Source organism: Engystomops pustulosus, chromosome 7, assembly GCF_040894005.1.
Source record: "Engystomops pustulosus chromosome 7, aEngPut4.maternal, whole genome shotgun sequence".
Taxonomy (NCBI): domain Eukaryota; kingdom Metazoa; phylum Chordata; class Amphibia; order Anura; family Leptodactylidae; genus Engystomops; species Engystomops pustulosus.
The window spans coordinates 77,409,891-77,544,738 of record NC_092417.1 but is presented as its reverse complement, the minus strand read 5'-3'; the positions used below and the strand labels follow the sequence as shown (position 1 = coordinate 77,544,738).

The window sequence follows — 134,848 nt, the reverse complement described above, 5'->3', positions numbered from 1 at the left end:
TAGTGGTGTCTGTCGCCTGTCGGCGACGTCCGCGGCTTGACTGGTCAGCCGACGGTCCTGTGCGGGCGCCGCCTACACTTCGACACACACACGTACACACCCCCTTGGTTCTCGATCACATGATTCCTTGTATCACATGATCCTTCTATGAGTGACGTCAGAGGGAGGACGGTTTAAACCCCGGCTCCACCGGCGTCCCTCATACGGCTAGACGAAGCGCAGGAGTGCGCGAAACGGCCCGTCGCCGAAGCCTTTCTTGTGCTGCACCTCCCTGTCCTATGCAGTAATTGAATAAAGAAGATTTCTGGGTGAGTGCCGCTTTCTGTTGTCTTCATTCGTATGCACTCACTTGGTTGAATAAGCTGTGCACCACCCGCACGTCTCGGTCTAATCAAGCCCGGAAGTACTGCGCCTGTGCCTAGAAGCCATTCATTACTGACACTTTTGGTCTGGCAGTGCCGACATCCCGCTGGGAGACTTGCCGGTCCCCGGCGTTTTTTCCTTTTCATTGACTTTGTGCACACTTGTTGAGTCTGAGCACGCCGCAAAGACCATTACATACAAGGAAATAGATGGAAATGGACACGAACCAGGAACCGGGCTGCAGCAATACTGCATTAAACATAGGCAGGGAGGATGCTAGCACATTTTTTGAACAGTGCGATCAGAAAGACGAGCTGCAAGTTTTAAGCACAAAAGCTTTGGAACAAAAAATCTCGCACCTGGCAGAAAAAGAGATACGCCTTTTCTGGACCATCAAGTCCCTGAAAACCTATAATGAACACAATCGTGTTCCCAGAGGACTACGTCCATACAAAGAAGCATCACAGTATCAAGATGACCCCACTTTCTTGGAGAGATGGAACAACATCCAACTTACATGTTCCCTGGAACTTATGCGACTAGTACTTAGTAAAAATGAAGAAGATTACGAGCGCGTCACTTCTGACTTATGTAGAGCCAAGATCGAGTTGAGAACCCGCCTCACGGAGAAGCAGAATGATATCTTCTACAAAAAATTGGAAAAAAGGCTGGTCCCATTACAGGCTGAAATTAAAGAAAAGAAACGTGATAAGTTTATGCGTGATAAGACCGATTTCGAAATGGGTCGCATCTTCAGTTGGCGAATGAAAAAACCCATAAAACGAAATAAATCCAACAAACGCCGTGTTACCGATTTTTTGACGACTGAATCAGACTCCAGTAGCTCCGAGGAACGAGGTCCGATTACAACTGATGGCAGAGATGAACCCATTACCCCGACATCGGGAACCCCTTTAGGGGGGATACACCGAGACGCAGAATCCGGAGGGGAAGGTGCCGGAAGAGGCAGAGGGAGATGGAGATCGAGCCAGAAAAGAAAGAAAGTTTCCTGGCGTTAGCACCTACCAACTTCACCCTCGATCCTACTCCGGGCTGTAATGTGGTTAATCTATCCAAAACGACTCTGGATGATGTTTGCCTGTCAGCCCTATCTAAGGGCTTGAACTTTAGCATCCCTAGAAGTTTTGATTTTGTGCAATTCCAGATTGATCTATATAAATCTATTAGGCAAATAGCATTAAGAAAGTTTTTTGACGCCAGGACCCCTAGGGATAATCCGTATGAGGGAAAACTAGAAGGAGAAATACCCTGTATAGGACCACTAGGCTTCCAGATTAATAGTCCCCTTGAAAGCACAGATTTGATTTGTTTAGAAACATTACATGGCTTATTGATGGATAATGATGACCCCACACACAACACCTCGATAAATCACACTTTTAACATCTCCGACTTTAGAGGTGGTAACCGATCCACTTTTTGTCCTCCCTTGCCGGCCGGCTCTTCCATTGACATATTCTATGAACAGGTATGCAGAGAAGTAAAAGCCTTGATCTATCCTATTCAGGCCCCCAACCTGTCCACCGAGGAGTGGAAGGCCTTACAAAAATTAAAAAAGGATAAGTCCCTTGTTATTAAGCCGGCCGACAAGGGCGGAAATATAGTGATCATGCAGGTAGACTACTATGTGGCAGAGGCCGAAAGGCAACTTTATGATACTTCTACCTATGTACGATTGGCAGGGGACCCCACTTCTAAGTATTTGTCACTCTTGCGCTCAGTCCTTAGACGGGCAGTGGAGAAAGGGGTACTAACAGACAAAACAGCTGAAAAATTGCTCCCAAAATTTCCTAAAAAACCTTCGTGGTATTTTCTCCCTAAGATTCACAAATCACCGCGATCAATCGTCGCGGGGATCGGCTCGGTGACAGAATCTTTGTCACAATTTGTAGACTGGTTGCTTAGACCCATCTTAGCCGATATCCCATCGTATTTGAAAGACACTAATTCATTTCTACGGGCCGTAGAGGGCATCTCCTGGCGAGAGGACCTTAAGCTCACATCCATCGACGTTGAAAGTCTCTACACCAGGATTCCACATCAGGAGGGAGTAGAGGCTATCTGCCTTGTCCTACGTAAGGCGAATAAAAATGACGCTTTAATAGCGTTCGTACGAGAAGCCCTTCTGTTCATCCTTACGCATAATTCGTTCCTGTTTAACAATCAATGGTTCAACCAGATTACAGGAAGGGCCATGGGCACACCGGTCGCATGTACCTTTGCTAATATTTTTTTGGCCGTTTTTGAAAGCAGGTACATCCTCAACACGGCCAATCCATTCATTAAGTACATACATACTTACCTTAGGTACGTGGACGATGTGTTCATGGCCTGGTCCGGATCTGAGCAGGAATTTAACGGTTTTGTTGATTACCTTAACGAGGGGAACAAAATGAACATGCGCTTTACTAGTGTTTTTGGTAACACACATCTGGAATTTTTAGACGTCCAAGTGGACGTAGTGCATGATCATATCTTAGTGAGTGGGTTCCGCAAGTCTACAGCTACCAATGCATTATTACATTACGATAGTGCTCACCCAGATCACGTCAAGAGAGCCATCCCTTATGGTCAGTTCGTCCGCTTGAGACGCATTAATGATACGGAGGAATCCTTTTTAAAACAAGCGGTGGAACTGAGGGACAGATTAAGAACCAGAGGGTATCCCGATGACATTATTGGCAGGGCCTTCGAAAGGGCGTCTAAGCTGGAGAGGAGGCAACTAATACATGGGGGTCGGAACAATAACAATAAAAAATATGAGAGGGATAGATTTACCTTCACCTTTGATTTCGGACCCAATGAAAATAATATTCGTAAAGCCATCCAAAAAAACTGGAATATATTAGAAAGAGACCCGGAGCTTAAGACACTTACGGCCAATAGACCCATGGTAGCCTTCAGACGGAACCCCACCCTCAAGAACCTTCTGGTTAGAAGTAGATTTGGAGACGAAAAGACCACATGGTTAAACTTAGCGAGCCCACAAGGTAATTTTCCATGTCATCATTGTAATTTTTGTAAATTCCATTTAAGGGACAAGATCCTCAGGATAGGAGGGGTCACAACTACTGTAAAGCACTTTATTAGTTGTAAAACCGACTACGTAGTTTATGTCGTCTTCTGCCCGTGTAGACGATTCTACGTGGGAAAAACTATTAGACCCCTGTATATTAGGTTCAGGGAGCATCATCGCTCTATCATTACAGGAAAAGGTTCCCCTCGATTGATACAACACATGCACACGGTGCATGCAGGTAATCCTGATGCACTGTCTTTTGCAGGAATAGAAAGAATAACAATAAACACTAACGGAGGCGATAGACATAGAGAGCTCCTCCGATGCGAAGCTAGATGGATCCTCAAGACAGAAGCGGAAGGTCCAGTAGGACTAAATGACAAAAACGATATGGCAGTTTTCTTGTAGATGTACTAGGTGCCAGAAGAGAAACATGAAGCTAGTTGACTTGCACCGTGTAGCTTTTCCGTTTTATTACACTGTTCAGATTCTTGTTGTTATTATGTGATGTCATTTGGATTATGTGTAACTCACTGTTTTTTCGTTTCACTTGTTTTTTGCTAGTGGTGTCTGTCGCCTGTCGGCGACGTCCGCGGCTTGACTGGTCAGCCGACGGTCCTGTGCGGGCGCCGCCTACACTTCGACACACACACGTACACACCCCCTTGGTTCTCGATCACATGATTCCTTGTATCACATGATCCTTCTATGAGTGACGTCAGAGGGAGGACGGTTTAAACCCCGGCTCCACCGGCGTCCCTCATACGGCTAGACGAAGCGCAGGAGTGCGCGAAACGGCCCGTCGCCGAAGCCTTTCTTGTGCTGCACCTCCCTGTCCTATGCAGTAATTGAATAAAGAAGATTTCTGGGTGAGTGCCGCTTTCTGTTGTCTTCATTCGTATGCACTCACTTGGTTGAATAAGCTGTGCACCACCCGCACGTCTCGGTCTAATCAAGCCCGGAAGTACTGCGCCTGTGCCTAGAAGCCATTCATTACTGACACTTTTGGTCTGGCAGTGCCGACATCCCGCTGGGAGACTTGCCGGTCCCCGGCGTTTTTTCCTTTTCATAAACTATAAAGAGTGTCACAAAGAAAAAAAAAAAAAAACACACTTTTATCCGAAGTAGTCTACACCACGCACGGTCCTGTAGGACAAATAAGACAAACACACACAAAAAATGGCTTGTTGGCATAGGGCGAGGGTGACATGCTCATTGCCAAGGGGGAGAGAACATACTCACTGCCAAGAGGAAGGGGACATGCTTGTTGTCTAGGTGATGTTTGCGGTAGGTAAGGGGCACTATTCTTAGTAAATGTACCCGAATGTGTGCACAGGTCTCCAGACTTGTCCTACACATCCCCCACAAAACACAGCACTATCCAAACAAAAACAACGGGGTTAGAATTTCTGGCCTCGGACAGCGGGGTCCGTGCTCTGTAAGCTGCAAGTTTAAAAAAATGCTGAAAATAAATCAGAAGAACAACAGATGGGAGATAGATGCAACGCAATGGAGGAAACTAAGCTCACAGCAGAAACAAAATCTCAATTTTAACGTTTTTTGCTCAATTTTATTTTTTGAGGTATCTGAGAATTTCCTGTGCAAAAACATTGCAAAAAGGCAGAAATTGAGCAGATGTTAAACATACGTGCGACTAGTGCAGTCTATTCCCAAACAGCTCATAGTCACATCAGACAGCATGTGAAAAACCACTTTTAAGAAGTCTGTTAAAGATATTAGATATTTCACAGGGTTTAAAACAAAATGGAGATACTTTAAAATGTTATTTGGACATTAATTTTGGCCCATGGATTAAATAAAAAAAAAAAAAGCTCCCACCCACTTCCTGTATCGGCCCTCGGAGGAGGGAGGGGTGGGATTTTCAGACTTTTAGATATATTGCTCAATTGTCCCAATTGTCCAGGATGTTTTACCTTGAAAAACAGTGTGCCATGGCTCTTCTTATTGGCCCCACTCCTCCTCTGAGCACCTTTTGTGGCAATGGGAGAGATAGAGGAGTACCCTCCTGCTGCACAAACTTTTTTGTTGCTGTGGGCAAGAGTACGCTCCCACTTTTATACTTCAGGCTTTGGTGATTTCACTACCTTGTGGAATAACCCAGTCCTTCCTGAACTCCACTTAGTGCTTAGCGGGCCAGAGGGGTGAAGTACCTGGGAGATATCTGTGAGGACAGCGTGCTCCGTACATACCAGCAGTTGAAAGACTACTATGATCTCCATCATGCTGCAAACAGTTAGTGGAAATCTCCTTTCCTATCCCCTCTCTCCATAGATTTAACTTGAAGGACATGTCTCTTTTTCAACCGTATAACCAAAGAAGGATTGGAGGAGGAAGTGATTTTGAGGAACAATTCTATATAACATAAGTCTATGTTATTTAGATGTAAAACGCCATCTAGTATCCTTGTCACATTGGGATGATACTATGCATCTGGTCCAGATGGTTGCGGATAGTGGGGGAGGGCATCTGTCTCTGAGGAAGGGAGGGGGGGATGGGATCTGCATTTCTGTAAAAAAATGTTAAAAATCTATTAAAAAAAAAAAAAAAAAAGATTTAAACCCTTCTTGAAGCTCTCTGCTGTTCCTATCGCCTGAGGCAGGCTATTCCACAGATTGACAGTCCTCATAGTAAAAAAGCTGTCACCTCTTTTGATTAAACCTTGTTTTCTCCTGACAGAGACAGTGCTCCCTTGTCTTTTGATTTGATTTAATCTGGAACAACTTTCAACCATATTTTTTGTATGGGCCATTCATATATTTATATAAACTAATCACGTCCCCTCTTATCTGTCTCTCTTCCAGACAAAAAAAAATCTAGTTGTTTTAATCCTTCCTCATCACCAAGTCCCTCCCCCTTATTTTGGTGGCTATTTGTTGTACCCGCTGCAGGTCATCCTTTTTACGAACTAGTGCCCAGAACTAGACAACATATTCCAGGTGAGGCCAAACCAATGTCTTGTAAACTGATAATATTATCTCCCTATCCCGAGAGCCACTTTTGATACATGATAAGATCTTGCTGGCTTTAGAGGCATTGAATGACATATTTATGATCTACTATTACACCCAAGTCCTTCTCAAAGAGAGTCTCACAGATTTACACCCCTAAAGACCTATGTTGCCTGTGGATTATTAGCCCCCAGATGCATAAACTTACATTTATCCACATTGAACATCATTTGTCACCCTGCAGCCTATATTGTGACCTGTTGTCTGCCCAAACTGCTCAGGCTCCGATCCTGGAGAGAGCCCACTGGGCGAGTGATCTGGACTCACTGACAGATGAGGAGTGGGATAGACTTCTCTAGACCCAAACTGATTTCCCCCTGCCTTGGTGATAGGATGTCACAAATTTATATTTTCCATCATGCAGGCTTCCTAGACCTCTGTCCCAAATGCTCCGATATCTCGGGTACCTTCCTTCCTTCTGCTATGGTCTTGTCTGACTGTTAGGGAGTTTAGGGAGCAGGTCCAAAAATTCCTATTCAATAGGATGGGAATAGCAGTCCTCGATAGACCAGGTGGTGTTTCAGTCTTCAGCACAGTGGGTCTTCATCACTGAAACTTTATATTGTTCCTTGAAAACTGCAGCTACATTTTGTACGTCAGTCCACTCCTTGACCCTCCACAACTGCTTCAAGTCCGTCAACTCTATATGGCACCAGTGGCTTGACTTACCATTTACTGCTACCCCTCTGATCCATGAACATGCTAGACTCTATATGTCTGCTTGTACAATGTTGTTTTCTGAGGTTCGCATGCACATACCTTTTCTGTTCCTTAGTTTGTCGCTCTGAACAACAAACTTTATTGAAAGGCATTAAAGGTGTTATACCACAAAACAATTGACTACAAAAAGCTGTCAAAGAGGTTAAAATATTTAAAAAATCTATTTGTAATGGTTACCTGGAAGTAAAGATACCTTTCTATTTGTTATTATGATGCTTGTTCAGCCTCTATTCTGCTCCACACAGATGCAGATGTGAGAGGGGCCTAGCACTCAGCCTTCAGAGTCTCCTTCCACCTGCTGTGCTCAAATAGTCCCTGCATTTACTGATCCTATAGAAGTCCAATAGAAATGTGCCATACGCCCCATGTTAAAAGTGCACCAAAAAAAGTTGGTGCAGTCTGTCAAAGCAGTGCAGGGGGCACCAGATTCATGAAGAACGTGCACCAGAAATCCTGAATCTGGCGCCCCCTGCACACTACACAGGACACTGCACATAGTACACATGTGCTATGTATTCTCACAGCATCATCGTCGGTCAGGCTGACATGCATGGCGGAAGTCTAGGTGGGTGCAGGGGAGGCAAACCCCACGTGTATCGTCACTCCAAAGTGACACTTACCCCTGAGGAGGTCACTTCGAAGTGAGGATACGCATGGAGTTTGCCGTCCCTGCATTTTTCTAGACCTCCGACATATTTACACTTTACTATCAGCCTGACCGACCATGATGCTGTGAGAATACATTGTTTTGCTCTACTTGTATGCATTGATTGTACAAAATTAGGTGCAATAACATGGACCTTTTCAGTTGTTTTTATGACTTTACTAATAAACCATTGCATTTTTGTATGTTACCTTGGGGCCGTTAATTGCATCTCTTTTTGTGTATTTTGTAAGGAATTGCAACTAAATCACTAGATAGATATTTATGAGATAGATAGATGACAGGTGATAGATAATAGGACTTGGATAGATAAATAGGTGACAGCTTCTCACATGTTACTGATCTTTAGCTACTTCCCTGCTAGTCAGGGACAGGGGCCCCTTTGCAGGACAGCAGTGTAACATGGAGGGAGAGTGAATGGTGGAGAACTGCAGGACAGCAGGGTAGCATGGAGGGAGAGTGAATGGTGGAGAGTACAGGAGGAGGACTGCATCAGGAGAGATCAGAGCTCAGCCTGTTACTTGTGTGATCTCTGCAGCCTCCTGTGTGACCTGACTAATGGTGGAGGGAGGAAGGGCTGCTACATTGCTATGATCCATGTTAGGGGAGGACTCCTCTGTGCAGCAGATAGCCATGTCTGGCTGCAGTTACGTTGTATCTGCTGCTGTAGGCTCCTGTGGAGCTGGTAAGCAGTGGCCATCACAGCACAATCTCTGCCCCTCCTCCTCTCTCACTTCCTATTGGCTGCAGTGTGTCAGGTGATCTCTCAGTGTGGAGAGGAGCTGTGAGCCTGTGGAGTGATCTGTAGTGCAGAGCAGCTGCTGACTCCTTGAGCGCAGACTCGGCCAGATCAGCTGTTGCTCAGGACGGGACACAGCTACCACCGGGGGGCGCCAGCAACCAGAACAAAAGGAGTCATCTCAGTAAGCCTGCAGATTTTGTAATAAGTGTAAATGGTGAAAGTACTTGTCACAATGCATTGGACCCAATTACAGCCATTTGCTATGGTGACACCCCCTTTAAAAAAAAAATTCTGCTATCCCATTTGTGTTAGCAATCTGCTTTATGGGCAGATAATGGAAGGTCCGTACATAGGTGTACAGTGTGTGTATATACCGTGTGTGTACGACAGGTGTACAGTGTGTGTATATACCGTGTGTGTGTGTATGTACAGCAGATTTTTTTTTTTTTGTAATGCCGACATATAGGGGCTTATTAATTACAGGATAGGATCCACTTTCCAGGAACATCATTTTGGGGCATACAGCCGTTCACTGCATCATAAAAAATGTTACTTTGATACTACAGTTACAGCAATACCTCATTTATATAGCTTTTTTTTAAACATTTTTAGAAAATCTAATTTATTTTAGTTTCACCATCTTTTCAGAGGCATTACTATTTTTCAGTTGAAAAAAACTGGTCAATGGCTAGGCACTTAACTTTTTTTTTTAATTACTTTTTAGAACTTTCTTTGCAAAGGGTATTTATGAAAAATCATCTTTTTCTGTAAGTTTTTCAGGGTTTTCTTTTTTAATTACAGTCTAATAATGATTTTATTGTACAGATTTTTATAGTTGTGGCGAAACCAAATATGGGGGATGGGGGGGGGGGGTTATACTTTACTAGACGTTTCTATGGGAATGTGCCATTTTAGGAACACTTTTTTTTAACCATAAAAATGTTTGAAACTTACTTTCCACTTTTTTTTTTTTAAATTTTACTTCATATACATTAAGTTGAAGACACTGCACTGCAATACTAATGTATTGTAGTACAGTGTGAACTGTCTGTACATGCAGATGCAAGTACAGACAATTTACAGTTAGACCCACAGAAAGGATCTGACTGTAGGTGTCATTGGGCAGCCCCAGAGCACTCATCAGACCCAGGGGCTGCCATGAAGTGGATCGGATCCCCCTGGTAAACTCACAGGGATGCGATGGTATCCCACTTAAACGCCAATGTCATGCTTGACCGCAGTGTGTACAGTGTCCACACCAGCAATCACAAGCATCATTGATCGTGTGCGTTTACAGCAGCTCCTGAGCTGGTGCCTGAAGTTGGACATAACTGTACCTCCGTTTGTGCCTAGGCACTTGCAAAATATACATACAGTTATGTCCTTTTGCACAAAGGGGTTAAGCCCCATTCACTTGAGGGTATTTAGTCTGTAAAATAGAGACTTTATCAACACTGTTTATCATCACTGAGATTAGCATCACTACAGTTCTGTACTTTAAATAGCACCTGGAGAAGCAGAATCTCCTATACACCATTTACAAGAACATATGGACACTCAATTTGCGGCCAGATCACGACCCTGATGTCGTGAGGTCTGTGGCACCTGAACATGGTGCGGTAAGCACACAGTTTCCCTTTCAATCGAAAGGGAGGAGATATGTATAGCAAGCGCAGTTGTATAAAAATTATAGGTATACAGGCAGTCCCCGGGTTACATACAAGATAGGGTCTGTAGGTTTGTTCTTAAGTTGAATTTGTATGTAAGTCAGAACTGTATATTTTATCATTGTAATCCCAGCCAGAACTTTTTGTCTCTGTGACATTTGGATTTGAAAAATGTTGGGTTGTCATAAGAATCATTACTAACACTAAAGCTTCATTACAGACACCTGTGATAACTGTTACAGCTGATTATTGTAGCCTAGGACTAAAGTACAATAAATTACCAATATCCAGAGGTCCGTTTCTAACTAGGGGTCGTATGTAAGTTGAGTGTTCTTAAGTAGGGGACCGCCTGTACCAGCATTACCAGTCGAGTGTTCTTAAGTAGAGGACTGCCTGTATATGCGAGTAGAGCATTCATCATTATGTCCCAGTAGAATTGTAACCATAGCTCTGAATGTGGCAAAACTATAGAAAATTGAGAACAGCTGCATTATGTAACTTGGATATGGTGAAAAAACTGCAGGTCTGGATTTCACAGGAACAGTTACATTTCACCAGTAGAGCAGCGAATACCCTGCACATAATCCTCACACAGTCGTTCACACTGAAGAAATTAGGCAAAGGCCATAGTGCTGAACAGAGGTATTTATAGAATGGATTCCCAGCCTCCAAGGTCTGATTCTTCATGTCCACACAGGCCGGGAGAGAATAGAAATAATGAAAAATAACAGGGTGCACTCCACCTGAGAACAGGGATCAGAACCAAATTCAGCCCCTGCTGGAACAAGGCTGCATGCTGTACTAGTGCCACCCAGTGGAAATCTGCAGCACATCGCACCACATGACCTGGACAGAGAAAACTCACTTTCCTTCACGCATAGAATTGTATTTAGTAACATCCCAGAATGCATTGCACAGGCAGCAGATCTGAACATACACCAGGACCTGGTCTCCGAGGTAGCTTATAACACACGCTGTGTCACCAGAGAGTGAGTGAGGGGGCACCGCAGACCATCCCTGAACCCCCACTGCAGTGATGCGGCAGCTAAAGTAAGACTGGCAGCGCCCGGGATCTTGGCACCAGAACTAAAAACATCCCTGGGTATTGGTCAATTTAAAAAAACAAAACAAAACATAAGAAGCAATGATTTTAAGGGGGGAGGGGAATATTGCTGCTTCAGAAGAGGTGGCTCAACCCTGTAACATCACAGGAATAGGGTTTAGGGGGACCCCCATCTCCAATCCTAACTACAGCTGGGCCCAGCTCACCCTGGTTTGACCTGACAACCCTACAAGGAAGCTCTGTCCAGAAGGCAAAGGGTTAAATCCAGGTACACAGAAGCTTCCTGTCCTCGGACACAATGTGGGGCAGGGGGTAGGAGGGCAGATATTCAGCCCCCAGGTATCACTCAGGGCTCTGACCTGTCCATCATCTTAGTAAAATAAGGGAACTGGGTTCTGGTGCTGCTGGGTCAAAGTCCACATCCACTGCAGCCAAAACCAGGAATTGCTCCAGTATGTATATACCTGGCTCCACCAACGAAAACCAGATGACATCAGCAGCGGTGTCCTGCAAGAGAGACAATGGCGGTCAGCAGACGCACAGGGGAGAATAAATATAGTACAGACATCAAGAGGTGGTGCCGCAGTTATGAACAAAATCCAGGGTAGATTCAGTTCTAAGATTGAGGTGTAAGAGGAGGAGGTTTGTGAATAGGTAGATAATTACCCACAATCCCCAGTCCTCATCGCGCTGTGGAGAGGCTGCCGGGGAGCAGATTACTGTCTGTCTGAGCCGCCGGCTGCTCCTTCACCACTGGATCTGAGGAGAAATAAAGTACAAATGTCATACATGATGCACCACAGATCCAAACAGAGGACCCCAAACAAGACACACAGGTCCTTTTTTTTTTTTTTTTTTTTTTTTTTACAGAGAATGGCGATTAGATCAGCGGCTGCCCATATGATTAGTTTAGCAGTGTATAGCACCATCTTGTGAACACTTAGTACTTACAGAAATAGGGATGCTCCATGGCCTCGCGCGCGGTGAGTCTCTGTTGATGGTCATAGCGCAATAACTTGTCCAGCATATCCAGAGCCTCTGCACTGACCAGATGGCGATTCTCACTGTGCAGAAAATTCTCCCAACGCTTCCGAGAATGTCTGCATGGAGAAAAGAAAGCAGAGTGTACAATACCGCTATCCTCTAGTCCCCTAGTCCTCATGATCAGAAAAGCATACTGTCCCACTATGTGGACTTTTTACTTACTGTCCAAGGATGTCATTGAAGTGAGGATCCAGCTCTATGTGGTATTTCTTCAGATATCCGTACAGGTCATCAGTGCCCAAGACCTTGGCAATGCGCACCAGCTATTAACACAAACCAAATATCATATACCTGCCGCTCCATGCTTTGCCTTCCCGGATGTAGTAACTATGCAGTATGGGAAGGTGAACCCTTTTCTCCTATGGCACTATCCTCACCTGGTCATAATTGTCCTGACCGTGGAAAAATGGCTCCTTACGAAAGATCATACTGGCCAGCATACACCCAAGACTCCACATGTCAAGGCTGTAGTCATACATCTGCAGAGAACAGCAAGAGACACGCATGCTAACTGCCTGTCAACATTACTCAAGTATAGCCAAAAAACAGATTGTTATCCTTACCTGATAATCGACCAACAGCTCCGGACCCTTGAAGTATCGCGAGGCAACACGAACATTGTATTCCTGTGCTGGGTGATAGAACTCTGCTAATCCCCAATCTATCAGCCGAAGCTGTAAGACACAAGATGGTTAGCCTGACGTGGAGATGTAGGGGGAAAATCACCCTCAGAATTAGTCAATATCTATTGGTGATATTGACATTTGCTGCATCGTTTTCATGTCTTGTCTATGGTGGCTTTCTATATAACTCTTACACTTACACTGTAGCCACAGTGTGAGCCATAAGTCCAAGCTGCAAAACACAGAGCCAGTCCTATTTTTTTTGCAGACATGCAACACACTGAAGACACATTAACAATGTACCACAGATCTGTTTACAACCTGAGAAAAGCCATGTATAGCCTAATAGCCAGCTTTGCCACAGTGTCTGATAATAGAGCGATTGCAGCAATTGTAGGGCCCTTACCTTCTTCTGCTGGTGATCTATCATTACATTGTGTGGCTTCACATCTCTGTGCATCACACCCTGACTGTGGCAGTAATCCAGCGCCTATAAGAACAAGAAGCAGTCAGATTTTCTGTGATGTATTTATTACATTATAAAGCTCACCTTGTACAAAGCTAGGACTAACCATAGAAACTATACCCAACCACTTCTACAGTAGACAACCCCCCCCCCCCCCCCCCCAATGTGCAACAACATACCTTCAGCAGTTCATACATATAGTAACGGATATCATAATCTGTCAAGATCTGGTACAGTTGCTGCAAAAACAAGGGGGAGCAGTCAGTAAATAAAGGAACCCCTTTCCTCACTTCTCAAAATAAGTCGCACTCACCTTAAAGTCGGTATTATTAATGTATTCAAACACCAGAGCCGGAGTCTTGGACTATGATAGAAAAAAAGAGGGGACATAAGTCTATAACCCCAAACGTTTTCCTCATGAAGTCCCAGCACAAACTATCCCCTCACCATCCATGGTACTGCGAGTACTCTCTCATAAGTAAATGAAGACAATTTCCCATACCCCACCAAGTGTACAGCATATACACAAGGGTCCCCTAAGTGATCAGGACTTACCACAGGATCCTTTATGGTGTCAAGCAGACGGATGATGTTGGTGCCTCCACGCAGGTTTTCCAGAATCTTTACTTCTCGTTTTATTTTCTTTTTCTTCACCGGCTGCAAAACAAAAAATTATCAGGAGATGTGAAATGGTAGACCAGGGAGGAAAGAGGGATTCCAAAAAGGATGGCAGTGGGGTCAGGGGTATGGCAGGAGGGTGCAGAGGTGGAAGACTGGGAGCAGAAGAATGCGATGGTAGGTAGGTGATGGATAAATTGGGAAGGAAGGTAGTACAAGGAAAGCACCCACCTTTAAGATCTTTACCACAACTCTCTCATTATTAGTGATGTTAATTGCCTCAAACACTTCACTGTACTTTCCACGGCCAAGTTTCCGTACCAGCTGATAGTCCTCTTGGTTCCTGTACCAAAAACACATCAGATTATTAAGAAAACAGGAGCAGAAAGTTATCAGAAAAGGAGGCAGGAGGCATTTCAGAAAAGTGATCAGTGCGCGTCCCCTTATCCCAGAAAAGTGATCAGTGTGTGTACAACCCCATAATTCCAAAAAAAGTGATCAGTGTGTGTGTCTCCTTATTCCAGATAAATGATCCGTGTGTGGGCAGAAAAAGTTATCCAAAAAAAGTTATCAGTGTATGTGCCCCCCTCATTTCAGAAACATGATCAGTTTGTTTGTTTTCCCCCCTCATTTCAGAAAAGTGATCCGTGTCTGCCTGCGCCCCCTAATTTCAGAAAAGTGATCAGTGAGCACTGTTCCACACAAGTTATCAGTATGTGTCCCCTATTCTGGTACAGTTTAATGTTGTTAGGTTTCAGGTCTCTCTTACGGGCCCCATATTAGTATAGAATATTGCTAGCTTTGGGCAGGAGCAAATGTAAACAACGCACACACCCCATGTCCAGGAGCTCCTCTCATCCCTCCCCCATTCCCTGACCCACTTCCAGCTATACCGTGAAACACATGTGCCTATCGTACAACCATGTCAGGGTTCACATACAGAGTCCTACACTGTTTACATACCCCTATACACGATTTTAAGGCGACACAATCCTTTCTTCTCCACAATGCAATATTGCAGTTGACTTCTAGGCATTTGCCATTCTGTCCCACAACATAACCCTTTACTGTCCCTCATCATGCTTCTTCACATGTTCTCCATATCTATGGCATGTTTACCCTATACATACTGTATTTCTTCTTGTTTACATTGGGTTGCAAAAGTATGCATTAGTATTAACTTTTTCTCACTAATAAATGTCAGTGTCATTAAGTTAAAGGGATTGTTCACTTTCAAAAATAATTTATATGGTTTTTGTAAGGAAAAGTTCAACAATTTTCTTTTGCACTTTATCTATCAATTCTTCATGATTTTCCAGATCTCTCCTTGCTGTCTGTTTACTTCTAATGGATAGAATTCTGTCCAAGGTCTTGAGACGTACCTAGACTTGTACAAGCAATTATTATCACAGAGAGTAATCAGAGCAGTGTGATACTAACAAAGCTCATGCACCTGCCTGTCCATCACAAGACCAGGGACAGATTATATCCACTGGAAGTAAACAGAGAAGCTTTCTATAGAAAGACAGGAAGCAGAGATCTATAAGCAATTCATACAGAAAGTAAATGGAAAATTGTATGACTTTTCATTACACAAACAATATCAATTATTTACTGAAAGTAGACAACCCCTTTAAATGTTCTTTCATGATATTTTATTTGATGGGCAACAAAGCAACAATTATTTGTGAAAATGTATCCTCCAATTTGTTGATCCATGTCCTTACTTACTGTTCTTACTATCATAGCAAATTGCATAGGATTGTGATGGGCTGAAGTATTGTAGGCGTGACAAGGCAGGACAGGCTAAATTTACCATACCTTGTGTGTTATAACCAAAATCTATGCCAGGCGTGACCTAGTGAACATTTCGTTCAGGTGTACAGAATTACTGAGAGGCCAGAACCTCTAAGCAATTCTGGTGTGTTAGTGCACTGACAGGGTTTTGACAAGAGGCTGACAATGCACCAGTCTTCAGAGACAGGGAAACTGAATACATATGAATGCAGCCCTTTTCAGTTTAGTAATGTATGCATTATTACATTTCACAAATACTTGATACTTTATGTGATGGAGCAACATGAAGAAGCAAAGTGCCTAAAAGTTTCTGGCTGTGTGCTATGACCAGAAGAATACAATTTCAGTTACCTTATTAATGCATCATTATATACTACAATTATTACCGTCTGCATCCCCTGGCCTAATCTGCTCACTCTTTCCTTATTCTATTCCAAGATTAACCCATGGTATCATAAATCATAGAGGTACATATGATGTGTCTATAAGTTTTTATTTCCCTATTATACACAGATGCTTCCTGGTGAAGGTCAGAGCTGGACTGAAACATAGCAACGGTTGATCTGGCAACCACTGAGGTATAATTTGTTTATGAAATATCACAAGTTAGATGGACAAGCATGTGGCCCCCTCCCTGCTCCAGACAACTGACCAGTATGAGCCCCCAACCCCCTCCATCTTTTAGGTCCTCTTCCCCCATCAAAAAAGCCGACCAATCCTTCACAGCAGGCATGACACAAGTGTGCAGTTCCCCCTTTGGTCAGTTGGCATTGGGTCACAATGGGCAGCTTTCAAGTGAACTCCTCCTCCAGACAGCTGGGCAGTGTGTGCCCACTACATTCCTCCCCTGTGGTCGCTCAGCTGCCCCCTCTGATCCAGCCAGCACACTTTGTCTGTCATTACCCCATATTTACCATAATTGTTCGTCTACATATCCCCCCAATATGCCCCCGCCATATAGCGCCCCCCACAGGACTGATGTATCGGCCACCGCTCCCGTCCTCCTGCCCCTCACCTTATACAGCCCGATCATCATCATCATCATCCCCGGTCTCCCGCTGCACCATTCCCCGCCCTGCACCCCCATTACCGCTGTATTATTCTCCTCCCCGTGCCCCCCTCGCCCCCATCACCCGCTTTAGTTACCCCCAGTTAGGGACGTGCGCTTCGTAGTCCCAGTATTCGCGGCTCCTCAGACTGTTCACGTCGGCATAAACGCGGGCTCTGCTCCCGGCCTGCGGGCCCGGCATAGCTGCTGGAGGTCTGGAGGACAGGCCCCGCAGCCCCGGGCTAGGGAGGCGGCGGGAAGCCGCTCGCAGGATAAGAGGGGCGGCTGTACACAGCACCGCCAGGCCGGGCCGGGATCACGGGCTTCCGGGACCGACTGGGAGGAGTGAACGGGCGGCGTCCTCAAATAACAGCGACACCTAGTGGTCGGAGGGAAGCAGCGCAGCTTCCACTAAACTTCCCTACAGCGGTTCTACAAGACTACAACACTCCCCTCCCAATTATTAAAGTAAATCTATTACCAAAATCACTCATGATGAATCAGGGAAACTTACTCAAAGACTCAGGCAATGTGCCTGAGGTAATCTTTTTTATATTTGTTATCCATGGCCTCCTTCTTTCTAAGAATCAACTTTTAAAATCATGCTAATGAGCTAGAAGGGCTCTGGTGGTGTTACCAGAGCAGCTTCATGCTGTAGCTTCGTATATCACTATGATATACTACATCACCTTGTGGATGGTCCATTTAATCTAGCCGGCGTGTGGTCCATTTTCCACAGTTTATGTTTCCAGCAGTGGCATAACTAGAAGCTGATGGGCCCCAGTGCAAAGATCTTTTTCCCGTCTACGGCGTAGCATGGTATGGTGTGGTGTGGTGTGGTGGAACACGTGTGTGCTCACTGTGCTGTGCACAATGCACTGCTATAGTGGCCATATGTAGAGTTAGCATATGGCCGACCTTTGTATGGTTGGGTGCAAGGCGCCTTATAGTTACAGTGTAAAAGATCTACATTCAACGTGACAACCAGGGCCTAATGGCATATGGGGCAATGATTGTAGTCCAGGAGGTTAGTGACTGGAATGGTTAAGGACTACCGGGTTATCACAACAAAATTCTCCTGGTATAGAGCACGCTTCCACACTCATCAGAGCTGACAGGGGTGAAACAAGGGTTCCCTTTGGCCAGTAGTGTAACAAGGAATGAGTGCCAACTTTTGACCTCAACCCCACCCCACAACCACAGCTCCTCCCATACCCTGCACATTTTGAACTTATACAGCGTTTTTTATTGTAATTATAAAAGTAACTAAAATAAGGGGTTAGAATTGATGAATAAAACACCTAGAAGGTTCTCCTTTCACTAGTAAAATACCCAGCAGCGCCCTTCCTTCACTTATAACATGTGCCAGCAGCGGCCACCCCTCACTAATAACATGTCCCAGCGGCGGGCTCCCTTCACTAATAACATGTAGCAGCAGCGGCCTCCCTTCGCTAATAACATGTAGCAGCGGCGGCTTCCCTTCGCTAATTACATGTAGCAGCAGCGGCTTCCCTTCGCTAATTACATGTACCAGTGGCCTCCCTTCGCTAATTACATGTACCAGCGGCGGCCTCCCTTCACTAGTTACACGTACCAGCTGCGGCTTCCCTTCACTAATTACACCTACCAGCCGCGGCTTCCCTTCACTAATTACACGTACCAGCCGCGGCCTCCCTTCACTAATAACACGTCCCAGCCGCGGCCTCCCTTCACTAATAACACGTCCCAGCGGCGGGCTCCCTTCACTAATAACACGTCCCAGCGGCGGGCTCCCTTCACTAATAACACGTCCCAGCGGCGGGCTCCCTTCACTAATAACACGTAGCAGCGGCGGGCTCCCTTCACTAATAACACGTAGCAGCGGCGGCCTCCCTTCACTAATAACACGTCCCAGCGGCGGGCTCCCTTCACTAATAACACGTCCCAGCGGCGGGCTCCCTTCACTAATAACACGTAGCAGCGGCGGCCTCCCTTTACTAATAACACGTAGCAGCGGCGGCCTCCCTTTACTAAAAACACGTAGCAGCGACGGCCTCCCTTCACAAATACCATGTCCCAGCGGCGGCCTCCCTTCACTAATAACATGTACCAGCGACGGCCTCCCTTCACTAATTACACGTACCAGCGGCGGCCTCCCTTCACTAATTACACGTACCAGCGGCGGCCTCCCTTCACTAATAACATGTACCAGCGGCGGCCTCCCTTCAATTATAAAATGTCCAGAAGCGGCCTCCCCTCACTAATAACATGTCCCAGCGGCGGCCTCCCCTCAATAACATACCCAGTAGCGGCCTAACTTCACTAATAAAATGCCTAGCAGCGGCCTCCCTTCACTAATAAAATACCCAGTAGCGGCCTCCCTTCAATAATAAAATGTCCCGCAGTGTGGTACCTGAACAGTGTCAAAGCATAATATGGTAGATATACCATTCGTACTCTGGGGGGGAGGGAGGGTTGGCAGAGCTCCCGTTTGGACATATTTACAGATTTATTGCTCCTCAGGAATCAGATTGCGTTGGTGCATTTAATAGAAGGAACAAGTGCCTGATTTGGTAATCACTGTAACAAGGTGTTGACAGGTTAATGTTGTTTTATGTGTTATGCTTCTTTTGTTTTTGAAGCATGTGCTTCACAATGCTACTCTCCTGGAAGGAGTGTTATGCTTACCTGGAAACTACAGCCCACACTAACTATGTATAATGGGCATACTGGAAAATCGAGACATTGTGTAATTTATAGAGTGTGTAAGGATGCATACTGTAAATAGATAAAATGTGACATATGAATGTACTCTATACTGCTGTTTGTAATAAAAACTGTTTAAAAAAAAAACGACTTGCAGCAGTCTCCCTTCACTAATAAAATACCAAACAGCGGCCTCTCTTCACTTATAAAATACCAAGCAGCAGCCTCCTTTTACTATTAAAATGTCCTGCAGCAGCCTCCCTTAAAAATTAGAAATGTATTTACTTACCTCCTGTCATCTATATAGGGTAAAAAGTTACCTGTAAAAGAGGAGATCGTGTCTTCACTGTCTTTCCTCTTCAAAATGGAAACCCGTCATCACAGTTATTGCAACGTTGGGTCGGGTCATGCCAGGGTCACATGACCAGGGCGGGTGAATTAGACGGTGAGAGGACCTCATCCTGTTAAGCCCCAGGGGAAGAACAGAGCATTGGACCGGCCGCCTCCTCTCTTCTGCAGGCGGTGGGAAAGCGTAGCACTATAGTGATCATATAGTGAACGATGTAGCCGCAGCTACGGGACACACGATGCCTGGGCGGATCATAATGCTCGACTACAGTGCAACAGGGGCCAATCAACCTGCATGACCCCTACTGAGCCCCTAGCCTGCCCCCACTTTCCTCTTCAGCCCTGCAGAGACTGGCTAGGTTCCTGACTGTAGCTTTCTCAGTTCTGCTATTGCAACCATCTCTGGATAGAATACCAAGAACCAGGGCATAATTAGCAGACTAACTGGCTGGCAGCACAGAACATTCTAGAGATAAACTCCAGAAGTTATTAGAAGTATTCTGGAATCTGCCTCTGGAATGTTCTGAGCTGCCAGCCAAATAGACAGCCCACTTGCCACAAGGTGATAGGAAACATTAAACATAGAAAATGAGTAATAAAATATTTAAATTAGGAAACAATAGCATACAAAATATACTGATCCTGAATTCTTGAACATCCAAGCTTCCAAGTTGGTGCTGATGCATTCTGTGGTTTACAATGTTGGCTGCTTTGAGTAGGATGACAGTAGCACACAAATGAGTTGTAACTTGGGTCCAACTGCTATATTCCTCCCCAATAACCATAGTTACAGCCCAAGCTTGCCTATACTTTTTTTTTGCAATTGCTGTGGAACCCCTGGACACTGCCCTGAGAGGGACTTTTGAAATAAATGGATTACGAGTCAAAAGCCTACATCGCAAAGGTGTTACTGACCTGACTTTACAACTAGAGATGAGAGAACTCACAGTTTCCGCTCAAGTTCGGCTACTAGCCGTGGCTGTGATTGGCCAGGCCAATCTTAGCCATGGCTAGTTGCTAAGGGTGTCAATTTTCTGCAGTATATCTGGGTCACGCTGGACCCAACAGAACCCAAACAGAAACCTCTGGTGCGCTCATTTCTGTTTAGAACTCTTTAAGTTACCAAAGTAATAAAAGAAAAAATTGGGATAATTGTACTTGAGGTTAGTTGTATATTTTGGGTGATATGTTTTGCATTTATTTATGAAAAAAAGGGGGAATTTTGAGAGAGAATTTTACCATATACAGGCAGTCCCCGGTTTACGTACAAGACAGGTTCTATAGGTTTGTTCTTAAGTTGAATTTTTATAAAGCTTAACTGCAGACACATTTGATAACTGTTATAGCTGTTTATTGTAGCCCAAGGCTAAAATACAGTAAATTACCAATTTCCAGAGGTCCGTTTGTAACTAGGGGTCGTCTGTAAGTCGGGTGTTCTTAAGTAGAAGACCGCCTGTATCTGGTTTGTGTTGACATCACATTTTAACTGTCCTTTTGTTTTATTATTTTGTTTAGAAAAATTACAACATTTTTTCAGATTTTCCCCAAAATTTCAGAATCAATATTTTATAGACCATTTAATTTTTCTGGGGGCTTTGAAAGTCCTATTAACACATTGAATATTTTAGGCAGGCTTTATATTAATTACTGGGGGCTGTCCATATTAATTAATGGAGACTGACTATATTAATTACTGAGGGCTGGCTATATATTTTCTTTTTAAATCAGTTACATATTTATTAGATTTTATGAACACAAAGAAACAAGTGGTCATGCATTACGGCTTGAACAATGGAATATATTACATGCAAAAAGGTGTTCAAGTGTTACACAGTGTATTCTACAACATCAATCAGTAACAATAAAACCGTACAACAAATATTTTGCAGTATTCGATCCATGTTTTAAATCGAATTCCCACCCCAGAGTCAGCTCCCGAGGGCAGGACAAGTATACCCCAAGTATTCTATTCTAGTTCTCCACAAAGTTGGCATTGGCTCGCTCTGAGTTGGAGCAATGGTTGTGATGGCAGTCCTGGTACATCCATCCATTTCCCACAGATTTTGAGGGCTTGCTATATTAATTACTGGAGGCTAAATATAATAATTGCTGGGGGCTGGCTATATTAATTACTGGAGGCTGGATATAATAATTACTGGGGGCTGGATATAATAATTACTGGGGTCTGGCTATATTAAGAGAGGAAAAGCTATTCATAAGAAGAATCTGCCATGCCCACTGTCAGGCATGAGGGTTATGGATCCACTGGACCACTGCAGACGATGACACAAGCCACTACCTGGGACCGGAGTCTTAGTGGTACCCAGTTTTCACCAGAGCCCGCTGCAACACGGGTTGGACTAGCTGCAGCGTGGTACCACTAGGTCGTTCCTCAGGCGTGACTTGTCTGCAGTGGCGGCCAAGGTCGAGGTACAGAGACGGCAGACAATCTCGTGGTCAAAGTCCAGGCACAGGGTCAGGGCAGGCGGCAGAGATGCAACGTCAGAATCCAATCCGGGGTCAGCAACAGGAGTTCCAAGCAGAATGGTACGGGAACACGGCACACAGGACAGCAGTACAGAGGAACACTAGTACACAGGAACACGGAGGAGCTCAGGTAACACAGGAACACGGAGGGACTCAAGAACGCAGGAGACACAGTAATGCAGGAGACACAGGAATGCAGGAGACACTGGAACGCAGGTAAATTGCAGAAGAGCTTTCTCTCAGGCTGTGAGGCACAAAGATCTGGCAAGGCAGTAAAGAAGATGCTGGCTTTTAAAGGGCAAATGATCAGCCAGCGCACCAATTAGCGATGCTCTTGCCCTTTAAATTCTCCGTGAAGCTCCGGTCCTCACGGCTCCTCTCTGGTCTTGTGTTGTAACAAGCGGCAGAGACGGTGCATACTATGATGTCATCAGTGGCAACAGTGTTCGCCGGCCAGCGTTTAAAAACGCAACCAAAATGACACATGTGACTGCGGCCTCTGGTACCACAAACCCTTATCCCAAAGAATTTGTAAATTTTTTTTATCATGTTGTACAGGAGGCATTTTACTCCTTGTCCCTGATGGGCCTTTTCAATTTTACTTTCTGTTTATCGTTTCGCACTTTCAAAAATCAATAACTTTATTTTTACATGTACAGAGCTGTATGAGGGCTTTTTTTCTGGGTTACAAATTTTACTTCAAAATACGGTAAAATTTACAAGAAACCGCATTTGCGCCATTTTCTTGTGGGCTCTGTGTTAACTTCTCGCACTGTGTGCTCCAAATGGCATCTCTAACTTACTCTTTGGTTAGGTCTAATTAATATATACAAAATGTATATAGGTTTTATTAGGCGCTAATTTAAAAAAAAATAAAACCTTTGGTACGTAAAAAAAAAAAATATCAATGTTGCCATATTCGGACTCCAATAACTGTTTCATACCTAGGAGTCAGGAGTTGGCTATGGTGTTTTTTTTCTGGCAAACTGACATTTTTATTGCTACCATTTTTGGGACTGTGTGACCTTTTGATCACTTTTTATAAAATTTTTTATGTGTTGCAAAATGGCCCAAAAATGTCGATTCAGACATTTGGGTGCATTTTTCTGTTACGGGGTTCACTGCCATGAATAACTGTTTAAATATTTTTATAGAATAGGAATTTGTGGATGCGATATTGAATATATATTTTTTTATTATATATTGATTTATATGTGTTAGGGCATTTTGGGATATTTTAATGATTTTCTTTTTCTTTTTTTTAATTTAGTTTCATTTTGTGTGTGTGTTTTATTTAAGTTTATATTTTTACATTACTAGTATATGAACTAGTGATCATGTGATCACTAGTTCACACTATTGCACTAAAATATATATATATATAGCAGTGCATTAGAACTGACAGGCAGACTCCTCGGTCCAGCGCAGGCTTTACCTTGAACAGACCAGCAGTGAAGACGGCACCCCTGATCGCATCACAGGGTACTGGGAGGAGAGGGAGCCCCCTCCCTAAGCAGGTATGTTGATCTAAGGGGTCAAACAGTCCGGATCGGAAGCCATACAGGATGTAGCAATTTTACCAAGTTAAAAAAATATTAGTTATTTTGGGGTGTTAACCATATAGCCTAAGTAAGATGGTTTCTTTATTCTATGGGTCAGTGCGATTACTGCAATACAATTTTTCTATATTTTTTTCTTACTTTTTACAAACTTTGCTGAATAAAACCGAATGTGGGGAAAAAGTCTATAGTTTTTTGCATTGCCGTCTTCCAGTTTTATTTGTTTGTGTATTGAGCACGTTGAGAGCTTGTTTAACCCCTTATCACCGACGCTTGTTTTCAGCTTAAAGGCCAGACTCCATTTTTAGAATGTGACGCGCTTTGACACAGGGGTAGGGAACCTATGGCTCGGGAGCCAGATATGGCTCTTTTGTTGGCTGCATCTGGCTCTCAGACAGATTTTTAATAAATAGTGATGGCTGCTGTGTGTGTCTTAGACTGATCACTGGACACAGACAGCAATGTTACTGCTGCCTACGTCCTTTGTACGACCCTGACGCCATTGCCTAAGCCTGGGTCAAAGAGAAGAGCGTGGGAGCGATAAGGAGCTGGCTGCAGGTAGCGCTGGTAAGTGAATATTCATTTTTTCTTTGCTGTCACTACCTATCTACTGGAGGGCATGTGCTGTGGCCAGCCGGGACGGGAGCCGGAAAGTGGTGAGTTGAGTGAGCTCGGAAAGGGGTAACACCACAGAGAGGGGCACGTGTGTGCCTGCGAATCGAGACCCAGATCGCAGGGGCACCCGTGACACTGGGACTACCTATCTACTGGGGGGCATGTGCATATGGTACGGCTCTTACGGAATAACATTTTAAAATATGTTGCGTTCATGGCTCTCTCAGTCAAAAAGGTTCCTGACCCCTGCTTTGACATATCCAGTTGATTTTGAGATTGTTTTCTCGTGACAGACTGTACTTCATGTTAGTTGCAAAATTTAGGTGATAAGTTTTGCCTTTCATTCTGAAAAAAAAGGAAAGAAATTGAGAAAGTTCTTCATTTTCAATGTTTGAAATGTTCTGATTTCCAGGCAGATAGTTAAAATACCCAAAAAGCTTGATAACTAACATTTCCAGAATGTCTGCTTTATGTTGGAATGATATCTTATGTGCCTCTCATTTTTCTAGAATGTTATTAGGCTTAGAACTTTAGGTGCAATTTTTCAGATTTTCCAGAAAATTGCCAAAATTCACATTTTGAGGGAAAAATAGCTTTTAATTGACTTTGAAGGGCCTAAATAATAGTACCGTATATACTCGAGTATAAGCTGACCCAAATATAAGCCGAGGTCCCTAATTTTACCACCAAAAACTGGGAAAACCTATTGATTTGAGTATAAGCTGAGGGTGGGAAATGCATTTGTCACAGCCTTCCAGCATATAGTCAGCCAGCCCCTTTAGTACACAGCCAGGCAGCCCCCAGTAGTATACAGCCAGCCTGCCCCCATTTAATAAACAGCCAGGCAGCCCCCAGTAGTATACAGCCAACCCCATTTACTATACAGCCAGCCTGCCCCCATTTAGTAAACAGCCAGACAGCCCCTAGTATTATATAGCCAGCCAGACCCATTTAGTATACAGCCAGCCAGCCCCATTTAGTATACAGCCAGCCCCCCCATGTAGTATACGGCCAGCCTTCCCCCATTTAGTAAACAGCCAGGCAGCCCCCAGTAGTATATAGCCAGCCCCATTTAGTATACAGCCATCCAGCCCCATTTAGTATATAGCCAGCAAGCCCCATTTAGTATACAGCCAGCCAACACCCAGTTTGCCCAGGATATAAAAAAAAAATAGACTTCTATACTCACCTTCCAGCGGTCCCAGATGCTCCTGTTCTATCATGGCTTGTGCACCACTTTTCTTTTTTCCTCCTTATGCCTCACGGGCTTGAAGTGGGCGTGGACGCCATGGCCTTGTGCATTTGCTAAAGCTGATGTATGCTACAGCAGAATTCTACATCAGGCCAGACTTGACATAGAATTCATCATGTGCCTCTTACTATATTGGTACATTGGGCGAGATTCATTATGCCTTCTCCCCCAGTTTTCTGGCAGAGAATGCATACAAATCTCCCCCTCCCCACCAGTTTTATGGCTTCTTTGACCCCCCACGCCACTTTGGGTGTGTCAGGAAGGAGAGAATGCAGGCAGCGGGGCAGGTGGAGAGTGGTCAGGGACATGAACGTCTGGCCAAACACATTTACTATAAATAACCCCTTAAGGAAGCTGGTTTTTTTTGCTCATTTCTCACTCTCCACCTTCAAAAATCCATAACTTTTTCATTTTTCCGTGTACAGACTTGTGTGAGGGCTTATTTTGTGCGTAACAAATTTTACTTTCCCGTGATATTACTTATTATTCCATGCCGTATACTGGGAACTAGGAAAAAAATTCCAAATGTGGAAAAATAAAAAAAAAATGCAAGTGCTTAACGTTTTTGTGGGCTCAGTTTTTACGATTTTCACTCTGCGCTCCAAATAACACCTCTACTTTATTCTTTGGTTTGGTGCAATCGAGGTGATACCAAATTTGTATAGGTTTATTGCTTTTTAATATATTTTCTAAAATGAAATGAATGTGTACGAAAAATAAAAAAAAACATTTTGCCATCTTCTGACGCTAATAACTTTTTCATACTTTGGTGTATGGAGCTGAGCGAGGAGTCATTTTTTGCAAAATGAGACAACGTTTTCATTGCTATCATTTTGAGGACTGTGCGACATTTTGATTACTTTTTATTACATTTTTATGTCATGTAAAAAGGTGTTAAATTCGCGTTTCGGACATTTGGGTGCTGTTAAGGAGATCGCACTGGTTTCGGACGCCATCTTGCGTACTGTCAGCCATGTTAGATCAAGCAAACATTTTAGCTGACCTCTGTCCAGTTAAATGTCATGATTCAGCCATTTTTTCATCATCTGTTTGTAAGAGTTTCTCCTTGGCACTTGTTATAGATGATTGTTCTTCGCCTTATCTTGTTCTCTAGCATCGCTTATCTCTTGTTTTGGTTCGTAAGAAGCTTCTGGAGACATTCTCTGTACATTCTGTAGTATAAACATGTCTGTGAACAAGGCCTATTAACTTTTTCCCAGAATGTGCTGGTGAATTTATTATGGCCAATAGCATTGCAGTATTCTATTCACACCTCTTTGATGATTTTCTTATGCGCTTGTGTGGGAAATAAACAAGAGAGAAGATCTTTACATACACTAAGAGACTGACGTGTGTCTTGGGTTTGTTCTCTCCTCCCTGGTACCGGGACAACCATGAAAGGGTTAATTTGAAAGTCACTGTACAACATGAAGGACTGATTTGAGTCCTAGATAAAAATCTCTAACATTAATTGGCATCGACTGGGTCGGCATACTTTTATGGACATCTGACTATCAAGGTGACCTCCGCAGGAGTCCAGGCGGCCAGCGACCAGAACTGTCAATGAGCGCTCAGGGTAAGTCCATTTTTTGCCTGCCTTGAATGTCACTTCTGTTTCACTGGCTAGATTGGATAGGGGTAAGTGTGATATTATGTACTTTGCTTTAAATGTCCATACATAACAGTATGCTCACTATAATGTGACAAAGGACCACCTGTATGGTGACCGACAGTGACTGGACAGTGATGGATGGTCAGACAGTCTGTGGTGTTAGCTGAAGCTGGGAGACGGGAAGGATTAACCCTTAGATGCTTACTATGCTAGAGTGGGAGATATTCTATTGTGATAGTGTCTGGGATACTGTTTGTTTGGGACTGGTTTTTCCCATAGATTGTGACAGAGTTCAGATTGCGGAGACCCGCCCTGGCCAGGTGTGCATTTAGCTCTTTTCGGGGAGTCTGAGCGGTCTCGTGTGACTGTGAGAACTAGTGAAGGACAGCAGCATGTTTTAGTCAGTCTGGAAGACAGTGACTTGGTATATAGTCAGTCTAGTCAGGCAGTGGCTTGGTGTAGCATCCTTTGTGAGAAATTCTCTGGTAGCTAGTTTCTTTGTTTGTCAATAAATCGAAATGTTGGCATCCACTGAATCTTTGGGGATGTGTCCCTGTAACAGTATTGTAGTAGTAGATACAGAGAGCACAGCAGAGTGAATTGGAATTCAGGCAAGTGCATTGCGGACAAGAAGGGAGATTGTTTTTCACATGAAGGTTGTTCAGTTAAGGACTGTTGGAAAAGTGTAAGTTGATATATTCGCACAGAAGGGCTGGTAGTTTTGCGGTGAGAAGAAAAGTAGGTTTGAAGGTTTTTGGATGTGTCAGAGGATCTGATGATTGTACAAGTGAGAAAACTTGATCAGATTTCCAAACAGACACTTAGAGCCTCTGACTTTGACGGATGGACCAGGACAGAGTGACAGAAATCCTTCAGAGTGCCCATTGAAGAAAGAGACAGGCGATAAGGGTCATTTCAAAGCTTTTGATGTGGATAGAATTTGAGAAAAAGAGATTTTATTATATTTTCCTCGGAGGGAAAGATGGCGTCAGGAATGCAGACTCCACCCCTGTATCTGGTGGTTAGAGAAGATGACACGCCCTACCATCCTTCAGTGGCGGCCATCTTAAGACAGTTATATTCCCTTCAAGTCCCTGAAAGTTAATTGCCTATGACTCTACTCTGTTGGCAGCCATAAAGGCTGGTTGTGGGGCTTTCTTGTAGTTTAGCAGCTGAGCACCCTTGGAGATTCTTTACAGGTGTCTGGAATAAGAGCCGGCCACAAGTGAATATTTTCACTAATTCTAGATCTCTGCTAAGATTATTATTGGAGTGTGAAGTTGTTAATAATGGTCCAGTTAAAACTTATTTGATCCTGATGGTTAGAGAAAAATTACTAGAAAAAGTGTTGCAATGTCTTTGGTACCTGCTTTCTGGAGATTAAAGGGTTAACAAGAGGGTGGGGGCTGTGTAGTTGCATTTTGCTGTGTACAGAACTGATATGAAAGTGGCCTTCAAGTATAGATAACACAGGATTTCTCCATATTTAGACGTTGGAGTCCAGAACTTTATAGAGAGCACAAGAATGCTGATAAAGGAGAATCCAGCTGCAAATGAGTGTCCCACACTGGCAGCAGTTCCCAGGAGTGACATATTATTCACGGTTATTGATTTGGCAAATGTTCTCCTTTCTGTGCCCCTACATGAAGATTGACAGTACCTATTTGCCTTTACCAGTCAGTTTTCCAGTATAACTGATGCAGATTCCCACGAGCGGGGTAAAACTCACCCAGCCAGTACTCCACGGCCCTACAGTGAGTAGACTGGCAGACTATCCCCTTACTGAATCTTGTTTCTGTGCCTCCATTTTACAGATTTGCCAGATTTATTGACGTTATGTATTTTTCTGTTCCAGAAGGGTTGCAAAGTTTCCAGAGACAAACTCCAGTACTGCCAGGAGAAGATGGTCTTCCTAGGCCACTGCTTCTCAGCCACAGGCAGACACCTGACAGAGGAAAGAAAGCTGGCAGTTCAGAATATGTCCCTGCCCTGAGGCCCTAAGCCTCTTCACATGTTTCTGGGACTGGCTAGCTCCTGCAGGCTTGGGATAAGGTCTGCTGCCTCCAGCCTAATGTTGCCCCTTGATGACTGAATTGCCTTCTCCCCATTTGCCCTTAGGAGGCAATTGATGCATTCCATAGCCTTAAGCTGGCAAATCCTGTCTGCCCCGGACCTAGGCACATCCCACTGAACCAGACCTCTTATTTTATTTTGCACCGGGTATCTAGGCCACAGGTGTCTTAGTCCAGAAATGTGGTGGCTTCCCCAGTGGCCCACTATTAGGCCCCTCATGTGTCAGCAGCAATTTGCTCAGCAAGGCCAGTGAGTTGATCCCAATCCTAGATCACTCAGTTACAGTGCAAACCCCACATACCATGCACAGTGCCCTCACCGAAGTACAGCCCAAGCATCTGAGCAAAGGCCAGACAGCTCAGACTCCAGTGTACACTCCCAGTGTACACTCCCGTCACACTGATATGGTGCACAGCTCTGAATCCTTCATTCTATTGCCAGTCTTCCAGGATTTAGGGGGGAGAAGGATGTTTAACCCAGATGTTGAGTTTTTTTTTTCTCATAGATGGCTTCAGGTCTGCAGGAGAAGGTGGCGCACATGAGGTAGTAAAAGCAGAACCACTACCTCCACACAGGTCAGCGCAGGAGGTGGAGTGACGGCACTCAGGGAAGCGGTACAGCTGGTGGAAGGTAAACATCTATACTCAAGGTATAGTTCTGGGGTCTAAACATGACTATGAACCCATATGGAAGGCTAGAGATTTCCGCATCTCTGCAGGGACCCCCTCTAAGCATGGCACACTGATTAAAGAGCACATGGATGCTCTCTTACTTCCACAAGAAATGTACACAAAAAAAAAGCACACACAATTTGGTAACTCCACAAGCCAAGGGCAAGTATGTGGCTGACAGGGTGGCGAAGGCAGCTGCACAGATGGAACCCAGAGACTGTCCTGAAGTCTCAGCGGTGAGTTCTGAGCTAAAATGTTTGATCCACAGGTGTTCCAGTCCCTGGTGGCCCGAGACATCAGAAGTGAAGGAAGTGTCGAGGAAAGCTGTAGCCCAGATGCCGATGGGACCTGGATGCTGGGAGAGAGAGTGTGCCTGCCAAGAGCCCTGCACCCGACAGTAAGTCAAGTAGCCCATGCACACACACACATATCCAAAATGGCCATGCTAGTGCTCATAAACCACAAGTGGTTTGCCCCGGGCATTTCTACCCCTGTCACTAGACTAGTGAAAGCCTGTATAGTCGGTGCCCGCCACAACCCGGGTAAGGTGGTAAAGACCCCACAGAAGGTGACACCCAAGCTGCTGTATCCCTTCCAGAGACTGTAGATGGATTTTATCCAGCTACCAAAAAGTGATACGTAGGAATACGTGCTTGTGTACATTGATCTCTTTCCAGGGTGGCCAGAAGCTTTTCCCACGACCAAGGCTACTGCCAGAGCTGCAGCCAAGAAGTTGGCGAGGGAGATTTTTCTGCTGGTTTGGACTTCCAGAGACCATAGAGTCTGGTCGCAGAACCCACTTCACTGGACCTTTAAAGACCTGAAACCTTGTCCCTCCTGGGTGTAGAATAGGCCCTGCACACCCCTTACCCTTCCCAAGTTAGTGGTGGGGTTGAGAGACTAAACGGCACTCTTAAGTTAGAGATCCGGAAGGCCATGGAAGAAACAGGGAAACCATGGCGCGAGTGCCTTCCTGCTGCCCTCTATTCAGTCAGGACCAGCTGCTGGGATTGTCCCCCTTTGAAGTACTTTTTGGCTGTGCACACAGGCTAGGCCCCTACTTCCCACAGACCCTATAGCTCAGTGATGGTGAACCTTTTAGAGACCGTGCGCCCAAACTACAACCAAGACCCACTTATTTATCGCAAAGTGCCAACTCAGAAATTTAATTTGTGATTTATACTCCCTTCTCCGTCACAGCTTTCATTGATACCAGCACCCTGAGGACACCAATAAAGTAGAAAAATAGAAGAAATTTGGATGATTAAGATCTGTCCACAACTTCCCACTCCTCCAGTAGTCCCAGGTAGCACAGTCACTTTAAAATACCATTGTGCACAGCAAGTCTTGGGCTGTCTGGGACTGCAGGAAGATACCTGGAGTCATCTCTGGTGATGGCCTGAGTGCCCACAGAAAGGGCTCTGAGTGCCACCTCTGGCACTAGTGCCATAGGTTAGCCACCACTGCTATAGCTGATGGCAGGAAACAAGATGGAACATGCCACACAGTTAAGCCAGGCTTTGAAAAACGTCCGCCAAAGTGTTTCTGATTCCTTTTTCAGATCCAGACAGAGACCTCAGGACGCATAACCTGAAGCCTGGAGACTACGTGTTGGTAAAGAGACCAGAGAGAGAGTCTGGAGCCTCGCTAGGACGGTCCTTTCCAATTCCTGCTGACCAGCGCCACGTCTGTGAAGCTAGAGGGAAATCAGCATGCTTTCACGCTTTCTATTTGCAAACTTACTTATTCTTCTTGCTAGCTGGTCTCTTCTGACTAACTGTATGCTCAGGGACACCCCAATCATGACTATCACTGTAACTATAGGACCGACCAGGATGCCCCCAGGGTAGGAGACTTTACCTACGGTTGGTGTAGACAATGACCTTCTTTAACATTGACAGCACAGGTAACCCTGTATTAGCAGTGTCTGATGTGTACAGGATTTGTGGAGATAGGGAGGTCAAGCCTAGAGGCTGGGAAGGTGAGTGTACGGTGATAACGTTTGTGCATTCCTTCCTCGTGATCCCCAGAGATAAGTTTGATCAGACACATAAAGAAAAGGTAGAGAATCCCAAAGAATTCTGGAGGTCTGAGAGAAGCACCTAGATGACAACATTTATATAGATACAGTGGGAGCACCAACGGGGGTCCCAGATGAGTACAAGGCCCACAATCAGATAGAGTCCATTATTCCCCAGATAGCTATGAGCAAAGATGTTGATTGTTAACTGTTTTTATTGTAATCAACAGAGATTTGTGAATTATATCAGAGATGCTTCCCAGAACCTCATGGCTTTGGACATGATCCTTGCTGAGAAGGGAGGAGTCTGTAAGATGGTGGGAGCGGCTTGTTGCATGTACATGCCCAGATGACATCGCCCCCTATGGATCCATTACCCATGCTCGTGAAAAGATTGAAGGACTGTCCTGTTTGTAAGAGTTTCTCCTTGGCACTTGTTATAGATGATTGTTCTTCGCCTTATCTTGTTCTCTAGCATCGCTTATCTCTTGTTTTGGTTAGTAAGAGGCTTCTGGAGACATTCTCTGTACATTCTGTAGTATAAACATGTCTGTGAACAAGGCCTATTAACTTTTTCCCAGAATGTGCTGGTGAATTTATTAGGGACAATAGCATTGCAGTATTCAATTCACGCCTCTTTGATGATTTTCTTATGCGCTTGTGTGGGAAATAAACAAGAGAGAAGATCTCTACATACACTAAGAGACTGACGTGTGTCTTGGGTTTGTTCTCTCCTCCCTGGTACCGGGACAACCATGAAAGGGTTAATTTGAAAGTCACTGTACAACATGAAAGACTGTTTTGAGTCCTAGATAAAAATCTCTAACAGGCGCCATTTCCAGTTTTTGAGGTCACCGCCGTCAATAACAGTTTTTATATTTTGATAGATCGGGCATTTTGCGACGCGGCGATACCTATTGTGTTTGTGATTTTTATTGTTTATTATGTTTTATATCAGTTCTAGGGAAAGGGGGTGATTTGAATTTTTTATATTTTATTAATTTTTTACATTTTTTAAACTTTTTTTTTCACTATTTCTTAGACCCTCTAGGGTACAATAACCCTAAATGGTCAGATCGTTCCTACCATATTCTGCAATGCTACTCTATTTCAGTATATGGCATTTTTGCATATGATTCATTACATTGAGCGACTGTCATGGCAACCGATCGCCACCCCCCGATGACGTTCTGGGGAGCGACTAACGCCATGTTTTAAGTGCCGCCGGCGACTTTGCGAGCACCGACTGCGGGTGATAGCGATGGGTCTTTGCTGCAATATGTAGCAAAGCCCATCTCTGAATGAAGAGGGCTCAGCCGGTGAGACCTCTTCATACACCCTTCATTGCTCTGTGACGGATATATCCGCCGCAGAGCGCGATGGGGTTAATAGAAAAAAACTCTGCCAGTTCAGAACAGGTCTACAGATTAGAACTGGCAAAGTTTGTGAATATGCGGGCCAGAGTGCCAGCAGGGGGAACTATTAAAACTCCAGTCTTAAAGTGGTATTTCGGGAATATGAACGTCTGATACAAAATCCATAATGCTATAAATAAATGAATATAACAAAACTAAATGTCATTAGTCACAAAATGGAGCTTAAATAGTTTGATTTGATGATGCACTAAATGTTATGGGGTTTCTAAAGTATGTGGGATTGTCACCAAGATGGCAATCATCTACAAGTCCCATGATCCTTCAGTTCTCAGTAACTCCTCCTCCCTCTTATGTTTTGCTTCCAGTGATGATGTAATAGACTGTCCTGCTCTGTTACCATAGTAATGATGTGTAACTGCCATCACTACACATTACCTCACTGAGATGGATCTCACCATAACCAACCGACTACAGCCAAACATAGTGATGGTCACATGATCTTCCCAGGTAGGTGCAGGACATGTCATGTGGACATGTGACCAGCGGCCATCATCTCTCCTGTGTCTGCTCCGTGCTGAGAAAATGAACAGACTGATTGAAGCGCCAGTAGCATTTTAATTCTTCATTCCAGTGTATGTCCACAACATTTTTCTGCTAAGGGAAATGTTAAATAACTAATTACATATAAGCTTATATTTTAATAATGACCTGGCCTTTTTTGTTTTAGCATTTTGATTTTTCACTCCCCACCATCATCAAAATATATAACTTTAATTTTTACATGTAAAGAGCTGTGTAAGGGCTTGAGTTCTGCATAACAAATTGCACTTCATAGTGACGGTATTTAATATTCCATGCCAGCCACCCTACCATTGGCCCCACACTGTTAATTTTGAGTCTAAGCTAGTACGAGACAGACTCCTACCATCAATGTCTCCTCTTACTCCGATTCTTGGCAATCCCGATTTCATCCATGGATATGAAGATCAAGTCTCCAAGCAGTAGAGAGGGTTTGGAAGGTTCAGAGCAGAACATTTTACCAAAGACTGGATGTCGACTCAGGACTTGACGGAGATTGTAGACACTTGCCCCTTGGGTGCTTGGAGAACAGGGTAGCTGAGGCATTACTTAACTTCCTTACCCCCATGTGACCAGTATGCAAAAGAGAAAACCACCTTTGAGTGCCTGTGTGGTAATGTTAATGGTTTGAGACACACGTTGTCTTTAACCTACTCAAACTTATTGTCAATACCGGATGACCCTGGCCCTATCTATCACAGTGGGAGGAAGACCTAAACCTTTCACTGACTACTGAACAAAAAGACAGGACTTTTGAAGTCTGTCACTACGCAACCCTGAACTCCCACTACCAAGAAGTAGACTACAAATTACTAGCAAGATGGTATAAGGTACCTACCAGATTACACACATTGGGGCAGATTTATCAAGCTGTCTGAAAGTCAGAATATTTCTAGTTGCCCATGCCCAACCAATCACAGCTCAGCTTTAAAATATTCATGAGCACTGGTAAAATGAAAGCTGAGCTGTGATTGGTTGCCATGGGCAACTAGAAATATTCTGACTTTCAGACAGCTTGATAAAACTGCCTCAATCTTTCCACAGGTCCCTAACATGTCCTGGAGATGTTGGGAAGAGGAGGGCTCCTTTCTGCATATGTTTTTGTCCTGTACCATTTTTTCCCCATTCTGGCGTGACTTGGGGAGAATTCCCAACTGTGTGGAGAATCTATCAAATTGGAGCCCTCACTCTTTCTCCTCCACCACTGCAACATGTCTGTACAATGTTATAAGAAATCTCTTGTTCGTTCCCTCATCATCGCTGCTAGGGCCTGCATCCCGCTGCTGTGGAAGCAAACAATGGTAATGTGGGTGGCGAAAGTAAATGATATAATATATATGGAAGACCTCTCTTCTGGTTATGGAACTCATGATCGGTTCCACAAAACATGGCAACCTTGGATCTAATTTAAACTCTCCTCTGAATACAGAGAGCTATTGTAAAACCTAAAAAGACTTCTTGCCTCTCCTGATTGAGATATACCTCCCCCCCTCTACTTTCTTTAATTCTTGTTCTTCTCTTGTTTCTTTAACTTTTCTTAATATTTTTCTGAGCCCTATGTAGGCCCTTTTGAGGCCAATGGGACTTGTTGCTTGAACTTCATGTTTGAAAACATAAAAAGACAGATGAGCGGATTGGAAGCAAATTTATTTGATTGATTTACACAAAGACATGTTAAAAATTATTGTCTTGTGTTAACATTGTATCTCTTGAAGATGTAAGACTCTGAGACTTTGAACTCTTCTGTATCTGATCTGTTGACATCTGATGGAATTCTCATTCTTGTAATTATTAAAAAAAATATATATATATTCCATGCCATGTACTGGGAAGCGGGAAAAAAATCCAAATGCAGTGAAATTGGTGAAAAAAATGCATTTGCGCCATTTTTCGGCTTGGAATTTACGGCTTTCATTTTGCGCCCCAAATGAAATGTTAACTTTATTCTTTGGGTCAGTTCAATTATGGAGATACCAAATTTGTATAGGTTTTTTTAATGTTTTCATACATTTACAAAAATTAAAACCTCCTGTACAAAAATGTTTGGAGGGGAATTTTGTCATCTTCGGGCGCTAATACATTTTTCATACTTTGGTGTACGGAATTGTATGTGGTGTAATCTTTTTGTGACTTTTGAATGCTTCTATTTTTAGGACTGTACGGTCTTTTGATTGTCAGGGGTAATGGTCACACTGGCCCCCCACGGACAATGATGTAAGCCGACACCTAGGACCGTAATCTAAGTAGCACCCGGTTTTCTCCAGAGCCCACCGCAAAGCGGGTTGGTCTTGCTGTGGCGTGGTACCACCAGGTTGTTCAACGGGTGCGACGTTGTCCGCGGTGGCAGCCTAGTCGAAGTACAGTGACGTTGAGAAGAATCGTAGTTGGGGACAGGCATGAGGTCAGGACGGGCAGCACAGGTTCGGAGTTGGGGACAAAGCAACAGGTCAAGGCAGGTAGGATCAAAGTCAATAATGGAACCGCGGTCACAACGTGAATACAAGACAATAGCACAAGGCATCCAACAAGCTTTTTCTAAGGCTGTAAGGCCCAAATATCCGGCAGGGTGTGCAGGGAGAGGCAGGATTATAAAGGATTCTGGGTATGGCCAGCACCAAATAACGGCAAACTGGCCATTACGATTCATACATTGTAATGAATAGGTTGAAATGAGACAGCCTCGGGTCTTTGGAAGATCTGAGGCTGTCATAAAAATTAAATTGTAATCGGTTGCCATGGTTTTTTTTAACCCCTTCAGGTCTAAACCCTGTCATTATAGGAGGTTATAACTTTGTAACAATTTAACATATCCAGGGGATTTTGAGATTGAAGTACAATGTGTGACGAGAAAACAAAGTAATAGAAACATTTTGATGATATGTTTTGTGTTTAGTTAAAAAAAAAATGGAAATTTGGCAAAAATTTCTAAAAATTATTCATTTTCAAAGTTCAAAAGTTTCTGCTTTTCTGACAGATATTTTAAAATTAACATTTCCCAAATGTCTGCTTTATATCGGCATGACTTTTAATGTATCCGCTCTCTTTTTGAGGTTGTTAAGAGGTACAGAATTTTGGGTGCAATTTTTCTCATTTTTATGAAAATCTTTTCAGCTTTAAGTGGCTTTGAGAGGCCTAAATAGCAATAAAACCCCTTAAATTATGCCATTTTAGAACCTTTGAGAAGTGTGTTAACCCTTTAGATGTTTCACATGTGTTAAAACAAGCTTTTTTTTTTTTTTAGACAATGTATTCATTTCGGCCAAAAATTAAACAGTCACAAAGTATTGAACAGCGAAAAACTCCACAAAGTTTGATACCCAATTTCTCCCGAGTATGAGGATGCCCCATATGTGGTGGTGACTGCTGTGTGGGCACACGGCCGGGCATAGAACGGAAGGTGCAATATTCAGAACAGATCTGCATGGTCACATTTTACAGGCTATAACATTTTTATTTTGTTTGTAATTTGGACATATGGGGGATTATATTTTGTGTGGATGAGATCCACTTTTCAGGTACATAATTTTCAGGGGGTGCAATAGTTAATAATCAGATTTTATTAACTCTTTCTTTGTGGTGGTTAAGAAAAAAATCATTCATTCTTGTTTATGGTTTTTAGCATTTTTTTTTTTCCGGATGTTCACCGTAGAATAAAAATAAAGTGTTCTCTTTATTCTCTGGGTCATCCCGAATACAGCGATAACCATAAAAAGCCATATAAATGGGGTAACTTGTTTTGCAGAATATAGAACTCATTTTGTGAGAAATTTGCTTGTTTTTGCACAATGGGCATAACATTTATATTTTTTTAACAAACCATGGGACCATGACTAAGTCGTAAGACAAAATGCGTAGGTCTACTCAATTCTGTCCGTTTGCTGCTGACATGTTAATATGGATTTTAAAGTAATGAAATAAAGAAAACCACATTTTTATGCATCCTCCGTGACTGTGATGTCTTGGATGTTGGTTTGCTATTTTGTGGAAGGCTCACACGCTATATCTGTGCACCGGGAGGACTGCAAAGAGAACCATAAGGCCCCCTTTCACACTTGCGTTTTTCACGTGCGTGTTTGATGTGCAGAACGTGCATTGCAATCTGACCCATTGTAATCTACAAGCTTTTTCAGACTTGCATTTTTTTTCATGCACACACGTTTTTTTTTTACGTTTGTTTAAATCTCAGCATGCTCTACTCTTGCAAGTCACGCACATGAAAAACACACCATACAAGACCCCTTCCACAGTCGCAAGTGTGATGCGATGTCAGTTCAGTTCTGTAGCGTTCGAGCCGTGCAATCCAAGCAACACGCGTTGCGAGTGTGATGCGAGTTCATCGCATCACACTCGCGAGTGTGGAAGGGGCTCAAATCTTCGGAGATGCATCAAAAACGCATTGCACTCAGCAGGCTGACAGCTGCACTGTTAGATCATGCACAGTGCACAATCCTAACAGGCTGCTACTAAAAGCAGCCCCAGGGTCCTTATTGGACCTCTGGGTTTCCATGGCTATGATCGGTCCAGATGGGCGCGCCAGTGCACTATAGACGCGCTGGTCACTATGACTGTGGCGTCTATACGGTTAAACAGACGGGATCGCGATAGTCGCTCCCGCGCTGATCACATGGGCTCAGCATCTGAGTCCGGGCGATCGCCATGACGTGACTCTACATACGGGTTCCCCAGGAGCCTCCGTCTGGACAGGAAGCTCCTGCCCGTCACTGTATAGTTCTCGTTGCGGCGGGAAACTGCCGCTCGAGCACCATTACTGGAGTGATGTGGCCGGAAGACAACCCTGGCGCACATCACTCCATGAACTAGGATGCGCGACCCCTTCCTGCCCGGACGCGGCAAGAAAATAGAAGACGCATGGCAGGAGACTTAGGTGAGTACAGGGTTTTTATTTTTTATTAAAAAGGGCAGCAAAAAAATTGTGGCGGCCGGGGGCCAATAGTTAGTTATGAGCGGCAGTATAGGAAATAATTAATGGCGGGGGGCAGCATAGGAAATAATTAATGGCGGGGGGCAGCATAGGAAATAATTAATGGCGGGGGGCAGCATAGGAAATAATTAATGGTGGGGGGCAGCATACTTTTTTATTTTTACTATTTTTTTTCAGAGCCCCTGAGGTACTTCAACCCTAGGTTGTCTGATTAATTCTACCATATACTGCCATACTACAGTGCTGCCATCTTTTTGAAACTGGCAGCAGCTCTGCCAGCGGTGATAGACGGGTTAACACCCGCAACCGGTGCTGCAAGTTTGCTTCGGCACTCAGGTCCGCTGGAGTTCACCTTCTTCCTGGTGCATGTAAGTGCATTGTCTTGCGACACAATTTGAAAGTTAAATCCCGCGCTTAGTCCGAAGCAATCGGATCGTCCGACAGCAACGCTCCCCGATTTCTATCGCATGGAAGCCAGCACAGCTGCGCCAAAATCCGATCACTTGCGACACAATCTCAGAGCAGACACCTGTTAAATACCTGTCAATGCCAGGCGATCCCCGAAAAATGTTCAAAGTCTGACAAAAGTGCAACGCGCAAAGAATCTGCCTGCAGAACCTTCCTACAACGATATATGAATTTGCCCTCCTCCTTTCAACTGCATTGGTGTCCTTGAAAGGCTGAAGGATTGAAACTTGTCAATGAACAATGAGAAATACATTACTGCTTAAATTGCTGCGCTGGCACTTTGCAATAAATAAGTGGCTTTGTGTTGAAGTTTGGGCACTGAGGCTCTAAAAGGTTCTCCATCACTGCCCTATATGTTTCACCACTTCGGTAAATCCCTGCTTCCTTTCCCAGCCATACAGACCGCATTGTGTCATTTCCATAGGGGTTAATTGGATGTATGTATTAGGTCTGAAATAAACAAATCCTACATCTGAAATATCAAAGACAAACCTGCATCACACAAGCTTCAGCCCTGATCCCAGCCTCGCAACAAGAGCCGTCACCTCCTAGAGCCCCCCGGGTGTGGACGGCCATTGGACGAACACTGATAGACGGCTGGGGATCGGGTAAAAGCAGGTTATAAAATATAGGGATGCGGCGGGGTTATGGAGAGTTTTCACGTGGGCGGGATCTTCTTTTATAACGGTTACGTTATTTCATGAGGCGGGGCTACACGCGCCGAATCACGTGCTTATTCTCCATGGTAACGACGAAAGCATCATCAGAAAACATGGCGGAGACGGACGGAGAAAGTGTGAGGACCGAATCCCAGGCCGGGGAGGATCTGTATCTTTCCGAGCTGAGCTCAGAGCAGCTGCTGGCCCTTATCCAGGAAACTAGGTACTTCCATGCCGCCGTGTAACGTCATATACATATACACTATCCATATGATGCACTGTCCTCTATGTATACCACCACTGTCTCCCCATATAACAACTTATATAACAACCTAACGCCCGAGGTCTGGGCGCCTGTACCCAAAACGCCCTGTGTATTTGTGTAGCTGCTGCAGTATAACATCCTTTATAGCGCTGAGTGCACCCACAGAGGATCCAGTGCACCCCTCATAGCGTCTGGTCTTCCCTAAATACTGTCTATTGCACCCCTCATAGCGTCTGGTCTTCCCTAAATACTGTCTATTGCACCCCTCATTGCGTCTGGTCTTCCCTAAATACTGTCTATTGCACCCCTCATAGCGTCTGGTCTTCCCTATATACCGTCTATTGCACCCCTCATAGCGTCTGGTCTTCCCTAAATACCGTCTGTTGCACCCCTCATAGCTTCTGGTCTTCCCTAAATACCGTCTATTGCACCCCTCATTGCGTCTGGTCTTCCCTAAATACTGTCTATTGCACCCCTCATAGCGTCTGGTCTTCCCTATATATCGTCTATTGCACCCCTCAGAGCGTCTGGTCTTCCCTAAATACCGTCTATTTCACCCCTCATAGCTTCTGGTCTTCCCTAAATACCGTCTGTTGCACCCCTCATAGCTTCTGGTCTTCCCTAAATACTGTCTATTGCACCCCTCATAGCTTCTGGTCTTCCCTAAATACTGTCTATTGCACCCCTCTTAGGGTCTGGTTTTCCCTAAATACCGTCTATTGCACCCCTCATAGCTTCTGGTCTTCCCTAAATACCGTCTATCGCACCCCTCATATCGTCTGGTCTTCCCCAGAGACTGTCTAGCCTTCTGCACAGAGTGTCTAGTCCTCCCCACAAAGTGTCCAGTGCACCCCACATTGCATTTAGTCTTCCTAACTGTACCTTATGTGAGGTGCACTAGACACTCTATCGTCCTTATAGAGTGCACCCACATGGCCTCAAGCCTTCCACACAGAGCTTCTGGTTGAGTCAGTGTTCTCTTCATTATGTCAAGTGTTTTCCCAATAGCAACAGTGTTCTCCTTATTGCCTCTAGTGCACATTTGTTCCTCACATATCCTTCTGTATCCCATATTGCACCATAACACCACTTTTCTACAGAATGTCCCAGTGCTTACTTATTGGAAACCCAATTTTCAGTTATCCTCTCCCTCTTTTGCAGTCATGTCTTCTCCACACTCAAAGCTGAGACTGAAATGTTTGAAAAGTTCTACAAACGACTAGATCCAAAGGAGTTTACCCCAGTGGCCCACTCAGACACTGCGGCTTCTCCACTGGACTTTACCCAGGTATAGCATTTACCCATCTGGGGCGTAACTTGAGGGGTGCAGAGGTTGCGGTCGCACACTGGCCGAGGTTTATGGGGCCCTTATGTTGTCACTTACCCGTATGAGAAAGACTATTACTATAAACCCCACATTATAGTCAGGGCCTGGCAGATACTTTGCCCATCAGCTTCTAGTTAAGCCACTGTTACCCACTATGCACAGTGTCTAATGATAAACATATCCAGTATAACTATGTGTAGAGGCCAGCTCACCCTTCTCTATCCTCTGGATATGATGCTTCTGTGTGGCCCTGGTCATAGAAGCATACATATTGCTTGAAGGCCATGTGAACTTGCTTCAGTGTAAACCCTTACATTCCTCTCTTGTGCAGATGCGTAGTCGTCGGCGCTCAAAGTCACGAAGTACCATCTCAGAGCGTCTACTTACCCTGAGTGTGCATCAAAAAATTGAGTTGGTGCTGCGGGAACTGGACGAATCCAGGGAGGAGGCACAGAGAGATGCTGAAAATACAGAGCGAGTCCTTCAGAGTCACAAGGTAAGTGAGGTGACACAACAAAGTTTTAAAACACACCTCAGCCACCGCAGAGCCTTCTAAGATACACCTCACATGCCGCAGAACCTCATAAGACACACCTCAGCTGCCGCAGAGCCTCATAATATATAAAGTAATGTGGAAAAAAGTATAAGCACGTATGGGTGCGCTAAGAAGACAATCCAGATAAACAAAAAATTGTGTCTAGGAAACAAATTTTAATTTATAAAAAACAAATGCACAATCATTAAAAGCGATAAAAAAGTAAATGGTAAAAATCTGAATAAAAAGTCCTATTAATGCGTTTCGGGTAATGATCATTATATTTATTTGTCCATATTTTGAAAAGGGTCATAGTACCCGAAACACGTTAATAGAACTTTTTATTCAGATTTTTACCATTTACTTTGTGATCGCTTTTAATGATTGTGCATTTGTTTTTAAAAAAATAAAATTGGTTTCCTAGACACAATTTTTGGTTTCTCTGGATTGTCTTCTTAGCGCACCCATACGTGCTCATAGTTTTTTCCATATTACTTTATATACTATTTACCGGCGTCCTCTGTTGATGACCGGTTTATCTTGAGCCTTGGGAGCTGCTTCTTGTACATCCTAGGAACTAGTGTCATTATATGGGATCTGAGTAATTGAACATTGGAGCGGATCCCAGATTGGACCCCAGGTTGGGCTGTTTATGCATTTGCTTCAGGAAAAAACAATGTGAGCACATGTTATGTGACACATAATGAACTTCCAGACGATATCACCCGAGGCGCCGTCCTCTGCCTTTTTTTCTTTCTTCTCGGCAGAGCCTCATAAGACACATCTCAGCTGCACACCTCGCCCCCTTCTAAATGTTATGATTCTTCTGTCTATTCATACAGGCCACAATGGAAGAGTCAGAGATCCGCAGCTCCGAAATTAAAAAGGCTAAGTATGAATTTGAGCGGGACATCGGCAGAGCTGCTGTGAGAAGCAAAAAGGGTGAAGGGATAAACCCAGAAAAGGTTCTCCGATACATGGAAGAAAAGATGCTGGCTAGAGTAAGTTCCTATAATATATATACACTCACCAGCCACTTTATTAGGTACACCATGCTAGTAACGGGTTGGACCCTCTTTTGCCTTCAGAACTGCCTCAATTCTTCGTGGCATAGATTCAACAAGGTGCTGGAATTTGCAGAGATTTTGGTCCATATTGACATGATGGCATCACACAGTTGCCGCAGATTTGTCGGCTGCACATCCATGATGCGAATCTCCCGTTCCACCACATCCCAAAGATGCTCTATTGGATTGAGATCTGGTGACTGTGGAGGCCATTTGAGTACAGTGACCTCATTGTCATGTTCAAGAAACCAGTCTGAGATGATTCCAGCTTTATGACATGGCGCATTATCCTGCTGAAAGTAGCCATCAGATGTTGGGTACATTGTGGTCATAAAGGGATGGACATGGTCAGCAACAATACTCAGGTAGGCTGTGGCGTTGCAACGATGCTCAATTGGTACCAAGGGGCCCAAAGAGTGCCAAGAAAATATTCCCCACACCATGACACCACCACCACCAGCCTGAACCGTTGATACAAGGCAGGATGGATCCATGCTTTCATGTTGTTGACGCCAAATTCTGACCCTACCATCCGAATGTCGCAGCAGAAATCAGACTCATCAGACCAGGCAACGTTTTTCCAATCTTCGACTGTCCAATTTCGATGAGCTTGTTCAAATTGTAGCCTCAGTTTCCTGTTCTTAGCTGATAGGAGTGGCACCCGGTGTGGTCTTCTGCTGCTGTAGCCTCAAAGTTCGACGTACTGTGCGTTCAGAGATGCTCTTCTGCCTACCTTGGTTGTAACGGGTGGCGATTTGAGTCACTGTTGCCTTTCTATCAGCTCGAACCAGTCTGCCCATTCTCCTCTGACCTCTGGCATCAACAAGGCATTTCCGCCCACAGAACTGCCGCTCACTGGATGTTTTTTCTTTTTCAGACCATTCTCTGTAAACCCTAGAGATGGTTGTGAGTGAAAATCCCAGTAGATCAGCAGTTTCTGAAATACTCAGACCAGCCCTTCTGGCACCAACAACCATGCCACGTTCAAAGGCACTCAAATCACCTTTCTTCCCCATACTGATGCTCGGTTTGAACTGCAGGAGATTGTCTTGACCATGTCTACATGCCTAAATGCACTGAGTTGCCGCCATGTGATTGGCTGATTAGAAATTAAGTGTTAACGAGGTGTACCTTTTTTCAGCTTCCCAGTACAGGGTATGGAATATTAAATAGCATCACTAGGACCTACAATTTGTTATGCAGAAAACAGACCTTTATACAGCTCTGTATGTGGAATAAAAAATTTATTTATTTTTGAAAGGGGGGAGTGAAAAGTGGAAATGCGAAAATGAAAATGGGGTGTGTCCTTAAGGGGTTAATCCCTGACCACCCAACTTTTTGGACAAAGAAAGAGGGACACAAGATACTGTGAAATGTTTTAAGCCAGACCCTTTCCTATGGCCATCCCACTAAATTGTATAATGCCCCCTGTGGACCCATAACACCTCCTTATTTGGCCCACCAACATATGATGCCCTTCCTTCCTGTAATATTTGGCCCTCACATATAATGCCTTCCTTTTCTGTTTGCCGCTCTCAGATATCCCATTTATTGATGTACCACCCCCTCGGCTCTGTTTATTTAGAAAAAAATAGATACTCAGCTTTCCTCATTCCCACACAGCCGTCCTGCTTGGCTCTTTGCTATTTCTGTGCGCATTCTGTTACACAGCATCGGCAGGGGCTCAATGATGATAAAGGGAGCTGGTATCCTTCAGACACAGATAGATTTGAGGCCTTAGGCTTACCTCTCGCTGCCCAGGACAGTGGGCCAGACTCTGAAATCTCAGACTATTCCAACAGATCCAAGACGGTGGGGTACTTTGGAGGTTGGGTGTTAGTCTGATGATCTGGGGAAGAGCGTTCCAAAGAATTGGTCCTGCTCTGGAGAAATCAATAAATCATAACTTAATTTTTTTGCAGTCCTGCTGCCACTAACAACACAGACAAAGATATTATTAAACTGCTCTCCAGCTTCAATTCCTAAAACTGTACAAAGCAATGAAAACTGCTGGCAGATTCCTTTTAAAGCATCTTTAAAATATCATAAGTGAATCAGTGACACATTAGATAATGTTTCAAAAATTGCTGAACATGTAAATTCTGGCTATGTTTCCAGATATATGATTTATTTTCTTTTGGAGGTTCTGGAAAGCTTGGGGACCTTACCTACTAATTTACAGGACTGACAGATTTTCAGCTAAATGCAAGTTATTAGGTGGAAATGTGAAGGCACACATTACATAGAAAAGAAATTGTTGAGTAGGGCAAATATAGAAATAATATATCTCATATAATATTAATCCAACTCTCTCTTGGCCAGGACAGTCTGGTGGATAAGCTCCGCTTAAAGAATGCAGCATTAAAAATTCAGAAGAAGAAGTTACAGATGCAGCTGAAGCAGGTATCCCACTATGATTTTTCACATGTCTGGCAGATTTTCTGATATCTCATGTACCAAAAAACATGATTTCATAGGTATAATGGCTGCAGACGGACTGTGCATCGTGCTGATATTCACCCCGCTTTATTTACATCTTCCTTTTAAAAAAATGAATAACCAGAAATGTAATTAGAACTATAAAACCTAAGATATCAACAATGTAAAAAAGTAATTCACTCCAACATGTGAACACTAATGGCTCAACTTTTTAGCACACTATAAGCAGCAAATGACTTGCAAAAATTGCTGCCTAGTTTCTTGCTTTCCTCTGCAGCATGCTGTGGTTAGTATTCCCGCTGCAGTATCTGACTTGGGATATTTTCTGCTATGTATTCTAGAGCTGACTGATAATTTACAGATTCATGGTTCCTTCACTAAGATGCAGCTGGTTAAGTCCTGAAGCAGCAGTTAATACTCTAACCCTAATATTTTATTGCAATTGACTGTTGTATAATGATTCCGAGTATAAGCCAAGTTTTTCAGCACAGTGCAGTGAAAAAAGGAAAAGGCATAAGTGGTTATAAACCACTTCTTCCTTTTACCTAGGTCCGCTGCTGTGTCTGACTGACGGAGACCTGGTCCTGGTCTCAATTAGTGTGGGACCAGGAGAAACTGCAGCAACATCAAAAGACCCACGTCTGGTGACGTTTTACGCCAGTGGGCAGTCTGGATGGAAGTCATATTAAAGGTCTGAAACAATAAATAATTCATAGCCCAGGGCAGACAGCGTTATATCCACACTACCTAGGGGGGCTATAATCACTTGTTTGTTAACATTTTTATAATAACTTTCATAGAAGGAGGAGATGGGTGAAGTACTGAATGAAGTGGATTTCCAGCAGTTAAAAATAGAAAATGCGCAATTTCTGGAACGAATTGATGAGCGAAACCAGGATCTTCTACAGCTTAAACTAACTACCGGTGACACTCTTCAAGTACTTAACTGCTACAAGGTGATGGCGGGAAACAACCCTGGAGAAGCATGTATATATGGAGGGATATTTGCTTTGGAGGTGCCTAGACTGTATATAATGGAAAGCTTGGACTATAGCTCTAAATGGGTTAAGGCTGAAAAATGGCAGCTTAGAAGAAGAAGGATGGGTTAAAACTGTTTAGCTTCATAGTCACACATATGACTTTAGATTGACTTATTCCATTGTCTTTACAGAAAAGGCTGCAAAACACCATGGTGGAGTCCACTCATCTGGCCAGGGAGATTTCAGTGCGTAATGATATATTGCAAAGAATTGAACTGGAAACAGAACAAGTGGAGCAGGTAATATAGATACTGCTGGAGGAGGAATGGCTTCCAATGTTGTAGGGTTTCCATTTGCACACAGTTCTGGGATCCGAAAGCTGATGTTACTTTTTCAGGAAAGGGCAAAGGCTGAAAGTATTAACAAAAAGTTAAGGAAACAGTTGAGTGACTATCGAGTCCCAGACGTTTTGGAGTATGTGCAGGAGAAGATGGAGCAGGAGGAACTGGAGAAAAATGTTCGAACCTGGGAGAGGAAGGTGGAGATTGTTGAGGTAAATGTACAATATATATGGACAATCAATAGTAAATGATGATTTACTGAGACTTAAACATATGTACATGTCTCCGTCTGACCGCACAGCTTTCTCTGAAGACTCAGCGCAGAAATTGGGAGCAGATGAAGGCAGCCAGTCTAATGCAGGAATATGGACAGCTGCATTAAGATCGATGACAGAGAAGAACAGCTTTGGGATAACAGCTGCACCAGGTTTATGGGCATTATGCATGGTCCTACTGTACTGATTTAGATTTTTATTAAAGCTGTTTCTTTTTAACCTCTTAATGACTTTTGCTTTTTTTCTCAGTTTTTTTTTTTGCTCTCCACCTTCAAAAATCCATAAATTCTGTATTTTTCCTTGTACAGAGATGTGTGTGGACATGTTTTCTGTTTAAAAAAATTGAACTTTCCAGTGATGGTATCTAATATTCCATGCCGTGTACTGAGCAGCAGGGAAAAAAATTCAAAATGGGTTGAAATTGGCAAAAAAACATGTTTACACCACTTTCTTGTAGGCCCTGTATTTATGCCTTTCACTTTCCATTCCACCTCCACTTTATTCCCTGGGTTAGTATGATCACAGTGATACCAAATTTATATAAGTTTTAATATGTTTTAAAAATTAAATCCTACAGTATGAAAAAAAAGTACTTAAATTTGCTATCTTCTGGCACGCAAAAAAGTTTGTGAGCCATCTCCGTTCAACTTCCCACGACGCACACCGTACTATTAATCCACAAATGTGATATCACTGCTCCCATAACAACCTGAATAATAAAAAGTAAACTGTGCAAGGAATACAAAAAAAACTCCATGAATTTGATAGCCAAGAGTCTGGTAAACACTGCTGTTCTCAGAAGGTCATGGACAGGTATATGATATTAGATTGGCTTTAACAGCCTAACCCCTCCACAAAGGCATAAAATCATAATGAGCGTTATTGGTAGAGAAAAGGTTAAATTGGTCTTCTGAAAAACTGCACAGGGACTTGTAGGTTGGTCACTTTACATCAAGCCTTGTGTGTGTGGGGGCAGCATATTACGTAATTTACCAAACTACATCTCTACAAAGTTCTGTTACAATTTATTGAAATGTAAAGCTCCCTGGTTCAGAAATGGCTTTTACCTCATCTGCTACCATACCATTCCATAAAAAGATAGGAGATCTCACTGTGATAAAGTGTATAATACTGTTGTACCACATTTTCCAGTTCGACTTTTGGGGTATGTTTTCAATCTGACTGTGGTGGAGTAATAGGGTCTGTTTTATTCTCCTGCAGCTTGCCAAAAAAACGAATATCTTTCCACTGGAAAAACTCTATACCTCCCACATTGCAGGAATTTATGGATAGGTTATTGGAGATAAATTATCAAGCCCAGATTCTCAGGCTATAGTTAGAGACAAATTAATCCCTAAAATTAAAAAATTTTATGAACTACCATTAGCAAGCATTGCCCCTATTCTTACATTGTCCCTCTACATGCCTGTAAACTTAAACTATCAGGTCCTAAAGCTGTATGTAAATGACCTGAGCGGGCTCCAATGAATCATTATCATATTCAGCAGTCCAGCTTATTCATGAGTGGGAGGCAGTCTGTCTGTATAATGATGTGACACTCCTGGTGCAGGCTCCTCTATGTGCTTCTTGGTGCTGGCGGCCATTCCCCTGCAGCCTGTGTGTATGAGATACTCCTATACACCTGACAGCCTGTATAATGATGTGACACTCCTGGTGCTGGCGCTCCCTGCAGCTTGTGCGTGTGAGATACTCTTATACACATAACTGACAGCCTGTATAATGATGTGACATTGCTGCTGCTGTCTCCGCAATGTGCTTCCTGGTGCTGGCGCTCCCTGCAGCCTGTGTGTGTGTGAGATACTCCTATACGCAGGGCCAGACTGGGGGGCCTAGGGCCCACCAGTGAAACTGGTTCTGAGGGCCCACCTACTGAAAATTGATATATTGAATGTCCAATTTTAGGCCTCGTACATATGGACACAATAATACAATACAACTACATTGTCCACTGCACTATAGCAGTTAGTATTTTTAAAGAATATATTTAAAGAATTGTTCCATGGAAGAAACTATTTACCATATTGGGGAAAATTTTGCATCGGGCAAACTGCATACCCACAAACTGTGTTAATATTACATATATCACCATGATGAAAGGAGTCCAATCTTTTTTTCCTGGATTCATGGAGTGACATGGACATGTCCTCCTAGCCTAAGGTTGCGGTCACACGTGGCGTTTAATGCATGCGTTGCAACAGCTGAAGAGAGACTTGCCTAATTAAATTGATGTTAACATTGTGTTTACAAAGTACAACTGTTAACATGATGTTAACACACATACAAATTGTATGAACATATGTATTTGTTAACTTAGTGTTAACACATTAGTTAGTGGTTGCTTTTTGTAAACGCAAATGTTAACAAATTTAATTAGGTAAATGTCTCTGCAGCTGTTGCAGTGCATTTTGAAAGTCATGCGTTAAATGTCATGTGTGACCACACCAGGAAGTTGGGGACCAGGACTTAAAGCAGTAATTTTCCAGTGGCTGGGGGGCCCATATTCAACCTTAGCACCGTAAAAGTGGAATTCTGACTTTTTCCCCCCTTTCCCCTTTTGTGGGAGTGGGGTTCAGACACAGATTTAGGCTTCCCACATGCTACATATATAGGTCTGAGGCTGCAAACAGAGGTCCCGTGGACCATTGTCTCAGGCTTGTTTGTCATCGGCATGTGAGTACACAGTAATAGACAGCCAGAACCGCAAACAAGGGTATGGACCCGCTCTGTATTTTACAGCCCGGGCAGTCTGGTCATACACCGGGCTGTGGTATTCATAGCCTTGTGAATTTGCTGTGTGCTGCCTGCTGATACAACGCTAGTGCATGTCCCTATTTCATGAGTCCTAAACATTGTAGGCCTTGGTCCATTTCCCATAACGACATCAGATAATTGGCAAATATCTTTCAGTTAAAAGCTGCGTTCACATACAATGTTTACAATGGGCCACAATGACTAAGGGCCTTGTGCAAGTTTTTCTTTAATAAAAAGTTGTACAGTCCCCAAAATGGTAACATTGATACCACTACCACGTGCTGCAAAAAGTAACAACTACTTACAATGAATTATGAAAAAGTTATTAGCATCAGAAGATGACGAAACAAAGAAAAATCTTTTGTACCAAAGGTTTTAAATTTTTCAGTTATTTCAAAACCCAATAAAACCTAAATATAGTTGAGATCTTTGTTAACGTAGCAACACAAAAAATTAAGGGGAGGTGTAATTTGGAGTGCACAGTGAAAAGTGGTGCCAATTTGTTTTTCTGTCAATTGTACTGCATTAGGAATGTTTTCTGCTTCTCCGTACACGGTACGGAATATTAAATGTCGTCTAGGAAATTAGATTTTTGTTATGCAGAAAAAAATCCTCATAGACATAAAAAAAAAAAAAAAAAATTATGGATTTTCAAAGAGGAGGAGTTCAAAATGGAAACATTAACCCCTAGGCGCACCAGGACGTTATAGTACGTCCCGGTGGCTAGATGCTTAGCGCACCAGGACACACTATAACGTCCTGCCTCTGGCACAGGCTCACGAACGGAGTCGGCACCAGAAGCAGCGGCTGTCAGCTGTCAATCACAGCTGACACCGCACTGTAACACCCGAGATCTCCGATCGTGGGTGTTAACCCCTTACACGCCACGGTCAAGCATGACTGCGGCGTGTAAGGATGTTTCTGCAATGGATCGGATCCCCCGTGCCACTTACAGGGGATCCGATCCACTTCTAGGCAGCATCGAGGACTGCCCCGGAGCTGCCCGATGTCCGAGGCAGTCAGACCCTTTCCGGGTCTGACTATAAACTGTCTGAGCATGCGCCTGCATGCTCAAACAGTTTACACTGCTCTACAATAAAATAGTATTGTAGAGCAGTGTATTGAACTTGAACCAGTGATCATGTAAAAACACTTAACACTACACATTAGAATAAATAAAAAATAAATACATAAAAATATAAGCCCCTAAAATGTCACTTTCCCATAAAAACACTTAATAAAGTATAAAAAACACAAAAACACAAAAAAACCCTGCATATTTGATATTGCCGCGTCCGTAACAATCTGTATAATAAAAAAGAATCGTTACTGGACCCGTATGGTAAATGCCGGAGAAAAAAAACGCTAAAAACTTTAAAAAAAAAAAAAGATAATTTTTAATTAATACCCTATAAAAATGCTCTAAAAAGTGATTTAAAAAAATGTTATGCACTCTAAAATAAGCCCACTAAAAATAACTGTTCTCGCAAAAAACAAGCCCCTAACCAAATTTTCTCAGCCTTAAAATATAAAAGTTATGCATATGAAAAGATGGTGATGCTAAAATGAGCAAGATTTCCTCCAAATAAGTTTTTATTCAGTACAATAAAATAAAATACAGTACAATAAAATACACAAACCCCCCACATATTTGGTATCGTCCGTAACAATCTGCATAATAAAACAGAATCGTTATTAGATCCGCAAAAAAGTGAACCCCGTAAAAAAAAATAAAAACATTTTAAATTAATTTAAAATTAATTTTTAATTAATACCCAATAAAAAATGCTCTAAAAAGTGATTTAAAAGATGTTATGCACTCTAAAATAAGACTACTAAAAAGAACAATCCTTCTCGCAAAAAATAAGCCCTTAAACAGATTTGTGAGGGCGAAAAATAAAAAAACATTTTTGCCAAATTACTTTTTATTCAGTAAAAATGGGGAAAAAAAAAGAAAAATCTATATAAATTAGGTATTTTCGTAATCGTGGCGACCCATAGAATAAAAATAATATACTATTTTTATGGTATGGTTAACGGGCAAAAAAAAAAAAACATAACAATTTTCCTAAAAATTGATGATTTTCATTTCCTCCACCATCAAAAAGTTAATAAAATCTCACCAATTAGCTATAGATGCCCCAAAATTCCGTACCAGAAAAGTGCATCTCATGTGGCAAAAGACATAAGCCCCTATAGGTCCACATTAAAAAAAAGAAAAAATATTATAGCCTGTACAATGTGACATAGCAAATCTGATCTGGATGGCACCTTTTTTCATTTAATCCATTGTAAATGTTTAATTTTCCACCCAAAATGAGTGTATTGTGAAAAAATATTGGAATTTGCAGACTGCAATGTGGGTGCTTCAACGGTAAAAGTAAATCTATATTAATACAAAATGCATTCCTTCGAAAACCCACAACATTCAACAGCTCATTCAACTGCTGGGAGTTGTAGTCCTTCAGCTTACTGCAATTTTGTATTAATGTAGATTTACTTATCAGGGTGTACAGAATGCAGAGATGTAAAGAGATTTATGTGAATGTATTGCACTTTTACCTATTTTTCTCTTCAGGAATGTGTCATTTAAAGGGAACCTACCACCACGATTCTACCTATAAAGGTAGAACAGGTGTTAGGTGGATGTATGGGACGTGAGGATAGCCCTTTTTAGAGCTAATCCTCACATCCCCACTATCTTTTAGAAAACTTTATTACCTTAATATGTAAAAAGTACCCTAGGGAGTCTGAAAAATAAAACAAAAAGTAAAAAAAAAAAAAAATTATAATAAAAAAACCTAAAAACTCAAATCACCTTAGTTCCCTAGAACTGATATAAATATAAATAAACAGTAAAAATCATAAACACATTAGGTATTACCGCGTCTGAAAATGCCCGATCAAAATATAATGCTGGTTTTTCACTGAGCTTAACCCCGTAACGGAAAATCGCGTTGAAAATGGCACTTTTTTGCCATTTAAAAAATAATTAAAATTTCTATAAAAAGTGATCAAAAGGTCGTACAGTCCTAAAAATGATATCATTGTAAACATCAAAATTCGTAAAAAACGACACCTCCCAAAGCTCCGTACACCAAAGCATAAAAAAGACGGCAAAATCCCCCCCCAAATTTTTGTACAGGAGGTTTTAATGTTTTTAAATGTATGAAAACATTATAAAACCTATACAAATTTGGTATCCCCGACCGAATGAATAAAGTACACAAGTCATTTGGGACACACAGTGAAATCCGTAAAATCCAAGCCCACAAGAATACGGCACAAATGTGTGTTTTTTTAACAATTTCACTGCATTTGGAATTTTTTTCCCCGCTTCCCAGTACATGGCATGCAATATTAAATACCACCATTTTGAAGTGTAATTTGTTAGGCAGAAGATAAGCCATCACACAGCTCTGTACATGGAAAAATAAAAAAGTTATAGATTTTTGAAGGTGGGGGGTAAAAAATGAAAACGAAAAAGGGCTGCGGCGAGAATGGGTTAATGAAAATTCCACAGCAGGGCCCTCATGACAAAAAAAAAAAAAAAAAAAAAAAAACTATACTCACCTTTGGCTTGTTCTTCTACCTGACCATCGGCTCCTACTTCTCCTTCCGACCAAGGAGCATCACTACTATGCGGCCCTGTGACACATTTCTTATCTGTGCGACACAAACACTATATGACTTCACACGGCTGTGACATCGTAGTGATGTGCTCAGCTGGCGGAGGTGAGAAAGGGAGTATAGATTTTTTTTTTTTAAGGCTACATTCACACAATGTATGCCCACTGTACCGTAGTATGGCGGGCATACATTGGCGGTGGGGGCATGTCCTATCTTTCTTCCGGCTACGGAATGGTACCACACTGTACCGTTCCCGTACGGCGCAGTGCGCCCATTGCCGTGTATGTGGCATGTATATACGTCCCCCATACGTTCACGTGAATGTAGCCTAAGACTGATGGCAGATCTTCATATAGGGCCCAGGTATGAAGATCTGCCATTGCTCCTCCTGATCCTGTACATTAGATCTGCAGGCCAGACAAAGCATCGGGGCCAGGGGGAGGCATGTGAGGAGGTTTTGTTAAAAAAAACTTTGATATGACTTGATGAACACGTCATGTGCAGGTAGCCTCGGGCCACATTCATGCGTTATGTCATTTTTGTGGGGATTTTGGCGCATTCCAGAGGCTTGAATCGTGATCACATGTTGAGGTTACACTGTGTTTTAGCAAATGCAGTAGAAACGCAATGTAACCTTAGTATGTGATCAAGGCTGAAGCTTTTAGGCCGTTGACACATGTGGCGTTTTTGCTGCGATTTCGCACGCAATGAAAACGCACCTCAAAAACGCAGGGGAAAAAATGCCAAGTTAAGACACTTTATACAAAAAAACATTGAAAAAGCCAATATGAGGCATTTTTCAAGGATGCAAAAACGCAAGAGAAATAAACGTAACAAAAACGCATCGGCACCGGCCTTAAAATGGATCAAAAACATGGCAAAAAACCGCGACGCAACGTGTGAACGCGACCTTATGGGAAAAATAGTTGCAATTACTGGTCGTGCGCCAGGAATGTTGCCTTTTCCTGGCTGTGGACGCGTGAAAAATGTGTCCCTTGTTTTATCCTGCTGCGCCGCAAGTGTGTGTACGATAGGCCTCCAACTCCATTGTCATGACAGCGGAGTAGGCGGGAGCAGGTGCCGGTTTGAGTATATGACGGGGCGGAGTCGTGACGTCAGCGACAGGCTTAAGACAGAAGGCGGGAAATAGAAGCTGATAGAGTTGTCGGAAGTGACAGAGTTGGGAGAGCGATGTGGGACTCGTACTTGCCTGTGGAGGCTAGCCTGGGCCGGGAGGAGAACTTCCTGTCACTGGATGATCTGCTAATGTCTCAGGAGAAGCTGCCATGCCGCGTAGAGAGCGGTTTCCCGCGCCTCGGTTTCCTGGAGAAAGGGGCAGACAGCGACCACATCCCTGAGGTGACCCCCTTCAAATATCACAAAGCATCCACACACATCACTGGGGTATAACCTGCAGAGTACATGTATAGTAGCCTGACCACACACATCACTGGGGTATAACCTGCAGAGTACATGTATAGTAGCCTGACCACACATATCACTGGGGTATAACCTGCAGAATATATGTATAGTACCCTGACCACGCACATCTCTGGGGTATAACCTGCAGAGTACATGTATAGTAGCCTGACCACACACATCACTGGGGTATAACCTGCAGAATATCCGTATAGTAGCCTGACCACACACATCACTGGGGTATAACCTGCAGAATATCCGTATAGTAGCCTGACCACACACATCACTGGGGTATAACCTGCAGAATATCCGTATAGTAGCCTGACCACACACATCACTGGGGTATAACCTGCAGAATATCCGTATAGTAGCCTGACCACACACATCACTGGGGTATAACCTGCAGAATATCCGTATAGTAGCCTGACCACACACATCACTGGGGTATAACCTGCAGAATATCCGTATAGTAGCCTGACCACACACATCACTGGGGTATAACCTGCAGAATATCCGTATAGTAGCCTGACCACACACATCACTGGGGTATAACCTGCAGAATATCCGTATAGTAGCCTGACCACACACATCACTGGGGTATAACCTGCAGAATATCCGTATAGTAGCCTGACCACACACATCACTGGGGTATAACCTGCAGAATATCCGTATAGTAGCCTGACCACACACATCACTGGGGTATAACCTGCAGAATATCCGTATAGTAGCCTGACCACACACATCACTGGGGTATAACCTGCAGAATATCCGTATAGTAGCCTGACCACACACATCACTGGGGTATAACCTGCAGAATATCCGTATAGTAGCCTGACCACACACATCACTGGGGTATAACCTGCAGAATATCCGTATAGTAGCCTGACCACACACATCACTGGGGTATAACCTGCAGAATATCCGTATAGTAGCCTGACCACACACATCACTGGGGTATAACCTGCAGAATATCCGTATAGTAGCCTGACCACACACATCACTGGGGTATAACCTGCAGAATATCCGTATAGTAGCCTGACCACACACATCACTGGGGTATAACCTGCAGAATATCCGTATAGTAGCCTGACCACACACATCACTGGGGTATAACCTGCAGAATATCCGTATAGTAGCCTGACCACACACATCACTGGGGTATAACCTGCAGAATATCCGTATAGTAGCCTGACCACACACATCACTGGGGTATAACCTGCAGAATATCCGTATAGTAGCCTGACCACACACATCACTGGGGTATAACCTGCAGAATATCCGTATAGTAGCCTGACCACACACATCACTGGGGTATAACCTGCAGAATATCCGTATAGTAGCCTGACCACACACATCACTGGGGTATAACCTGCAGAATATCCGTATAGTAGCCTGACCACACACATCACTGGGGTATAACCTGCAGAATATCCGTATAGTAGCCTGACCACACACATCACTGGTGTATAACCTGCAGAATATATGTATAGTAGCCTGACCACACACATCTCTGGGGTATAACCTGGAGAATATCTGTATAGTAGCCTGACCGTGCACATCACTGGGGTATAACCTATACCATATACTACTCATAGATCCAGGCACCATGATTATGGTAACCTAAACACCATGATAGTCTGGTCAAAATAAACTTTTATGGTTTTGCACCAGAAGGGTTTTTGGTCTCCATGCGATTGGGAGAAACTCCTGCCTACTACGGCTGAATTTCTTTTCTAAAAGCAATTCAAATGCAGCATGTGAACGCAACCTTACAGTTTATGCTCTTCTGTAGAAGTGCATATTTACTGCTGAAGCTGTTGTGAACACCCACAGTGGCAAAAAGAAGTTTTAATGGAGATAAGAGTACATAAAATGTGTACAGTGCTTACTGGCTTCCGATATTTGTTCCAATGATATGTTGTTGTTTTTTTTTTTTCCGGCCCCAGTACACCAGCTTCATAAGTATATGGCTATTTTTATTGATGACAATGTTTACATGATCACCGTCTGTCCGTTACCTCAACCTGTCAGTTCCTACAATTCAGCAGCTGCATGCGTTTTTCTTTTTTTTGCCCCCAAAAGTGTCTGAATCTGGAGTGGTAGTTAAAGACATGGAACCCAGAATACCCACTAAAAGGGACCTAAATATATCAACCTGAATAAAGAGTTCTCCTGACCCCCACCCTTACAAACCCATGTCCACACAGGCTTCTATATTACAATCCACAAAGTGTACAGATGACCAAAGGCCTCATGCACACATTGCTGATTGTCATGTAGAAAATCTGCATCAAATGTGTCACTTCTATGTTATTTGGTGTTCGTATTTACATGCGTTTCTGCATGAATTTTATTTTTACCTGTTTTCGCCTGATCTGATGTCATTTCATTCAGAAAGCTGGTTCATAGTGTGGGTTTGATGCAGATTTTCACATGCCCATAGACTTAAATTTGCAAGCACACACAAGAAAAGTGCCTTAAACGGTATTTTCAGCATAAAGCAGCAATATCTGAGCTGTAAAAATAAAACGTATAATTGTTTACATTTCTTTTTCCAAATCAGATTCCCTTATGTGAGTACTACTGTATTAAACGTTGAGGTGATTCCTTCATTTGTGGTTGACTTGAAAGGCCTATAATCTTTCCTCTGAGTTCCAGCTTGCACCATTTGTGTGGCTGGGTTCTGCTTCTGTAACTGCTCTAATACCACATCTATTCCCCAATCAGGGCACTAAGATGGAGCTACCTCTATGGCTGGTGAAGGGTCTATATGACAATAAACGGCGAATTGTTTCTGTGGAGCTTCCAAAGATCTACAGAGAAGGCTGGCGCACTGTATTTAGCGCAGATGCCAATGTGGTGGACCTGCACAAGATGGGACCCCATTACTATGGTTTTGGCTTCCAGCTGCTCAATTTTGAGAGTCCTGAGAATACAGAGATTGCAAAGACCATTTTGCAGGTAAACTGCTGGGGTTACCTGGGGATAAGAACAGATGTATTGTGCTGGATAAGGTGTGCACAAGCTGTTGTTAGATAAATGGTAACACCATGTTGTCACAAACATTGCAGAAACTCTTATGTCCTTTATATTGGGTTGGGGCCCATTCACACAAACGTTTGCCCACATGGCTACGGGTGGGCCGACACACGCCGGGCATGCCCACGGCACGGTGAGGACACATTGTGCTCACTGTGCCAGGCCCGAGCACCATAGACTATGGGGGCGCGTATATGCAGCCATATATATGTGTCCCCCCACCCACCCCCCATATGTTTGTGTGCATGGGGCCCTAAATCCTGCTTGTAGACATTTTTTTTGGAGCAGGACATCATTGGGATTTACACAGAAGAATTAACAATGGGCTGCTATTGTGCAAGAAAAAAAGACCCACTGCTTCTCCTAAAACAATAACTGTTAATACTATGTGTAAGCTGTATAAAGTCTTTCTACAGTGGAATAAATAGTACATTGACCTAAAATGCAACCTAAATAAGTTAAAGGCCTTAACTTATTACAAGGTTAATATATACATATATACTGCACTGAACCATGTCTTTCTTAACACGTTTGTGTGAGGGTTTTTTTTTTTCCTCTAGAGGTGGTAAAGGCACTCGTACCAAAACCTGTGTAGGATGGATACTTTTTTTTATGGTGCATTAATTTACTATTTAACTAAGTTTTTTATGTTTTGATGTTGCTGCCAGTGAGATTAATATGGTATTAACTTATTGTACATTGTCACTTTTTCCTCAGACATTTATTGGCCGTTTTCGCCGTATCATGGACTCCTCCCAGAATGCATACAATGAGGATACTTCTGCGCTGGTGGCACGGCTGGATGAACTTGAGAGAGGTTTATTCCAGGCTGGGCAGAAAGGCTTAAATGCTTTTCAGAGCTGGGAACGAGGGACTGCAGCTCAGATCACAGCATCCAACCTGGTGCAGAGTTATAGGAAAAGAAAATTTAACGAGACTGATACTTGATCACTTCTCATCACTATTGTGACCATGTGTGATGTCTGAGTGCCCAGGCCCATGTAATCGCCATTGTCATGGTTTTAAATCATGACTACAGTAGATGGGATTTTCAGCACGGGGATCTGACAGACTGATGTTAGCTGGGTTTGTGTTTATGAGCTTCAGGATTGATCTGCCTTCCTGGAAGCCTCTACACTTGGCTCTATTTATAGCAGAATTGATTTCCTTCTGAATTTTTCATACAGTGCCTAAACCTTGCATTAAAATGCTCTGTAAAAACTGATATATGCCATGAGCTTCTGTGTCCCTCTATTACTATAGAAACGGGGTATTTCTAGCACTCTCACCAGTGTATCTTGAGCAGGCCTATTGCTGCGGGAAAGGAACAGACTGTTCTTAAGGAAATTAGCCAGATTTATGGCAGTGAGTATTTTGCCTTTTGCATCCACATATCTACTGGATTTTTCTACAGGAGTAAGAGTCACATGGTATTGATAAGGTGTGCTTTAATTCTTGCTCTTCACTTTTTGATTTTCCGTTTCTACCCATATACAAAAAAAACTAACCTTTTTATTTTTCATTTCCAGAGCTTTAAGGGCCTGTTTTCTGCAGGATAAATTGTGCTTCCTAATGGCATCATTCAGTAGTTGGTGCAATGTCCTATGAAGTGGGTTTTCTTTTACAGCATTCGATGTGTGGTCCAATTGATGCATTCCCTGTATAATCATCAAATGATTTTCCTATCTTAACTGTGTTTGGAATTGCTGTGGCTCAAAATGCCTGATATATAAAAACAATTTTCCAAGACTGATGTCCAAAAATTTGAATTTCCAGGTTGACTAAAGGATTGTATACTCTCCCAAATAGTATTGATGAAAATGTCATCTGACCCTGCAAAAATGTATTGCTGTTGTGACGGCTGACTGTAAGTACCTTGGCTTCCAGTGCATGTCGCAGTGAGGCACTATGTATTGGAACATCATCAACATCTGCAAAGAGTTTGTATGTTCTCTCCGTGTTTGTGTTGGTTTCCTCCCACACTCCAAAACATACTGGTAGGTTGATTAGATTTTGAGCCCCATTGGGGACTGATTTGGAAAGCTCTGTGAAGCGCTGCATAATCTGTGTGCGCTATATAAATAAAGGAATTATTATATTCTTAAAAGGCATTAATTCCCCAGAGTATTTAGAAGAAAGTACCCTTTCAATGCAGAAGCTACAATACCTTGAGATGATTCTCATAAAATAGATGTGTATATAAAAAGAGTTCCTTGCAAGTCATCACTTCCATTTGATGACTTAGTCTCTCAAACACCTTATGAAAAAGACATGAGAATCCTTCACTGTTGCCTTTAAGCCAAATGGTCGGCCACTTGTGTTCAGTACTTTAATAGCTAGATCAACTGAAACCATGTGTACAAAACCAGGACTCTAGAGAAGAGTTGGCTACTCCTATCTCTATCATTTGGGTGCAGCATTCCTTGTAGATGCCCATAATGATGAGATTATGCTGACTGCCAGGTCTGTAGCATTGTCCAACTCTGCTAGGAGAACCCTCTGGCTGAAAGAATTGGTCAAGCGATGTTGGATCACAAACATTGTATGGTATCCCCTGTGAGAGAAATCTGCTTTTTGGACCATTTCTACTTGAAAGGGCTAAAAAAGGCTTTCCTCACATTTCTAATCTATTTGGAAACCCTTCCAGTGCTTTCCTTTTAAGACACAGCGAGTATGTATGTTGTATGTTTTTATTTTTATCTGGCATGTGTCACTTTATATGGTTATAACTCTTGAATTTTTTTTTAAATTCTTCTATGATGCTAGACTGCTTAGAAATAGTCTCTATTAGTTTTTTTTTTTCCTGAAATGTCTGGGTCCCATTTGCAGTGAGACGGAAGGATCTGCATGTAACCTTGCTTCTGTAGTAGATATGTGTTTTATGATTTTTACCCATTTACTAATCATATTTAGAGGGTTTTTTTTTTTGCGTTCATAGTGAGGGTTGTATTTATTTAATTATAAGGTTAGACACGTTGAAACTAGCTTTATGGGGATGTGTTATGATTTTTTTAAACACATGTCATTTAATGTTTTAATGAGGATTTTGGCCATTTTTATTGCAGCGTTAATTTTTTGCACCATGGTATATGAAAAAGTGATCATCTGAATGCTTGTTCATAATACCCTGCAATACAGACTGGATCTTACAGGCACTGCCTGCAAACAGCCCTGGGGTCCTGATCAGACCTCAGGGCTTCCAAGGAAACAATGGGTGCCCCTCCACCAAGGGTGGTGTGGGGGAGAGACCCCACAGCTGACACTCTGTGTCTTCTGATGCTGGCCCAGCACCAGTTGAAGGGTTCAGGAGGGACTTCTGGTTCTGGCAAAGATGTGAGGAGGCACCTCAGAGAGCTCCCTCTCGCTGACCCCAGATAATCCGCATAAAATCCTATCTGGGGGACTAATTCAGCTCACCCGCCCAGACCATCACAGCAACAGGTCAGCACTGGGAAATCCCCGGCCAGCGAAGTCCTTGGGCAACAACGCCTATGTTGTGGATCGCACCATAGCTTGGTAGCTAACATGTACATCAGTAGGGGGAGAAGAACAACTGAGGTCACCAGAGGCACAGGCCAAAAAGCTGAGCCACGAGGAAGGAGAAACAGCAGGCCAGGCGGAAGATACAACCCCAAAAGAAGATGCATGGCGATGCGATGGAGACTCCCATTTGCTTACAGTAGTGAGTACCACTGTACAGAGAAACTGGGCAAACACATGCAGCATCAACGCTCCTATTCCCAACAATCTCTACAGAACCACAGCTTGTGAGCACCTCGGCTCAGCAAATACACCAAACGCTTAACAAAACCCTAAAACTGAGTGACACTGCACCATCCAGCTATTTGGAAAAACAGATTAACCATACCCCTAAAAGGGGATCCGGAGGCCATCCACCCTCTCCACTGCTCATAGAGTGGATCCCGAATCTCATCGAGCGTTACATGCTACACAGTGGCCAAAAGACAAAGCCAGGAACTGTTGCACAAAGAGCAATTACCTCCTCGCCTGAACCAGTGGGGATGTCTTCTCAATGACCCCAGACAACCGGGCCATGGAAACGAGCCTGCCCTGGCAAAACTGACACAAAAGTTCTTTGGAATTCTCAATACAAGCCAGATAATGGAGGCAGAGGATTTTTCATTCTGTCAGTCATTCTGGAAGTTAAAAGGTTGTCGGAAAAGATAGATGACATTGAAAACCGGTCAAGAAGAAATCACCTGGGCATAGGACCCCCATAATCTGTACACTTGGGAGACCTGCTAGTGTTTTGCGAACTTGATCTACTGAAAGCCCCAGATGACATTTCTATTCTTCTCCAGCCCAGAACGACACCTAGAACAGGTACTAAATCACATAGTGCAATACGGGGTCTTTGCAGGCTTCACCAATAATGTTGCAAAAAGCGAAATTGTAGACTTCTCGTGATACATTGTACTTCATGTTAGTTATAAAATTTAAGTGATAGGTTTTGCGTTTCATTCTGAAAAAATGTGAAAGTTTGGCAAAAGTTTGTAAAAATTCTTCATTTTCCAAATTTGAAATGTTCTGCTTTCCAGACAGGAAGTAAAACTACCCAAAAAGCTTGATAATTAACATTTACGGAATATCTGCTTTATGTTGGGATGATATTTTATGCATCCTCTCATTTTTCTCGGATGTTATGAGGCGCAGAACTTTAGGTGCCATTTTTCTCATTTTCATGAAAATCCCCAAAACTCACATTTTGAGGGACAACTCAGCTTCCAAGTGACTTTGAAAGGCCTAAATAATAGTAAAACACCATAAATTACCCCACTATAGAAACTTCACCCCTCAACGTATGTAAAACAACTTCTATTAAGTCCATTAACCCTTTAAGTGTTTCACATGGGTTAAAACAATATGGACCTGCGATTTAGAAACTTTTGAATACTTCTGTATGGGTGCACGACCGAGTATAGAATGAATGGAGGCGCCATTCACAGCAGATTTGTATTGTCACATTGTACGACCTATACATTTTTTTTTTTTTATATTTTATTTTTTTGGGTGTAATGTGAACACATGAGGCTTATATACGGGATGAGATAGAATGTATAGATAATTCATTTTGGGAGTCTAAGGAGATTTTATTAACTATTTCAAGGGAGACACAAACAAAATCATCAATTTTTATTTTGGATTTTTAGCATTTTTTTTTCCCCCGCTCACCGTAATGTAAAAATAATATTTTATCTTTATTCTCTGGTTCACTACGATTGTGGTGATGCCTCATTTTATATAGTTTTTCTTATCTTTGCTCAATTTTCCTGAGCAAAAACAATATTGGAGAAAATCGCATTGTTACTATTGTCAACTTTTTAGGGCCGTAACCTCTGTATTTTTCTGTTGTCAGATCTGGTTGAGGGCTTATTTTTTTTGGGAAAAGAGTTCTTCTTTTCGGTCGTACCATATTAGGAAATATAACTTTTTTTGATCAGTTTTTAGAACATTTCTAGTGATGGTGTTTGATGAAAAATTGTATGTTACGGGAAGTTTTTCGAGGATTTTTTTTTTTTACGTTGTTCACTGAGCGGGTTCAATATAGATTTATTGTACAGATTGATACGGACGCGATGATACCAAATATGTATGTGTTTTTGTGGTTTATATACTTTATTTGCATTTTATGCTTAACTGGGGAGATTATGGGACTTGTATCTTATTTAATTATATTATAAAATGACTTAAATTTTTTTTTTTCCTCGCTTTTTTACATTTTCTACTTCTTAGTTTGAACAAGCGATCATCCGATCGCTTGTTCAAGCCCTTACACTGCAATACACTTGTATTGCAGTGTATAATGTAAGTAACAGAGCATGCTGAGTTACATACAGCTGGGTCCTGCCAGGAGGCGGAACCCGGCGGGGAGAGAAGCCGGAAGCCTCGGGCTGCGGCAGGAGGGATTGGATCCCCCGGTAAGCACTCTGTGCATGACTTGCACGCTGCGGTCATGCTTGACCGGGTGTTATGGCCGGGTCTGGGCTGTGATATCACAGCCTGACACCGGCACTTGCAGAACCTGATGTCCTGAAGAAGTACCCTTAATGACTGCTGTAAAAAGCCGATACGGCGGTCATTAAGGGGTTAAGGAAAAATTCTCTCTGACAGGATGTGTAGAGTTTACATATCATCAGATGCACAACTTCATGATATCAAGGTTGGAAGACCTCTCGAGGGAAGCATGGACACAGCTTTCAAATCATTATTGGCCACAGTGCATAGCACTCGCAACATCACCATATTGTATGCAGACATTAAAAAACACATGCTGAAAGGGATATAAGGCAAGATGGGGAAGTGTTGGGTCCGATGATTCCTAGACAGGGAGGTCTATGAAGTACTCGTGCGAGTGTGGGCCAGAGCCAGAAAATGTGTGATAAGCGAGTAATGTTGTAAGAGACATACTTTAGGATAATGCACCATGCATACTATGGCTTCAATCTACCCAGAATGCCTGATAAACCAGATAGATTGATAGCCTGCCCAAAGTGTAAGTTGCCTAACACAGACATGTGCCATGGATTATGGTCATGTCATTGTATACTGGAATCCTTAGAAACCACCTAAGGTTTCACTGGAATAAAAACCTACCCTTATACCCACTGCTCTTAATTGTTCATTTAGCAGAGGGGATGACAAGCAAGAGGAGATACCCCTGGTTAGACTAGACATCCATGCTCTTACTAGTGGCCAAGAGATGCATTATGAACCACTGGATACAGGAATCCTCACCAACAATTATCTGAGGTGGTTGCTTTAGTAAAAAAAAAAAAAAACCTGATCAGATTAGACAGACTAGAAACGTTTAGACACAATGACACACAAAGGGATTTTTCAGTAAATGGAAGCAATTTATTATTACGCGTATCAACAGACAAAAGTTAAGTGGTAGTAACCCCTTTCAGATTCACAACCTGGTATAATACTGGAGTCCTGAAAGTGACACTGGGTGAGCTACAACTCTGAAGGCTACAGTGGGAAAGTGGTGTACAGTAGTTATCATTCCTACATCCTCCAGCAAATCGGACAGCAGGTCATCAGAAAGGTTGAAGAAACAACCCGAACCGCCATGTGCTAGTGAACTAAACTTCTGGATGTCAGAAAACTGGATAAAGTAACTCCTTGCATAAAATATACCTGTACCTTGCCAAAAAATGCAAACATTTTATTGTTGTATGTATTTTATTTTAATAATCAAATAAAATGTTAAAAAAGGGGTTCAGGAGAAGGGTCAAGGATAAAAGAGAGAAACCCGATGAAGAGTTTAGCTGTCCCAATCAAAACCTCAATACCAGGCTTCTAGTGAATGATGAGCTTTGTTGTCCCATTTCTTCCCATCCTGGAAAACTATCTCAGGAAGCAAATGGGTTTTGGACATTATTCAAGGTGGAATAATGTTTGACTTCATCTCCTCACCGCACAGGGTACATGGTTACAAGGATATCTTCCCTATCGACAAGAGGTATTGTGCTAAGTACCATTGGATGGAGAAGGTTAGTTTTATTCTACACTTTTTTTTTTTCTTTTTCTTTTTTCATGGTTTCTCTTCTGGATAAAATTACACCCCTCTTTCAAAATGTTGTTTAATTTGTCATCCTGACACAGTATAGGTAAATTCTTTTTAATTCTATATACAATTTGGGTATAATCCTTACTGTACTTTTGTGGAAATGGTGACACTGTGTCGCGGGTGCACCCGTGCCTGCTGCCGCAGTCCCCGCTCCCCCTGCCCTCACCTACCTCTCCTGACTCCGGCCTGTACGCTGGCTCCCAGCGTGTAGGCCACATGCTTCTTCCCTGCAGTTGCGCTCTCCCGCCACTAGGAGGGGGGGCGGCGCGGACTTCTCCCAGCCTTAAAGGGCCAGCGTCCTCCTTATTGGCTCTGGCATTCCCGGCTCGGCTATATACCCTGGCGACTCCCAGCATCCCCTGCCGGATCTTCATGTCTTGTTACTGAAGAGAAAGTCCTCTGTGTTCCTGAGCGTTTCTATACGCCTCAGTGTGTTCAGTGATTCCAGTGTTCCGTGGTGATCTTGGTGTCCTGTGGCGGTTTTGGTGTCTGGTGGCGGTCCTGGTATCCTGTGGCGGTCTGGTAATCCAGTAGCCTTCCGCGGTCCTGTGGTGCTGCCATCCAAGGTCCTGCCTGCCCTGTGTCCCTACCTTGGCTGCCACCGCGGGCCTAGTCTCTTAAAAGTGTTTCACCATCAGGATCGGGCTACCAGCAGTGCAGAGGTTGCTCAGGAATGGCAGCAGGCAGGTGTGAGTGTATCTGCACGCACTGTGAGGCGGAGACTCTTGGAGCAAGGCCGGGTGTCAAGGAGGGCAGCAAAGAAGCCACTTCTCTCCAGAAAAAACATCAGGGACAGACTGATATTCTGCAAAAGGTACAGGGAGTGGACTGCTGAGGACTGGGGTAAAGTCATTTTCTCTGATGAATCCCCTTTCTGATTGTTTGGAACATATAAAAAAACAGCTTGTTCGGAGAAGACAAGGTGAGCGATAGCACCAGTCTTGTATCATGCCAACTGTAAAGCATCCTGCAACCATTCATGTGTGGGGTTGCTTCTCAGCCAAGGGAATCGGCTCTCTCACAGTCTTGCCTAAAACACATCCATGAATACAGAATGGTACCAGAATGTCCTCCAAGAGCAACTTCTCCCAACTGTCCAAGAGCAGTTTGGTGATCAACAATGCCTTTTCCAGCATGATGGAGCACCTTGCCATAAAGCAAAGGTGATAACTGAATGGCTCAGGGAACAAAACATAGAGATTTTGGGTCCATGGCCTGGAAACTTAATCCCATTGAGAACTTGTGGTCAATCATCAAGAGACAGGTGGACAAACAAAAACCAACAAATTGTTACAAAATGCAAGCATTGATTGTGCAAGAATACACTATCAGTCAGGATTTGGTCCAGAAGTTGATTGAGAGCTGCCAGGGAGAATTGCAGAGGTCCTGAAGAATAAGGGTCATCAATGCAAATATAAACTCATTCTAACTGTCAATAAAAGCTTTTGTTACTCATAATATGATTGCACTTGTATTTCTGTATGTGATTAAAACATCTGACAAACGCACATAAAAACCAGAGGGCAACAGATCATGTGAAAATATAATATTTGTGTCATTCTCAAAACTTCTGGCCATGACTGTACTTTGCATGGCCCAGAAAGATGGAGTCCAGCCTTTCATTGCATCCATGTACTAACATGACGTTTTTTTTTAATGTACGAACGCCTGCCGTTTGAGCGATTCTAAACCTATCTTTTAGTGGTTCTATTGACAGGCGAGACATTTTTAGGGGGTGCAGAGGATGTGGTCACAACTGGGCATAAGAGTCTTAGGGGCCCATAAGGAGTCCTTTTCCCATATAAGAAGACTAGTACTATAGACCCATTATACATCATAGTGAGGGGTCTGGATACAACTAGTGACGTACATAGAATATATTGGGCGTATAGGTTGGACATCTGACATATCTGCCGGCCTAAACAACCTTCTCCAACCACACAGTGTAATCCATGAGGGCAGCTTGTCCTATTGTAAAGTATTTGGCGTCAGTTACAGCTTGGAGTATTTCATGAGACATGATGATGTTCATAGTGACAGGAGCAGGGAGTTCAGCAGCACAGAGTATTTCAGCAGTGCACTACTCTTGTAGTGTCAGCTCCCACGTTTCAGATCGCGGCTCCACCTCATGTTGCAGGCCCTCCCCACTGACGCAGCCGCCTCGCTCCTCGCAGTCCTGCGCTCGGTGCACCTGCCGGAGGCTGCGGACCCAGGGCCCCTTACTGCGAGCAGCAGGATACGGTAAGTAACCCTCCACTGCAGATATACGGTCATGGTGAGGATGCTCTGCGCGTACATCCCCTCCCCATCCTTTGTCGCTGCGCCCAGAGGTTGCCCGGTGTGTCGCACTGTCAGGGCAGTTCCCTCCCTCATCCCTGACTCCTCCGCTGTCACAGCCACAAGACAATGAAGCTCCTGCGACACAAGATACAAGTCTGGGCAGGTAAAACATCACCGCTGAGCCCTCAGCACCGAATAGTCTGTCTGCAGCGTGAGGGGGTTGTCGGGAAAACAGACACAAAGAGTAATTACGTCACAGCGGTTAATACACACATATAGAGTGGGTGGTCATATGACGTCACTGTTACTGGAGAGCATCTGCAACAGGCAGCTTCAGTCTCCAATTTATTCTAGGTAGGTCATTAATTATGTCTGTGATATTAGAAGTATGTGGTGGAGAGGTAAGAGGTAGGTGATGATGATCTGTTGGGGCTATTATGGTATTGGGATATGTTATTGGAGGTTGTATGTAGAAGAGGGTCATATAACGGTGAAGTATTAGGGTGTGGTAGAGAGGTAGGTGGTGATAATGTTGGGTTATGAGTAACAGCATGTAGTAGAGAGGTAGGTGCTATAGATGTTGGGTTATTGGGTTAGAAGAACCTGGCACAGAGGTAGGTGACTTGTTAAAGTAAAACTATGTGGTGGAGATGGAGAGGTAGGTGATGAAGACACTTTTGGTATATGCGTAAACATATTTGATGGAGAGGAAGGTAATTATAAAATGTTTAGTTCTAGGAGTAGTATGTGATGGAGAGAGGAGGGAGGTGGTGATGTAACTATATTGGGTTTATAAGGAGCTGTATATGATATAAGAGGTAGGTGATAATATGTTGGGTTGTTAGAGGTAGGAGTATATGTTATAGAAGTAGGCGATTAAGTTTTGAAGTTATTGGTAGATTTATGTGGTTAATAGGAAAATTATGTGTTAGGAGCTATAAGGGTAGTAGTATGTGGCAGATAGGTAGGTGATGATGACTTGTAGGGGTTATAAAGTTACTGGTAAGTGGTGGAGAGGTAGGCAATGGTGACATTTTAGGTTAATAGATTACTTAGATATAACATGATGGAGTTATTAGAGTAGTAGTATGTGATTGAGGGGTAGGTGATATTGTATTGGGTCTATTAGGGTAGTAGTATGTACTGGAGGGGAAGATGATGTATGGGGTAGTATAGTATGTGTTGCAGGGGTAGTTGATGATGATGTATTGGACCTACTAGGTTAGTAGTATGTAACAGGGGGTAGGTGGTGATGATGTATTGGGGTAGAATGTGACATAGAGGTTAGTGATGATGTGTTGGGGTTATTTGAGTAGTAGTATGTAGCGGAGGGGTAGGTGATGATGTTGTATTGGGGTAGTATGTGTCGTAGAGGTTAGTCATGATGATGTGTTGGGGTTATTATGGTAGTAGTATGTAGTGGAGGGGTAGGTGGTGATGATGTATTGGGGTAATAAGTGACATAGAGGTTAGTGATTATGATATGTTGGGGTTATTAGGGTAGTAGTATGTAGCGGAGGGAAAGGTGATGATGTATTGGGGTAGTATGTGACATAGAGGTTAGTGATGATGATGTGTTGGGGTTATTAGGGTAGTAGTATGTAGTGGAGGGGTAGGTGGTGATGATGTATTGGGGTAATAAGTGACATAGAGGTTAGTGATGATGATGTGTTGGGGTTATTAGGGTAGTAGTATGTAGTGGAGGGGTAGGTGGTGATGATGTATTGGGGTAATAAGTGACATAGAGGTTAGTGATTATGATATGTTGGGGTTATTAGGGTAGTAGTATGTAGCGGAGGGGAAGGTGATGATGTATTGGGGTAGTATGTGACATAGAGGTTTGTGATGATGATGTGTTGGGGTTATTAGGGTAGTAGTATGTAGTGGAGGGGAAGGTGATGATGTATTGGGGTAGTATGTGACATAGAGGTTAGTGATTATGATATGTTGGGGTTATTAGGGTAGTAGTATGTAGCGGAGGGGAAGGTGATGATGTATTGGGGTAGTATGTGACATAGAGGTTAGTGATGATGATATGTTGGGGTTATTAGGGTAGTAGTATGTAGCGGAGGAGTAGGTGATGATGTTGTATTGGGGTAGTATGTGCCGTAGAGGCTAGTGATGATGATGTGTTGGGGTTATTCAAGTAGTAGTATGCAGTGGAGGGGTAGGTGATGTATTGCAAGATTAGTATGTAATGTAGAGGTATGTGATGCTGATGTGTTGGGGTTTTTAGGATTGGAGGTGTGTTGTGAAGCGACAGTTGATGGGTTGAATGTGGGATGTGCCAACTAGGAGGAGTCTTGGCAGGATCTCTCTGGGAGTTGGTCTGTGGCTTGGGAGGTGGAGTGTGGGTTCTGCATGCGGATGCTGGAGATGTTTTCCTCCCTGATGTCTCTGTGGCATGGGGAGGAGAGAGGTGAGTGTCCGATTTATCTACTATTGGGGAGGGGACAGGAGAGGTAATCCCATCTCCAGTCAGGAAGTCTGTGTAGTGTGGTGGACACTGTATGGGATAAATTATCCTAGAGCCTTAGACTATTGTATGAAAGGGCTAGAAGACAGGAGCTGCTGCATTCAACCTCATCCTAAAATCAGCAGCTTCACACATCCTAATCTGGGATCAGCGTATCTCACACTTCTCACTGTGACATGGGGAATGAGTCAGCAGCGAGCAACCTGCTGCCCCATTGTCAGCCCAGCAGTGATGCTAACTCCTCGCCTACTGCAACCATTCAGAGTTTAGCTAATGCCAAAATAATGTGAAGCCTGAATGTCAAGTATTAAGTGGTATAGGCCATGCTATGGGCTTGTGTTTGGCCTTTTGGACCATTATGGCCAAAGTCATTGTTGGGCAATTAATCACTTTGTGCCAGGAGGACCTATCTGCTTGCCTGTCAAAGGGGCACCCACAACGCCCCAGCAGTGATATCGGCACAGTTATTCAGATGGAGCTGATATCATAAGAACTTAGGAAAATAATAGTCATTCTCCTGTGCCCTGTTGTTTTGGGTTGTAGCTTTAGATTACTTTAACTGACACTTTAGAAAAGTGCACAGTGACTTCAGATTTTGTCTAGATTTGTTCTGTGTTGATGAATGGAGCTCGGTAGTTACATGACGTAGTCAGAAGGGCCTGGCCCACACAGGATAGCAGAGGGGTGGCAGGGGCTGGAACACTAACTTCAGATTACTGTACCCACATCTAGCACCAGGTTCCACAAATCAATGTCACCTTATGTATAATAGAGAGTCACTAGTTACCAATATATTTCTATATCAGTTCCTTATGGTGCTACATTTTCTGCTTGCTGTCATGAACGGAAACCTCCATTGTTTACTATGATGGTCACATCAAAAACTTCTTTAAAGGGATATTCGTATCTTATACATTGTGGGGCATATGTATCAATCTGTTTATGACACAATTCTGTCGTAATTTGCAGTAAAAGCAGATTAATAAATTTTGTGCAACATAAGATTGTCTAGCTGAACTTTGCACTGGTGCTAAGCATCTGATGGTGAATGATAAATGTTGTGTAGTTTAAAGGAAGTCAAGTTTGTGAAAGCACTTTTGAGCTGAGTTCACTTACAGTTAGGTGTTTTCTTGCTGATAAATGCAGTAATTTTCTTTGACCAGGAAACTGTAGAAGAGGAAAATGAGTTAGAAAAATATTTAAATGAGGCTTGGGCACTCTAGGGTGTAACCCTTAGCGCTCCTGCATCTCCTATCTCTGTACACCTATTCTCTGAATCCCCTTCTCCCCTTCCTTGGGCCGAAAGCCAGTGACATCAGGTGGCACTCGTCATAGTCACCCACAGCCGCACTGACAATCAAATGAGATCCACGACCGCCCATTATCCTCATTGTCGCTGTGACCACGCGAGACTATGCTGAGAGCCGGCTGATGTCACCGACTCTCGCCCTTGGGAAGGGAATTGAGGAGGGGATAATGATAGTAGCTGTGGGGACCCATTTTATGTCTTCTAGGGGTGCTTCAACATGTTCAGGTTTTGAGATGCAGTTTTTGATGTTCAAACCAGGAGTGGAGTGAAAAAAGAGGGGGTGAAGCACCTCTACATTATTTGTTCTCACCCATTATGATGCATTTGGCGCCAGAAACTGCAACAGAAAATTTTAACGTGTGGATGCACCCTAGTAGATAGAAGCCTAATGGAATCTCTGGGCATTGAGAACCTTTTAAGGCTTTGGAGAAGGGGATTGGTTCTAGACCCTGTAATTGCAATGTTGCTCCTACTTTAAGAGAAGCCTTTTGTCCTCCGCCTGTATGTGCAGCTATGGATGACAGTTCAGACATGGATACCGGACAGTTATTTGAGACTGAACACATCACACTTTAGGTCTGCAGAAATATTTAAAACAGAATCTGCCAACATGACGCCAAGTACTGAGGGAATGTAAGGGTGCAAACAGATGGGAGAAACAGAGCGCCAAGGAGAATAATGTGCCAGCACACCATGGGAAAAGGTCATTGTTCTGCTCTCCATCCCAAATGTTTCCACAGTACAATATCTGTCCTGCATGTTATATGACCTTAATAAACTACAGCAGTCTATACTTAACATCAGCCAAACAATTTCATGGTTAAATGGGCAGAATAATAGTCCCCTGACCCCAGCCTTATTTTCTCCTCTATGAGCCTGGATAGGGATAAAAAGCTCCATAGGAGACATTGGAGTCTGGTGGAGATGGATGAGAGCCTGGAAAGAAACAGTGGGGTCTTGGGTGAAAGGTTGCAGCTGATGTTGTACTTGTATCAGTATACTTAACTGGCCCTAAAATGTCACTAATCGCTTTGACGTCCTTCTGTATTTTTGATGGAGACATTTGTCTTTACAGAAAAGTTATAGAATATCTTCATGATTTGTAGGTTTGCTTCTGCCAGAATTAAGCCTTTCTGGGATGAGTGAGCTCCGGTTTCCTGAAGAGAAGCCTCTATTGAGAGGGCAGGACACAGAGATGGTGAGTATTATCTACCTGATCATCTGGAACCTATGTTTAAGTACTGTCAGATCACATAAGACTCATACGAAATACACAGACCTCGCTTTTTTCACCTAAACACCAATCACAGATCTACTGTCCTTACCTACAGAATCCTTACCTATTAGAATCTCAGATCCCTGCCTTGCTTACTCCTGCATCACAGATCCCTTCACAGATCCCCCTTGCCTTTACCTTTACCAAAATTCCCCCACTGTTCTCATCTGCACAGTGAAACAGCGCTGTCTACAGTTGGAGTCTGTTCCTTCTGGGATATACTGGTTTGGTTTTAATCCTGCATCATGTCATAAGGCTTCTTGTAGGTCATGCTTGATGTCAAGGGAGCTGCCTTATAAGGTAGCTAAAAGAGGCGTGGTTTTCATTATCCCACCCTGGAAAACTTTGCATATTTTCCCAGATCTGATAAGAATAAGTACTGGCTTACATGGTGGTCAACTACTAGGTCAAAATTCATAATCCACTGTTGGGCTTTCTAACACATGCTTTTACAAACATTCCTTTATATTGTGAGATGTGTCCATGGTGGTTTTCCATTTGTTGCAAAGGGTAATTCTGCCTACGGAAAATCCTTGGTAAAAAATGCAGTTTGGCTTTGTATCTTCTCTTCAAACTGAAATTTGTTGTTACTCTTATTTGTAAACCCCCCATATTGGATATTACTTGGTATCCATGATTCCTTTCACATTGTTTTACCTCACCTTCCCTTCCCCTCTGATTCTTTTACTGTTATAAAAATCTTAATAAATATAATATGTAAAAAAAAAATGCAGTTTGAACTGACCCTAAAGAAGGTTGAAAAATTAACAGAAAGAAAAGCAATTAAAATCTATATATTGTACACACAAATGATGTTACCATTACGTTACCATTATCTGTTTCTGATGTAATTTTTAACACTATTGCGATGTGAAACTGTAATCTATTCTGTCGTATATGCATTAATAAAGTGTTCTTTGATTTAAAATAATATTAGCAAACTGTACACCATGTATTTGATTACATGAAATCACAGCAGCCTCCATGGAGGATGAAGAGGAGAAGTCCAATGAGGCTGCTGTGAGTTTGTGTGGTCAGATATATACTTGGGGTACTGTTTGCTATTGTTAAGAGGCTAAAGTACCTTAGATGATGTCACTCTGGCCATATGACATGAACTGTGACTAGTAAGGAGGCATAAGACATGGAGAGGATTAGAACTGAGGAGCCGGCCGAGTACGACACGCCCCCCTTTGATGCCAGGTAATATAAGATAAAAGGTATTTTATGTGGATGTAAGCGAAACAATTTAACTAAAAGAAGGGTGTTGGTTAGTTAATAGAGCTCTATAGGAACCTGTCACTGGATTTATATGTGCAAATGTGGTGACAGGTTCCCTTTAAGCAGGGATGCTTCTTCCCCTGATATGTATTTTAATTCTTCACAAATTGTTTCTGCTCTTGAATTTCATCCATCCATCTTATTGTGGACCAGATTTAGAGAGACATCTTATATACAGTAGGGAAAATAAGTACTTGATACAAGGCTGACACAAGCTTCTCTGACAACCATCATAGAAGCTTGAACAGGTAGTTTTACTCCTTGAAAAAAGTCCCATGTCATAGTAGATAAGGTTGGTTAAAAGACCGAGGTCCATCCTTAGACATTAACTCTGGTCCCTGGCACCTAACATCAGGGTTTTTTTCCATATAAAAGAGGAGAATCTAAAATTATTAACTAGAAATATTCATGTTTAGAGGACACTTGTTAGTTTAAAAAAAGTTGTAGCTGCACATAGTAATAAAAAACTGTCCCTAGCCGTCTTCCATGTATCCCAAATTCAAAGCTGCAGAGCAACATACCCACACTGTGGCACTTAGCAGTCCAATCGCCGGCCATATCTTTCACTGGTCTGGCTTATTCATGAGGGGGCCATCCAGGGGGGGCTAGATGCTGGTGGTGACTGTAGCGTACACCAGGCTTGATGCTGCAGTCACTGCCCCCAGGACTGCCCGGTCATGACTAGGCTGTAAGATATGGCCGGCGATCAGACCATGTATTCAGAGCTGCTGTTCGGGCGCCATGTAAACAAACATGGCCGCTGGAGCAGCGCTGGATCCAGCTTCTGGCCGGCCGCGGCCGGGCACGCCTACCCGTCCCTATTCACAGCATTGTGAATGCGGGCCGGAAGGTTGTCGGGTCCGGCCGGAAGCTGAGTACAGCACTGCTCTGGCGGCCATGTTTGTTTACATGGCACCCCGACCGGTGCGACAGCAGCGCTGGATACTGGCGCCGGAAGGTAAGTAGGACTTTATTTTTTTAAGCAGCACCCTCCCGGCCACCCTTTAATAACTCCAGTTCCCTGGCACCTATAAACACAATTCTAGAATCTTGTGAAATGGATTCCTGGTGCCAGGGATCCAAAGTTATAGCATTCTGAAGTGTACCTTCCTGCAGCTTTTTAGCTGGCAGGCCAAATGAAGGAGTAGAAGGGTGCACAGAGAAGCTTCTCATAGCTCACATATAGTAAGTAAATATTGACTTTATCTGTATCAAAATTTTGAAAAGGCATAACATGAACTAATGTTAATGTTATTAAGCATCTCCTACCCAAAATAATCAGAGAGCACATTTGTCCTCGTCATATATTCAGTGATTATGTAATGAAGGGAGAGGATGAACATTCAATAATCTTTGCCTAGTGTGGCTAAATATTAACACTGCAAGCCAGAACTTGTCAAAAAAAACATTGCATGTAACACAGGAAAAACACCAATTCTCGGATAAAGTTTATATTTGAAAGCATCCCTCCATTATTTATACCTACGTTATGCCGTTCTTACTCAAATTCATATGAACTGTGCAAGGTTCCGTTATTGTACTGCTCATACATATATGCACATATTTCACACATCTAAAAGTGACCTTTGTTATCTGTTTATGGATGTACAGCTTTTTATTTGAGTTACGTTTGTGTAAGGGAGCATATCATAATATATCTGAGTGAAGCTTGGTGCGGTTTTCTGCAAAAATTGCACGGGGGCCCCGCAGATTTACAGTTTTCTTTGCTGCATATTTTGGTGATTATACACAAGTGGTATGTATGAACTCCTCACATATTACTGTGCTTTTAAGAAAGTACATTTTCTTTATATAAGTAGTCTGGATTTGTACATATTTTAGTATTTTAACACGATTTGCTGCATTTTATGAAGTTGCATGAAGGTGGCCGTGTGCACTAATTAAAAAGTTATTTTTGTATGCATGGTTGGCTGTGTGTTTTGGAAAAAAAAAAATTGATAGGATATTTTTACTTGTGTGTGTTATTTTTCTTTTTTATAAAGAAGTTTGTAGATTACATCGCTTTTTTAAGCATTTGCGGTGTAAATTCTTATTGATGTTGTGTATTGTCATATATATAAATTGGATTTTTTGCCTTTGACTATTCTTACATCCCTATTTGAGTGTAAACCTCTTTGATGCGATTTTTAGGTAAAAATCTGTTTTGATGCATTTTTTTTTAAATAAAGTTGCATGAGGGTGGTACAGGCTGTCAACTGTTAATGCAATCACCAGGTTCTCTGCTTTCAAAATATATAGGTTTTAAGGGTCCCTTTAATTTTTAATGTGTTTAATCGCTATATTTTGCAGGATGTGGCTGTTTTAAAATTTCTACCTAAAAAGTAGATTTTTGGTTATTTTAATTTTAGTGATTTTATGATGAATGTGAGCATATAACTATGAGGTATTTATTGCTCTGGCCAATAACTTGACAACATTTCCAGAAATGCCTGGCAGGGAAAGGGTTGAACAAATGTTTTTTTTTCCCTATAACGTGATATCTTTGTTCTCAAGAAAGGCATCCAGGCCTCTCTTGAACATGTACATAAAAAGTACATAAGTATCCGCCAACCTCCAGAGAGTTCATAAGTTTTAAAGAATCCCTGTCTATGGCGATGGTAGAACCGCTTCTCCTCTAGGCGTAGAGAATGCCACCTTGTCCTGGCCACAGACCTTGTAGGTATAAAAAGATCTTTAGAAAGTTCCCTGCCCATTCAGGTATTTGTACATAGTAATGAGGTCTCCCCTCAGCTGTATTTTATGTAAACTGAATAACCCCATGTTTTGTTATCTTATAAGGGAGACTTTTCTCTCTTCTCCCTCAGTTGAGGCCAGGAGCTGCAGCCTCGATATGACTGGAGCACAGTTATACAGTACAGACTGTTGATGCTCCGGTCACATTACTTTTAGCGGCCATGAACTCAAGCAGTTAGGAGCCCTGCCTGTCCAGCTTGCCCACATGACCCTGTGTGTATCTGCTGTCAGTCACACGCTGGTCTGGGGATTTTCTTTCATAAACATCAATTAACAATTTTTATGCCTACAGATTATTTATTTGTATTACTGATAATTTCAAATTCCTACGGGGCAAAAAAAAACTCCTCAAAAATGGTTATACTCTTGAAAAACATTTAGTGCAGCCTCTACCAACCTCCTTCCCTCAGTAAGAGTATAGAAGATGGGCCGTGGTTGGATCTTCAAGCATGTCAATGACCTGAAACACACAGCCAGGAGCATCTCTGTAAGAAGCATTTTAAGGTCCTGGAGGATTGGGTTCAGTCTCCAGACCTGAATTCAATCCAAAAATCTTTGAAGGGAACTGAAAACTCAATGTTGCCCAGCGACATCCCTAAAACCTGAATGATCTGGAGAAGATCTGTATGGAGGAGTGGGCCAAGATCCCTGCTGCAGTGTGTGCAAACTTTGTGAAGAACCTCCGGAAACGTCTGACCTCTTTAATTGCAAACAAAGGTTTCTGTACCAAATATTAAGTTCTGTTTTTCTATTTTAGCAAATACTTATTAAATTGAATAAATTGCTAATTAATTATTTAAAAATGATACATAATATGTGATTTTCTGGATTATTTTAGATACTGTATCTCACAGTTGAAGTTTGCGTATAATAAAAGACCTGTTATTCTTTGTAGGTTGGAAAAATTGCAAAATTGGCCTGGGATCAAATGCTTATTAGGGTATCCCCCTTAGACTCTTTACATAATTTTAAATGTTGATCTTAAAAGGAAGGAGGCTATGGATAACAAATATAAGAATATTACCACAGCCAAAGTGACTGGATCTATGAGTAACGGCACCTGGTTTATCAATGTTTATTTTTTTTTATGGTAGATTTCCTTTAACCCCTTAAGGACGCAGCCTGTTTGTAGGTTAAGGCTCGGTCCTTTTTTTAGAAATTTGACCAGTGTCTCTTCCTGTGGTAGTAACTTTTCAACGCTTTAAGATATCCTTGTGATTTTGAGATTGTTTTCTCGTGAGACATTGTAGTTTATGTTAGTAGTATCATTTCGGTGATCCGTTCCTTTTTGGGGGGGGTAAAAATTCACAAATTTAGGAAAAATTTGAAAAAAATTACAATTTTCAAAGTCTCAAATGTTATACTTTTTAGACAAAATGTCACACCACAATTTTTTTTGGGTAGAAACCTTTTGCCATTGGTCTTCTTTTTATTTCCATTATTTGTTTTACGTTTCCATTTTTTTTTACGGATGTGAGAAGGTTTCAAGTGTTAGTAGCAAATTCTCAGATTTTTTTAAAATTTGAAAAATGTAAAATTTGTGGTGATCAATGCAGTTTGGAAGTGCTCTATAAAGACTTATGTACTATATACCCCCACAAGTAACACCATTTTATGAACCTAACATCTCAACCTATTCAAATCAGCATTTAGGAAGTCTGTTAACCCTTTTATTATTTTTCCAGAAGCAAACAAAAATGGATTTGAAATTCTGAAATTTCAATTTTTGATTACGATTTTTCTCATTTAGCCCTAAAATGGACACATTCATTAGAAATTTGAGGTAAATATACATCCCAAAATTATTGCCCTGCTTCCTCCGAGTACGGCAATACCAGACATGTGGATGTCAAGTGCTCCTTTGTCGCACAGCGATGTCCAGAACAGAGTTCGTACTATTGCGTTTTTGGAAGGCCAATTTGGCTGCAAATGTTTTGTGGTGCCACAGTGTACTTGAAGAGCCCCTGAAGTAACAGTATAATAGAAAACCCCCAAAGATGTCACCATTTTGGAAACTAGACCCCTCAAAGAATTCATCTGTGGTTGTGGTGAGATTTTTAACTCCCAACACGCTGGTCAAAATCTAATGCAAAGTAAATGGTACAGAGTAAAAAATGCGTTTTTATTGCAAAAATGTCAGTTTAGTGCCCAATATATTGTGCCCAACCCATGGCAATTTAGACAAACACCCCAAAAATCATTCTGCAGGTTGTCCCGAGTACGGCAATATCACACATGTGCCAATAATTGACAGGCTGGGCATACAGTAGGCCTGAGAAGGAAAGGAGTGAAATTTTGATTTTTCGCCTCCTTTTTCACACGTTTGGATTCGGAGTGCCATGTCATGTTTGCAGGGTCCGTAAGGTACCAGTGCAATAGAAACCCCCGAGAAATTATACCATTTTAGAAACTAGACCCCTCAAAGAATTCATCTGGGGTTGTGGTGAGAATTTTAACCCCCAACAAGCAGGTCAAAATTGAATGCACAGTAAATGGTGCATAGTAAAAATTGCGTTTTTATTGCAAAAATGTCAGTTTAGTGCCCAATATATTGTGCCCAACCCATGGCAATTTAGACAAACACCCCAAAAATCATTCTGCGGGTTGTCCCGAGTACGGCAATATCACACATGTGCCAATAATTGACAGGTTGGGCACACGGTAGGCCTGAGACGGAAAGGAGTGAAATTTAGCTTTTCCAGCTCCTTTTTCACACGTTTGGATTTGGAGTGCCATGTCATGTTGGCAGGGCCCGTGAGGTACCAGTGCAATAGAAACCCCCGATAATTTATACCATTTTGGAAACTAGACCCCTCAAAGAATTCATCTGGGGTTGTGGTGAGAATTTTAACCCCCAACATGCAGGTCAAAATTGAATGCAAAGTAAATGGTGCATAGTAAAAATTGCGTTTTTATCGCAAAAATGTCAGTTTAGTGCCTAATATATTGTGCCCAACCCATAGCAATTTAGACAAACACCCCAAAAATCATTCTGCGGGTTGTCCCGAGTACGGCAATATCACACATGTGCCAATAATTGACAGGCTGGGCATACGGTAGGCCTGAGAAGGAAAGGAGTGAAATTTTGATTTTTCGCCTCCTTTTTCACACGTTTGGATTCGGAGTGCCATGTCATGTTTGCAGGGTCCGTAAGGTACCAGTGCAATAGAAAGCCCCGAGAAATTATACCATTTTAGAAACTAGACCCCTCAAAGAATTCATCTGGGGTTGTGGTGAGAATTTTAACCCCCAACAAGCAGGTCAAAATTGAATGCACAGTAAATGGTGCATAGTAAAAATTGCGTTTTTATTGCAAAAATGTCAGTTTAGTGCCCAATATATTGTGCCCAACCCATGGCAATTTAGACAAACACCCCAAAAATCATTCTGCGGGTTGTCCCGAGTACGGCAATATCACACATGTGCCAATAATTGACAGGTTGGGCACACGGTAGGCCTGAGACGGAAAGGAGTGAAATTTAGCTTTTCCAGCTCCTTTTTCACACGTTTGGATTTGGAGTGCCATGTCATGTTGGCAGGGCCCGTGAGGTACCAGTGCAATAGAAACCCCCGATAATTTATATCATTTTGGAAACTAGACCCCTCAAAGAATTCATCTGGGGTTGTGGTGAGAATTTTAACCCCCAACATGCAGGTCAAAATTGAATGCAAAGTAAATGGTGCATAGTAAAAATTGCGTTTTTATCGCAAAAATGTCAGTTTAGTGCCTAATATATTGTGCCCAACCCATAGCAATTTAGACAAACACCCCAAAAATCATTCTGCGGGTTGTCCCGAGTACGGCAATATCACACATGTGCCAATAATTAGCAGGCTGGGCACACGGCAGGCCTGAGAAGGAATGGAATAAGATTTTGCTTTTGGAGCACCCTTTTCACTAGACTGATGTTGGGGTGCCCCTGAGGTACCAGTGCAATAGGAACCCCCGACTAGGTACCCCGTTTTTGGAAATGGCACACCTCAAAGAATTTATCTGGGGTTGTATGAGCATTTTAACCCCTGAAATGCTGGCCCAAATGTCATACAAAGTGAATGGGTCAATGTAGAAATAGCATTGTTTTCTCAAATGTGCCATTGTAGTGACAAATGAAAACAGCCCAACTCATGCCACTATGGATAAACACCCCAAAAATCTTTCTGTGGGTGATTACAGGTATGGCAATACCCCATGTGTGGCAATAGTCTACAGGCTGGGGACACGGCCGGGCTGAGAAGAGACCAGCAATATTTAGCTTTTGGAGCACCCTTTTCACTAGAATGTTATTGGGGTGCCCCTGAGGTACCAGTGCAATAGAATCCCCCGAGTATTGACCCCGTTTATGGAAAGGGCACACCTCAAAGAATTGATCTAGGGTTGTATGAGCATTTTAACCCCTGAGATGCTGGCCCAAATGTAACACAAAGTGAATGGTTCAGTGTAGAAATAGCATTGTTTTCTCAAATGTGCCATTGTAGTGACAAATGAAATCAGCCCAACTCATGCCACTGTGGATAAACACCCCAAAAATCATTCTGCGGGTGATTACGGGTATGGCAATACCCCATGTATGGCAATAGGCTACAAGGTGGAGACACGGCAGAGCTCGGAATAGAATGGTATTTGGAGCACAGACATTTAATTTTTTTTTTTACATCAAAAAACATTTGTAGATGCCCTTAGGGATCAGTACAGTAGAAACCCCTAAAAGCTGACCCTATTTACAAACTACACCCCTCCATGAATAAATCTAGGGGTGTAGTGAGCATTTTAACCCCACAGGTGGACCCCAAGGATGATGCATAATGGATAGTGCATAGTACAAATTATCCATTATGTCATCTTGTGCCCAGCTCCTGCCACGGGAGACAAAAACCCCAAAAATCATGATGTGGGTTCTCCCGGGTACGGCAATACCCCATATGTGGCAATAATCTACAGGCTGGGCACACGGAAGAGCTCAGCAGGGAAGGTGCGGCATGCGGCATGATGTATAAGCTGTGTGAGCTGTGTGCATCAGGGTACAATTATACATCCAGGGACGTGTGATATATCCTAAAACACTCCTTCATGCATAACCCTGGTTTGTCGGGGCATGTGTCACACTGATATATGGTTTCCTTCCTTATGCCCCTTTTTGAGCACACCCTGCACCTTTTTTGATTCCTTCCCTTGCTGGCTGTTTGGGGAACTTCTCCTGGAAAGTGCTGCCCTGGTACAATCCGTGATGTGGCCTCGCTTCCAGACGTGCTAGCACTCTCCCCTTCCTGGTCTCTAAAAATCAGCTTCTTGACTACCACCTCTTGAAATTCCAGGAAAGTTCCCCTCTGGCCGGCATATCGATGCAGCACAAAAGCATTATACAATTCCATCTGCATAATGTGCACGGCCAGCTTCTTGTACCACACCCTCGACTTCCGCATGGCATTGTACGGCTGAAGCACCTGGTCCGACAAATCCACCCCTCCCATGTACTTATTATAATCCAGAATACAGTCTGGCTTGGGGGCTTCTGCACTGGTACCTCGTACATGGGCAGGGGTGATGCTGTGCCCATGTATTGTTGTTAGTACAAGGACATCCCTCTTGTCCTTGTACCTAACACACAATACTGAGTCGCTGCTTAGTGCTCGGCTCTCATGCCTTCTGAGCTTTTCCCCTAGCAGCGACTTAGGGAGACCTCTCTGATTTTTCCTAACAGTGCCACATGCCGCAGTTTGTCTGGAAGCGAGGCACTTGAACAGGGTACTCGTATAAAAATTATCCAGGTAGAGGTGGTAGCCCTGGTCCAATAGTGGGTGCACCAAATCCCACACTATCTTTCCAGCTATTCCCAGGAAGGGGGGGCATTCAGGGGGCACTATCCTAGAGTCCTTCCCTTCATATACCCTGAACCTAAAAGTGTACCCTGATGTACTCTCACACAGCTTATACATCTTCACGCCATACCGTGCCCTCTTATTGGGCAGGTACTGGCGGAACTGAAGTCTCCCTTTGAAATGTACCAGGGACTCGTCCACTGATATGTGCCTCTTTGGAGTATACACATCCATAAATTGGGCACTCAGGTAGTCTAATATGGGTCGGACCTTATAAAGCCTATCATAACTGGGGTCATCTCTGGGTGGGCACTGAGAATTGTCAGCAAAATACAGAAACCTATGGATGATCCTATTCATTGCCATGCGGAACATCGGGGTGTGGTACAGAATGTCTGTGCTCCAATAATCCCTAATAGAGGGCTTTTTGACGAGTCCCATAAGAAGTACTATGTCCCAATACTTCTCCATCTCTGCTGCACTAACAGGGGTCCACCTGTAGGGTTGCGCATAAAAAGAAGTGGGGTTGTGGGCAATGTATTGTGCAGCGTAGAGATTAGTCTGGGACACCATCAAACTAATAAGCTCCTCGGTAAAAAAAAACTTAAAGTAGTCCACTGGTCCGAGCCCTGCCGTGTCTCTGTGTATCCCAGGGCTGGCCGTAAAATCAGGGACCTGAGGGGCATAACTACTGGGGGTCACCCATGTGGGGTCAGAAGTCCCGGGCACTCCAGCAGAAGTCCCGGGCACTCCAGCAGGAGTCCCGGGCACTCCAGCAGGAGTCCCGGGCACTCCAGCAGGAGTCCCGGGCACTCCGGCACTACTGCGTAAGCGCCTTCTCGGGGGTTCCTCTGAGTCGCTTTGTGAGGACGAGGAAGACAAATAAAACTCGTCCCCACTTGCTGACTCCGTATCGGAGGCCATAAAACTATAGACCTCCAAATCCGTATACGTCTTTTGGGACATGATGGGGGGGATAGTATGCAACCTACACTACAACTACTCCACTCCACTACTACACCGCCTTCTCCTGCTCACAACGCCTTCTCCTCCTCACAACGCCTTCTCCTCCTCACAACGCCTTCTCCTCCACTAACGCCTTCTCCTCCTCACAACGCCTTCTCCTGCTCACAACGCCTTCTCCTCCACAAACGCCTTCTCCTCCACTAACGCCTTCTCCTCCTCACAACGCCTTCTCCTCCTCACAACGCCTTCTCCTCCACTAACGCCTTCTCCTCCTCACAACGCCTTCTCCTCCTCACAACGCCTTCTCCACCACACACGCCTTCTCCTCCACTACACGCCTTCTCCTCCTCACAACGCCTTCTCCACCACACACGCCTTCTCCTCCACTACACTCCTTCTCCTCCTCACAACGCCTTCTCCTCCTCACAACGCCTTCTCCAGCACACACGCCTTCTCCTCCTCACAACGCCTTCTCCTCCACTACACTCCTTCTCCACCACACACGCCTTCTCCTCCTCACAACGCCTTCTCCTCCTCACAACGCCTTCTCCTCCTCACAACGCCTTCTCCACCACACACGCCTTCTCCTCCACTACACTCCTTCTGCTCCTCACAACGCCTTCCCCTCCTCACAACGCCTTCTCCTCCTCACAACGCCTTCTCCACCACACACGCCTTCTCCTCCACTACACACCTTTTCCTCCTCACAACGCCTTCTCCTCCTCACAACGCCTTCTCCACCACACACGCCTTCTCCTCCACTACACTCCTTCTCCTCCTCACAACGCCTTCTCCTCCTCACAACGCCTTCTCCACCACACACGCCTTCTCCTCCTCACAACGCCTTCTCCTCCACTAACGCCTTCTCCTCCTCACAACGCCTTCTCCTCCTCACAACGCCTTCTCCTCCACACACGCCTTCTCCACCACACACGCCTTCTCCTCCACTACACTCCTTCTCCTCCTCACAACGCCTTCTCCTCCACTACACTCCTTCTCCACCACACACGCCTTCTCCTCCACACAACGCCTTCTCCTCCACACAACGCCTTCTCCTCCACCACACGCCTTCTCCTCCACTAACGCCTTCTCCTCCACTAAACTCCTACTCCACACACTTCGCACTTAAAAGTGCGGTTTGGGGGGAAAGGGAATACAGATGATGGGGGGGATAGTACAGGGAAGTGGGAATACACTGGGAGGGGATGGAGGATGGGTGTAGTAGTTTTTTTCTCTTTTTTCACAGGACAGATCCTAAACCCTCTGCTCTCCAACACTACCAAACGCAGAATGGCGGCGTTGGAGAGCATGGAGGGTGTTGGGTCTGCCCTCCACAGTCACTGATCGCTGTGATTGGCCAGTCTGTACAGACGGGCCAATCACAGCGATCTACATCACAGGACCAATCAGATCGGTCCTGTGATGTCAGAGGGGGACGTCCCCTCTCGATCCCAGCATGCTCCGGGGTTTTGTCATCCCGTCTCGCGACGGGATGACGTCATTAACCCCAGAGCCGCCAGCCTGCAGCCTCCGATCGCTGCGATTGGCCGTCTGTAAAGACGGGCCAATCGCAGCGATCGACATCACAGGACCGACATGACAGGTCCTGTGATGTCAGAGGGGGGATGTCCCCTCGCGATCCCGCCAGGTTTCGGCGGTCGGTTTCTACACGTCGCGCCGCTGGCGGATATATCCGCCATCGAGCGCTAACTCACTGCGCTCGATGGCGGATATATCCGCCGCGGAGCGTGAAGGGGTTAACCACTACCAGATCACAGGTCCTTTCATTGCTCGCACATAAACACAAATGATAGATCTCTCTACTGCAGATCAAAGATCCTTCAAGTTAATGTCAGAATATAAATCATCTTGCAGTCTTTATGTACACAAGATAACAGAACATTGTGCAACATCCCCCACCGGGGCCTAGCCATTTCTTTTGGCCTGGAGGCAGCCGGGGCCCAGAATGCCGAAGTGGCTGGCTAGAGTGGCCTTGGGCATTCTGTGGTCACGGTACTTAGTATTGGGACTGGAGGACGGCCCTACAGCCTTGCAGGTCCCCAGCAGTTGGTGTGTGCAAAAAATAAGGAGGGAGAGGCTGATAAAAGAGGTTTCTCCCCTGGGCAACCCCTGAGGTGTATATAGGGATCCCTGGGGGCTGAAGGATGGGGAGTCCATGATAGTGAAGCAGCCTGATCCAGGGATCACACAGAAGCATTCACAGTTCTTTTTTTGAACTGGAACAGCAGATAACGACCTACCATCAGCAGCAGGTTCAGAAGGCTGGTAGGAGATAGCTGGTCTGCAGGAAGCGTCTCTCACAGCCTGGTAATAACTTTAGGCTGGGCTGGGTAAGATGGAGCCAAGTTCGTACAGTGGACTTCGGCTCTAGCCTAGTCTCCTGACTGGCTATAGGTGTCAGGCAGCTGGCCTGAGACACCTCTGCTCCCTGCTAGTGTGTCTTTCCGGCAGCTCTGCAGGAGCTGCACACTGGACTTGCTTCTCAAATCCTGACTGTGATCCTGCCCACAAGGGGTTTTTATAGTTATCTACTGAGCTGGCAGCACTTTCCAATCAGCTTCCATCTTGCTTTACAATTAGAACACATCATATCATTGGGTACAGACAATTGATTTAACTCTTGTCCTCCCAGGTAGAGGTCCTAGCTGCAATTACTAAGTTTACCCGACAGTAGCTTCTGACTGAGATGCGCAGGCTGATTAGACAGTTCCTGACAAGGAGAGGGCGCTATTCGCAACAACTACTCACCCTATGCATTGGCGGGTTTGTTGCAATTGCTTTTCTTACCTGCACTGAGATATTACTATTTACTAGGAAGAACTGGCACAGTACTGAGGTCTATCAGAGTGCTGTATCAGCATTACTGAGACAGCACACTTCCTGTATAGTGTCTGTGTGCTGGGCCTGGTTAGAGTGTGAGAGCAGCCTCCTCCCTCCATCCTTCTATATTATGGTCGGCTCTGGGGGGGTCTCATGAATTAAAGGCATCTCTTGGGGGGGGGGGGATCTATTGTATTAATGTCAAGTTTTGGGGGATCTCCTTTAAAGTAGATTTGGGGGTGGGGGGTCCACTGTATAGTCCTCTCAGGGGGGTGGGGGGGCTCCCGTATTTTGGTGTGCATGCTCCAGGAATATGAAGCAGACTCAGGTCATCAGACTGCTTCACCTTTACCACCTTGAATATCGGGACCATAAACTTCATCTACAAAAAGGCATGCAGGTATCATGGAAATGTATTGCATTCTATGGCAAAACACACTAGCACTAATTAACGGTTAGCATGTCATCCTCCAGAAGGCTTTATGTTACTGACACAAAGGAATGGTTCTGCCAATCGCCACATAGATCCCTTCAAAGTCATCAGCTACACTTAGATCACACCTGCACTTAAATGATATCTACCATTTGCTTTCATGCGTTATGAACCAAACATAACTTGAGAATGCTGTAGCTACACTTATGCAGAACCATATCTTCTTTAATACCTGAGCTCAGTGGTTTTGCTGAAAAGACAATTATAACATTCAGGACCCTGGGAAAACTGGGTGCTGCTGGCTGCCATACATAAGCACATTACACGTGGAGCTTCCTGTACTGTCCAGACAGGACTAATCAACCTGAGCTGGATCATTCATACACAGCAACTGGGGGATCGTGCAGTGATTGATTATTTCTGCCTGTCACAGTGATTACATCATTCTCTGGACAAGTGCATAACTAATGTAAGAGGAAAAGTGCGGAGCCAGGAAAAGGAGCGACAGAGCCTCATTATCCTGAATGTTCAAATAGTTTTTTCAGCAAAACTACTCAGCTCAAGGTTTAAACAAGATATGCTTCTGCATCAGTGTAGCTACAGCATTCTCAAGGTATGTTTGGTTCATAATGCATGAAATCAAATGGTAAATTTCCTTTAACTCATAAATCCTTCTAGTGTCCTCCCCTTGACTTACATCACTCCCTCTTTAAAACCAAGATCCCTGGACTCCTTGCATTCTCACCAAGATTATATATTTCTTAACTGCCCTCACCTACATCACACATCCTCTGACTGCCCTCGCCTACATCACACATCCTCTGACTGCCCTCGCCTACGTCACACATCCTGTGACTGCCCTCGCCTACGTCACACATCCTGTGACTGCCCTCGCCTACGTCACACATCCTCTGACTGCCCTCGCCTACGTCACACATCCTCTGACTGCCCTCGCCTACGTCACACATCCTCTGACTGCCCTCGCCTACGTCACACATCCTCTGACTGCCCTCGCCTACGTCACACATCCTCTGACTGCCCTCGCCTACGTCACACATCCTCTGACTGCCCTCGCCTACGTCACACATCCTCTGACTGCCCTCGCCTACGTCACACATCCTCTGACTGCCCTCGCCTACGTCACACATCCTCTGACTGCCCTCGCCTACGTCACACATCCTCTGACTGCCCTCTTGCAAGCTTCTATTTCCATGTTATTATCCTGTATAGAAACTTAATAGCTTAACCCATCTGTATTTTGACTTCCATTTTGCAGTTTCAGGTTTTTTTTTTTTAAACAGATTTAAAACAGATGGTGGGACGGATACAATAATGGCAAAGTATCATTTTTTTAAAGGATCTACAGTATGTAAAAAAACAGATACTTTGCCTACTATTAGTGTCTTTTGGATTGTATTTTTTTAAATTGTTTTTTAGCCATCTGTTTACTTATTCCAACAATTCACTCAATAATGGAAGGTCTAATGGAAGATGTAAATACAGACACTATCTGACACCATTACAAGTCTTTTTTTTTTTTTTAAATTAATGGAAACCTGAACGAAGATGGGAACTGGTATGTACCCATCTCCAGGTAAAATATGCCTCCAGTGTCTCCACATGCACCTGGTAAAAGATTCCTTCCAAATCTTCACCTTCACTGAAAACACATATCCCGTCTTACATATACCAGGATGTCATAGCTCCTCCCACTGTGTCATCATAGCTCCTCCCACTCTGACGGATGGAAGTGACATCATAGCTCCTCCCACTCCGTGCCATCATAGCTCCTCCCACTCATTGACGGAGGGAAGTCCTCAGCCTATTAGCTTTCTGACTGCGCATGGGGGAGGGCAGCATCAACTTCAAAAGTGTGAGAGCATGCAACTACATCTAGCCACCATACTAGTATAACTTGTATTATACGGGCCACTGCTTGTTTTTGATTCATTTTAACCCTTTGATGTGGAGCTTTTGCAGCCATACTTAGCATCAAGACTGCATAGCCCACTACATTACTTTATTCCCCTGATGAGTGTGTCACACGGCGTATGGAACGCGTAGGGATTACATATTAGGGACTAACAGGGTCTGAAAGGGACAGTACTGGGACCGTCCTTGTCAGGGCGGGATCAATATTGCGGGGTCAGGATACAAAGCGATTGTAGGGCTTAATAGGTCCTGTTCCTCTGGACCAGTCCCGCTTGACCAGGAGACTGCGCATCGAAGACTGGTGAGATCCACCCTATTATTCCATACTGTCCGGATTAATGTTGGTCCGTGGTTTTGAGATGATGCACCGTGTCATATGCTATACAGGAAAGCACTAAGGCATGGTGAGGTATTACTGGGGACCGTGTCAGACGAGACTTATTGGAGGTCTGAACGAGCTCCCTTTCTGATGTGTTTTTGCTGACTAGATGGTTGATGCGTATACTATTGTGGTTCACTGTGAACTTATTTTATCAGTAATTATTAAAAGTTACGTTTTACTTATGGTACTGGTACATTCTGCTGGATTTCTTACATATTCCAGGACATCTCTTCTCAGCCCTAGTTACTCTAAATAACAAATCCCTCCCTTAGGCATCCCACACAGGACAACTGTAGTCATACGGGACACAAACCACAGTCCCATAGACCGTAAATGGCAAGTGAGCTCCACTCATGCATCAATGACAATTGATAAAGCAGTCCCGGACTACATGCAAGAGCTCATAGTAAAACATGCACATGCTGCAAATTCATGTCTGTCTGCATGAGCCCTTATAGGCCTCTTTACATAAAAAAAAATCAGTTGTTTTTGTCTTCATCAAATATTTCAGAATTTTATTGATTGAAATTCCTGATTATATTCTGAGATTGTACTCTTATAACTGCAGGAATCTGCGGACACCTTCCTCTCTGCAGCAGACACTGACTGGAAGGTAAGTCATTTGATGTCTTCTCACTTTCATTACTTGCTTCTCATCTGCTCATTTTTCTAACGCTTTCACATAGAACAGTACCACAACTGAACCTGTATTATGAAGATACAGATACAGGTCTCTGTTGTGTTATGATTGGACTGGTACAGGTGTGAGTGTTACAATAGTGGCACTTTGAAGGTGTCATTATCATAATGGTGGTACTGTTATAGCACACAGCTCTGATCACTATAATACTAACTAGCCGTGCACCTGTGTGACCATGGTCAGATTTCTATCCACAGGAAGTAAACAATGAAGCTTTCTATAGAAGGAGATCTAGAAAACCATGAGGAATTAATGCAAAAAGGATATCAGAAAATTGTATTATTTTTCATCATACAAACAATAACATTAATTTGACGAAGTGGGAATATCCCTTTGACCCCTTCAGGTCTAAGCCATTTAGGGCTTTAGGACCAGGTCTGATATTTAAATTTGACCTGTGTCATTATAGGAGGTTATAACTTTGAATCACTTTAACATATCCAGGGGATTTTGAGATTGTTTTCTTATCACACATTGTACTTCAAAGTAATAGAAAAAATTTGATGATATCTTTTGTGTTTATCATAGTATCAATTTATACGGTTGAAAAAAGACCCATGTCCATCAAGTTCAACCAAGAGAAGGGATTGCATGAAGAAGGGATTTAGGGGAAACAATTCTATATAACATAACCATCAATGTTATTTAGGTGTAAAAAGGCATCTAGACCCTTCTTGAAGCTTTCTTCTGTCCCTGCTGTGACCAGCTCCTGAGGCAGGCTATTCCACAGATTGACAGTTCTCATAGTAAAAAAGCCCTGTCGCCTCTGGTGATTAAACCTTGTTTTCTCCAGACGCAGAGAGTTCCCCCTCGTCATTTGATTAAAAATTAAACCTTCACAAAGTATTAAATAACGAAAAGCTCCACAAAGTTTGATACCCAATTTCTCCCGAGTATGAGGATAACCCATATGTGTTGGTAAACTGCTGTATGGGCGTACGGCCGGTCATAGAAGGGAAGGACCGCCATCCAGAGCAGATCTGTATTGTCACATTTTACAGGCTATAAAATGTTTTCTGTAATTTGGACATATGGGGGATTATTTTTCTATAGATAATAATCAGATTTTATTAGCTATTTCTTGGTGGTGGTTAAAAAAATCATGAATTCTTGTTTATGGTTTTTAGCATTTTTTTTCCCGGACGTTCACCGTACCAGAAACATAATGTGTTATCTTTATTCTATGAGTCATGAAGATTAGGCAATACCCCATTTATATAGCTTTTCTATGGTTAACTAGTAGCAGAATTTACCGTATATACTCAGCTTAAACTCAAGTCTATTAAAAAATTAACACTGTACTCACCTTTTGGACGTCCCCCATAGTTGAATACAGTGTTCATTTTTTTTTTTTTACTACAGGGGGTTTGGCAGTCTATATACTATAGGGGTGTTAGCAGGCTATATACTACAGCGGGGTTGGCAGGCTATATACTACAGGGGGGTTGGCAGGCTATATACTACTGTACAGGGGGGTTGGCATGCTATATACTAGAGGGGGTTGGCAGGCTATATACTAGAGGGGTTTGGCAGGCTATATACTAGAGGGGGTTGGCAAGCTATATACTAGAGGGGGTTGGCAGGCTTTATACTAGAAGGGGTTGGCAGGCTATATACTACAGGGGGCTATCTGGCTATATACTGGGAGGCTGTGACCAATGCATTTCCCACCCTCGGCTTATACTTGAGTATATACGATAGAACTCATTTTGTGAGAAATTTGCTTGTTTTTGCATCGCCATGTAACAATGGGCATAACATACTTTTTCCTGGTATCAGGGTAAAATTTTTTTTTTTTTTAACGGCGTTCACCGCATGGGTTCAGTGACAATTTTATTTTATAGGTTGTTACAGACGTTGTGATACCCAATATATATATTTTTTAATGTTTTTATTTGATTATTGCATGGGATGAGACTTCAGGGGACTTTTATTCTTTTTTTAGCAATTTTTTAAAACTTTTTTTTACTGTTTTAGGGTTTGTTATATACTGTAATACTAATGTATTGCATAGGCATTCTGCATAGGCTGACAGTTGCACTGTTAGGATCGTGCAGAGTGCACAATCCTAACAGGCTGCTACTGAAGGCAGCCAGGGTTGCCATGGAAAAGATTGGTCATTGTGGCAATGCACTATAGATGCCGCAGTCACTGTGAATGCGGCGTCTATAGGGCTAAACAGGCGGGATCATGATAGTCGCAATCCTGGCTGTTACTGCAAGATCCCGGCTAACAAATACCCACGGTAATTGCACAGGCTCAGCTTCTAAGCGCTGGCGACCGTCATTACGTAATTTTACGTCACCGTGCGGGAACTACCCGTATCCTCCGACGTAGAATTACATTGGGGTGCGAGAAGGGGTTAATGTCCACAGTTGTGAGTCCTTTTAGAAGTCTCTTACTGGCTTGGTTATTATCCCAAGTCAAGTCATTGGACTTCTTGAAAGTCAGCATTGTGTCAACCCCTTGAGGGGGACATTTATCATAGTGGGGACATTTATCTTAAATGTGTGTCTAGTTTTGTTTTTAAGATTTTGTGCTTCCTGATATCTTAGTGGTTCATAAATGAGACATGTGAGTTTAGTGTTTTTTTAAGACTTTTGTCTGAACCATCTCACCTGCTCTGGACTCTGGAGTTTCTTTGTGAAAAAGTTGCCAGCTTTTTACAGCAATTGTGACTTTTTTAGGGGTCCACATCTGGATTTGTAAGATGAATCAGGGGCAAAAGTGTAAAACAGTGCAAAACTGTTACAGCAAACTGTGCAAAGCCAGTGTGAAAGTTGGCACAGTTAAGGTAAAAAGTTGCTAATAGGAGAAAAATAAAACTAAAAATTTTTAATAAATGTCTGCTAGTGTAAACTTAAAGGAAACTTACCATTTTGGATCTACCTATTAAGGAAGATCCGGTGGTAGGTTCAGCTAATAAATTTATAGCCCTTTATTGGGCTAATCCTTTAGTGGCCACTGCGTTTGGAAAAGTTTTATTGCCCTAATATGCAAACTTGTGAAAGAGGCTACTGGGGCATGGAGTAGCCGGAGCTACTCCATGCCCCAGTAGCCTCTTTTGATCCTCCAATTATGTCATCTTTAGTGTGCAGCTACCAGGAGCACTCGTCCGCGCTCTGAATAGACTCTCTATGCAGAGCTGGCGGCTGCACTTACTCGTCTTAAAAGCCGGAGCTATCCAGCATGCGCAATAGCTCCGTCTTTGGAGCAGAGTATGCGCAGCCCCCTGCTCTGCACAGCTGTCACATAGGAAGGCATTTCACACTCCACGTACACCAGACTGTAAATCCGACTGTTGGAAACCTGCTACAACCTAACATATAGACAACTGCTCAAAATCCTGCCTAATGAAAAATCTCCCCCACACTGTACAGGCTGGAATACGCATTTCTATGGGGAGAAGAAGCTTGATTTTTTTTTTTACAAACAAAGCAAAATTTGGGAATAAAGTCTATAAGAAAAATGTTTACTACATCCTCCGATATACAATTATAAAAATAAATAAATTACCGTATATACTCGAGTATAAGCCGACCCGAGTATAAGCCGAGCCCCCCAATTTTACCAGAAAAAAACTGAGAAAACCTATTGACTTGAGTATAAGCCGAAGGTGGGAAATGCATTGGTCACAGCCTCCCCAGTGTATAAAGCCTGTGAGCCCCTGCCCCAGTGTATATAGCCCGCCAGCCCCTGCCCCAGTGTATATAGCCCGCCAGCCCCTGCCCCAGTGTGTATAGCCCGCCAGCCCCTGCCCCAGTGTGTATAGTCCCCCAGCCCCTGCCCCAGTGTGTATAGCCCGCCAGCCCCTGCCCCAGTGTGTACAGCCCGCCAGCCCATGCGTGTATAGCCCATCAGCCCCTGCCCCTGTGTGTATAGCCCATCAGCGCCCCTGCCCTAGTGTGTAGAGCCCGCCAGCCCCTGCCCCAGTGTATATAGGCCGCTAAGCCCATGCCCCAGTGTATATAGCCCTCCAGCCCCTGCCCCAGTGTATGTAGCCCACCAGCCCCTGCCCAAGTGTATATAGCCCGCCAGCCCCTGCCCCAGTGTATATAGCCCGCCTGCACCTGCCCCAGTATGCAGCCGGCCTCCTCGTCGCGTCGTACAGCCAGTCGATTAAAAAAATCAAAACTCACCTTTCTGGCGGCCCCTGTGGGTCTTCAGTGCGATCCGTCCATCAGCGGCAGGTTTGTACGGCGCACAGTTATGACGTCAGATCATGTGATGTCGCACGGACCTGCCGCCTCTGGACGGATCGCACAGAAGACCTACGGGGGGCGCCGGAAAGGTGAGTTTTAATATTTTTTTTACTCAGGTATAAGCCGAGTTTGTTTGTTTTTTCAGCACAATTTTTGTGCTGAAAAACTTGGCTTATGCTTAAGTATATACGGTATTTAAAATGATGGTTACGCTTAAAAAAAAAAAAATCTTTTGTACAAAACAAAATGTCTTTGTTTTGCCATATTGTGACTACAGCAGGATGGACCTGTGCAACGCAACATTTTTTACCTGATCAGCTTTTGGGGATTGTACAACCTTTGAATCACTTTGTTTCATTGTTTCAAGCATTTTCTTTTACAGGGTTCATTGCCGGGAATACATTTTTACTTTTTTTTATGATATGTGAGACTTTAATTTGATAGAATATCTTTATTAATAACATATATATTTTAGAATTAGAATGTGTCCTTTTTCCATTTTACAGTAAGCAGTAAAATTGTATTTCACATTTACCAAAATATGTTATAAATATGTGCAGTGTCAATCCATCAACATTTCTTAGTGTCAGAGACGGAGGCAGAGATATCCAGTATCAACCCCTTAACGCCGAAGCCACTTTTCACCTTCCTGACACGGCTCATTTTTTAAAATCTGCCCTATAAATGGTTATTATTTTGGAACGCTTTAGCATATCCAAGTGATTTTGAAATCGTTTTCTCGTGAGAGTTTGTACTTCATGTTAGTTGAAAAATTTTGGTGGTATGTTTTGCATCTACTTTTGAGAAAATTAGATATTTGGTGAAAATTAGGAAAAATTCTCAATATTCGAATTTCAAAACTTTTTCCACGAATAGTCATAACCGCCCCAAAAGCCCCAAATGTCTACTTTATGTGGACATGGTTTTTTATGCATTCTCTCATTTTTGTAAGATGTTATGGGGCTTTGAACGTTAGGTGCGATTTTTCACATTTTCATGAAAAGCGCAAAACCCTGCTATTGAGGGACCTGCTCAGGTTTCAAGTCACTTTGAGAGGCCTAAATAAAAGTAAAACCCCATAAATTACCCCATTATAGAAACTACACCCCTTGACGTACGTAAAACAACTTTTATGAAGTTTGTTAACCCTTTAATTGTTTTACAGGGGTTCAAACAAAATCGGATGCAACTTTGAAAGTAAAATTTTTTTGGCTAAATGAATGTGTTTTTCAAAAAATGTACAAATTCTCAGTGGATAAAATACCAGAACGCTCCACAAAATTTGATACCCAATCTCTCCCGTGTATAACAATACCCCATATGTGGTGGTAACCTGCTGTATGGGCACACACCAGGGCATCGAAGGGTAGCTGCGCCATTCAGAGCAGATTATGCATTGTCCGTTTTTATTGGCTATACAATCTTTATTTTATTTGGACATATAAGGGCTTATTTTTTGCGACATGAGATGCACTTTACAAATATTTAATTTTAGTGGGTCATTAGCTTATTGATGAGATTTTATTAACTCTTGAATGTATGGGTCAAAAAAAATTGTCAATTTTGTTTTCCTTTCTTTTTGTATTCTTTGGGGGTCGTACACCGTACACTAAAAATACTATATTATCTTTATTCTATAGATCACTACGATTACGGTGATACCTCATTTTTATAGTTTTTCATATGTTTTTACAATTTTACTGGAAAAAAACTAATCTAGAGGAAATCTCATTTGTTTTTGCATCGCCATCTTTTCGGCGACGTAACTTTGATATTTTTTAGTTGACAGAGCTGGTTTAGGGCTTATTTTTTACGTGTTAAGTTGTCCTTTTCAGTGGTCCTTTCAGTTGTCCTTTTTGGCGAGTTTTTCGGGTTTTGTTTTTACGGCGTTCACCGAGCGGGTCCAATAATGTTTCTGAGTTATTGTTACGGACGCAGTGATACAAAATATGTGGGTTTTTTGGCGATTTTGTGCTTTTTTTACTTTGTTACATGTGTATAGGGAATGTTTGTTTTTAGGGGACTTTAACTTTATTTAATTCTTTTTATTAAAATATGTTTTTATTTAATGTTTTTAACTTTTAATATTTACTTTTACAGTTTGGCTTGAACAAGCGATCCACTGATCGCTTGTTCAGGCCCTTCTTCACCTTACACATTGTAATACAGATGTATTACAGTGTGTTACAGCGGGGAAGCCAGAAGGCAGGACCCGGCTCCTGGAAGAAGATCGCGCAGCCCCAGTGCATTGGCAGTCCCCGGGGCATTGGCAGTCTCCGGGGCTGCGATCGGAGCAGCGGATCCCCCCAGTAAGCACCGCGGGGTGGGGGTCCGATTCTTGTTAAATGCCCCTTACACGTTTGGTTCAGGAGCCGGTGCCAGCAGCTTGATGTAATAGTACTGAAAAATGTGGGAACGCACCTCCCGCGATGCAGTATTATTACGTCAAATGTCGGTAAGGGGTTAAGGTTACAGTCATTAATTCAGAACTGTATTCGAAAACCAAATTTTTTACTGTAACAGTGTAAACTCTGACCTGAAGACTGGTCTGTGCAGGCCTCAAACGTCACTTGGTCACACCCCCTCTTGCATCAGGACTTGGAAACAAAGTTTGTGGACTCTCCCCCTCATTAACACTTTGTCCAATCATGAGAATCAATTTTAACTAATAACCAATGGAGGTTCTGAAACCGGAAACAAATAGAAAATGTATAAAACATTGTGAGATTCAGGTAAACAGGGTTTACTCTATGGAGGCTGCCGGACAAGCTGGGGTGTTCCAGATTTCTCCCACCTCCAGGGAATCAGGAATTTCTTTAATTTGTAAGTTTCTGTTATTTTCTCCCTTTTTTTATAACTGTTTATAACTGCGTGTTGTGTGTCATTTTATTTGTAATTCTTTTGTTTTAACATCTTTTAGAAGCACTGACCAACTTATTTTGCATTAAAGACTTCACTTTAATTTTGGTCCCTGTATGCTCTGCGGATTAATAGCCTTGTAAAGTGTGGTTAGCTGTGTATCCCACTCTTTATTTAAATTTTCTTAATTTTTTTTTAACATAAGAAATAAAAAAATAAATTAATAAATAAACAGAATTGTCTTGCAAATCGCAATGTTAGAAATTAGTAAAGAAAAAGCATACAGGATATGAAGGAAGCAAGCTTTTACTGTTAGATATTCCATTGATCATACATGGGTATAAAGATCCATCATAAACAGTGGTACAGTACAACGCCAATGTAGGGCTAGTTTTACTGGCAGTAAATTTAATAGAAAAGTTCCTTGGGTCGAGGAGAATCGCTACATTTGACAGATCCTAGCACAAAAACTTGATCATAAGAAGATTTGTAAGTCATATGGTATAAATCATTGTCAATCTTTAAAGGGGACCTGTCAGCAGGGACCTTATTTTCACTAAAGACAGGTTGCAGAAGCTTATTACACCTGCAGTGCAAATCTGCCTTTCTGGCTTTTCTAAGCATTTGCATTACAATTATATTATATATAATATATATATTATATATTATATATTATATATATATTATATTATATAATTGTGTGTTATAACTAACTCTTGCAACCTGACAAAATCCTGGGGTAGTCACAGGGGCTGGACTTTGGTTTGGATGCATTTCAAAAAACAACATGTGCCCTGTCTGTGTTACTCACTCCTCAGAGCTTGGCCCCCACCTTTGTGCTCCTATACAGCTCCTCCTACTGCTCCTTCTCAGAGGTCACAGCCTGGTGAGCTGACATCAGTGGGGAGGATCAAGCTGTACAGGAGCACAAAGATGGAGGTAGCCTGCAGCTCAGAAAAGACACATGTTGTTTTTGAAATGCATCGAAACCAAATCCCAGTCCCTGTGACTACCCCAGGATTTTTTCAGGATGCAAGAGTAAGTCATAACACACAATTGTATTGTAATTCAAATGCTTAAAAAAGGCAGAGAGGCATTTTTGCACTTCAGGTGTCATGGGCTCTTACAATCTGTCTTTAAAGAAAATGGGGTCCCTGGTGACAGGTTCCCTTTAATAATACACAAATAAAAAATTTTTTTTATTTGTATATTATTAAAGACCACAACAGGTACTGGACCAAAACAGGTAAAAAAAATTTTTGTCCAGTCTTGGAAAATACAAGCCATGAGGTAGGTACATGTCTATACATAAAGCACTATAATATCAAATTATAAATAGCAAGCATATAGAGAACTGTAAGAGGAGAGAGTCAAATCAAAAACAAGCAGTAAAGACCTGTATGGTCATAACACAAAAGATACATACAAAATTCAAATCACCTCCCTTTCCCTAGAACTGATATAAAATCTAATAAACAGTAAAAATCATGAACACATTAGGTATCGCCGCATCTCAAAATGCTTGATCTTTTAAAATATTAAAGCTGTTATTGCTGGCCGTGAACCCCATAATGGAAAATAGCGCCTAAATGTACAAGACGCTACTTTTACACCATTTTACATCACATAAAAATGTAATTAAAAGTGATCAAAAGGTTGCACAGTCCTCAAAATGGTAGCAATGAAAACTTCAGCTCATTTTGCAAAAAAATGACACATCACACAGCTCCGTAAACAGAAGTATGAAAAAGTTATTAGCGTTAGAAAATGGCAATTTTTTTTCGTACACATTCGTTGAATTTTTAAAATGTATTAGAACACAAACCTATATAAAATTGGTATCACAGTGATCGTACCGAACCAAAGAATAAACCAGAGTTGTTATTTGGAGCACACGGTGAATGTCGTAAACAAAAACTGAGCCCTTACGAAAGTAACGCAAATGCGGTTTTTGCCAATTTCACTACATTTGGAATTTGTTTCCAGCTTCCCAGTACATGGCATGAAATAATAAATAACATTATTGAGAAGTAAAATTTGTTATGCAGAAAATAAGCCCTCTCAAAGCTCTGTACACAGAAGAATGAAAAATTTATGGATTTTTGAAGGTGGAGAGCGAAAAATGAGCGAAAAAACCCTGCGTCCTTAAGGGGTATTCCCACGAAGACAAGTTTTGTTATATATACTCAGGATAACAAAATAACACATTCTCTAATTCACCGTTATTATCAAAAATGCAGCATTTCACAGATTTAAGTCCAACCTGTGTCTGTCAGTCCTGGTGTACACAATTTAATTTGTCCCTAGACACAACTCTGTAACTTCTTACAGATTTGAAAATTTTCTTTGTGGGAAAACCTCTTTAAGGGGTTAAGTCATCAGTATTTTAAGTTGCCTTTCTCTGTAGAGAGTATATAGATGAGCGGACCTAAATGTTTCAGTTTGGGTTTGGACGTGCGGCCAGGACGTATTACCGGATTGATGGCAGATAGGCGCCTCTTGCTACTAGCCATAGTCATGACTAGTCATGTGTTATACTTATTTGTCTGAAATGAATGGATCTCAGAAGGTTTTCACATACTTCTGGAGCTGAAATGCTATTCATTTCTGAAACAAAGTTTTAGTTACACTTTAAATTTTAATACAAGCAATCCCCAGGTTACGTACACAATAGGTTCTTAAAGTGTAACCGTCTTTCTGAGCAGAAAAAAACTAAAATATATAATTCTGCTCAAGGTGTCCCTGGGAATCATTCCTCAAAGTATTTTGCCTCTCGGTCCTCATTTAATACCTTTTTTGGCCCATAGCAACCACGGTTTCCAGCTCTCAAAAAAACTACAATCAGCAAGATGGAGGCAGGACCTGCCTCCTGTCACCTCATCACAAGCACCTGCTGCTGACCAATGACACCATATCCATCAATATATCTAATATCTTTCTACCTATCTATGTATATCCTATTTATCTCATATCTATCCATATCATATCTATCTAGTTATCCCATATCTATCTATCTATAGTAAAACTTCAGCCCAGCACACGAGGTGACAGCTTGAAGACTTGGAGAGTCTCTCCTGCCATTTCCTGCTGTGGAGTGTGGGGTGATGGGGGGAGGGGGGTTTGATTGCTCTGCAGTTTGTGTCTGTGTGGACTATTTGTTTATATACAAGGGTAGGGAAAGCTGAGGGAGAGATAAGTGTAGGTGTTTGGTTATCACATTAGTGAAGGCTCCTGGCAGCACATGACTGAGTGCTGGAGCACTGAGCTGTGAGGTAAACAGCTGACAGCAGAGAGAGGGGAGGGGGGTGTCTCTACCTCCATAGTCAGCTCCTAGGTGAAGACAGAATGTACCTAGCAACAGCCATCTAAGGAGTCACTGACAACAGGGGGCTGCAGGATACAAGAGGAAGGAGCAAAATTCGGGTAACTAATCCGATTGCAAAAGGGCTTAAAATTACATGCCCTACAACAAATCAAAAGTTTACACTTTAAGTTGAATTTGTATGTAAGTCGTAACTGTATATTTTATAATTGTAACCCCAACCAAATTTTTTTTGGTGTATGTGACAATTGGATTTTAAAAATGTTGGGTTGTCATAAGAAGCAAGATTAACAATAAAGATTAATTGCAGATGCCTTTGATAACTGTTGTAACTGTTTTAGTAGTGATTTTCAACCTTTTTTGAGCGGCGGCACACTTTTTATACTTAGAAAATCCTGGGGCACACCACCAACCAAAATGACACTAAAACAGTCATATTATACATATTGTTAATAATATAGATTCTAAATTTATTTTACTCCTGCGCCTGTTTCGATAAACACAAATGGGATATCCTGGCAGGAATGGTGGAAAGACACACACGAAGCTCTTCCTCAACAGTTCTCAGCTTCTCCCTGCTTTTAGTATACAGTGCTGATTATTATGTGGCACATATACTGCAAAATAAAGGGGTACAATGAGAAGTACTATGGCCATGAGGCCAGAATACAAGTGCCAGCTCATATATTCAGCATATGAGCTGGTACTTGTAGTACTCCAGCCTCATGACTATAGTATTTTCATTTTACATTTCTCATGGTTATATGCTGAGTATTCTGCCAACAGTTCATATACTCAGCCAAAAGCTCATATAGTCAGCATTATTGGTGGGCATTACCTTGGTGGTGGGCAAATGCGAGAGTCTCTCCGCTCTCAGGATGATGCGCCAGCCTCGGTGAGGTTCAAAGCTTGCGCATGTGTTATTGTACATGTCTTCTACATTGTAAGAAGCCGTGACTGCGCATCGCTGCGCATTGCCAGGAAACAAAACACAGGGGGCACCATAGTTTGGGGAACTTTCCCCGCGGCACACCTGACCATGTGTCACGGCAGACTAGTGTACCACGGCACACTGGTTGAAAATCACTGGCCTAAAGTACAGGTCTTTTTGTAACTAGAGGTCATCTGGAAGTTGGATGTTCTTAAGTAGGGGACTGCCTGTACTATACTTTATATCAACACATAACAAAATGGTAAAAATAAAATCAGAGTTATATTTCAGCTCCAAGTCGCTCTAGTTCTCATATAAGACAAAACCAAGAAAAGACTTTCTTCCGATGCATAGCATGAAAATATGTTAGGGTGCCTCATCACTGCAGTTCAGTTCATTGATTAAGACTGGCGTTTGTGGTCCCCGTTTGTGGTATCTACTAAAATGTGCTGAGGTTCTGGCCTCTTAGTAGATATGGGCGCAGTCTACACTAAGTTGGACCAGTTTAGACGGAAAACCTGCAGAGACTACAGTAAATCAGGCAGACAAGGTCTTTACGTCCCTGATTGCCCACAACCCTCTCCTTGACAAGCCCAAGTGGTGGAAAAAGATGAAAACTGGCAGAGATTTTCTGGGGAGAATTTCATGCCTTCTTCACCAGTTTTCTGGTAAAGAAGGCATAATAAGTCCTCCCTTGTTTTGACAGCATGTGCCTGATACAGCCCCTAGCCACAGCAAAGCACCATATATACTAACATAGGCCGACAGTGATGAGAGGGCTCACACTGATCCTCTACAACCCCTTTAATATTTGCCATTACCACAAGCTTAGGGATAGACAGCCAGGCCCCTGGATGTTTTTTGCCAACTTACTCTTTTCTTACTCTTGCAGTCTTTTCTGATAACCTCAGATGGTGGCAGAAAACAATATATGTCAAAAACAAAATGATTTGCATTTAAGAATTCAATTGTATAAAAAGTCTTTTGGATATGATTGAAAGTTACAGAAATGGTTAATCAGGATGAAGTTTTACTGAAAAGACACTAGGAGAGATTCATTATGGAAAATCCACATAAATCTCCCTCTCCCCACCGGTTCTAGAGTTTTTCCGACCCTTACGCCACAAGTGGGCCAGGGTGTGAACGCCCGGCTGGTCACTTTTACTTTAGTCTCAGCTGGAAGACTGGCAGAGACAATAGCAACAAAGATCTAAAGATTGGAACTAGCGGAGTGGCCAGAATCTCCACCACTCTAATAAATATGCCCCTGAAGAATGATAGAATACAGTCCTGTTAACTTAAGAGATAACAATAAAGGGAAACTAAACTAATAATCAGACAAACTCAGCAATAAAATATTTAGAATGCGACCGTCCGTGCACCGGCGATCTACACATGACTGCACACAGTGGGTGAGCTGAAAAAAACCTCCCTTTTAATAAAATATTTAATTGGGAAACTGCTCTGTTTTTCAGCTTTTGAGCCCACACACCTGAAATGAGTTGATTCAACAGATAGTACATGGATAAACACAGTGGGGCAAATTTATGTTACGTTACGTTTCGTAAATGGTCTATGTTTTGTTGGCATTTTTTGAATTGTGTAATTTTATCTCATGTGGTTTGGTTCATGGCACATTGCGCGACATTGTGTGACTATTTGTGCTGACTTGTCTAATAAACTGCTAGTCAGTCTATGTGAGAGTTGGCACAAGTGTTTTGGAGGATTAAGGCTAACAGTTGGAAAACCTAAGGGCACCTTCCCCTACGTAAACTGTATCTAGTGCGTGACCAGATTGACTTGGATATTCATGAGCTTGCACATGTGTGAGTAAGTCCAGTGGGGTAGTACGGTATGTAGTATAAGTTCCCTATATTACATCAGTAAGACCATGCCTGAGTTATAACCCAGGATTTGGGCTCATCACTGTAAAATAATACATTAAAGAGCCATCTTTATGGCTAGACATACAAGGGGGATACTATGTCAAATTCGTTAGCATTTAGACATTGCCTCTACAACCCAAAAATAGTGATAGGGAAAGGAAAATTCTATCCTACACAGAAGGACACACTCCCACATTGCAGGCTGGAATTATTTGGTCTGCTAAATTAAATAACTGACTGTAGTAAAGATTACAAAATATGAACTTATGAGGTTACTATAACTACATGTAGGTAGCATGGTCTACATATCGGTGCAGATTTATAAAAAATGTCCTAATGTTAGAGCAGGGTTAGACTAGACAGTCTTATTCTGTACCAGATTTATATAAATGGGTCCTAGTTTAAGACAGTCTAGTCCGTGGTGTAACTACAGATGTGGCTCTCAAGGACCAGCAGCCCGCGGTGCATAGGCGAATTGCAGTGCTCCTGCTTCCCGCTACTTCTGTGCCACTGCAGCATAAATTTATTACAGTGACCTGCCACCTGGTGATGCTGCAACTGACATGCTGCTTATTGCAGTCATGGGCTCACGGTGCATGGGCGAATTTAAATACTCTCGTCAACCGGACAATTGCGGCCTCATGGGTCTGGAAGCCACACTCAGGTCTCCACACCCCACTGCCCCAGTCCCTGACAGAAGTGGATGACGGCCCCCACCAGGCCGCACATGTAGTCCCGTGGGGATCGACAAAGGAGGAGTGGCAGGTCCAGCCCTGGAAAACACAGCAGCTGCCCGGGCTGTGTAAGGTGACGAGGCCGCCGTGGTTAGTGCACCCATCTTCTGGTAAGTATGCAGCTGCCTTTTCCCCTCCCTATATACATGTATATCTATATATGTGTGTGTTTATGGTATGTATGAGTGTGTATCCAATGTATATGTGTGTGTAGTTTGTATGGTGTGTATGTATATGCTGTATGTGTGTATATGATGAATGGTGTGTATATACTATATGTATGTGTGTATATGATGTATGGTAGTATATACTGTATGTAAGGTGTTTTATTTATATGTGTGTATGCTATATGTACAGTACCGACAAAAAGTTTGAACACACCTTTTAATTCAAAGAGTTTTCTGTATTTTCATGTAGAGTCACACTGAAGGTATCAAAACTATGAATTAACACTTGGGTAATTATCTACTTAATAAAAAAAGTGTGAAACAACTGAAAATATGTCTTATATTCTAGGTTCTTCAAAGTAGCCATCCATTGCTTTGATTACTGCTTTGCACACTCTTGGCATTCTCTTGATGAGCTTCAAGAGGTAGTCACGTGAAATGGTCTTCCATCAGGCTTAAAGGAGTTCCCAGAGAGGCTTAGCACTTGTTGGCCCTTTTACCTTGATCACCCTAACCATCTCGAAGGGTTCAGGTTTGGTGACTATGTAGGCCAAGTCATCTGGCATAGCACCCCATTACGCTCCTTCTTTGTCAAATAGCCCTTACACAGCCTGGAGATGTGTTTGATGTCATTGTCCTGTTGAAAAATAAATGATGGTCCAACTAAACGCAAACCGGATGCCGATGCAAGATGCTGTTGTAACCATGCTTGTTCAGTATATCTTCAACAGTGTCACCAGCAAAGCACCACCACACCTCCTCCTCCATGCTTCACGGTGGGAACCAGGCATGTAGAGTCCATTCATTCACCTTTTCTGCATTTCACAAAGACACGTTGCTTGGAACTTGGACTCCTCAGACCAAGGCACAGATTTCCACTGGTCTAATGACCATTTCTTGTGTTCTTTAGCCTAAACAAGTCTCTTCTGCCTTATCAGTGGTTTCCAAGCAACTATTCTACCATAAAGGCTGCTGCACACAGTCTCCTCTTAACAGCTGTTGTAGAGATGTGTTTGCTGCTAGGACTCTTGAGTGGCATTGACCTTGTCTCTAATCTGAGCTGCTGTTAACCTGTGGCTGGTGATTCGGATGTACATATGCTCTGCAGCAGAGGTGGCTCTTGGTCTTCCTTTCCTGAGGCGGTCCTCTTGTGAGCCAGTTTCTTTGCAGCACTTGATGGTTTTTGTAACTGCACTTGGGGACACTTTCAAAGTTTGCCCAATTTTTCCGAATGACTGAAAGTCTCAAAGTTATGATGTCCACTCATTTTTCTTTACTTAGATGCTTTTTTTCTAGCCAGTTTATTCAGTAGAACTAGACCCCTGCACAACACAACTGATGGTCCCAACCCCATTTATAAGGAAAGAAATCCCACTTATTAAACCTGACAGGACACACCTGTGATGTGAAAACCATTTCAGGTGACTACCTCAAGAGAATTCCAAGAGTATGTAAAGTAGTAATCAAAGCAAAAGGTGGCTACTTCGAAAAACCTAGAATATAAGAGATATTTTCAGTTGTTTCACACTTTTTTTGTGAAGTCTATATTTCCACATGTGTTAAAGGACTCCTGTCATCAGGTCTCTGTCACTAGTTTTGTCACCTCTACCTGCTGGAGCAGCTCACAAGGATCCATCACTGCCTTTATCTAGTTATTTCATACAGTAATCATTCTAAAATCATCTTTTCTTTATTATGTAAATGAGGCTGGTCACATGGTCAGAGGCAGTGATGTCACCCCTGTTACCTCTCCCCTCTCCTCCCCCTGCTCATGTACAGACATGAGTAGTGTAATGTATAGTAAAGCATTGCTAGTGTCTGTGCTGTATCTGCAGACATGTGAGAGACAGAGACATCAGCTACAGAAGTACCTGACATGTTCTGCTATACATGGTTGCCTGGAGCTGTTGTATCTCTCCTATACACACACACAGACTGAAGGGAGCGTGGCCACCAGCAAGCACATGGAGCAGCCATTACACCATTGTACATCACATCATTATACAGACTGTCAGTCAAGCACTGGGGGTGCGGCTGTACCTCCCACTAATGAATAAGCCGGACAGCTTGAATATGATAATGACTCCTTGGACATTTCACAGGTCATTTGCATACAGCTTTAGGGCCTCATTGCTTAGGTTTACAGGCATATAGAGGGATAATGAAGGGATAGAGGCAATGCTCTCTAATGGCAGTTTATGAAAATATATTTAGATTAGAGGGTTATTTTGCATGATGGGTTCTCTTTAATACATAGGGGGTCATTTACTAAGGGCCCGATTCGCGTTTTCCCGACGTGTTACCCGAATATTTCCGATTTGCGCCGCTTGTACATGAATTGCCCCGGGTTTTTGGCGCACGCGATCGGATTGTGGCGCATCGGGGCCGGCATGCGCGCGACAGAAATGGGGGGGCGTGGCCGAACGAAAACCCGACGTATTCGGAAAAACCGCCGCATTTAAAAACCGAAAATGTGTCGCTTGGGGAGCGCTCACCTTCACCTTCTATGGGATGGTGCATTCCGGGGCGTTAAGATTATTTCCGGCGCTGCAGCGCCACCTGGTGGACGGCGGAGGAACTACCATCTTAAATCCCAGCCGGACCCGAATCCTGTGCAGAGAACGCGCCGCTGGATCGCGAATGGGCCGGGTAAGTAAATGTGCCCCATAGTCTTAATGCCTTCAGTGTGAATCTACAGTTTTTATAGTCATGAAAATACAGAAAGCTCTGAATGAGGTGTGTCCAAACTTTTGGTCTGTACTGTATGTAAATGGAGTATGTGTGTATATGGTGTTTTTATAATTTGCATACTGCAAGAATTTGCAATTATTATGCGACTACGCCACCTCCATGCCATGGAGGGGGTGCAAAGGGGTTTGTTTGCCAGGAAGTGGGTGGGTAAGGTGTGTAAACTGCCTGAGCACTTTTCAAAAACCTATAAACTTCTGTTTTAAGGTTTTTATGCAAAACAACGCCAGTTTGGACCTGGCGTAATTTTGCTTGGCAGTTGCACTGCCTGGCGCATATATCAAGAGGCTTATGCCTCTTGATGAATCAACCAGGACACGGGGTTGGGAAGAGTTGGCCACTATCATAAGCTGACACATGATAAATTTCCCCCTGTATGTCCAAGTATATTATGTATATATACTGTATGTGTTTATATTGTCTATGTTGTATGCAGAATCTGTGTATATAATGTGTATACACTCACCGGCCACTTTATTAGGTACACCTGTCCAACTGCTCGTTAACACTTAATTTCTAATCAGCCAATCACATGGCGGCAACTCAGTGCATTTAGGCATGTAGACATGGTCAAGACAATCTCCTGCAGTTCAAACCGAGCATCAGTATGGGGAAGAAAGGTGATTTGATGCCTTTGAACGTGGCATGGTTGTTGGTGCCAGAAGGGCTGGTCTGAGTATTTCAGAAACTGCTGATCTACTGGGATTTTCATGCACAACCATCTCTAGGGTTTACAGAGAATGGTCCGAAAAAGAAAAAACATCCAGTGAGCGGAAGTTCTGTGGGCGGAAATGCCTTGTTGATGCCAGAGGTCAGAGGAGAATGGGCAGACTGGTTCAAACTGATAGAAAGGCAACAGTGACTCAAATCGCCACCCGTTACAACCAAGGTAGGCAGAAGAGCATCTCTGAACGCACAGTACGTCGAACTTTGAGGCAGATGGGCTACAGCAGCAGAAGACCACACCGGGTGCCACTCCTTTCAGCTAAGAACAGGAAACTGAGGCTACAATTTGCACAAGCTCATCGAAATTGGACAGTAGAAGATTGGAAAAAACGTTGCCTGGTCTGATGAGTCTCGATTTCTGCTGCGACATTCGGATGGTAGGGTCAGAATTTGGCATCAACAACATGAAAGCATGGATCCATCCTGCCTTGTATCAACGGTTCAGGCTGCTGGTGGCTCATTTGCATATAGTCTTTCATCCAGATTCGGTGATATCAGTAACCTTTTTATTAAACTTATTTTTTTTTCTGTTCCCTGAAAGCCTAGTCAACTCCCATACACATCAGATAGATAAGGTTAAGGATTAACTCTTTCTAAACCTATCGAATATTTCACTTTATCGGGTTTCTTTATCTCTGTCAGTGGATACCGGACATAAATCAGATTTATACAAATTGCTTAAATAAGAAAGAAAGCCAGGGAAAAAGAAGAACACAGGAACATATATAATTTTGGTCATTGGCTTGAAGAACTGTTTGCAATGCGAAACAGCCCATCGCCACAGAATTTGTTTCTTTAATATCATTTATTACAAATTTTACTTATCTGCACTATTCATTTATGCAATTTTAAGTTTAAAGCTTAATTCAGTCGAACACATTTGCGACCACCTTTATGGACAGGGCTGGATCCACTGCCATTCACCAGCCAGAAACTGCTGGAAGCTATGCAATCTGCAAGGCTCCACATGCATCCAGAAACCTCATATGGTCTGTTCACATGTATCAGTGGGATAAATTTTTTACATAAATCAGCACAACTGATAGCCGTACTGGTGCAAAGATGCTGATTAGAGTCACCCCACAACATCTGGATTTTAGCTTCAGGTCAAAATAATGTAACTGCAAAGTGTATAAGAAACTATAGGAGCAGTGGTTTTTTTTTTGGATTGTGTGCATAAAAAATGATGGATGTAATAAGATATTATGGGTGTGGTGATGTGTGTGTATACAATAGTATAATACAATGCATATATAAACATATTACAGTATAGATTAATAGCAGTTTTGTGGGGTGTGTAAGAGAGAAAGAATATGACATGATGCATGTTGTAGCTGTGTTGGGGTGTGTACATATAACATTTTGGGATGACATTATAGAAGGGTCAGACATTTGAAGAACATTACATAGCAGGATTCCAGTTGTGCTCATCAGATGTAGGGGGGAGCTCAGCATCTCACCCAATCACCCAGCGGCTGTCTCTGCAGTAAAAGGAAGGAGGGGGTAATGAGGGAGAAGGAAGGGTGGGTTTATAAAGCTGGAGACACTGCACAGCTGAGTTGCCACTGTCTGTCCTTCTCTCTGCACATCGCTCCTTTTGAGTCTGCTCCACCTGCGCCACAGAGATGCCTGAGTGCTGGGATGGGGTGAGTGCACGTTGGGGGGCAATGGCTCTATGAAGTCCCTGGTGGCTTCTTTATTCTAGGGCTTAGTCAGTTCCTGAAGGTCACACACAGATGTCAATGTCACAGCAGCAGAGCAAACATCAGGGGAGATGTGAATCGGCCAATGCTCTCATTATATGGCACAGTCATCTCCTGCGGAGCCGTTCTAGCGTTGTGAGGCAGCATATTGTGGTGCCAGACTACCCAGGATTATGGGTAGCGATCATAGATGGAGGAAAGCAAATGTCAAAATGCTGCTGAAATCTGCTTTGCATGGTAGTGAGAAAACATCATGTGATCCATAAGACTGCAGCAGGAATATTAGACGGAGAACTTTATGCTCTATATTACTGAGAAAGGACTGTGTATTATATAATATGAAGAGAAGGTTGTGTATCCATATATAGAAGAAACAAGGATTTAGGACTATATACTGTATTTCTTAGAGAAATGGTTGTGCTTGTTATATTCTAGGTTTATTTATTGTAGTGGGAGGTTGGTGCACTGTAGATTAGAGATGGGAAGCTCTACAGTGTATACTATATGGGCCTATGTACTTCAGATTTTAGAGAATAGACTGCAGTGTATAATTTAAAAAGAGGACTGTACTGGAGAGCAGTGGCCCCCAAACTTTTTCCCACGAGAAAACATTTCCAAGGAAATTTTTTACAGGGACCAGAAGGGCTGTTGGATGGGAACGGCCGCCACATGGTCTATTTTACTCACCATACACTACCATGTGAGTAAGTCCTAGAGCAGGCTGGTGTTAATGTGAGGTACATAATAAAGGTCAAGAATGGATGGAAGGTGGTTATGGGAAGGGAGCGGCCACCACATGGTCTGTGTTTTACAAACCATATATAGCTTGGTCAGTAAACCCAAATGGAGACTGGGCTTAATTAATGTGAGGTACATAATAGGGTCAATTAACAATCCCCTCCTTCCACAAGCCATATCTTTTCCCCGTTTCCCCAAAAATAAGACCTCTTCTAGTGCTATTTTTCTCAAGCTTAGAAATATAAAACCTCCCCTAAAAATCAGACCCAGCGACAGTGATTCCTATAGCTCTCCCCACGCCTTACATGAGTATTAGTAGATCATTTAGGTACTGCAAGAGGTTGTGACACTGGGGAAAAATTCATGGGATAAAATCACTGGCTGTTATGCTGCAAATGCTCTAGGCAGATACCCAGACAAGAAGGGGTCATTGGAGGAAAGTGCATGAGAGATTGGGCCATTTACTCTAATATAAATGGAGTCACAAGAAATTAAGACTTTCTAAGGGTTATAAGTATGTTGGAGAAGTTGATTACATAATGGTCCTTGTTGTGGATAGAATGTTGCTTTTTGTTCATAAATTACAGGATTGTTAAATGTACTATAGATTTTTGTACATGGAAATAGTCACAAGACTTTCTAGATTGTTGGTTCAGATGGTTCTGCTGATGTATGTATTGGCAGCACTACAGTATATTAATACATGTTGATTTTTCTTTGTTCAGCAATAAATTTTAATTCTTGTTCATGAAAAAATAAGACACCCCTTGAAAATAAGACCTGGTGCCTTTTTAGGAGCAAAAATTAATGTGACACTGGGGCACATTTACTAAGGTCCTTGTGCCAGTTTTCTTTCTAACTTTGCACATTCTTTATTGCATGTATTTAAGAAGGGTCCGGGCCACCTATGTGTCCGGCTGTATTATTCTTCACACAACATAAGGGGGCGTCAGACCATGCGCCACATTTATCATGCATAGTCCCCCACAAGTGTGTGTCACGCCCCATGTGTGTGCACGCCCCGTGTTAAAGTGGCACCAAAAAAAAGTTGTCATAGCAGAGCAGGGAGAGCCAAATTCATGAACAACGTGCAACACAAATCTGACATCCTCCGCATGCTACAAAGGCAAACTGCACATAGAGCAGCCCAAGACATGCTACTTTAAAGTGACACATATTTGGCAACTTGTGACTTGGGGAGGAGCAAGTAGGTGTGGACAGATCTGGAATATGAGTGCAGCTCCTGCTTCAGGCTGCACAACTCTTCCTGGTCAGCTAGACTTTTTACATAGGGGGCCGTTCACTGTCCCTCTGACCGTTGGAGGCCCGGACTAAAGTTTAAAAATAATTAGTGGTACATGTGACCGCATTCGTAATACATTGGTCTACCCCCTCAATTAATTATTTAATATACTGCACCCCCTTGTGAACTATTTTACATATTGGCCCAGTTAATTATTATTTTCTATGCTGCCCCCCATCATTAATTATTTCCTATGCTGCCCCCCACCATTAATTATTTCCTATGCTGCCCCTCATAATTAAGAATTTCCTTTGCTGCCCCTCCACCATTATATCCTATGCTGCCCCTCATAATTAATAATTTCCTATGCTGCCCCTCATAATTAATCATTTCCTATGCTGCCCCTCATAATTATTTCCTATACTGCCCTTCATAATTAATTATGTCATATATTGGGCCCCGTCCGCCATAATCTTTTTATTGCCGTTAAAAAAAAAACACACAAACTTGTACTCACCGCCTCCCGCCCCGGCCAGGCTCATGGAGCGATGTGTGCCGGGATTGTCTTCCGGCCACAATGCTCCAGTAATAGTGCTCATGCGGACGTTTCCGGAGGCATCAAGCACTATACAGTGATGGGCAGGAGCTTCCTGTCCGGACGGACGGAGGCCCCTGCCTGACTGTCAAAGGCTGCAAGTGCCTGGCACTGGCCGTAGGCCGTAGTTTGGGGTCCCCTGAGCTAGACCCTTGAGGTTTGTTACGATAATTAGAATTTTTCCTCATACTGTCAATGGTATTGATGTCCTGAAATGGCCAATACAATTGTAAACTATAGCAGCGCAGTTACAAATAAGTTACTGATTGCTTATACTATATATTTATAAATACAATGGTATTGCAGTGTATGGGTAATTATCTGCCTTTCTATTGCAGTTTTCTTCCAGCAGACTATAACGGAAACTGATAGAGGATAACAATCTGAAAAGGGGAGTTCTGAGTTTGGGACCCCTCCGATCATGATAATGGGGGAGGGGGCATTTTCACTTATTGAATGAAGTGGCAGGCTGAACATGTTCAAAACTATGGGAGCTTGCTTTTTCACTCAGCGATTTGTAACCTGATACTTCACTTAGTCAGAATGACATCCTTTGTACTTGGGATAGGGGATAACATTGAAACTTAATACACAACATTTAACCCCTTCAGGACCTTGTTTTTCTAGGTTTATGTTTCCGTTTTTTACTCTGGTAGAATGGCAAAAAAATAACCTTTTTTAATAGCTTTCAATATGCAATCCAGATGATACATTATATTCATTCCAAAAGTTATTAAAAAAATCCAAAATCTTGTTTTAAGAAAAAGACACTCTAGGTTTCCATATTCGGAGATCTATCTATACTTTTTCACACTGAGCTGATTAAGGTGTCATTGATTGAGGGATCAGAGGATGTTTTTATTCATACAATCTTGACAACTGTCCAACCATCAACCATTTTTAAACTTTTATAACATTTTTTTTGGAGGCAAAATGGTGAAAATCTGTTCATTGGTTCAGAATTCTAATAGGATATTTTGGTCAGTTGGAAAGGGCTCTCCACAGTTATACTTCTATGAGTCTTCCTTTCATCTTCTGAAATTTCCATTGCCGTACTGGGCAATGGCATAAAAGGAGTAGTATCCCTGCAGCTGCTGAAACATTAAGTATAGTTAAAAGCCCTTGATGTGCCTACCACCGCTACCTGCTCGCATCCCCAGTGAGTGTGAGCAGAGGAGGGCAGTTCTGTGTGGATGTTTATTTTGGGAGGTACAGATGCTCTAGGGCAGTGATGGCGAACCTTTTGGAGACAGAGTGCCCAAACTACAACCAAAATCCACTTATTTTCCCGTGAAGTGCCAACATGGCATTTTAAGCAGTAACTTATTGCTATCTGTTCTTCCACATCTTTCAATTGTATTGCCCCCCCTCCCCCCCTGAGGCCACCAATACAGTTGAAAGAAGGAGAGCAAATTCAGACTCTCGTTGTAGCTTCTCTCCAGGGTCTCTCTGTAGAGGAAAAATGGTTGGTCTAGCAGGATGACCACCAAAGATAATGCAGTTCTGTCAACACCATCTCCCTTTTCCTGCAGTTCCTAACAGCCAATGAAATGTTGCTTTAAAATAGCGCTGAGAGCAGCATGTCTTAAGTTGCCTGGGACTTGGCGGATTTGGTCCTATTCGGTGAACTCGGTCCTGGGGTGATGGTCTGAGTGCCACCTCTGGCACCCGTGCCATAAGTTCGCCACCACTGCTCTAGGGAGTTGCTTAGTGTAGCTGTGCAAGTGCTGTGGCAAAGGTGAGGAGCTTACTACAGATTCAAGCACCCCCCTCCCCGTTGCTTATAGTTGATGTTCGGCCCAGTACAAAACGATCCAATGCCCTTTATAGGATGGTTTGCCGTGTTCACAGACCACTGCTAAAGAGTATAGAGGGGTAACTGTGCAATATGTTTTATAGAGAATGTATGTTTGAGAAGGAAGACTGTACAGGCAGTCCCCAGGTTATGTACAAGATAGGATCCATAGTTTTGTACTTAAGTTGAATTTGTATGTAAGTCAAAACTATATACAGTATTTTATAATTGTAGCTCCAGACAAAAATTTTTTTTGCCCCAGCGATAATTGGAGTTTCAAAATTTTTTGCTATAATGGGACCAAGGATTATCAATAAAGCTTCATTACACCTTACAGCAGATAATTGCAGTGTAGGACTATAGTAAAGCATCAAGAGAGCTTCACCAGAGGTCACAGTGGGTAGAGAGGTCCGTCTTTAACTAGGGATTGTCTGTAAATCGGGTGTCCTTACGTAGGGGATCGACTCTATTGGAAGAAAGATCTGTGTGGATTAGATTACAGCGGGATTAATGTATACTTTATATTATAGTGAAACTGCCGCTATATGTCTATTTATTTATCGTACCATTAACGGAACATTATATTATAAAGGGAGGATTGTGAAATGTATATTTTAGAGGGTATACTTTGTACTTTATATTTTAAAGGGAATTCTGTGCTGCAATAAGTATCTGCGAGGGGAGATGTGGGGAACCTTGCGAAGGGTAAATGGGGGAGTGAAACTTGCCAGTTGATACTGATGCGCATGTGGATGAAAAATCTCAAGAAGCGTCTGCAAATAATATCAGGGGAGGCTTGGAGCAGACTCAAATTGTCTCAACTGACTCCGCTCAATCAGAGGGGTTACAGAAGGGAAAAACATCACCTGTCTGAGATCTTTGAAGCAATTCTGCAGTGTAATGGGGCAATAAAGTCACTTACTAAAGAAGTTTCAAAGAACTAATTTTGATGAGGATGGATGTCCACAAGCATGGGGAACGTCTGGACTCGGTTGAATTCAGTCTCGGATTTAGAGGACAGGGTCAGTGAGATGAGGTCCGAGTTGAAAGCAGTTAAATATTAATGTGAAGATCGGAAAAGGAAGTTAACTGATTAATAAAATCGATCTCATAGATCAAACTTAAAGTGTAACCGTTATTCTGAGAAAAAAAAAAAAGCTAAAAAACATAATTCTGCTCCAGGTGTCCCTGGGAATCATTCCTCAAAGTATTTTGCCTCTCGGTCCTCATTTAGTACCTCTTTTGGCTGCTGACCAATGACACCAGAGCTATCTCATATCTATCTGTGTATCTTTTATCTACTCATATCTATCATCTATCTATCTAATATCTTTCTATCTATATCATATATATCTACTTATCTATCTATTTATCCCATATCTATCTATCCATCTCATATCTATGTACCTACCTATCTAAGTAAAACTATAGCACAGCACATGAGGTCACAGCTTGAAGACTCTCCTGCCATTTCCTGCTGTGGAGTGTGAGGTGATGGGGGGAGAGGGGGGTTTGATAGCTCTGCATCTTGTGTCTGTGTGGATTATTTTATTTATATACAAGGGTAGGGAAAAGCTGAGGGAGAGATAAGTGTAGGTGTTTGGTTATTACATGAGTGAGGGCTCCTGGCAGCAAATGACTGAGTGCCGGAGCACTGAGCTGTGAGGTAAATAGCTGACAGAAGAGGGGGGGGGGTCTCTACCTCCATAGTCAGCTCCTAGGTGAAGACAGAATGTACCTAGCAACACCCATATAAAGAGTCACTGACAACAGGGGGAAGGCTGCAGAGTATAAGAGGAAGGAGAAAGATTCGGGTAACTAAACCAATGCAAAAGGGCTTAAAATTACCTGCCCTACAACATATCAAAAGGTTTTTGAAGTAACGGTTACACTTTAAGGTGTATAGGCTTTCCAGAGGGATAGAAGGGGAGGATTCGGTTAAATTCATGCAGAAGTGGTTGAATGCAACTTTGGAAAAGGCTTTGTGACTTTCCCTTAATTTATAAAAAGAGCCCATCGAGTCCTGAGTAAAGCCCATATTCCAAGAGAGACTCCTTACCTATTATTGGTGAAACCTTTGGTAAGGAAGTTGGGAAGAAAAATAAAATATGATGGACATTTAATTAGGATCTTTTCCGATTATGCAAAGAATATTTAAAAGAAAAGGAACATTCTTTTTGAGGTGAAGAATGAGTTAACACAAAATGAAATACAATTCTCTATGTTGTTCCCAGCCTGGTTTTGGGTGACAGGAAAGATAGGACAATCTTTTTTGATAAACCAGAAAATGCAATGGAATGGTTGAAGTCCTCTTTAAAATAATTTATGAAGGGATTCAGGTCTTATCAGATGGTATAAGGTCTTGGCGGGGTGGGGTTGACTTAAGGGATGCTTAGAATACAGGTCAGGGTGCAGTCACACGTTCAGTTTTCCAGATGCAGTTTTTGATGCCCAAACCTGGAGTGGAGTAAAAAGAGGAGGAGCAGCACATTTTTTATTTGTCTCAAACCATTATCATCCACACCTGCTTTTGGCTTAAAAAACTGCATCTTAAAAACTGAATGTGTGACCGCACCCTCAGGATGTTGATTCTAGGGCAGGCGCTTAGAACAAGATGCCTCCTATCTGGGTTTCTTTGTTTGTTTTTTGATGTTTTTTTTAAAAAAATTCTCTCCTCCGCCTCCCTTCTTTAGTCTCTTGTCGTTCTCCATCTGCTGCCTCTCCATTGTCTGCTTATTCTCCTTTCCCTCCAGGATTTGGACTGTCTTCGCTTTAAAGTCTGGGGGCAAGGCTAGGAGGCAAAGGAGATGAAAATCATATCACAGAATGTTAGGGCTCTAGGTTCCCCAGCAAAACATGTTGCGGTATTTCATTTGATTAACAGTCATCGATTATAACAGGAATAGATTATCAATGGGTTGGGGGTTTTTTATAAGAAATAAGGGCACTGCAGATGTTGATATGGTTTTGGCTACTTTCATTAGAGGTGAATATAAGGCACAAGTATGCCGCTATAAAAAAAAAAAAGTTTTGTACCGTGTAAACACATGAATTAAAGGGAACCTACCACCACAAATCTACCTATAAAGGTAGATTGGGTGGTAGGTGGATCAATGGGACGTGAGGATAGCCCTTTTAAGGGCTAATCCTCACATCCCTGCACTTTTTTAATAACTTTTATTAGGTATTTATTCAAATTTACTTATGCGGCTACTGGGGCGTGGAGTAGTCGCATATGAGATTACACGAGGCGGCTACTCCACGCCCCGGTAGCCACTTTACCCCTCCTACTCACCCATCTTCGGCGCGCAGCTCCGCGTAGCTGCGCGCCCTCGTCCAGCGATCCTGCCGTCTGCGCATGCGCAGAAGAGCAGGCCCGCGCCTGTTTTGGAGTAGTGACCGCGCAGGCGCGGGCCTGCTCTTCTGCGCATGCGCAGACGGCAGGATCGCCGGACGAGGGCGCGCAGCTACGCGGAGCTGCGCGCCGAAGATGGGTGAGTAGGAGGGGTAAAGTGGCTACCGGGGCGTGGAGTAGCCGCCTCGTGTAATCTCATATGCGGCTACTCCACGCCCCAGTAGCCGCATAAGTAAATTTGAATAAATACCTAATAAAAGTTATTAAAAAAGTGCAGGGACGTGAGGATTAGCCCTTAAAAGGGCTATCCTCACGTCCCATTGATCCACCTACCACCAAATCTACCTTTATAGGTAGATTTGTGGTGGTAGGTGCCCTTTAAGGGCGAGGGTCAGGCAGGTTGAGGAGAAATTTATTAAACAACCAACAAAGATAAACAGACTGTTATGGGAGTAAGCGTGCATATGCTATACTGACTTGACTAAAATCCAGACTGATAGAAAGGTTGGTGCACAGGCCAGAAGAAGATATTTAGAGGCAAATGCACCTGGGAAAATTCTGGCAAATCTGGTTAAAGACAGCAGGGGAAAAACCTATAGTCAAATAATTGAGAGACCGGAAGAGGGGTTGACTTGACTTGATTGATCAAAAGTTAGAGGTTTGGAATTCGCTCAAACAATGAGAGAGGTGTTGATAGTCCCGATTTTTAAAAAGGACAAGGATAAGAAAAAAAGTAGACTCCTATCATATGTGGATAATAAACTTGACCTGTCCAACCCTGGGCAGCGATCCTTGTTGTTCTTAGATGCACCAAGGGGTCATCTCCTGGGTCAAATTATTATATAGTGTACCCTCAGCGAGAGTTCTAGTTAATGGGGTTACGTCATGGTCTGTAATGCCTGGCAGTGGCTCACAACAGGGATGGTCCACTGTTGCCTTTATTAATCGCCATAGCCATGGAGCCACTCGCCAGTAAAATTAGACAGGATCCATCTATACTGCATGTGTATATGCAAATATAAATACAGATATAAATGTGTATATGATTTATTGGTGTGATATATTTTATACCATTGCAGGGAAAGATACAATAGGGAATCCTTATCTATTTATTTGGGCATACTTTATATATTCTCACCTATTGGATAACCTAATCAGTTACACTTTAGGAGCATAAATAAACATTATTGGGAGAGATATACATGAAAGTCACTCATAATACAGTACAGTAAAGTTACAATGGAGGAAATTAAAACGACTGTTAGTTATTTATTCATTTATTTGTGTATTGTCTAATCCATTCCATGTAGGGAGTTTTTATGCATTAAATATTATTATTACAAACACATATTTACTTGTGCCAGTGTTCTATTTTCAAAACAACATTTTAACTATACATTTTTGACTATGGTGTCAGCCTACTACTGAGCACAGTTCTGATCTGTTTTATTTAGGCAGAATATTATTATGACCATCTACTTAGTGTGCCATTTTTTTATATTTATAGTAGGACTCTTATGGGAACCTATAAGAAAAAATATCATTGTATACAGACAATGGGGGTCATTTACTAAGGGCCCGAATCGCGGTTTTACGTCGAGTTACCCGAATTTTACCGTTTTGCGCTGATTTTCCCTGAATTGCCCCGGGATTTTGTCGCACACGATCGGATTGTGGCGTGCATGTGACGGAAATCGGGGACGTGGCCGTCGGAAAACCCGTTGGATTCGGAGAAACCGCCGTATTAAAAAAAAAGTATGTGTCGCTTGACACACGCTTACCTGCACCTGGCCTGGCTTGGTGAACTTCATTGTACTCCGACGGAATTCATCCCAGCAGCGACACCTAGTGGACATCGGGGGAACTACCTTAGTGAATCCCTGAAGACCCGAATCCTCCACAGAGAACACACAGCTGGATCACGAATTTACCGGGTAAGTAAATCTGCCCCATTGTCTTAAATAGTTCCATTAGCAGAGTCTTTCAGGTGTCCACAAATTTGGAACGTTTTCTGACCTGTGCATCAACTGAATGCCTCTGGACAAAATGAAGAACTTGCCTCCCTCTCAAGAGGTTATGGTTATTGAGTGAGGAAAGGTACCATATATACCTGAGTATAAGCCGACCCGAGTATAAGCAGAGGTACCTAATTTTAACACAAAAAACTGGGAAAACCTATTGACTCGAGTCCCAGCCTCCACCTCCAGTATATAGCCAGCCTGCCCCCAGTATATAGTCAGCCAGCGTATGCCCTCCAGTATATAGCCTGCAGTCCCTTCCCCCAGTATATAGCCTGCAGCCCCTGCCACCAGGTACAGAACCTGCTGCCCCCTTTGTCCCCAAGTATAGAGCCCCTCTGGGGAACGCTTAGCCTATATAAAAAAAAAAGTACTCACCTTCAGACGCCCCCAACAGGTCCTTTTCTATCCTTGGATGTTCCGGCTTCGGCTCCGTGTTTCCGACCGTTGCTGTTATTCGCGTTGTGTCGACAGGCGCACATCATAGTGTGTGCCAATGATGGCGCACACACTTGAATGCTGCAAGCAGCTGACATCACAACGCGAGCTACTGCACCGTGTGGAGACACGGAGCCGAAGCCAGAACATCCATGGATAGCAGAGGACGGGGGGCATATTTTAAATTGAGTATAAGCCGAGTTAGGGTTTTTCAGCATATTACTTGTGCTGAAAAACTCAGCTTATACTTGAGTATATACAGTATTTAGGCATAAATGTGTCTGAAAATATCCTGGAATTTGTGGATAGAAACATTATACCGATTAAAGGGGAAAAGACGAAGAAGAAAAAATTCACACTTTACATGATGGGCAGAATAGCACTAATCAAAATGCTTTTGGTCCCCAAGCTATTTTACGTTCTATCTGCCTTCCCCATTGCGATACCATCCAATATTTTTAAGATCATTGAAAGTTTGTTTGCCAAGTTGGTCTGGCGGGGGAAACAGCCCGGCTTAAAATGGCAATACTTAAAGAGGTATTCCGGGAATATGAACATCTGACACAAAAACCCATGATGATATAAATAAATGAATACAACAATACTCAATGTCATTAGTCACAAAACAGGGCTTAAATAGTTTGATTTTATGATTCACAACATTTTATGTCCTCTCTAAAGTAGGTGGAGTTATCACCAAGATGGCCGCTACTGGAAAATACATGTCCCATAATCCTTTGGTTCTCAGTAACTCCTCCTACCTCTCAGGCTCTGCTCCCAGTAATGATGTAACAGGTTTTCTTGCTCTGCTACCATAGTAATGGTGTGTAACTGCCATAACCAAAACACTGGTTATACTGGATGCACTGCAACCAACCGACTACAGCCAAACATAGTGGTGATCACATGACCTGCCCAGGCAGGTACAGGACATGTGATGTGGACATGTGACCAGCGGCCATCTTCTGTCCTGCAACGGACCGCGCGGAGGAAATTAACGGACTGATTAAAGGGCCAGTAGCATTTTAATTCTTTATTACAGTCTATGTCATCAGCATTTTTCTTCTAAGGGGAGCAAAATTTTAAATAACAACTAATTACACATTAGCTAATATTTTGAGTATGCATTTGCATATGAATTATGCTGATTCCTGGAATACCCCTTTAAGCTACCCTATGAGAAGGGGGAATAGAGGTGCTCGATATGAGAGCCCTTTACATTGTATCACAAGCCAAATACATAGCTATATGGGATGGGAACCCATTATTTATTAATTTTAGATTCGGGATCGATCAATAGGGGTATAATGTCCTGGAATTTTTAGAAACTGAGGCTTGCAAGACACTCAAAGGTGGTCTACAATGGCTAACTTTGATTCTTATGGTGTAGACATGGAAGGAATTATAGTTTCAAGCAGATAATGGGGGGTTTAATGTTATTACATCAATTTCGGGTAATAGAAATGTCGGATACCAGTATTAAATACATTTTCCAGTTAATTAATAGGGGTGGGTATATTTAAATACTTTCAAGAACTGCAGGAGGAATTTGGGATACCTAGTTACTCCCATTACTCCTATTTATAGCTTTCCCATTGGTGGATATTGTTGGAGAAATCGGATCATTTGGTTCATGCTTTTCATCTTATCCTGGCGTCCCTTAGATCATCTTCAGGTTCATCATTTTAAAAGATTGCTTTGATTCTGGTCATGGAAAGAACATAGTAATAATGTAAAGAGAATAAGAGATAGGTGGACCGGAGAGGTGAGAGTAATAGACGAATATCTATGGGAAAATATTTTGTCAGACATGGTAGGGATACTGAAGATTCCAGCCCATCACTTGGCCCATCTGTTTATCCTCCACCGCATCTATTACTCACCTAAAAGGTTGTCAAGATTTGGTTCAAAAGTCTAGAGTTGTAGTAGGTGCGGCCTCAATAAGGCAGATGACATACATATCCTGTGGTATTGCCCAAGAATATGGAGGTTTTGGGAAATGGTAGTGGAGGAGATAGGAAGACTCCTCCAAATTGGCATATACGATTTAGGGGTGTATTTGGGGCATTTTGGAAACAGGAAATAGATTAAATTTTTGTGATGGAGAAAAGAGATTTTTGGGAAATGTATTGACAAATGTATTTTATTGTACTATATTCCCTGTATATGTTGTTTAATTTGTTAAATAAAAGGAAAAAAAATATCTGCCACAGGTTTCAATTTTTATGTACTTCTCTCTTTACATCATTCTACAGGAACATGATATTGAGACTCCTTATGGCATGCTGCATGTTGTTATTCGAGGGACTCCAAAAGGCAATCGTCCAGCAATACTCACCTATCATGATGTTGGCTTAAACCGTAAGTGTTTCTACCCTCAATTACTTAAATGGTGATTGATATGTAAATCAGGTAGTACAGGTAAAAAAAACAAAACCTTGGTCTACCTGATCAAATGATGCCAAAGGAGGGAATTTATCATCAGCATCCTCCCTGCTGCAGATCAGTAGGTCTAAGCCTCCTGATGTAAATGACGAGTGTTTGTGCTGCCGAGCAACTCTACACCAAACCCTGCCTGGGCTTTTATGCCAAAAAAAAAAACAGGTTTACAAGTCATAATAATCTTTATGTATACAGCACCATCATATTCTGTAGTGCATTACAAATCATAGGGGACATATACAAATAAAAATGTACATTACAGAGTACATATGGAACAATCCAACTCCTGATAAATGTCCCCCAAAGAGTCTGTGTATCTGGCAAAGCCAAGATGAGGAGAAAAACACAAGGGCACAGTAGCTGGGATAATTGTGGAACCTATTCCATGTAGAATTCATGGTGAATGGTGGATTGATTATTAATGATATGAGCATTATTGAGCACCTGCACTATGTCAATAGTTTACTATCCCATGAATGCTGTGACAAAACTACATACATTGTTTATTATTGGGGGATCTGTACTGCAAGGTCTGCACACACTATCACATGTTGTGTGATGTCATTTTGGTGAGTTTTCACCTTTTTAATAGATTTTTTTCACTTAGTGTGTTAATTTGCATTATTAGTATTGAATAAAAAGAGTATCCATTAATACATGGCATGTTTCTTTGCTTATTACTGCCTGTGGCTTTTTGTGGCATGTCGTAGGATTTCTCATTTACGTTGAGAAGCGTTAGAACTGTACACTTGGTACAACAGTTAGTAGAGAATTCCCAAGAGTAGGTCACAAGTATTCTTCACCTGAGCATAAGTGGCACATCTGCAGAACTGAGGATCTTAGAGTCATTCAATGCAATCATATCATTGAGTGGAGAAACCCCAGGTCATAGACTGAGAAACAGATATATATATCTGAATCTTTCATTACACTCTAAATGATGATTCAGCACATCAAAACTAAAGCTCCCCTAGTATTCATCCTTGAAATTGCTCCATAGCAGCTACAGAACTGCTATCTAGCATAAAATCAAGAATGATAAACCAGAGGCACATACTTATAGATCCAGGCACAGTGCTGGTGGTACTCTTCTTATATTTTTTATCCATCGCTTCCTTCATTCTAAAAAATGAACTTTTACTATTATTTTAATGGGCCAGAAGCGCTATAGGGGCATTTTCAGCACCCCTCCCTGTTGTAGCTTCATAGGCTTTTACATTGTACAGGACCACCCCCCTCCCCCCACACTGTGTGCTAAAACTCACTTCTGCCTTGAGATTAAAGAAGGCGGAGGAAGGGTGGAAGTGCCAAGGTGGTAGGAAGGAGCCCATTGATAATTAATAAACTTATATATGAGTAATTGCCCTTGGTTAATCATGCTTCATTTTTATGGTAGATTTCCTTTAATGTGACTGAAGCTGAAGTGTAACATCTTCACTACTGTAAGAGTACTACTGTATGGAGTGGTCTACTGCAAGAACAGTAAAGCTACAACAGTGCTGTGGAGTCAATAAGCCAAACCTCTGTCTTCAATTCCCACATACATGAGGCATGTTTAAGTCATAAATCTACAGTAGTAATAAGGCTTTTTTATGATACAATAACCAAGTCATTAAGGTGGAACATAAAAAATATTTATTGGAATACAACCAGAGAAATATAACTTTAATAAATTCTAATTATGCAAACAAAAATGTAGTGAATAATATTTGTTTAGTGACTCTATGAATTTGTTCTTAGAAACCATGTTGCCTCCATCAGATCCCCCTTCATATATTACCTAAAGTCTGACTTAATTATTTTAAGGCTAGAGAACAGCCTCTCTACGCGGACTTGGGTTGGTGGCAATGCAGTTGCCACGGGGCAACATCTATGGATATAGAGGAACTTCCTCATGAACAGGCTTTTTTCTCGGAACAGCTAACCAAGTGTTTCACATCATAATGCTGCACAGCCTAGCAGTGTTAGATAACATGAAGTCTTGGCTTATATACCTATAGTACTTTTTCATGTGTGTGTTTCTGTATTTCTAAATTTGAGATGTTAGATAGAATATGAGGGGAAAAACTGTTTTCTATGTATAGTGTATAGAATCCATCAGAGGAGCTAACCTCTACAAACATAAGCTCAGAGGAAAAGCAAACTGAAACATAAAGCAGTATAGAGATAGAACATACACTGGACAATCCTGCCTTAATCCAGTTTTCCTGATCACTCTAGTAGTTCTGAGATAAGTGCAGACTTTCCTTCCTCTTTGATCTGTAGTGGAGGAGCTTCACTTTAACCCATGTACATAATGTGCAGTCATATTCATCTCAACTAAAAGCATACAAACATGAGCTCAGAGAAAAATCTAAAACGTAAAGCAGCATACAGAGAGGATATATACGCTGAACAATTGATTTATACACAGATTATTGAAACTTTAGATATGCTAAGTATTTACCTTAGTCCAGATTAAGTAGTGCTAGGTGGGTGCAAGCATTTCCAATTCCCATGGGAAGAGCTTCACTACTGAGCATGAGCAAAAAGTGCATCCATATTGCTCTCAACTAAAAGCCTACATCCTTAAATCAGGAAAAGAAGAGACATTTATAGGACATTCCACAAATTCTTATGGAAAAAAAGTGAAAGTGAACTACATGTAAATTATAATTTATTTGATTTTATTATTTGGATTTTGTGGTCTTTCAGATAAGCTTTGCTTCAACACTTTTTTCAACTATGAGGACATGCAGGAGATCACCAAGCATTTTGTTGTGTGTCATGTTGATGCCCCAGGCCAGCAGGTGGGGGCTTCCCAGTTTCCCCAGGGGTAAGTAGTGCACCTCATAATTCTAGGTATTATCAGTTACCTGATTTGATTCATCTTCTAGTGTCATCCCTCTCTGTGTTTAGTTACCAGTATCCCACCATGGAGAACCTGGCAGCCATGTTACCCAGTGTACTCCAGCACTTTGGGTGAGTTCAATCTAAACACAAATCGTTCTGTCATTTTACTTTAGCAGGAACCACAAAAGCCAAGAACATGCGATCAGACAACACACAACATGAACTGTGGACATATAGTACAACTTTACATACATAATAATATTTCTGTGTCGCACAGCTTCCAGACGATCATTGGGATTGGAGTTGGAGCTGGATCATATGTTCTTGCAAAGTTTGCTGTAAGTCTGTTGATCTGAAGATTGGAAAAGAAACAACACAAGTTACATGTCAGCAGTGTATTTTAATCAGATTTCATTCATTTTGTTGTTCTTGCAGCTTATTTTCCCAGAGATGGTGGAAGGACTGGTCCTTGTGAACATTGATCCCAATGGAAAAGGCTGGATTGATTGGGCTGCCTCAAAGGTATAGCACAAACCAATCAGAGCAGTCTATTTCACCATGTCAGACTCCCCCTCTCTTTAGAACCCTCCCCGGGTTGAGTACCATTAATTGGGCCAATAGTATATGATCTATGAACCGATTTCTAAGACCTTTCCCCTACATCGAGCATGCCATATATTAATGTGTTGCCACCTTCCTTACACAGCTGTCCGGACTGACAAGTTCTCTCCCTGATACAGTGCTGTCTCATCTCTTCAGTCAGGTACTGCTATAAGAGGGTAACAATATGGGATTTGCTCTTCAGTGCAGACTTAAAGGGAACCTGTCACCAGGAGACCCATTTTTAGCACTCCCCCAGTCCCCATAGAGCATAGTACATACACTGCCAAAGTGTTTTTGTATTGAAAATAGATTTTACAGAAAAAAAGATATGTTATATTGTACCTTTCATTAGCATCTGCTGTGTGACTAGGCAGTTGTCAAATGGGAGGGGCTGGAAAGGAGCAGTTCCCCCCCACCCTTGGGAACAGCTACTCTATGTGACATTTTCAAAAATATGAAAACACCCATCACTTGGCTTAGCGACACCCCCTGCTCCTCTACTGCCAATCCCGAGTGTGGGAAGTTATTCATATATTTGAAAAGGTCACATGTTTCCCATGGGTGGGGGGGAACTGCTCCTTTCCAGCCCCTCCCAATTGGCAACTGCCTAGTCACACATCAGAAGCTAATGAAAGGTACAATATAACATATCTTTTTTTCTTTAAAATCAATTTTTAATACAAAAACACTTTGGCAGTGTATGTACTGTGCTCCGTGGGGACTGGGGGAGTGCTAAAAATGGGTCTCCTGGTGACAGGTTCCCTTTAACATATGGCTCCTACTAGTGGCCCAACTCCCATGTACTAGTAATTGGATGGCTGCCAAAAACCATCCTGGATACTTAGAATTAGGCTGCATTTAGACGAACATATGCCCACACGGCTACGGCTGGGTGGACATAAGTCCGGTGCTATGGAAAGGAGGAGGAGGGGTGACCCCTCCCCTCTCCATAGAAATGCACAGCATACGGGCCATGCACACGGGGAAAGATAGGACATGTCCTTTCTTTTCCCTGTGTATGGAGCGGTATGTGGCACCATATCCCTCTGTGCGGCCATTGCCATCGATGGGGGACATATGTACGTCCACAATCTGTGATACAATGTTGTCCAATTTTATTTCTTGCCCCAGGAGGAGCTGATGAATAACACCGAACTTGTGCAGAATTATCGCCAACAGATCAGCAGTTGTGTGAACCAGAACAACCTGCAACTTTTCTGGAACATGTACAATAGGTGGGGAGCTTCCTCAAGCTATACTTTTCTTAGATGGTAGGGGCAGGGCTTTATATAGCTGTTCAGTACACGTCACATCGGACTTACTGCCCATCAAAAATTATCCTTGTTATATTATGCTGTTATTTTTGCACATTGTATCTCACTATTGTTTCTCATCCACAGTCGCAGAGATTTAGAAATGAATCGTCCTGGGACTGTCCCCAATGCCAAAACTTTACGGTATATCACTTAATATTATACACAACTGTTAAGGAGATTGCACTGGTTTCGGACGCCCAGAATAAGGGACTGTCCGCCATCTTAGATACAGCGGCCATGTTCGCTGACCAATGTCAACTTAATGTCATGATTCAAACTTCATTTTATGTAACCTGTTTGCTTGCCTTTCAGATAATTCCTTTGACATTTAATGAGAAACCAGTCTGTCCTTCATCTTTAGTTCAATATTCTGGAGACAGTTTATCTCTTTCTTCTCAGGAAATTAGTATAAACAATATCTGTGTACAAGATCCCTGAGAACTGAGCACAATTAATTAACTTTTTGTAGAATGTATTAGAGCGGTTGTAGTACATTTAAACTAAGCCTATAGCATCCAAGCACCTTATCTCCTTGTCACGCCTACCAATGCTGATCTTTCTGTCTTTTTATACATGCAGCTGTGATTAAAGGGGAGAAGATCTTCACATACACTAAGAGACTGACATGTCTTGGTTTTATGTTCAAGTTCCTGGTACCAGGACAACCATGAAATATTTAATATGAAAGTCGCCTGTACAACTGCTAAGGGCGGTTAGGCCCTAGATAAAAATCTCTAACATTAATTGGCGTCCCTGGCAGAGGATGACATGCAAATACACAAGATATATGTTTGCTTCTTTGTGTCATGTGTGAAGCTGATTTATGAGACATAACAGGCATGTAGCTGACAGGGAATGGACACAAGGCTCGGCAGCCATCCGTTATACTGATTTGAGCTGTTCTCTGTCTTCAGGGCTCCAGTGATGCTGGTTGTTGGAGATAATTCCCCAGCTGAAGACAGCGTGGTTAGTCCCTGTGTTTTCTCTACCTTTCTGATAATGAATTTGATGGTTCAAGGATTAAAATGGGAGCTCTTTTGGTGATCTTAACAGGCTTTGGGTGTATTGTCAATAGCAAGATTCCCAGTGATCCAATAGATTACTTATAAGGAAGCATTAGAACTCCAGTGTTGTATAATGTATTATCAGATGACTAGAATGCTATATATATCCCTAGTATAAGGTCACATTCACTTTATAAGCAGTCTCCAATGACACGGATCTCCTTATACTTTGTATTTATTAGATTTATAGTAGTCTGCCTTTTTTGCTCCTTACTTGATTTTGTTTTACTGGCAGGTTGAATGTAACTCTAAACTTGATCCAACAACCACAACATTCCTAAAGGTACTGTCACCCATGCAGCCAGCCTAAAATTAGTGTCTCCTTGTGTCTGTCTTTGCAATGTTGCCCCTTCTCACTGATCTTTCATCACTGTATGTTGCCTTGCCTCTTTTTGTATATGGCGTCTGCCTGTTTATGAGATTGCTCTCTTTCAATTTATCCTTCTGTCCTTCACACTTGTGAGATGCCCCTTTGTTGTATGTTTCCTTGTCTTATGAATAGTCCTTCATGTGTGTTCTCTTCTCCATATATGTGTATCTAGTCTTCACATGTCTGATCTTTATTTCTTTGAAAGTAGTTTCTCTCCTCATATAAGGAATCCTCTCCGTGGTCTCCTTTTCTTGTATGTGGCCTCCTGTCAACATTGTTTCTGGTCTTCTTAGCTTTTATGTGGACTTTTCTTTATCAAGTTTTAACTTTTCCACTGTGTATGTCTCTTTCTTTTCCTTTTTATTTTAGCATAATTTATTTTTTAACCTCTTATGTTTGAATGTGGTTTACTTTCTTTTGTTAAAGGAAATCTACCACCAGGATTGTAAACCAAGCACAATGACATACTGGTGTGTGCCCTCTCTTTTTTTAGCTACTTTTCAACAAAAAAAGCTTTTAAAATTATGCAAATGAGGACTTCGGGTTCCATAGGTGTTAATGGAGCCTGAAGCCCCTCAGGTGTACACAGGACAGGACATCCTGGTGGTAGATGTCCTTTAAAAGACCCTCAGGTTAGTTCTCATTTACTCATCATCCTCACTCTTTACGGATTCAAAAGGCATGAATAACTAGCTATAGCTAACAGCTATAGGAGGACAATGTGGCAGAAAAGCGGTCATATCAATAACCTCTTACTTTCTTTAGCCATTGCTGTCTCTTATTTCTTCTAACATCTTGTTCCACACAGATGGCAGACTCTGGTGGACTTCCACAAGTTACACAGGTAGGAATGTCAAATTTTAGCCCTACTACTTCTAATACATATCCCCACCTAGAGTTTGCCCTGTATATTTTATACACCTGCCTCAGTCATATCTACCTAAGCTACTAACATAATATTCTGCTATAGACTGGTGAGAGTAATTTGTATAGAACTCATATACTGTATAGAATCAGTCATTATTAATGTGGTTCAGGCCGTTATACTCTTTAGGAACACAGCCCTTATTGCTCTCGTACTTTTCATAAATATGATTGGTTAACCTGCTGTCACACTGGCCTCCTCCATGGGTGCTATACACATGCAGAGCAAAGATGGAAGTAAAAGGATATAGCAGGATAAAACCAGTATCTGTTACTCTGCACACATCAATGCATGATTAAATAGTAATAATGAGATCAGTGAAATTATGGCTTATTTCTCTTTACAGCCTGGAAAGCTGACAGAAGCTTTCAAATATTTTCTTCAAGGAATGGGATACAGTAAGTGCAGTTCTGGCAGATGGGTGGCCCCTGGTGTTTGGGTCTCCAGAGGGTTGCAGCCTGTGGCGTGTTTGTTCATTGAGGGGTGGCGGCTGTTGGTGTATAGGGTTATTTTGAGGTTAGCAGTCTCTGGCATGTGGGAAGGGGGGGGGGGCGTTGGGGGGTGGAGGGCAATGGCTGTGGGACCTTAGGTGTTTAACAGCCCCAGTCTGTCTGTGTGTGTGTCTGGGATTATCCACTTGTTCTCTGTCTTTTACGTCTCCAACGTTTCACCGGTCTGAGTTTTTCTTTGTGTTTGTTGTTCCTGCGCTGTCTTTTCCTCTGTGCACACTTAGACATCTCTTCACCTGTGACTATAAAATCGCTGACCTTCTGTATTCTCTTTATGGTGATGACATATTGGTTCCTGTTGTCTCAATGTCACATTTCTGTGTCTTTTCCCCTCATCATCACTTCCACTGGACTTTTCACACCCTTCCCCTGGTTCTTCCCTCTTCCCTTCATCTTTTTCCCCCCCAGTTGCCTCCTTGAAGGATCGGAGACAGAGTGCCAGCGCAGGTATCCCGTTACACTGTATGCTGAATGCATAGACTCCCAGTATCAATTGCATGTCTCTCGGCCCACTGTCTACCACCTCTGAATGCTCTGCCTGGGCTGCTCTTCTCTCTTGACAATTGGATTAACTGCAGTGGGCTCTGCGACTAGACAGCTTTCTGCTTCTCTCTCTTCATCTGCTCATTCCATACAGTGTAGAAGATAATGCTGCCCCGTAGACACCTGCAGGCCCCACGTCACTTCATCCTGAGACATTCCTTTCTCACCCCATCAGGATAGCACAGAGCCAACATCAGTTATTGGGCTATATTAAATAAAATTTCCAGCTTTATGCAGGACAACATATGTTGCTCTATTACATTCAATGGTGTATGTCATCTATTGGCTACGGCACAAGAAAAAATGTACATGGTTGTGCATCACCTTCTTTCCATTGGACTTCTCTATCTATTTATATGCTGCAAGATAAGAAGGCTTACCTGACTAAAGTTTATCTGCCCTTCAGATGCCCACCCCCAAATGTTTTCAGTGGTTTATTAGAAAGGCACATGATATAAATTGCCCAAGGTAACTTTACATCTTGTTGTATTTGTGAGATCTTTGCTCTCTTCTGGTCCTTGGCTGTGTAATGATATCAAGAATAAGATTTTCTTTCTGGGGGGAATTAATTAAGAGGCTTAAAAAGGCTCCAGACTCAGGTCTGAGCTACCAGTTTTCTGCTATACTAAATCCGGTGGTCTGGGTGTTCATGCCCAGTGCCCTCCCATCAACAGCTTTAATTTCCCCACAGCTGTTTATAAAAAAAGGCTGAGCTCTGATTGGCTGCCATGGACAACTAGAAGAACTTACCTTTCACCCTGACAGCATCCTCTGTGTAGTCCCAGGGGTTGGGCTTTAGTTTGGATGCATTTCAAAAAACAACATGTGACTTGTCTGTGCTGCAGACTGCTCAGCTCTTGACCCCCACCTTTGTGCTTCCGTACAGCTCCTCCCTCCTGCTCCTTCACAGAGCTCACAGCCATCAGTGGAAGCTGCTTTTAGTGAAAATGAGGTCCTTGGTGACCTAATTAATAAGGAAGGGGGAGTGCTAAACTCTGTATTAATAAGGAGGGCTGCTGTAGCCTATATTAAGTAATATGGGAGGAGAGGTACTGAGCTCTATTAATTTAAAGTTCAGTAATCCCCTATATTGATTAATAATAATAATTGGTTGAACTTGATAGACATGTCTATTTCCACTACATATACTATGTTCCTGTCCAGCAGACCTCCATATTAAGATACTTTCCAGCTAACAATACAGGCAGTCCTCTACTTAAGGACAACGGACTTACACACGACCCCTAGTTAAAGAAGGACCTCTGGTGAAGCTCTCTGAATGCTTTAGGGTACGATCACATGTGGCTATTTGAGCCCGTTTTTGGCCCCTTTTTAAGCAGTCGGTTAAAAAACGCATAGGTTTTTGACTGTTTTTCCCAATTATCTTAATTAAAACCGTTCAAAAACGGATGCATTGTAAAAAACGCATGTGTTTTTTAACGGACCGCTTAAAAACGGGCCAAAAATGGGTTCAAAACGCCACGTGTGACTGCACCCTTACTCTAGTCCCAGACTGCAATGATCAGCTGTAAGGTGTCTGTAATGAAGCTTTATTAATAATTGTCATTGGAGCAAAAAAATTTTTTGGTCTGGATCTACAATTATAAAATATACAGTTTCGACTTGCATACAAATTCAACTTGAGAAAAAACCTATGGAACCTATCTTCTATGTAACCTGAGAACTGCCTGTATTAAAATTACTGTCCAGCAGACAGTCTCCAATATTTATGTACTGTCCAGCAGCAGTAGCAGCCCCCTTATTAACTCCACGTTTAGCAGCAACCCCTCTGTTTAATTAAAATACAGCACGGGGCCCCTCATTATATATATATATATATATATATATATATATATATAAAATAAAAAGTTAAGCAATCACACACATCCATCTCCTCTGACCAAGCTTTTCACACCTACATCCAGCAGTGTGAGAAGATGTCACACCCCACCGTGTGCACACAGCAGTGCCTTCACTGCTTTCTGATAGAGGTGTTTGCAGTTGATTTTATTCCCTTTCAATATACTTGCATTCTGTGGGCGCCCCCCTTCATCCCTGGCCTCATCCTCTGTGATCGCTACATCCCTGATAGCTCTATTACATCTAATTAACTAAGGTAAATTATATGCATACATGCTAGTGCAAAGAACTATGCTAGCCTGTAATAGCCAGCTGCTTGGCCAAAGAAAATGTTGTCATAGTTCCTGCCTCTTGCACTTTAGTTTCTCCTGCTTTTCTTACATTTTTGCATGGTAAGTTGTAGCCCATGTCCTATTCCTTTGTATCCAATCAACCTTGTACCAAGTAATCAGTAGTTGACTTATTTGCTGGAAAACATTGTATAGCCATAGATTTTTATGTAACTGTCCTGGATTTGTTTAGTAATTTTACTTACTGCTCTTTGTTTCCATAGTGCCATCAGCCAGTATGACCCGCCTTGCTCGATCTCGCACAGCGTCCCTCACCAGTGCCAGTTCTGTGGATGGAAGTCGCCCTAGGCCTTGCACTCAGTCAGAAAGCAGTGAGGGCATTGGTCAAATCAACCATACCATGGAAGTGTCCTGCTGAAGCACCTTACCACCCCTTTTCTTGCCCACTCATTACCCATCTCTTCTTACCAGTTCTCTTCCTGCACCCCACCCCATAAAACAGCGTCTTGCATTTTTGGGGATCCAAATACCAGAGTGACAGTAGTTAATCATCATCTGGTGTGTGCTCTTCCCGCTCCCCTGTGACTTGATGTAACATGGGGGTGAAGGCAATAGTGATTGGATCAGTGGTGGCTGTGAAGAACGAGTAGGTGTACCTGGTACTTCTTGCTGCAGTCAGATGCTCTCCTGGCTACCAGTGAATGGAAGGACTGAGTTGTATTCAAATGAAATTGGTTCCAACTTTGGTAAAACAGTGTAGAAGGTCAGAATTTCTTCACTAGTCCAATTGCAGTGACCCTGTAGAATACTGACTGATAGTATATTAAGTGAAATTTTAATTATAAGAGGCAAGATAACTAGAGGCAGTGTGATCACCCAGTGAAGCCAAAATTGTATCTGGATGACTGTCAGGTATCCTATTAAAACATCCTGATGAAGTCCTTTGCTGGATCAGTGTAAAGGATCCTGAAAAATGATGTGGATGGCTGTTGGGGAACCTGTTGCGAAATGTTCTGGATGACTAGGAAATATAGACACACAATAGTAATATACTATAGGAGATCCTAAGCAGGTTTTCTGTAGATCTAACAGATATGTGGGTGAAAATGCCAGAAATGAACCTGAGGGGGTTTTCAGTTGTTGGGAAAACCTCTGAGGGGACAGGTGTTGTTGCATTTGGTTTCCAGTGATGCATGTTCAATTAGACTAGAAGTTATTAAGTCACATTTATAGTGCTTATAGGCCTTCTTGGTCTTGTATATGATGACGTCTAGTCCCATAGGACTGAAATCACTGAAGACTAAGACCTACCATTGGAGCCAAGGGGAAACTCCAAAATGTGTGTTTTTTTCAATAAAAAAAAAAAACTAACAAAATCCTCTTAAAGGCTTCTCCATTGATCGTGAGGTGACGCTCAGCTAAAAGACATGTCCTGTGCCGATGAATGTGTGTGAGGGGCCCATCCCCGTGTACATCATAATAATCTCCTGTTTTAAAACTGCATCTTGTCTCCCACGTTCCATTTCCTTGATGTTTTCCTTCCCCAATCTGTGTCTGACGGTCTCTCCATCCATGGTTGTGAGACAACGCTCCCCAGATACTGTGACCTGGAGGGGTAATTAATCCTGTCTGTGTGCGCAGTGACTCTGTACTCATATATGTTCTAGTTACAGATCTGTCTATTGTGGCAGTGGATGCTTGTAGCTGCATTTAAGCCATCAGTACAAATACTTCATGATAGTAATGGATGAATTCAATAAACCTCAATAAAATTGTAAATCTGCAGTGTGTCATGTCTTAATTCATTCTGTATAGGGAGTTACATCAGAAAGTTACTATGCCCATTGTGCACAGATGGAGGATTTCCCATTACCCAATATTGCACATTAGTTTTTTTTCCTCCAGTACCCTAGCACCTGGTCGAGCTACAAGAAACACACTGGACAAGAGAGGTGGTAGCTCTAGAGCAGTGGTGGCGAACCTATGGCACGGGTGCCGGAGGTGGCACTCAGAGCCCTTTCTGTGGGCACCCAGGCCTTCACCCCAACACAGAGTTCCTGCTCTGGGAACCCTGATTCTTCCTCTTCAGGGGACCCTGGAGGGAAGCTACAATCCACATTTCTCCATCTTTCTATTGTATTGGTTAACTCATGATGCCAATACGATTGAAACCTGTGATACAGCAGGGATCAATAAGTTGCTGCTTAAATTGTCATGTTGGCACTTTGCCACATATAAGTGGGTTTTTGTTTGTACTTTGGGCACTCTATCTCC

General features: G+C 42.7%; 4 protein-coding genes across 10 annotated transcripts; 3 read left to right on the top strand and 1 right to left on the bottom strand.

Annotated features, from left to right (window-relative positions):
- Positions 1-10,855: 10,855 nt before the first annotated feature.
- On the bottom strand, positions 10,856-17,238 carry CSNK2A2 (casein kinase 2 alpha 2). The gene is made up of 12 exons (XM_072116964.1): positions 16,983-17,238; positions 14,271-14,382; positions 13,977-14,078; positions 13,735-13,785; positions 13,601-13,660; positions 13,362-13,445; positions 12,896-13,006; positions 12,710-12,811; positions 12,495-12,595; positions 12,240-12,388; positions 11,955-12,047; positions 10,856-11,795 (listed from the first exon to the last, which is right to left on the bottom strand). Exons 1-11 carry the CDS (start codon positions 17,084-17,086, stop codon positions 11,971-11,973), a joined length of 1,053 nt encoding a protein of 350 aa, XP_071973065.1. The 5' UTR covers positions 17,087-17,238; the 3' UTR covers positions 10,856-11,795; positions 11,955-11,970.
- Positions 17,239-40,297: 23,059 nt separating this feature from the next.
- On the top strand, positions 40,298-47,639 carry CFAP263 (cilia and flagella associated protein 263). The gene is made up of 9 exons (XM_072116962.1): positions 40,298-40,453; positions 41,657-41,783; positions 42,154-42,318; positions 43,200-43,358; positions 45,747-45,827; positions 46,664-46,819; positions 47,035-47,142; positions 47,241-47,396; positions 47,486-47,639. The coding sequence occupies exons 1-9, from the start codon at positions 40,314-40,316 to the stop codon at positions 47,564-47,566; spliced, it is 1,173 nt and encodes a 390-aa protein (XP_071973063.1). The 5' UTR covers positions 40,298-40,313; the 3' UTR covers positions 47,567-47,639.
- Positions 47,640-54,994: 7,355 nt separating this feature from the next.
- On the top strand, positions 54,995-59,542 carry GINS3 (GINS complex subunit 3). Its single transcript, XM_072116953.1, has 3 exons — positions 54,995-55,220; positions 58,008-58,241; positions 59,037-59,542. Exons 1-3 carry the CDS (start codon positions 55,053-55,055, stop codon positions 59,265-59,267), a joined length of 633 nt encoding a protein of 210 aa, XP_071973054.1. The 5' UTR covers positions 54,995-55,052; the 3' UTR covers positions 59,268-59,542.
- An 8,374-nt stretch (positions 59,543-67,916) lies between these two features.
- On the top strand, positions 67,917-134,359 carry NDRG4 (NDRG family member 4). Of its 7 annotated transcripts, none has more exons than XM_072116955.1 (17): positions 68,000-68,154; positions 73,085-73,176; positions 90,229-90,273; positions 122,076-122,181; positions 124,957-125,077; positions 125,161-125,223; positions 125,372-125,432; positions 125,530-125,616; positions 125,801-125,857; positions 126,829-126,932; positions 127,098-127,154; positions 127,928-127,979; positions 128,313-128,360; positions 129,256-129,291; positions 129,719-129,770; positions 130,290-130,328; positions 132,838-134,359. In XM_072116955.1, the coding sequence occupies exons 2-17, from the start codon at positions 73,117-73,119 to the stop codon at positions 132,990-132,992; spliced, it is 1,143 nt and encodes a 380-aa protein (XP_071973056.1). In that variant the 5' UTR covers positions 68,000-68,154; positions 73,085-73,116; the 3' UTR covers positions 132,993-134,359. The 7 variants fall into 7 exon arrangements, with proteins under 7 accessions (XP_071973057.1, XP_071973056.1, XP_071973059.1 ...); XM_072116958.1 differs by lacking the exon at positions 68,000-68,154 and adding an exon at positions 68,221-68,356; XM_072116960.1 differs by lacking the exon at positions 68,000-68,154 and adding an exon at positions 68,528-68,547.
- The last annotated feature ends 489 nt before the right edge of the window (positions 134,360-134,848 follow it).

Excerpts from the sequence above, each read along its gene's own strand:
- GINS3 (XM_072116953.1), top strand. The coding sequence starts at position 55,053 with ATGTGGGACTCGTACTTGCCTGTGGAGGCTAGCCTGGGCCGGGAGGAG. Across the intron at positions 55,221-58,007 it reads ACAGCGACCACATCCCTGAG|GGCACTAAGATGGAGCTACC; the intron begins GTGACCCCCTTC and ends TTCCCCAATCAG. Across the intron at positions 58,242-59,036 it reads TTGCAAAGACCATTTTGCAG|ACATTTATTGGCCGTTTTCG; the intron begins GTAAACTGCTGG and ends CTTTTTCCTCAG.
- NDRG4 (XM_072116956.1), top strand. The coding sequence starts at position 67,932 with ATGATGATGTTCATAGTGACAGGAGCAGGGAGTTCAGCAGCACAGAGT. Across the intron at positions 125,858-126,828 it reads TGTCTCATCTCTTCAGTCAG|GAGGAGCTGATGAATAACAC; the intron begins GTACTGCTATAA and ends TTCTTGCCCCAG. Across the intron at positions 129,771-132,837 it reads TCTTCAAGGAATGGGATACA|TGCCATCAGCCAGTATGACC; the intron begins GTAAGTGCAGTT and ends TTGTTTCCATAG.
- CSNK2A2 (XM_072116964.1), bottom strand. The coding sequence starts at position 17,086 with ATGCCGGGCCCGCAGGCCGGGAGCAGAGCCCGCGTTTATGCCGACGTG. Across the intron at positions 13,661-13,734 it reads TTAATAATACCGACTTTAAG|CAACTGTACCAGATCTTGAC; the intron begins GTGAGTGCGACT and ends TTGTTTTTGCAG. Across the intron at positions 13,446-13,600 it reads ATATGTATGAACTGCTGAAG|GCGCTGGATTACTGCCACAG; the intron begins GTATGTTGTTGC and ends TTGTTCTTATAG.
- CFAP263 (XM_072116962.1), top strand. The coding sequence starts at position 40,314 with ATGGTAACGACGAAAGCATCATCAGAAAACATGGCGGAGACGGACGGA. Across the intron at positions 40,454-41,656 it reads GCCCTTATCCAGGAAACTAG|TCATGTCTTCTCCACACTCA; the intron begins GTACTTCCATGC and ends CCTCTTTTGCAG. Across the intron at positions 47,143-47,240 it reads AAACAGAACAAGTGGAGCAG|GAAAGGGCAAAGGCTGAAAG; the intron begins GTAATATAGATA and ends TTACTTTTTCAG.